We start from the raw sequence: 134,392 nt of genomic DNA, 5'->3' as shown, positions 1-134,392 counted from the left end.
GAGACAACCGTACATGGATATGAGACAAGGATAAATAGAATTCTCGCTCATACGGCTTCATCAGGAATTGATTAATGTATTCAGTTTATTCAATCAACAGCAACATAAAAATGCAGTGCGCCAAATGCAAAGCCGCAGCGTTAGAAAGCAACAAGCTAAATGTATAAAGCGCGAAGCGCAAAAGTGCAAAAAAGAAGTACAGAGTGGGAGAAAGAGATAATAAGAGACAGAGAGGATACAGGTGCGTAGCCAGGGGGCGGTGGGGCGGTCGTCCCCCCCCCCCACAAAAAAAAAACCGCCGGCCAAAAAAGAGATAGAGAGAAAGAAGAAAGGAAGAGGACGTAGGAAGAAAAAGGATTAAGAGTTGGAAACGGTACAACGAATCGTCTTCTTTCTCTAATAATGTAATGAAACCTCAAAGCTTCAGCGCTTCGCGCGGGAAGGGGGGGGGGGACTGAATTAAGACAAGGATTAAGAGTCGAGAACGGTACAACGAATCGTCTTCTTTCTCTAATAATTTAAAGAAACGTCAAAAGAAACTGAATTTAGACAAGGATTAAGAGTCGAGAACGGTACAACGAATCGTCTTCTTTCTCTAATAATTTAATGAAACGCCAAAGCTTCCGCGCTTCGCGCGGGAAGGGGGGGGGGGAAGAGGAAACTGAATTCAGACAAGGATAAAGAGTCGAAAATGGTACAACGAATTGTCTTCTTTCTTTAATAATTTAATGAACGTCAGAGCCTCCGCGCTATGCGCGGAGGAAGGGGAACTTGAGGAAATCGAAGGGGAACTTGATTCAAACAAGGATTAAGAGTCGAGAACGGTACAACAAATTGTCTTCTTTCTCCTATAATTTAATGAAATGTCATGGAATGGAATGGGGGGGGGGGAGTACTGAATTCAGACAAGGATTAAGAGTCGAAAATGGTACAACGAATTGGCTACTTTCTCTAATAATTTAATGAAACGTCAGGGCTTCCGCGCTACGCGCGGAGGAAGGGGAACTTGATTCAAACAAGGATTAAGAGTCGAGAACGGTACAACGAATTGGCTACTTTCTCTAATAATTTAGTGAAACATTAAAGCTTTCGCGCGTGACGGGGGAAAACTCCCTCCCTGCACCCATCCCCCTAGGGAGCGCGCTTTGCGTGCTCACTACCGCCCCCCCCCCCCTAAAATAAAATCCTCGCTACGCGCTTGAGAGGATAATAACCCAGGTAGCAAGCTCATATTCTCTGAAATGTTATCTTTATTGAGGGTGACTTGAAAAAGTTAATAACTTGGAAGGGAGGGGTGCAACCTGCCACACGCTTCTACCTCATGGTTGCTTTGATCCATTGCCGAAAATATTTTGGCACCTATCATCCCCCCAACCACAGATACAAATCGACACCGTTGGTGATGCCTACAGTATGTATTATGTTGGGATTAGCGGAGTGACAGAATGAACTGGATGTATCAAATGAAATGCTTTTTGCAGAAGCAATGTCACACACACACACACACACACGCGCACAAATGTTCGTTGATATTCGATATTTGTTATGTATGGCATGATTTCAATTTTGTTATATGGATCTGCATAGACCGAATTAATACCCATATCTCAATTGTTTTATTCAAACATCACGTAAGCACCTTTGACGCAAGTCGATTTTTGCACTCTCGCAAATAATGCCTCCTGTTCATCCAAGCGTGAACACATACCACACAAAATGGTACTAAATGATTCGGGATGAAACACTCTTTCATATGATGTATAATAATTTACTGCTCATAGATGTTTTTAAAATAATTATCAATTTTCTAGGTGTAAACTTTTTTTTTGACTCACACTGTATCGTTATTTGTTTTGCAATTCGTTACCAAGAATAAAGAAAATGACACGGAACTTCATAATCAATATCAGTTTTCTTTTTACCTGGTCTTATCTATGGTAGTATAGGCTTATCGTTGTTATAGTATGAGTATATTAATATGTTGATGATGTCGGTAACATAGCTAACATATATAACATACATAACATACACATAACAAATGCCTTAGACTTGCCCAAAAGAAAATATATCTATTTAACTCAATTATTTTATTTAATCGGGTTTTGTTCGAGAGGTGTGCCTTGATGGTTGATCATTATGTTGCCAGTCTTTTACATATATACCTCGGGAATTGTCTTCACTGGTTAAAATTTTATTTCCATACGCTTTAAGGTTTTTGCTAGCTTTAATATATACAAAATGTAACTTATGATTAATATTGTTATTTTATGATAACGATGATGATGACGTTGTCGATGATGATGATGATGATGATGATAATAATAGACGAACATCCAACTAGATTAAGGACGTCGATCTCGTGTATTAGCCTTCGAAACATATTTTGAATGTCTCTATTAAAATAGACCGACAGCCAACGAGATCAACAAACTTTTATCTTTCCTTATGTATTTTGTGTCGGTCTTGTGGGCTGTCGGTCTTCTGGGATGACGTACTTATATTAATGTATCAAGCGGGAAAAATATTACACTTTTACATGTGAAAATGGAATCTTTTTGACGATTGTTGTCGGTTGAATTTACCCAATGAACATTTTCTACTGATAGATCAAACATGTATCGACTAAATACTCCAGGTGAAATACTCAAACAAGCATTATGGGGTGCATTGCCCCCCCCCCCACCACCCATCTCGACCCTTTTTCTGGATGCATTATAGTGTTGAAGATAGATAAATGCCCTTGATATCCAAAGAAATCAACGCAGTTCTTTTTGATATTTTAACCAGTAAGAATGTACCTCGTAGGTTTCATGTTTTTTGTTGTTGTGTGTGTTGTTTCAAGCTTTGCATCGATTCCTTGTTAGTCCCACATTTCCTGAAATTTCTTTGTTATTTCGGTGCACCTCCTCCTGCCACCAGGTCCTCTAATTAAAATGGACCTCCTGAAAGATGCAAGAGAATGTAATATGCCTCTACATACATGATAATAGTCTTACAAATCAGGTCAAGAAACTGGGAATCAATCTTACTTGACCTAGAACCTAAGTTTATTAAACCAGGTGAGACTATGTCCATGCATCTTTGTGACGATACGACCCAGGTAGGATAAACCAGTGTAGCGTAAAACAGGATGCCGCACAATGAAACATGTAACGTAGATGGTGACATGTCAGTGGCGTGCCGTGATTTTAATCCACCAGGCACCAATCGAAGGGATGCTGGAACGATTGAAGGAGGAGGAGGGCACTGCACTCGGGAAATAAAATGCGGATTTATACAGTGCGTTTCAGAAAAAACGATGATGTTTTATCATAACTTAATCACAATTAGCATAAAAACAGAGTTGACAAAAGACTTAACTCCGTTTCGTGGACGATCAATCATGCATCAAGTCTTTTGTCTTCTTTGTATCAACTCTGTGTGTTGCTACGGCAGGCAGCCAGTGAAAACGACTTCGTTTAATCAAATTGTTATTCCTGTCTCATTTTTTCTGATTGAGGTATCATATGAAAGGGCAGAAAATGAACTTTCTAGAAATGTGATTTTTCTCTTTGATATTGAGATATCGTCCGCAAAATGACTTGTTGGTGCGTAACCTCTCTTCAAATTGTTTTTAATCACTCATGCGTGAAACATGCATCATATGAGTTGCATCAAATGAAGGAGGAGGATCTAAGCTTTACAAATGTGTCATTTATTGATTATGACTGTGATTGAGTTATGAAAAACATCAATAATTCTCGGTTTCGTTTTTTTCTGGGACGCACTGTATAGGGAGAAGCTGCAGGAGATGGACCAATCATCTTCTCTGTTCGTCCTTTCCCTTTCTCTCTTCTCCATTTCTGAAGTTTTTTCCTTTCAGTATCATTTTTAATTTTTGTTTTTACCCCTATATAGTGGGGGCGCTGCAGATACCCCTGTCGCTACGCCGCGGTCTATTGAGAGACTCAGTTCTTGAAATAAATATTTTTCATAATATTATGGTATGAGTTCCACTATAATAAGAATGGTGGTGGTTATTTTACCTGACTGCTAAGAAAGCATAAATGCTTGTAAGTAAGCAACCAGACGGCCGACGGATTTAGGTCCTCTCCGAGGGACCTGGTAATGAGGATTAATGCCTTACCAAAGGGCAGCGCATCGCCTTGGTTTCGAACCCGGGTCACCGGATTTCGAGACCACTGCTCTTTACCGACTGAGCTATATCGCGTCAACTATGTTGACTAGAGTTCAAGAACTGCTAAAATGCTAAAGTCGTGAAATAGCAAAACGTACGCTGGCTTTATTTGGGGCCTTTGTAAATTAGTACATGTATATTCATTAACCTGATATGATGAGAACTCTTCCTTTATCTCTCCTTCCTTATCTCTTTGATACCACAGACCTACTGAGAACTGATGCAATGTGTTTACAATATTATTGTATATGATGTATTATTCTAGTTCTAAATTGTTCCCTTCAGCCTCTGCTTCTGATCAGTTAGTATAATACATGGAAAATAAATGAAGAATATTATTAAATGATTAAATACATAAATGAACAAATAGATAAATAAATAATAGAAAACAGAAATAGAATACACTGTACATTACTCCTTTCGAACCCGCCCTAGTTTTGCATAATTATGATATCATGACTTAAAATGATGTAAAATACTACAGCCATAATGTTTGTCCTACCTTGCACTGTAAAGCTCATGTATGCAGTTCGAATTCTGTCTATTGAAATACTATTATTTTTATCAGGTGAATGAAATAGTTTGTATCGAGGAGCTTCACAAAGACGAATGCATTATATTTGGTTACATTACGAAAATGGCTTATAGAGGTGATTTAACATTTATTTACTAACCTTGAAATTTATAGGTAAGCTTTCGTCCACTCCTGAGGACTTTCTCATTCCAAGTGATTATTTACACAGTTTTCTGCTGTCTGCTGCCTCGATATATCATTGGAAGGAAGATAGGTAACAATGGATCTAGGTAACCTATTGCGAACATGAAAAGACAACACCATTACGTAACGCTGATCACCCGCCGTTTGCTTTATGAATTAAGAGGGATACAAGAATAGACAAAGATGTCGTGTCTCTGTTGCCTAGCGACCTTGCATATTTGCTCACTGCAGATAAGGGCACCGTTTCACGAGACCTTCCTGAGAACAAATTCGCCGACATCCCATTGAAACGTGGATACATACGTCAAAGGGATGTTGGCGAAGTTGAACGTGGGACGGTTTTGTGAAAAGTGGTCCTGATTTAAAGTGTTGAATGACAAAGCTGCTAAGCTTGCCACCCTGTGATTTTGTAAATATATAATGTAGATCGCACTGACCAGCCGACCCCAATTACCGATAACCGATTGGCATAATTTACTAGTTCAGCAGTATAACTATAAAAAGAGAACTTGACTTTATGCATTGCAGAAATAACGTTACGAAAAACAATTGTTATATATGAATTGCATAGACTTTGATATGATTATAGGTCAGTTTAAGAGCGTTATTGTTTTTCTTCTGCTTTGATTAGGCTCTCTATATTCTCCTATTTCTTCTCTTGGTTTTTGCTTTTTAATCTTTGTTGTTGCTATTTTTGATATTACTTCTACAATTGTTATTATATACTTTTATTCTTGTTGTTGTTATTGTTATCATTACCGTTGTTCTTATGATATGAGCCACATGCCAACTCTTCAACTATTATCGCTTTTAGTAGAATAGCCCTCTTTACCTACATAAGAAGTACGCCTAATCCATTCTGTAATTTATGGCAACGATTATAAACGCATTGTAATGTCAATAATAAAATAAGATTACAATCACAAAATAAAGCATTGTGAATCATTAACAGGTAGATCCTTAATTTATATAGAGAAATTTGATTTTATCGCTCAACACACCACAATATAAAAGCCAATGGAGAGACAATATCTGCGCATTGACAGATAAAGGTCAAGTTTGTATATAAAAAAAAACTGTTAAGTAGGCTTTGTTTCTTTACAGACGTGTATATCAATCAGATATGATTATTTAGGTCACCATAAGTTTCGAACCGGACTCCGACTGATTCAGTTTGTAGACGAAGGTAGAAAGCTGGCCAAGTGAACATCTTAACTCAGATTTGTAAGAACATTGATTACGTAATGAAGAGCTTTGTTTACATTGCCATTGCCGTGCTGATGGAAAGAATCAGTGGCGCGAAGAAAAAAATCGCTCATGCTTATCGCGGAGACTGGTAGAGTAGAGATTGACGTCTAAAGAAGCTGAATAATTAGTCACTGCTGTATGTCTGCTACGCAAAATACTGATCCGTAAGTAAGTGGCAGATTGGTTTTATTATACTTACAAACAAAGCACATCGTGAAGTATATGCGTTGAAATCAATGGAGTTCTAGGTTGATCGCACTGCAAAGTCGGAGGTGCAAAGTATACAAGTCATTACGCTGACGCCCGGTGTGTAAGGCGTCTCGAAACGGCGAAACGTCTCCGTTTAGTATCTCAAGTTGACGAAGATTATAAAGGGTGCTTCGCAGTTATTAACACATCACCTTCCCTGACCTACTGGCGGCATGTGTTACCTGGAATACGTCTAGACTGCTGACTGGGAGACCGAAATGCTAAGTTCTACATGGACTTCATTGGCTATTTTTGCAACCTTTGTCGATCAATTTGGAATGTCTTACGATTGGAATAACTACGAAGCAACTTCACTTCAGGGGACCGTTGCGGAGATATAACTTATTCGCTCTATTCCGAAGACATGATACATACAGAAAGACAAAATAACATAAAACTGAACCCTTTTAACGTAAATCGTTTGAAAAATTGGCCCTGGAGAACTACAAGAAATATGCAGTCCCACATGGTAAGTATTATTTTTTTTGGAATTAGAACTACCAACAGTCATTTTTTCGTAAAATCAAAGCCCTATTTAACAAGATCTTCTTCTTCTTCTTCCTCCGTTGTTCTCGGAGATCTGCAGTTGTATTCTGCAAGCGTCAGTGTTGGTGTCTTTCGTCTCCAGCTGTTGACATTGTAGTTACAAACATTCAAGTGGGAGAGGAAAGGATAGAGGTACGGGCAATGTAAATTTTATGGAGGAAGAGTAGAATTAGAGTGTTCAGTCTATCATATAGATTTGATGGGAGCATGAGGTGGTTGGGAAGAAGTATAGCTTTTGTGAATGCAAAGCCATCATTGAAGTTAAAGTATGAGAGGGTGGTTTCAGAAAAGTGTCTGCTCTGCATTTCTCCAATGAAGTCACTTCGGTGTGACGCTAGGATACTACAGGAGGCCACAAAGTGGATATTATCCTCATCTTCCTGGTGGCAAAGACGGCAAATGGTTGAGGTTGCTTTCTTAATGGTGACAAGCCTAGTTTGGGTTAGGTATGTGTTGCATGCCAACTGTGATCTTATTATGATCGCTTGCCTCAGAAACTGTGAGCTGCTGGTCTGTGGATACAGGAGCATTGGGTCTGGTATGGGCATGTTCCTCCATAGTGACAGGGACGACTTCTTTTCTATTGCTTGTAGGATGTTGTCATTCACTACGTCCATCACTGCCCTCTTGGATTTCTTCTTCCACAATGTGTACGGAATTGGGTGTTGTATGAGGGTATGGAGATCTGGGAGTCTGTACTTCATTAGGATGGCTTGCCAGGAGTTGATGGAGAGGGTAGATTTGGTCAAGGCATGTAGAAATGTCCGATACTCAAATCTTTCATGAGGCAGGTCTAATGTTTGCCCAATCATCTGAAGCTTCTCAATATCGACTTGGTTGCTTAACGGCATAAGTCCTAAGAGGAGATATATAGCATCATCAGCTGCTGTTCTTGGGAGACCAAGGATTTTCTTGAACAGTTGGTGTTGGGCCTGGTCAAGTCTAGCTGACATCCCTTTGGTGATCTTTTCCACTGCTGATCCATATAGCATTCGCGGGATACAGTATACTTTCCAAAGGGATACACTATGCTGGGGAAGGAGTCCTCCTGTGTATGCTCCTGATCCAGTGAGTGCATAGAAGGTCCGCACTCCTTTGGAGATTATATCTTCTGCTGAATTCCTCTTTATGCTTGATTTTATGATGCCGAGGTGCGGATGTTGCAGCACAGATGGCACTGTGTCATGTCCAAGCTTCCACAACGGAGGTTGAGACATATTTTTCCCTTTGTTGTTGAAGGTAATTACACAGCTTTTGCTTGGGTTGATCTTGTATCTCCATCGTTTCGTATAGCTATCGACGACGTCAAGCATTGCCTGTAGTTCAGAAGGTGACGAGCTCAGCAGGGCTACGTCATCAGCTAGTACCACAAGGCCAGAGTATCTGCCTAGCAACTTGCATCCAAGATCCTTGTTGCGGAGGATTTTCATCAGTTCGTCAATGAAGGTAATATAGAGAAGGGATGACAGTACACCACCTTGTCTTACTCCCTGTAGAATTGGGAAGGGGTCACTTACAGTTCCATCCCAAAGGACTTGGCTTTGCATGTTGTTGTAGAGGGATCTGACCATGTTGAGGTGTTGAGGATGAATACTTGTCGATGTTAGCTTCTGGAACAGACCAGCGTGCCAAACCTTATCAAAAGCTTTCTCTGCATCCAGTAGGGCTACAAAGGTGGGTTGTTTGTTGGCACAGTTGATCTCTATGATTAGTTCTACGCAGCTGGATGTGAGAAGACACGAATGGTGCTTCCTGAAGCCAAACTGAAGTTCATCCGGGATGTTGTTTTGCAGCAGCGATCTCTCAAGGTGAGGTTTAAGGACCATTTCCATCAGCTTGCAAAGGGTTGAAGTTAGAGTTATTCATCTGTAGTTCTTTGGTTCCTGAGTGCTCTTGCCTTTACCCTTGTGAATTGGTATTACAAGTCCCTTCTGCAGGCTCAACGGAGTGTGTGCTTTGGTCAGGAGAACGTTGAAGATAAGAAGAATAAGCCTCTTTGCCATTTCACCAAGGTTTTGGATATGTTCTGTTGTGATGTCATCTGGCCCACTTGCTTTACCTTTCTTAAGGCCTCTAATTGCTTCATCCATTTCCTGGGATGTAATAAGCATTGTGGGAGCTGAGGACATTAGGAGTGTGTGATATTGTTGTGACATCTGGGCACTAGGTTGGTCTAACTTGGGTGCTTGTGATGTTAGGGCAAGATCTTCAAAGTAGTGTTTCCATCCTTCTGACACCGCATTCCCTTGAAAAGTCTGTCCTTTGTAATGTATCATATCTGTTTGTAGTTTCTTGCTTCTCTCAGGTCGTTGCTTCTTAATCAGGTGATGGAACAGTTTGGTGTTTGCTGAAGATGCAGATTCAATGCAGGAGAGGAGGTTCCTGTGTTCTTGAGCTCTGGATTGGCGAAGTTTCCTTCTGAATTCCTTCTTGTGTTTGTAGTAATCTGCATGTGTTGAGTTGTTCTTTGGCTTTCCTGCCCTTTTCCAGCATTTCCATCCCTGGAGTGCATTCTGATATGCTTCTGCAACCTGCTTCGTCCATTCAGGTTTTCCTCTTTTCTTTCTTGATGGGATGCTGTTGGGAAGTTCTTTTGACTGTGTAAGCATTGATAGACTAAAGTCTTGCAGGAGTAGCTCTGCCTCACTTTCATTGAGCTCACAGTCCAGGGTTTGTTTGAAGAGCTCGAAAGCTTTGAGTTCTAGAGGACAAGTGTAGAGCTCTCTCACTTCTTTATTGTTTACCTGCTCCCATTTGATTTTGATGCGTGAGGATTTCTTAGCTCTGTGATTTGCCATTTCTGAGTTTTTTGGCAATGGATAGGATTGTGGCAATCTGTATTCAGTTGTGACAAGATAATGGTCTGATGTATTCAGTGGCTCTTCTTCACTTATTGTCAAATTCTCAAACTGGGATATTCCTGCAGCAGGGACCAGAAATCCATCTATATTGGATTTCTTCTTCCGATCGTCTGAACTGAATGTGTATTGTTCTCTACTGCAGACGGCTTCTGTGACACTAAGTAGACTCCAGGAGATCATAAGCTGTCTAAGATATTCTAGGGATTTTTTTGTGTTCTGATTTACAGTATCAACATTCAGGTCACCAGCAATTACACCTGTAGACTGTTCCCCAGGAGGTAGGTGAGTGTCTAGAAGGTGGCCTATGATGCCTAGGCAGATTTGATATTCTGCCAGATCAGATGAGTTAGTGCCACTGGGAAGATAACAGTTAATCAGTAGCATCCTTTTCAGCGTTTGCAAGAATGTGATTTCTACTGCCAGTATTCTGGAAGATTGGCATGTTATCCTCTTGAAGTCCGATATGATGCTCTTTCGAAGGTATATGGCAACACCTCCTTTTCCTCTTCCTCCATGAATGATGTTTAGATTTGTGAGATTTTCTGAGGATTTGCTTATAACATGGTGATTTGGGCTTGCATCTTGTAGGATGTGTAGGTTGTGCTCATGGAGCCAGTGCTCCTGAATGCACAAAATATCAATATTGTTTAGTTCTCTTTCTAGCAATGATTTAATACTTTTAAATCCACGGACATTGAAGGTCCCAACAAGGATCGCTTGGTTAACTACTGTGAGAGAAGGAGTTGTAGGCTCGTTTGCGTTAGGTTTATAATTTGATGATGGTAGCTGGCTAGCATTTGGGTCACTGGCATCTGGTTCAGTGTGTTTGGTGTTGCCAGTAGTTGAAATGAACTCATGAGGAAGTGGTAGGCTGCTTCCAGCATCGCTATGTGTGTTGATGTCGAGGCACGACCTGGACGAAAAACCTGCCTTGAAGCAGATTGTGCATTCGGGGTGATATTCGTAGAAGGATGGTAGGAGGGATTGACCTGTTCAGCATGCTTTGGCGGCATGGTTGGTAATTGTCTCTCTGTTCTGCTTGTATTTCTCAGAATTGGTTGATCAGGCCATGTTGGTCCTCCAGTGTTTATGCTGATGGGAGTTTGTTGTATCCCATGTTCACTACTAGGGAGATAGTTTCTTGCAGATCTCTGGGGTTGTCCACAAGGATACTGGTTGTTCTGGGCTTTAGATGAGTTACCAGGTGCGGCAACAGTGTGTGACCTTGCTCGTGGTTCATTCTTTCTGTCATTCGAATGTATTTGGGTAGGCTTTATTTCTGAGGGTTTGTAGTGATGATCAGTTTTCGTCAGGCAGGGGTCACTCATGGTATGCATTCCTAGAGTCGGGAACTGAGTCGTAGACTGTATATTTATTAGACTCTGGGTATTCTGATCCCTGAGTGAATGATAGTCTGTTTGTGGCAAGCGTTGATCCTCCGTGGGTCTGTGCTGAGCATTGTTGTATGCATTTTGGCCTTGAGGACCCCTCTTACCAAAGAAAGTCTGACTGGGTATGACTATGGGAATGTTTATGTCACTATGACGTCTAGTCTGCAAGTTTGATGGAAAATCTCCTCTAGTGTTTGCATACATGTACTCTTGATTTCCTTGGTGACTCTTGTTTTTTGTTGGTGATCCTTTTCTTCGTTCTTCATTTAGTCTGTGAGGACTTCGTTGAAATAGAGATGGTCCTGCTGATCTCTTCTGATGATTGCTGGGTGGTAGTCTCTTTGCTATCGTCGGTTCGTTGCTTCTATTGGTGTTGTTTCCTGGAATGTGTTGTGTTACACGTTCTTTGTTTCCATTTTCCTGCTCACAGTCACCATCAAGGATTTCAAAGCTATTGTGTGTTGGCACATTGTACATAGAAGTGCTTTGAACATTGCTCCGGGAATTCGTTTTGGTCTCCTGGGGCTGTTCTTTTGTTCTCCCATCATTTCTTGACATTGGTAGTTGAGCTGTTGGTTTGCACACCTCTAATCCATTTCTCAAGCATAGTGCATACAGGTAGTCTTTGTCTAGTATTAGGTTTCTTATTTCAGATTCATGCTTCTGAGTTTTTGTTTTGGCATGTATTAGTTCCAGTTCTTTATTTTCCAAGATTTTTTATCTTTTCCTGAATCATCTTGTTTTCCATTTGTGCTTGTTTGAGTTCCTGTCCCAGCCTTTCATTCTCTGTGATCAGCAGGTCATTGCTGGTTGACTGTGCCTTGAGATCAGCTCTGAACTTCTTTGTTTCCGAGGATTTCTTTTTGCAGGAATTACATTCCATGCGTTCTTGCTCTGTCTGTGTTTGTGCATCTGATATAATTCTGCCAGTCTGGGATACAGTTGGTATTGTAGCTGTTTCTTTCAGTTGTACTTGTCTGCAAGACAAGATGTTGTCCTCCTCTGAGTTTGCTTTGTGTCTTTTGTTTGTGATTTTCAAATTTTCATGTGGTGGTATCGCCGACATTGGTGTTGTGTACTCCTGAGTTTCGAGTTCATCGGTATCCCTTTCTTTCCACAAAGCGGTACAGGAGAGACATGTAAAGCAGTCATCTATATGAACATCAGCGGCTCTATTGCAGCAGTGGGTATGAAACCACAATTCACATACCTGGCAGATTATTGGATTTTCTGCAGCACTTTTGTGACAGACTGGGCACATGGTCGCGTCATCAGTATCTGTGTCTGTTGAGATGTTTAAAGTCATTGCCTGCAGTTGACTGCATTTTGTGCAGCTATATGGTTGTAGATCATTTCCTATCATCTCTTCTAGTTCCTTTGCCTGAAGATGCGAGCATGAAAAGTGGTACCATTGACTACAGTCACAACACTCAATTGTATCTTTACATGCATGTTCAAGACATTTTGGGCAGACAGCTGATTTGTCCGAAGGCTCGCAGTGGCATGGGCCCTGGTAGATTGGTGGCAGATGTTCGCTGCTGCTTTCGATGGCCCGAGGGACATTTTGCGAAAGGAATTGTGTCATCGAATCTGTTAGCTTTCTTTGAGTCATGTCCGTCATAGATTTCAGCATCTGTGGTAGCATGATTTCTACGAACAACCGAATTTGTATGCCTGCTATTGAGATCTGTTGCGCTGATTCGTGCAGATCAATGCTGAACATCCTCTGTCGAGTTTTCTTCCCATTGTTGTTTCTCTTATGAGCTGTTATCCATTCTCCGTCATGGCTTCTACCCTTTTTATGTTTAGAAAAGGCCAACTCAACTAAATATACAGTCGTGTACTGAACTATGCGAGCATTACAATGATGTATTACACAACCCGAGCATACATACAATACATACAATGCATGCACGAGGTCTAACCGTAAACGATTCTTTGGTATGGCGGGATTACCTTTACCTTTACCGCAAATCATGGAAGAATACTGAGACAGCAGTCGAGCTTCCAGGTCTATCTTTTTGGTGTATCTTCTTGTACTCACACTTTTATACAATACCAGGGGTTCTCAAACTTTTTCCTTTGACTGCCCATATGTGATTTCCATGAAACTGAAGGTCCGAAACATGGGATGCCATTCTCAAATTCTTACAATAAAAATGATTCAACAAAATTGTACTGACGATTTGGACTTTACTCTATTTACCCTCCACTTGACTGTGTATATTTCCGAATCTGGAGTACAATTTGTTGAATATATCTTGTTGTACAGCCCTCGGTGGAGGCTTCAATGCCGACATATTGGCTACAATAAACAATTTACTGTTGACACCAGCTACGTCCTATAGTTTTGTACTGTTTCATACATTATATATATTATATATATAAATATTATATATTACATATATATATATATATTATATATATTACGTATATATATATTATATATATTACATATACATCTTTATGTATTAAATATATTACATATATATATATATATATAAATATATATACATGTATCGCACTTGAAAAGGGGCACATGTAATAAAGGAAAAATGTGCGTTGGTTGAAAGATATTGGGCACCGATCAGATTTTAAAGGGGCATTTATCGGAGGTGAAGGGGGCACTTATCTGAAATGAAAAGGAGTAATTTCTCGTACCTGAAAATGTTCATTTACCAGAGAAGGGTCACTTATGAGTTTTTAATGGGGCACTTATCATTAAGAAAAGGGACACTTATTAGAAAGGAAAAAGGGCACATGTGAAAATATAAGGTGAGCTTATCCGAGTTAAAGTGGGGGTAGTTATTAAACGGGGAAGGGGCACTTCTTACAAAGGAAAAGGGGCACTTGTCAAAGTAAAAGAGGCACCTCTCAGATTTAAATGGGACAATTATCAGAGGTGAAGGGGGTACTTATCAAAAGCGAAAAGAGGCACTTCTCGTACCTAACTAGGGGTACTTACTAGAGATTAAAAAGGGCACTTATGAGAATGGAAAACGGACCCTTATTGCAAAGGAAAATGGGAATTTGTCGAAGGAAAAGAGATACGTGTCCAAATAAAAGGGGCACTTATCAGAGTTGAAAAGGGGAAGGGGCACTATTCCTATGTAGAAAGAGGCATTTCTAAAAAAATGTAAAGGGGTACTTTTCCTATGTAAAAAGGGCCCCCCGGGAGGGCCGCCTCTGGACAGAGGTATTCTTTCGTGACAGTCTAGTCCTGTTAGGAATATGAAGAGTGATCGGGGCTTCTCCAGCTGCGGACGTTGGTAGTTTGACTGTTCGTCTTCAGGCGACCATTCTATGTAGATTATGAAATATACTTTTGTGAGGGTGAAGTCCCATCCCATTACTTTCCATTACATGATAATTTTATATACCAATCTTTTAATGATTACTTCTCCTTCTTCTCCAGTTTCGAACAATGCTGCTACTATGCTCAGTGGTCGGTTTGGCCATCCTGTTCCTAAACCTCCAAGAAACTGTGCCAACCTTCAAATCATCACACCCCTTTTCAATTACCGTCCATCGGTTTAGTGAAGGACAATCCAGCCACAGGTTTCCCGTCAACGTCTTCTCCGGCGTCATAGACCACTTCTTCCATGGACAATGCAAGCCCGCCCTCTCAGTTGTCTTCGTGAAAACGCATAAGACCGGAAGCACCACCATGTCCAGTGTTGTCAACAGGTTCGGGTTCTCACGTAATATGTCCTTTTTGTTCTACAGAAACGATACAAGCCATGGCCACTTTCGACAAACCAACTTCAGTAACGTCAGTGAGCTTTTACCTCCTATAGGCATACCACCAGATGAGTATACTTCTTACCGCGATTTTGACATTATGACCAACCACATCCGCTTTTTACCGAATATTGAGTTCCTGAGGCGATACATGAGGCAAGGCTCGAGGGCTATCACAGTGCTACGCGAGCCGTCGAAACAATGGGAGTCGGCTTTTCTTTTCTTTAATTGTGCCAAGACTATGAACATACTCCATAAGAATGCATCAGAAAAGATCCAGGAATTCTTGTCTTATCCTCTGATATACTGGACCGTCGCTGAAGAAGGCCAGTGCAAGTGCTACACAAGGAATGGGATGTTTTACGATCTCAGTTCCAACGATGCCATCCATACGAGCGAGAGTGAGGTCCATCGAGAGCTTAAGATCCTGGACCAGAATCTAGACCTTGTTCTCATCACCGAATATCTTGACGAATCGCTGCTCTTACTGAAGAAACTGATGTGCTGGGACTACGAAGACATTCTGTATGTTACGCTGAACCAGCGAAATAAAACGTCGGAGTTGACCGAAAAGCAAAGACTCGTTATCAACAAATGGAATATGGCTGATACTATCCTCTACGATCACTACAACCAGACGCTGTGGAGGAAAGTCCAGGCATATGGACCGTCCTTCGAACAAGACCTGGCCCATTTTCGGACGTTACTAAAGGAATACATGACACTGTGTGGCATAGGGGATACGATAACTAGGAGCAAGCATAGAATAGGATTTATAGCACATAATAGTAGCGCCCTCTGCCAGAGTCTTGTCACGGAGGGTAACGGCGAGATAGTGAAACGTCAAAAAGCCCTTCTGTAGGCTGGTCCTCGATCGTGGCTATTGTCTTATGACCGTTGTGCACGAGGCGTCATTCCCATTGCGTGATTTCATGTGGGAATCAATCCTGTGCAGACAACTTATTGGTCAACGCACCAGTGATGCAAGGATATTTTGGTATTGTTCACTTGGAAGTTTAACCTTTAGAACAATCTTACTATCACCATGGACCTAGTAGGTCCATGGTCTCACACGGCGCCTCAAAGTCCGCGCCAGACATTCGCAGTCATACGTCAGCTAAAGGATGCACAGTGTATAAGGGATAGATATATATAGGGAGAGAGGGAGAGAGAGAGGGCGTGAGAGAGAGAGATGGAGAGAAAGAGAGATGGACATAGAGAAAGAGAGAGAGAAAGAGAGAGAGAGAGAGAGAGAGAGCTATTTCATTCCAATTAGTTCTGTTCATTGTGGGAAAACAAATTCATGTCTATACATATAACCAAACGAACCCAAATGTCCCGTGATTGCTGACGTAGCCTTCGTCAATGGCTGACCAATAAGCCAATCCTTAGATACAATTTGCGCATGGGCAGATATTGAGACCCACTCACACTATACTGGAATATAGCTCATGAATGTAATCATTATGTATTTTATTCACCGACGGCACCCTCTCAAGAAGGCCGGCAAAAGGTATTCATGAAGCACTTTATTGACATTAACAGCAATACAACGTAGGACGTCTGTCACGTCTCCATGTGTAACAGATCTATGGATATTTGGGGTCACTTGTACCAGAGCTAACTACGGACTGGTCTATTAAATTAAATATGCATACATCAATGTTTGCGTTGAGAATATTGCATCGCATGCACACGGGTTTTACTGTTTACTCGCGCAATAGCAGCAAGAATTATTTGAATTTAACAAATCAATAGACTTGTTTGGGCCTACTATATGTCTACAATTATATGCATGTGTATCTCCCTACTGTCTCAGTCACAACTTTGCGTATTGCTGCGTATTTATGCGTTTTAACATTTATTCCTATTTCTTGATATCAAGAAATGATTTTCTGTTGTAGAGCGTTGGTAATTCTTGATATCAAGAAATAGGAATACATGTTAAAACGGCTTGCTATAAATACGTAGCAATACGCAAGCCAAATACGCAAAGGTGTGACTGAGACATAATCCCAGGTTACAAGCCATTTCATTCACCTGCTATGACTAATGTATGTGTATGTAATGATGGAATCCACTTTGCACAAATTGGTCATTGCTATGTCGGGCAAATCTCTGTAAGCTTTTAAGTTGTCAAATTAAAGTTTTGTTTAAAAAAATGTGCAGAAAATTAGTAAAAGGGTAAATTAGTTAAAAATATATATATGCCTCTGGGAATAGCCATCATTTTACGTAATTATTAAAAATCTATTTATATTTTAAGTATTTGATGCAAGGACCTCATAATCAAGGTTTCATTGGTGCAATGCTTTTCTTAATCCATGTCAAATGTTCATGTATTTTACGTATAGATTTTTGTGGAATAAAATATGAGTTGAAATTAATAAAGTATTTGGTCACTGAGATGTGTGTTTGTAGTATACGAGATAAATATTACGACTTAATTACTATCAAACAAAATTACATTTTATATCTTCAAGCAACATAACAAATATATCATCCTCAAACAAATGGAAATCGCGACCCCTCACTATATATATTCTTATATATTACATTAATATATATATATATATATATATATATATATATACATATATAAAAGAAAGATACATACTTTACATTGGCATGATTGGTATATAATAATAATATTTAAGATTTATATAGCGCTGGTATACAGATACAGTTTCTTAGCGCTTTAAAAACAAATGAAATGAAAAGTACGGTTAAACTAAATTTGTAATAAGGATCAACAAGAAACGTGATATAAACATTCGTTTAATTTGGACGAATTACTTAACTAACAATGTATAACAATGACATGATAATGAAAAAATAAAAATGTAAATACAATAATTCAGTAACATTAATGAAACTACAATACTTATGTACATTAGATAATGAATACATTACAAGAAGATAGGACACGTGATTATAACTACGGTATGATGATGGGCATTACTCTGTGTTGAATAGATAGGTCTTAAGTCTATGTTTAAAAGTGTCAAAAGTTGGGGATTCACGGACAGAGACGGGGAGATTATTCCAGAGTTTAGGAGCACATACAGAGAAGGCACGATCTCCATAGCGAGTGTGACTTCGAGGACCAGATGATAGTTGAAGATGAACAGATGATGATGAATGGTAGGCGGCAGGGGCGGCGATCCCGGGGGACGGAGGGACACTCTCAATTGTTTTTGTTGGGGGGGGGGGAGAATCTCTCCCCCCCCCCTCTAAATTTGAAAAAGTCCCCCCCCCCCCTAAAAAAAATGTATAGCAAAATACTGACCAAAGACTGCAACACACTTTTAGGCTCTGGAGGGCGTAAGAGTGCAGCGTTTAGAAAAAATAGAAATGCACAATTTTTCTCACTCGGCAGCTACGCTCCCTCGCATAATATCCTATGTTTAATACAACCAAAACTTCAAAACCTGTGAGGGGGTAGTCACCTCCGTCACCTTCACCCCTCTCATTCACTATGCTCCCTCGAACTTTCGTATTGATGGGGAGGGGGGGGGGGAGCTTGAGGGAAGTTCCCCCTCCAAAAAATAAAATTCAACTGTGGTTTATATCTAATTCGATACCAGTGATTTACTGGGGGCTCTGCCTCCTGGACCCCACCAAATGCCCTAAGCGGGACCCTGGTTGCTCATCAGACCGTAATTAAATGCGTAAAATGCCTGAGCTTCGGGGGTCTGCCCCTGGGCCCCACCAAGCGCCCTAAGGCGGCCGCTCGATGCTCATCTGATCGTAATTTAAGGCCTAAAACCCCTGAGCTTCTGGGGGCTCCGCTCCTGGACCCCACTCCAAATAGTGAACTGCATGTCAGTGCAAGTTACAAATAAGGTATCACAATATGCTCATCTGACCGTAATTAAATCCCTAAAACCTCTGAGCTTCCGGGGGCTCCTCCCAATGGATGCTCATCTAACCTTAAATAAATGCCTAAACCCCTGAGTTTTATAGGGCTCCGCCCCTTGACCCCCGCCGCCCCCCCCCCCACCGGGGCTTTCCCCCTGGACCCCACGCCGATTTACGCTCCACTTACTTCGCTCACTTTGCTCTACCTGATCGGAAATACTTTAGCCCCCCCCCCCCCCCAAATTTGAAGAAAAAAAAAACGTTGTCAGGGCCTGTGTAACATGTAAAAGTGGTGGTGATGCGGATTTTTTTTTCGCCCCCCCCCCCCCCCCCAACGTTTTTGCTCATTAAAAGAAATCGCCTGGTAGGCGGGGCAGTCTGAAAGAACACAATTGGATGAAAAGGAGCTGCACTGCTACAAGTTGAAGTCCATTGGTGAACTGGTGCATGATGATAGAAATTGACAACAAAAATCAATCGATAAATGCAAAGAAATGTTGACTTCATATTTCTGACAGGAGCCATAGTTCTTGCATATACCCGGCCCTTCCTCCATGATCTGGTATAAAATCGATATAAGAAGTCTCCTTTGACAGCTAGAAACATGCCAAGAAAGGGGGAGCCTGTGGGAGCAGCCATTGGCGCTGCACAGCACTCTCTTCTTCTTCTTATATATATATATATATATATATATATATATATTCGAGCAATGCTAATGGCAATTATTATATAAAGTTCTGTTTTGTGCAAAGGGTTAAGAACCCATTTGCAGGCAATAATAATGAAAAGGTAGGTTCCATTAGTTGTCGAACCGACTACAGTGATTGCAATCCATTTAGTAATAGTCTGATTTCCGGATCATTGTACCAAATGGTCGTACGTTAGGTGCAGCGTAAAGATTCAATCAGTTTTATTTCAGCCATGACAAGAAGTGGGTTATTGATGTAGACAAATGCTCAAGTACCTTTACAGCTCATTTAGTTTATGTTATTACCAAAGAAGAAAAAGGCGAGTCAGTCACTCAATAGTATCTGGCAGTGAAGTCTAGAAAGTAAACAGGTTTCCTTGCATAATTTGAATAATAGGACACTGCTAACGTTTAAATTGCACAAAGAAGACATACTTGACATATTCATAATTCCTGCAAACTTCTACAACATTTTATGTTGGCTGCAGATGGGCCTGTCTCTTTCATATTTCTCAAATACAAATTTTAAATAATTTTGTATTTCTTGATATTTGATCGATGATGGTGATAACAAAGAGAGAAAAAGAGCCAGTGAAAAAGACAGTGTTATAGAGAGAGAGAGAGAGAGAGAGAGGGAGGGAGAGAGAGAGAGAGAGAGAGAGAAAGAGAAAAAGGAAGAGACAGAGAGAGAGAGAGAGAGAGTGAGTGAAAGAGAGAGAGAACCAGTGAAAAAGACAGTGTTGGAGAGTTGTAGAGAGACAGTGATAGAGAGAGAGAGAGAGAGAGTGTGCGTGAGAGAGAGAGGAAGAGAAAGAGACAGAGAGACAATAAAAAGACAGCGTTAAAAATAGAGAGAGAGAGAGAGAGAGAAAGAGAGAGAGAGAGAGAGAGGGAGAGAGGGGAGGGAAAGTGAGATGGAATCACTTTGTTGACCTTTGCTGAACAAAATTAAGTCCTTTATTGAGCGGGTCACGATTGTATGAGGTCTGTGTGATATATTACGAAGACAGGAGAGAGTACAGCGGCGTATACAGGAATATTAGGGGGCGTGTCTAATTTAGCTCCAAATATATCTTACAATAATTGTGATATATATATATATATATATATATGTGCAGATATATCCATAATATATATATCTTTCACTTATTTATTCGCGGGGCTTGTTTTATTTTCGTTATTTCATTTGTCTTTACTTGACTTAAAGCCAAAATTCGTTTAGTATCTCTTTCTCACAGCTGATTTCATTAATTTTGCTTTCCTTCCATCAATCGCTGCAAGACTCTCTTAAGTAAGATAGACACGCATATAACACAATGTCTCGTCGTCTCTGACAACAAAACGAAAGCGAAACAAAACAAGGAAATGCGGGGTAGCAATTAGTACCCCCTCTGCCCTAAATTTGGTTATCGAGAACACTTCTGCTTGTTTCATCTCTTCCTCCCTCCATTATAAGGATTTGTCATTCTCACGTAGCCCTTCGTTGCTTTTGTTTGTATACAGAGGAAGCCGGAACATGAGCGAGTAAGTTTTATTTTGTGTAGCCTTAAGTGTTTACATAATATATTTTTACATATTTATGTATTCACGTATTCATTCATTTATTCATGTATTCATTCATTGTTTAAATTGTTCTATGATTCAATATCTGTATCATATTAATACGATCGATCGCAACTATTTTTGAAAAATCAACTGAAGTGGCTATTTGTTTACCCTATTGTATGTGCAAGAGAAATCATTGTTCAGGATTAGGTAACACGTCATTGTCATGTTCGCATATTTCAACATGTGACGTCACGGAGTGTTGGCTCAGTCAGTAGAGCGTCCGTCTCGCAACCGGGAGGTCGTGGGTTCGAACCCCGGCCGCGTCATACCAAAAGACGTTAAAAGATGGGAGTTGTTGCTACCTTACTTGTTTGGCGTTCAACAATAAGGGATAGAGCAACGTCGATCTGGCGCTGCTCAGTGGCTGCCGGGCTCACGATCAATTGGGCAAAAAGAATTTCCGTTTCGGTTTAATAAAATTTGGAGTGGACTATTAGGCTATTATTATTATTATATTATAATTATAATTGCCTTAGGGGATTTTTTAAAGGAGTTGCTATCGTTTCATATAACAATGTCACCACTGTGACAACTCTAATATATCGTTCATGCATTCATTTATTGATTTATCTATATAGTTAATTATCTTTCTTTCTTTTTATTTATTAATTAATTTTCGTTCATTACTTCCTATCAATTGATCAATGTGTTCAGTCATTCATTAAATACAAATATACTAATGTACAACTAAATTATTGGTCATTAAATATCTTTACAAATTAAGTAATGTAAGTCGCTATAGAGATTGATAATGTTTCGAGAATTGAGTTGGACTTCCATACTATATTTAAGAATGATTCATCCGACTATGACACTTATAATAAGATCAAGTAAAATATAGGATTTCCCGGCCAAATTCGCGAGTTTGTCATTCAAATTAATTTGTCTTGCGTTCAAATTCGACGGTTTTAGTGCAGTCAGGTATATCTCGGGTTTATATTCCCTTTTCTAGTTTTCAAATCTATGGAATTTTCGGTAGAATCTACGTATGTTTCATTCAAATTAATGAACAATGTGCTTCTTTCGCTATTTGTCATTCGATTTGGCGCAACACGATTTTCTGACAACGCGACGGTGTACTTCTAGCATTCTAATTCATTTGTAGCATTCAAATTAGCACTTTGATGGTCAATATACATTCTCGTTTATTACACACTTTTTATAGCTCATTCTTTTTCATTCAAGATTGTTTTTTCATGTGTATTTCATCATATTTCATTTTCTTGCATTTATGCACTTATACTTATTAGATTTATCTGATATTCATCAGCATTTAAGTTTGATTGTTAAGAAGAAAAAACCGACTTGCATCTACGGACCTGATGGTCTCAGTATTTGTAAATGTTCATGTAAGGAAGTTGTTTGTCTTATGTTTCATCATAAATTTATCATAATTTCATCATAATTTCATTATGGAAGAAGGATACAATATTGTGACTGGGGTAGGGACTAGAGTCAACAATTTGAACATGATTCATTATTTAGCCATGTCTTTAGCCATCGATCTGCTGGCGGGCAAGTAAACTATGAAACTCTTTAAGAAAAACAGAGGGGTGTGCTGGGTATAAGAAACGATGTGAATTACTTTTGTAAAATTCCGAGTCTGTAGTAAAAAGGGGCGATTGAGGGTACCCCCACCTTTCCCGGGTATATGTCCGTGCAGAAATGCCATATCCCTTGATTTCGCCCCTTCCTTACTTTATGTCTGACGACACCCATGTGCATTGTCCTGAACATAAATAAATGGAATAACAGCTTAGACCCCAATGGCAAATCATGCATTTTAACTGCATTACTTAAAAACTCCTAAAAGTTTGTTGCAATTCTTCCCCCTAACATTCCTAACTTGAATAAAAATATTACGAATACGAATGAGAGGTGTTAATTTGAATGATAAAAATTACGCTTCGACAAGTGAATATTAATTTGAATGCTAGTTGAGCAGTTTCTAAATTGAATGACAGATCTATGAAACCCTTCGACCAAAATCCTAAATTAGATACAAAAACTGGAAAATTGAATGATAATTGGCATGGCAAAGCCGATCTGCGCTAACTTAAATGCACAGTAAATGAATTCGAATGACAAACACGCGAATTTGGCCGGGAAATCCTATACCATGTTTCTTGTTCAAGGTGCATTATTATCGTCCAAGGATTTATTTCTTCTTGAATTCTTCTTCTTCTTATCGAGTCACTACACAAGTCCCGTCCAGTGGTAGTTACTAAAAGAAACTTGAGTAGTGTGGTTGAAGGATTCGCAGATTTTCATCTGACGGACCGCGACGTGAACGCTCCTTCAATGGCCCCACTGTTTTTACTGTTCTCCTACACTTAACTATAGTCTAGATACAGTACAGGTGATTGATCTGCAGTAACCTCTAAGTAAGCTATATGGTAATTTAAAGTTGGCATAATGATCTGTTAGAATGCCATCGGCAGAATGAGATCATTTCAAATGTAAAGAAATAATATGAAAAAAAAGTTACAGTTACTAAAAAAGGTTTAATTTCCCCCTTAAAATTTCATTTCATTACAGGAGAAGATAAGCCGATAGAGCAAGTTTGGTTACTATGTTTGTCTAGATCCATCACAAGCACTCTCTTTCCCCTGCAAGACACGAACTGTCAAGGATTGGAGTCATCTTTTTTATTAGCATTTTTTATGTAAACACAATCAAATGACCACTGGAGTGGAATGGATATCAGTATTTACCAATATCTATACTGGACGTCTTCTTGACTAGCTTAATGCGTTTTGATTAACATGTCCACTGCTTGATTCTTCTCTCTGCAAGGTTGCTCGTTCGCATCACGTGCAGTTTTGCACAGAACACTAGCGAAAAGGCTTTGCGAAATTAGTCAATTCTGAACTTGATTTGACCAGGGACTACCTTCGACACCTGTATATCGTAATCTTGCACTCAAATTGGTGTAGTCCAATCTTCCCCTTGATCAATACTTTGTGACATAGTAATTGGCATGTAAATTAACTGCGTGGTCGTGTTAAAAGTTTTTCGGGTTAACCTAGGTGAGATAGGAACGCACATCAACATAATAGATTAGGTACATGTATACGTGTCGCCCACAGTATTCTCCTTACCACAGTACTATCAATCTCAGCAATTATAGGAGGGGAATTTCATAATTTAGTGAAGGTTCGAAGCTCAAGATAATTCACAAGAGAGAGAGAGAGAGAGAGAGAGAGGGGGGGGGGGGGTGGTATAAATCAAAAGTTTTATAACAACTCCAAATCTCGATCTACTATATCCACGGCACTTTGATTAGATTCATCGCCCGAGCTGACGTGGAAAGAATGGTCGCAATGATGACAACGGGATTATCGGCTAATGTTTCTCATACATGGACATGGCAGGATGTAGAGTGGGGAGCCTGGGACACGGTTCTTCAGTTGACATCCGCCTGTTTAGGGGCACTAGGTAACCTGATGGTCATCATGGTGCTGTTTCATCAACGCCCCGTCAGGAGATCCACAGACACCTTGATAGGTTCTCTTGCTGTGGCCGATTGTTTGACTTCGTTGTTCCTGTTACCTTTCCCGAGAGCTATAACGGTACCTTCCAACTGGCTAGGGCATTCCTACTGTTGGATTGTGAATACCAACGGATTTCAGTGGACATGCATTACTGCTTCAATGTATATTCTTCTCCTCGTCTGTTTTGATAGATACATTGCTATAGTTTACCCGTTAAAGTATCACCGTTATTTCAGCAAAGGCCGTGTTCACTGTGTGGTTGTTGTCATATGGATGTGCTCATTAACTAATCTTTTCACCGCTTTTCTCTCCAGGATCGAACCAGTGACCCACGAATGCATGGATCCTTTTCCCTCCGAATTCATGAGGGTTTTTGTCGGTTCTCTCACCTTCGCGCTTCTCTACGTGATTCCAGTGATGACTATGCTCACCACGCAAATCCTCAGCGCTCGTGCGTTGCTTCGCCAATCCCGTCGCTTCTCCTCCAAATCGCATTCTAGACCATCCTATCATCTTGCTGCACGACAGAAGGCACTTCGGATGATGACCATCGTTGTTGCAATATTCATCCTCACCCTGGGACCCAATCAATTCGCTTACTTATGTTTCAATCTTGGTGTCATGCCAGACTGGTTTTATCTTGGTACATTGCATCGTTCAACAGTTGTTCTTGCCTCTTTCAATTCATTTGCCAACCCTTTCATTTATGCCTGGCAGAACAAAAGATTCCGGCAGGGTTTTAGGGACATATGTACCATGTCTATAACTCAGATAAAACCGGTATTTTTGGTCATCTTTGAGGAAAAAAGCTTACATTGGGTGTTAGTCTGTACTATCCAATGGCGACGTCGATATTAGTTGACCGCATTACGTGGTTAGGCATTTATTATCCTTACCCTTTCGCTAGAAAGGACTATTGACCAGTAAAACATTATGAAGATGATGATAATACAAATTATAATGTTGCTTATGACAGTAATAATGATGATGATAATGATAATAACAAAACATATAATAATGATGGTGATGGTGGTGGTGATAGTGATGATAATAATAATCATTGTGATGATGATGATGATAATAATAATGATGATGACAACTATAGTAATAATACAAAAAATAATATAATAATATTTATTATATACCTCACTTAAGAAATTCAGCCATCTGATTGGTCGAAATTGCAGTCGTGCTTTCAGCCATTCCCGTAAATACACGAAAAATGCCAAACCCAAGTAATAGTTCTAGAGTAAGTCAGTAAAATCCCGGCAAAAATCCATTTACCGGGAAAATAGTTCAGTCTTGCTGAAATACCCATTGATTCACGTGTTAAAAATGTCTTTGTGGAATGCGCATTGGTTTACGTGTTAAAGTTTTTTGTGGAATGCGCAGCGCGGCTACCACACAGTTTGCACACAGCTACCACCGATATCAATTCAAAGGCTGCTTAGCGTTCGCCGCCCGGTCGCCGCTGGGAGATCAGTCGGTCACTGGGCGACGAGTTCAAAATCGGTCAGCAACCTTTGACCTAGCGGCTTTGATTTTTGACCTAAATCGCTCGACGGCGAACGCTCGATTAGGTCGGTGTCCGGGCGGCGAACGCCTAGGCATCGAGCGTATTTTGGCGCCCCGCCGATCACCGGCCGACTGCCGGACAATTTCCTTAAAATTAGCCGGTGGCCGGTGGGAGACCCCTCGGGTATCGGTCGGTCATCGGTCGGTCACTGCCGGGACGCCGCCCGGAGAAGCTCTACGCTTTCGCCCAGTTTTGACCTAAAATTGACCGGCGATCGACGGGAAATCGACAGGGCACCGCCCAGGCACCGCTGGGGCTCTACAGCCTGCTCGACTTCTCCAAAAATCGCTGCTCTGATTTGTGACCATAACTTAAGGGCAGTCCACACAGGAAAGCCCTCTTTATTTTTCGTCTCCATCCCTTTCTATCTGTTAGCCTTCTTCTTCATTATATCAAATGATTTATTACCTATCAACTGAAAATTGGGATCAACAAAATGCTATCAAAATCCTTAAAAAAAAGTTTGCACAGTCTTCCTATCCATCAAGAAGCTATTCACATTACACATGCCTTTACATATAACATGAACTGGTAAATAGCTGCATTATAAGAAGTATTAGTAATATTTAATTTGTTTCATTTTGCATTTTGCTATTAACAGATATGTTAATCTATTCAATGTATATGTACTATATCCTACAACAGTAAAGGCTAATTTCCCCCTTTGTTAATATAGTACGTGTACATCATCCGTTTAGAGCCAGAAAGGAGTAAACTTTGAGTGTGTATTTAATAGTTACTGCCCTTATGGCTCAACATTACAATATAAACACTATATACACGCTTATTAGGTACATGTTTCAAATTTATTGATCGTTTTTGCAGCAAGAAAAATCAAACCAAAAGTGTTTTTTAGACATGAGTAAACAAGACCTTTGTTAAGATTGTGGGGGGGGGGGGGGGTGAATGGCAGGCAAAAACGCTTTCTACTAATCCTTATACTGAGAACAAATTAAACTAGACTTTAATTTGTCATTGAGACGAATTAGATGATCCGATAAGTAATTTTAAGTCGTTCCTCTCTTTTGACAAATGTCACCTGTTGTTGTTCACCCATTAGCACTTTTTTTTTTAATTAAAAAAATAAAAGAGTGGGGGAGTTCCTCCAAAACACACACACAAAGACAAATGGATGGGGAGGGGGTTTCGACCCCTCGCCCCCCCCCCCCCCCCCCCCCCCGCGTACGCGCCTGGCGGTGACTAAAGCAACAAAACTACAAGCTAGTCTAATTCCTCAAACACTCTAAAAGGACAGGTAAAATGTGTTTTTGTCGGGCCATAATTTGTTGATAAATTCACCAAATGTTTTACAAATTGGTGCACAACTGTCAAACAATCTTGGACATCTTATTGCCAAGTTTCATGGGACTATCCATACCAGTTTTAAAGTTATGTCGAGTTTGAAAAATTGTGTGCATTTTTCAAAAAAAAACGCCATCGTCGGCGTCATTTTTTGAAGTATTCGCTCTGCATGAACGTATTTTTTTTTTTTTTGTAGAAAGCGTATATCTTGACCTAATTACAATTAAAAAAAGGGTAAGGATCGGCTAAAGGGTTATTAATCTGTAAAAATTCAAAAATATTCATTTTTAAAAATTGAGAGAAGTTTATTTTTTGGTCACACTATTTGCCATGTTAAGTTATATTAGTGATGTAAATGTCATGTCTAGATTATATTCAATTGCAAAGTTATTGCAGATTTACATTTTTCAAGGCCATTTTTTACTTTTTACAATATTGGACACGTGATTATGTAATGAAGATGACCTCACATCGAGTTTACGTCCACTTATGGTATGTAGGGCAACTCATGCACTAACAAAATGGCGCCTGGAACGTCACCTGACCCCTATTCGAAAAAATGCTCTAGACATTGACTTGACACATCATGTTATGAAATTTCATTGATTTAGCTCTTTTCATTATTGAGATATTTCCCGAACAAATTGACATGAGAGAATAACAAGAAATAAATTTTTAAAAAAGAAGATAGAAGAAACTTTACGAAATTAAGAAGTGATCGATCCGTTGGATCGCTACTCGACGGATCACATAATGATACACCTTTTGTATTGTCAATATTTTTAACAAACCCTTTAAATTGATATGCTTTATAATGCATGGAATTATGACCTATCATGCAAGAATAAGCATAGCAAATATGCTCAGAACATGTAAACATGTATACAGCTGCGGAATACCCATTATTTATAAGATTTGACTTTGTAATTTTATGAATTTTTCTATGACACTGTTTGTTATGTATGTGTAGTATCAAAGAAGCGCTGCTCAAATAAAGAAATAAGTTGCACAGTTTTGTATCTTAAAATACTCACAACTTGTAAATTTGCTGTATTATACTGATTTTATTCTTTGATTCAAGTTTTTAAATTTTAAAATTGTGCAATGAGGCATGTTGATACATATTTATCCAACAAGAATATGCTCATAATATGTACATAGCAGTATGATGACAGGTATTTGTAAGATTCAACACTATTGATTTCAGAAAACGTTGCAATAAAACATGTAAACCTTTTATATGTAATTTTTGAAAGGCAAATGCAAAAATATTAAATGAGTTGCAGACTTCTGTCATCTAATGCCTAAGTCACACCTTTGCGTATTGGGCTTGCGTATTGCTGCGTATTGCCCGAACGCAGACATAGGCAGTCATACCCAATAAAGCGCAATGAAACGTGCTCACTGCGTACTCATTACGCAAACTAGCGCAAAGGCATGCGTTTGCCGCTCGCTAGTTTTAAAATTTTCTAAACTATCGCAAGCAAACGCAAGGTCTTATCACCTACGAGCGGATACGAGTGGCAACCAGTGAATGCGAGCAACAGCGAGTGGCTTAGCGCAAGTATACGCAACCATACGCACCTCTTTTCTTTGGAGCGCGTGTCACTGCCTATAGCTGCGTTCCCTGCACGATTTACCTCGCAAGAGCTCGTTGTCGTTCGCATGATTGCGCGTATTGTTGCGCTGTTGCTCGCCTACCACCCGCAGCAGCAAGAACTATTGCAATTGTCGCTCGCTACGCTGCGAGTCTAGCTCGTACGCCGTTCGCTTTCGCTCTCTCTTACTGCGATTAGTTGCCTAGCACCAACCTAGCACCAACCACCGTCGCTGCGCTACATAACGTTAATAAATAAACATAATTCGTCTCTGCTTCTTCTAGCTGAACCAAAAGCTTAATCTTTTGCAAGGCAGAGCTCTGCTCCCGGGCCATTTTTTTTCATTTGATTGATTTTTCTTGTAGATGTAGACTCGTCAGAAGCCCGCAAAATGACTTTTATTTATACGCCGTCGCAGCCCAAGCGAGCTGGTACGCTGTAGAGCGGGCTGGCACGCAGCAGTACGAACAACAGACGAGCTAAAGCGAGCGAACACGCAGTGAGACGCAACGAGACGTACTGGTGCGAGCGACTAGCGAGCAGCAAACGAGCAAAGAACCAGTTACATACGCAACGTAGCGAGCAAACTGCGTATTGAATCGTACTGCTATGAGCAACAGCGAGCTATAGCGTGGTCATAGGCAACCGTAGGCAGTCTTAGTACGAGAGGCATACGAGCTACCTACGAGCTAGATACGCAATAGTGTGACTGCTACCTTCAAGTTTGCCACGTATCGCTGGGAACGGCTGCGAATTGATATACCCGGAACAGCGCAGCAATACGCAGCATCATACGCAAAGGTGTGACTGAGGCATAACGCACTCACAACATGTAATTTGCTGCATAATACTATTTTTGGGCAACTTTCGATTTTTTTTCTTCTTCAGTCTACTATGAGATCTGTTGATATGTGTATCCAACAAGAATCTTCAATGTTAATGACAATCACATGAGCTGCAAAGTCATTATCTATCAAGAAAGTATTACGAATACGCTCATGATCAGCATAATATCCAGTATGTGTACATTTTAATATTGCCGATCTTATCATTTGCTTTGGGAAAAAAACATTCTTTGATATGCAGTTTATTAGAACAGATAAAGTAATTAAAATACGTGTAAGTTATACAGTTTGTCATCGCTCACAATCATCACATGTAAATTATACTGATTACTTGTAATATTTAAATGGTTGATTTTTTGTTTTTCTTTGAGACTAGCTGCTGATGCATACATGATCTAATCAAAAGAGTATGAGAAAAAATAATGAAACAGTGCTGCAAGGTCATGAGGATGATGATTACGATAATGATGACCGCTTACAATGTTTTTTTATAGCGATGGTATATTATCAACATGTATCACTAAATAAATCACATGATAAGAACGCTCATGAAATGTAAATAGCAGCGTAATTCACAATATATGTAAGATTTCATTTTGATGATTAAATGTTAATTATTAAATGACATAATATGTCATTTATGTATATCTTTGTTGTGTTGGATGATGTAAGAGATACTATAACAAAACATAAATGTTGGAGCTTTTTTTCCAACTCACTTACTGACAAAGGGAAGATCAAGGCATATGGTATTCCATTCCACATACAACTACCCGCAATCACTAATTTCCTTTGCCAGTTGAAATATTATCGTTGTTCTGCGGTTTTTCTTTTCAAGTGTTTTTTTTTTTTTTTACGGGGGAGGGATATTCTTCTTTTATTCTATGGAATGTACAATATCATGTGTATTGTTGCACGAGTTTGTCTTTTTTCCTCTTTGTTTGCTATTTTTGGTGTGTTTGTTGCAGGCGCGGATCCAGGATTTCTTAGGGGGGGGGGGGGGCCCACTTTTTTTTTTGGTCCGAAAAAAAATCGTAACGACTCAGCCAGCCGCTAAATAAGCGGGGGGGGGGGGGGGGAGGGGGGAGGGGGGGGGGAGGGGAAGACACTTTTCTTTTTTGGTCTCGAAATTTGAAAATATGACATTTTGTTCCGTTGGGGGGGGTGAGGTCACCTTTTTTAGGTCAGCCATTGGCATATTTTTTTTTTTTTTTTAATTAAAAAAAAAAAAAAGAAAAAAAAAAAATCACAGAAAAGGGGGGGGGGGGGGTTGCTCCAAAATACACACATAAAAAACCGAAGGGGGGAGGGTTAACCCCCTAACCCCCTCCCCCCCCTTCCGTACGTGCCTACTCGTCTGAAAATAGTTTTTTCCCTCCCGCGCAAAGCGCGGAAGCTTTTACGTTTCATTAAATCATTAGAAAAAGAAGACGATTCGTTGTACCGTTCTCGAAAATAATCCTCGTCTGAATACAGCTTTTACGTTTCATTAAATCATTAGCGAAATAAGACGATTCGTTGGACCGTTATGACTTTTAATCTAAATTCAGTTTTCCCCCTCCCACGCGAAGCGCGGAAGCTTTTACGTTTCATTAAATCATTAAAGAAAGAAGACGATTCGTGGTACTGTTCTCGACTCTTAATTCTTGTCTAAATTCAGTTTTTCCCCCGCTTCGACGTTTCATTAAATTTTTAGAGAATGAAGAAGATTCGTTGGTCCGCTCTCGAAAATAATTTAGTTTCCCCCACCCGCGCGAAGCGCGGAAGCTTTTACTTTTCATTAAATCATTAGAGAAAGAGGAAGATTCGTCGTACCGTTCTCGACTCTTAATTCTTTTCTCCCTTTTCTTTTTTTCTTCCTCTTTTTGTTCCCTTTTAGCTCTCCTCTTTTCCTTTTCCTTCCTTTTCTCTTTTTTTAGCGGGGACGGGGGGAGGCTAGGGTCTTTTGCCCCCCTCGTTCCACAACTTGTTGGCGGGAAAATTGCAACTGATATCCCCCTTCTTTTCTTTTCTTCTTCCTATTTTGTCCTTCCCTTTATCTCCTCTTTATCTTTTTTCTTTCCCTTTCCTTCCTTCTCTTTTATTTTTTTATTGGGGGGGGGGGGCGGGAAGGGGGAGGCAAGTCCTTCCCCCCCCCCCCCAATCTCCTTCTTCCCTCTTTTCTTTTCTTCTTCCTCTTCTTTTTTTCCCTTTCTCTCCTCTTTCCCACCTTTTCCTTCTCTCTCTCTCTTTTTTTTTTTTTTTTTTTTGCGGGGGGGGGGGGGCCAAGGCACGCTCGGCCCCCCCCCCCGGATCCGCGCCTGATTTGTTGTAGATGAATAACAATTAAAATGCTATACAATGAAAAAAGTTAAACCATTCATATTACACAGTAATGAAAACAGTGTAGTATCAAAGAATGACGTTATAATTCAGATTCAGATTCAGATTAATTTTATTGGTCCATTTGGAATTCAGTTGTTGGCATTACATAAGCACATGAACAATATACAACAGAAAATAATAAACACAGTAGCAAATGTACAATGACATATTCAAATCATTCTTGTCACGGTTTTATAGCTGAATGCTTTCTTCTTTTTTCCTTCATAAATTAAACGGTATATAACTAAAATTTGAAATAACATATGATATCATGGCTATGTTGTCAAGGTTGCTGGTTCCAAGCAATGTTTTGCTCACCAATGGTGAAGTGATCATAGCAGCACCAACCACTGAATTCGCATTGCTCCGCCAGGAAGCCTGAATGATTTCCCCTTGAACAAAATACGCAGGCTCTGACTGTTGTTTATTATCAGTAACCTAAACGACGAGTGGATATGACATTAGTAATTCGGTACTACATTGCGAGTACTACTGGAAACCGTGAAAATCCATGGAAAGCTCGCTAGAAGATGATTATAACAAATTTCTGGAATATTTGATACGACAGTAATCAATTTGACATTACTAAATTAGGGGGTAAAATAGCAGCTGAATATATATTAAACCATTGCGCCATTATGTTGTCAACGGAGTCTGCGTATGTATGTGTGTGTGTGTGTGTGTGTGTGTGTGTGTGTGTGTGCTCTCACCTCAGCATTCTTGTGGGGTTTTATGTGCGCTTCACATACCCCTTGTGAGGCATTTTTTCTTTGTGGGGTATTTTTTCAGGACCCCACAGAGTAAAGTCTTTCAAATGACTGTATATTCGGTGTCCTATGCCCTGCGGGGCATTAGAAGTGGTACCCCATAAATGACTTTTTGTGAGCGTGTGCTAAAACTTGCACACTTTTTTATGGTAACATCGTAAGCACACCGCCGGGTTGTTATCGCCAGGTTGTACATACCCCACTAGTAGGGGACCACAAGGTATATCTGGAACGCACAGAAATACCCCACAATCAGGTGCCCCACAAAGGCCCTGATGTGAGAATGCGTGTGTGTGTGGGTGTGTTGCTAAGTTATATTATACTTGTTGCTAAGTTATATTATACTGCAAATAAGTTTGTGTTTAATTATGTTTATGTAAAAGCATCAATATTGAACACGTTTATTTTATTCAATTGTATGTCATGGTTTGTATTACACATCTGGAGAAATAAAACAAAATTGTTAAAAAAAAAGAAAAAGTGTCGGGTCGCTCTATCTATATACATATATATATATATATATATATATATATATATATATATATATATATATATATATATATATATATAATATATATATATATATATATATATATATATATATATATATATATATATATATATATATATAATGTATATATATACACATACACGCGTACATATATATATATATACATATATATATACATTTATGTTGTCATCCCTGAGGATGTCTATTAAATACATTTTGTAGAAAGTACTTTATGTATACATGTAGATTTTGATCTAATGAAATATGAGTTGAAATGAATACAAATATGTTGTCACCGAGATGGTTGTTTGTACTATACGAGAAAAACATTACTTTATTATCACCCAACAACATTTATATCCTCAAGCAACATAAGAAATGGATCAGCATCAAGAAAATGCTGGAAATAGCGACCCACCCCTAACTCTGTCATGCTTGTTGGTCTACGATTGTTCTTGGCATTCAGAGTTAAAAAATAACGTAGATTATTTCCTTTGGAAGAGTGCAAAGACTTTCAAAAACATTTTTTCAAGAGCATCATTATTAGTCATTTGTATCTTCAGTTTCATATTCCCCCTCTTTCTCTTTGCCCTCTCCCCTCTCTCTCTTGTATCTCTCTCCGCTCTCTTGTTCATGTTTTCGTGACTCGCACTCTTACTTTTGTAAAGGTATAGTAAATATGAATTTAACGGTATTAAACAAGACATGATGTAAATTATGAATTATGTTAGGAACCACAATGGCTCAGTGGTAGAGCAGTGGTCTCGTAACCGGAAGGTCCCGGGTTTGAAACCAAGTCGATGTGCTAGGGACCTTTGCTAAGGCATTTATCCTCATTACAAAGTCCCTCGTAGAGGACTTAAAGCCGTCGGTCCCCTGGTTGCTTACTTACAAGCATATACCGGTACATGCTTTCTCAGCAGTTGGGTAAATAAACCATCAATCAAATATGTGTTTTTGTTTTTATGCAGAGCCCTGTAGATGACCAATACTGTTTTTAAAAACTTTTATATGTATTTTCTATTTTAATTGGTTGCTATTGTACATAATCAACATAAATGAATAATATTCAACAAAAATTGTCCATAATAGGGCAAATAATTTAAAGAAAAGGCCACTCATTATCTGTTCACTCCACACAAGAATGCTGCACCAGACAAACAATATGCACCAATACAACAGTGTTTCATTTTCATAAGTTTTTGCATGTTTGTGTCATGTCACATTTTTATCATCATTATATCACAAATATATATAGATTCATTATAATACACTTTCAATGAATACAGAGATAGGTTTTTGTTTATATAACAAATCGGTCACCACTTTGTGACTAAAAATACTGTATCTTCAACCATCATCACAACCATCATCATAGACATACAAATAATAAAATTATAACAATAAGAAACGCATCTTCTCTCCTATTCTCCTTCAGGTAAACTGAAAATACAAACATTGAATACAGAAAAGCTCTATGTATCCTATACATAACAAGCTATCATCTTTTAAATGGAAATGCTTTTACCTAGCTCTTTTAAAAAATGGAATTTAAAATAGATAAATAAATAAGAAATAAAATAGATAAATAAGAAAAAAAATCAAATATCCATGATTTTCTTTAAATAGCGTCCTTTGTAATTCTCAATGGTGTCCTTGATGTACCAAAAATATCACAATTGTTGCATACATAATCTTTCCTCTTAGGTAAAGTAACCTCACAACTTCTAGTAGTACACAACATATGTGTAAAATTACATCCATTTTGGACGGGAATTTGCAAAGCCCCCCCCCCCCCCCTCCCTCTTATAAGTTCATTTAAAAAACAAGTAGATAAATTTTCTGAAAACTGTATGTTTTAAACAATTCTAAATATACTGATTGCAATATGCATTGAAAAAGGGTCACAGTGGAAAATGGCAAAACGTGGCAAAATGGAAGAGCGAATTCTGCAAATAGGTGGGCATGGACTACAGCTATATTTTAAAAAATCCACCTGTGGGCCCTGTCCTACAAAAAATTGTGATTGATTGGTACTTAAACTCAATCGCAAATGTCTAATTACGAGAAAAGAGATTGTAATCTTGCTAATGTTTTCAAGACTTGCGAAACCTTCAGATCAATCATAACCCTCTATAAGACAAGGCTCTAGATTTTAAAGTGATACTGAATGGATGAGCTTCCTGCCCTAGCGTACTGTTTATTGCACAGCGCCATCTCATGGTCAACTTGCCAACAGTGCGTAATTTCCACTTCATAGACAGAGGACTAGATGTGAGAACCAGCAGCGCAGCTAGGGAAGCAGCGAGTAACGGGACCATACTTCTACAGCTGACCTGAGATGGAGCTAGAGGGGATTTTGCAGTAGTGCCTCTAGTACAGTATGGTTTTAATATTAGAAAAAACAGAAGAATAAATAAAACCCTGTGAAAACTACTCTGTATTACTTCACTACTGTGAGAGTGGGCATATGATCTTACACTTATAAGTAACATTTTTTGACGAAGCAATTATTTTAGACATATTTTCCAGAAAAATTTAATTGAAGGCAGAAATGAATTGGGTGAAGAAGGGATCATGATAACCCAATAACAGAACATAGGAATAGCTATCGTTTCCAATTGGACAGTTTAACAAGGAAATATTCTTTTAGTTTTCAAGACATTCACATTGACTAAAAACTCATTCTGAAAAAGGCAATATATTTTTTTAAAGTTTCAACTCAACCAAACTCTTCATCCCTTGTTTTCTTCATTCCCTTTTTTTCATGCAGGTCAATGATTGAACTGAATTGACAAATTCTCTCTGTCTTGATAATCTTACATGTACATGTAAATGTTAACATAGATCATAGATTTCCACCATTTCCACTACATAGAGTAGAGATTTGGCAAGGATAAAAAAAAAATGAATACAATTCTGATTATTAAAGTAAATGATTGAAAATATTTAAAAATATCAAAACTGTATGATTTCAAGGCGCGGTAGAGAATGTATAACATATTCTTTTTGAATATGGGATAACGTAGCTAGCAGATTGACATTTCACAGAAGACCGCATTACAGAGAATTTGTTTTTCCAAGATGATGCATTTTACATTGAACCTAAATTCTATCACAGAGCCTTCTATTTCAAGATATTTAGCAAATGTATCAAGATCACCTTGAATGCAGAGTTAAACAAAAATAATGGGAATTTCGATGTTAATTATTGGTGTGCAAGAATATTCACTTATTCACAATACTCGGACTGTGTCGAAACATTCTACCAATTATGTTACGATTGAAATTAATGTGTTTATATTTAATATTAATTACACACCAATTTCTCTATTTCAATTCATCATAACAGTATTCAATGAAATGGTTTTTACAGGTTTTCATAATATATGTATAAATAGAAATACTCATTTGATGATATTTACGAAGAGAAACGAGAGACATATATAAGGACGATCTGAATACATTGGAAGCACATAAAATCATTTGTTTTGTATGGTTTGAATTAAGAGAGAAAAAATCTTATTGCTGACATCTTAGAATATATGCATTTACCTGCTCCATATCCTAACTATTGCGGCTTTTTTGTTCTGGACGTGACCTTTTGTGCCACTTTATTTCGCTAAGCTGCCTAATTTACAGGCCTAGAGTGCTGAGCAGACCTTACCGATAACAAGAGTGACAATTTGTATTTTAAAAGGGTCATGACAAAACCATTTTCAAATATGCAAGAGCTATAGATTAGGATAGCAAGGAAGACTTTTTTTTTTTAATCTGGACAAATCTTCACATGGAAAACAGTAATAAACTTGCAAAAGCACCATTAGAAAATGTAGCCCCACCTAATACTCTTTATATTCTTACAACTTAAGTCAATATAAAGTGGCAGGAAGGGATGTAAGAATCCTAAAAATAGTTATCATTCTTCACTAAAGTCATGATAACATTGTTAAAAAAACTTCAATATGCGAGTGATACAAATGATGATAACAGAAATATCTTTTGGCAGTTTAAAAAAAGCATATCATCTTAAAAAACAACAGTCTGATACACACTCTATGCAATGCCTCTTCTTTCCTGACAGAAACAAGTTGTAAAAAGAATGTTATAAAATATACACAGAGTAAAAGGAAAATGACCTTGAAAAAAAATGTACATACCTTTTCTCATTGCTATGCATAGAAAACATGGATTTCATTCAATAATCCTCCTGGTAAAATAGATCTAAACGTATTTCAGAGCAAAATCATATCAGTATTACGAGGCAGTGTAAAATAACATTGAAAACGATTGAAAGAAACATAAGCATTCATGGTGTTTGCTCCATATTATCTTTCAAAATATTAAAATACTCTTAAAAGCACATTTAAATTTAAAGAGACAGGCATAACATGTGGTATTTATTGGCTATTTTGGACTGGATAACTGGATATATTTCGACTGTTATATTCAAAGACCCTGCTGAAAGTGAAAAATTAAATAGATGAATTATAAATAAACGAGAAGCTTATACGCCAAGGATTACAATAGTATCAATTATGTGATATTTTTGTGCCTGTCAGAGGTTTCGAAAATCGGAAGTTGTCGACCTAAAAACTAGCTATTGACTTGATGACATCGTCTTATGTGGAGTACGCATATTCACAATGACTTTGCATTTTTTAAGTATCAGCTATGTTATGTCGTCACCATAACTGCAGTAAATTTGACCCCTGTTGACCTGAAATTTGGAGGGGAGTGTAAAATGAGGTTTTAAATTGCTTTTGTGCAATACTGAAATGGAAAATATTTTTCCTCCATCATATTTGTTTTCTACGTTCATTAAGCTTTCCATGATATAAAGTTGCATTTTCATCGCTTAGGGCCTTTAATGAATACCATTCCCTTGAAGATTAATGGGTGGTATTCTCGAAAGGGGACTAACTTTAATCCACCAACTAACTATGAAATACCAAGTGTTCATATGAATATATTTTGAATAATTTGATATGTCCCTAAATTACCATGATAACATAATTATATCATAGTTATATTGTAGTTTATTAATTATGTTATTACATTTGATTTTAATTTAGTGATAGATTGAATAACTCAAAAAAATATTCATATGGACACTTGGCATTCCATACTTAGACGGTGGATTAAACCATGGACTAAAGTTAGTCCGCTTTCCAGAATACCACCCAATGATAATCATATGGACACTACAGTGTAGATCTACCCAGGTCTTACCACCCACGCATTTCAAAGTTTAAAAACAAGAGCCATTTTTTTAAATTCCCGAAAGTGTTTTTCTCGGTTCCTGGCACAAAAAACAAGTTACAATGAGGTAGAATGCGCAAAAATAAAAAGCGAAGTTACAAAAGCAGGAAAATGAATCGGCTCATTAAAACTTTTACTGTGCTTAAAGGCTTGTTCAGATATGGCGCGGTAACACCAGTCTAAGTTTATCACTGGGCTCTGTGTTATAAGAAATAGAAATGTGAAGCCTAATACACTTTACATCATCATTCTTTTAAATGCCGCGTTGTGTCATATCTGAACGGGCCTGAACAGTTCATCTGCATGTACCATTTTTCCACATGTGCAATGCCATGCATTAGCTGATCGCTTTGTCCTTGATCAATTGCATACTTTCTTGCTCTCTATTTCGTGCCTGTAATCTGAGTTTTAAAGTGTTCAAATCTACACTGAAATACTCATGAAGTGCATAAAAAGCCACATATATGGTTTTACCTATACATGCTTAATATGCAAACATGTAAAAATGCCAATAAAAACATTACAGTATTCAAATAAAAAATTAAAATCATTTTCATAATCAATGAAACTGCATTTTCTCCTCTCATTTGTCGCGCTTCTTGGATATTTTAATCCACATTGAAACCCTTTTCTGATTGCCAAGCTTACATGAACACTTCTTGTACATTAAAACTCATTCAACAAAGTCTAGTACATTCAACATCTATGCTGAGAGTCAGAAAGACATTAATTAACCAGTTGACAACTGAATTACCTCATTGCCCTTGGCTTAATACTGGGGCCAGTAGCAGTGGGTTAATGCCTTTCTGACTCCGAGTAGATATTGTACAGGCATAAAGAAGTGTTACGAACATTCAATATAATTTTATATACAAAACGACACATTACCATTTATACAGCACTTTGCATTATAGCATAATACAAATTATAATCTCTCTTTCTTGCATGAGAACGATCTAATGAATAGCTTTCAACTTTATGTACTGTACAGGTTTAATTCTCATTTAAAAAATATATACCCAGAAAAATATTATTACTTTTCAGTACAAAACACAAAAACGCATACAAAGGCACACAGTAGGAAGATGTGTAGATATAAATGGGAACACCTAATGCAGCAAAAGAGATTCACATAGAGAAGGGAATTGCTATAACAAGATTCTTTGAACAATTGCCTGGCAAAAGGACGTTGTAGTGGAGAACTGAGGGGTGTTTCACAAAACTTGTCATCATCGACAAATGACATTTGTTGTTATAAGCTACTGAAATCCTTGCTTCTGATTGGTTATCAGCAGAATTGTCACTGAGTTTTGTCATTGAAAAAAGGCTTTGTGAAACGCACCCCAGGATAAAGTACTCTTGAGTCTAGTCCATACAAAAATGGGAAAGAAGAAGAAAAGAATTCACTGACCTAAGGTTGAAGCTAAACTGGTTGGCATTGACATCTACACATCCTATACATAAACTTGGGGCAGTTTGATTGTTACTTGTAAACATACAAAATAGGGATGGGTGGGAAGGGTGGTAAAAAAAGGGCGGGGCATCAGACATCGGTAATTTTCGAGCTGCTACTGTGATGTGACGACAGCTGTGATTGGTTGCAGCTATGATGGGAGGTGGACTCTGATTGGTTGGAGCTTTGCTGAGACGAAGCCTCTGATTGGCTGGAGGCCGATCTTGACCTGGAAGGGACGTGAGCCTCACAGCAGACTCTCGAGTGGGTGGGGGACAACGAGGGCGGTGTGTGGACGTACAGATCAGGAGGCATTGTGGGTAAGCTGAGGGTCAATGACCCCGTATCTTTACCTAGAAACAAACAAAGAAGAGAAATAATGACCTTCCTAATCGACTCTATCAACGACATCAATAAACAATGTCACTGATAGCACATCCCTTCATCTCAATCTTGAACAAATTTGTATACCAATTTCAATTCTCATTCCATATCCAATTCCAATTCCATTTCCATTTCCAATACAAATTCAATTTTCCAATTCCAATACCAGTTCCAATAACCATTCCAATACTTGTTTTATTTCCAATCCCAATTCCAATACCAATTCTAATAATCTTTCCATTACCAATTTCAATACTCATTCCATTTCCAATTCCAATACCGACACCAATTTTCATTTCCAATTTCAATGACTATTCCAATACATATTCCATCTCCAATTCCCATTCCAATTCCCATTCCAATTCCAATTCTGATACCAATTCTGGTCCAATACCAAGTCCAATTTTCAATTTAATTCAAATTCAGATTTCAGTTTCAATTACTTTAATAAGAAGAATTGATGTCTTACCATTTATGCCTTCTCTACTGCCCTCGGTCCTATTGGGCCGATCGTGCACTGTTATCCTCCCGTTTCCGACTCCTGCCTCCTCCCTTTGTAACCGTGGATTGACCCGTATCTGGCACACCGGCCGTGGTGGCGCCCCCGGTGGTACTCCCGCTGGTGGGGCATGGCCTAACTCGTGATTGGACGTCGTATGGTGGCTCCTAATGCTACCATTGGTTAGGCTGTTGTAACTGTGATGGTTGGTGGATGGGGCGGTGGTGTACAGTTGGTGGTCTTCGTATGGTACTGTAGACGTCTCAGGCGCCGAGTCATGGTGTAGGCTACTGGTACCGCAAGGAATGTAAGGGGTACCTCCCAAAGTATCCTACATAAAACGGGGAATGAAAAGACAGGTCCTTGGTAATCATATTTGTCTGAATCATGGTTAACCCCCTCATTGTCTAGTAGGAGGATAACATATATATCTATCAAATTTGATTTGATTTTTTTTAAATCACAGCTGAACACTCTCCTCACTTTGTTAATCTTTGTCTCGATAGACCTTAAAAATCACTTAATTTAGCAGTATACTTGTTACTGGCAAACTTAATAAATATGAAAGGTCCTATGATGCATATCTGTAGGAGCATATACGGAGGCCTTAAGCTACTGTCCAAACTTAATAAATATGAAAGGTCCTACGATATATACCTGAGGGAGTGTATAGAGAGGCCTGGGCTTGGATCCACCATTGGTTTCACTGTATGGGTTGTGTCTGCCAGCCATTCCATTGGGCCCACTGTGGTTACTGTTTAGCTTGCCGTTCACATAAGGATACTTGGCACCCTCCAGATAGGCAAAGCTACCATCGTACATTGGCTGGTTGTTCCAGTGAACAGGTCCATCTGTAATAACACCAAAATAATACAAAAGTTATAAACCAACTTACGATGGTGCTTGGTATATTCCAGGCAGTGCGCTACTGAAATTTCATGTAATATGAAATGGTTAACTAAATGAAGCAATTTAAGGAGAATACATTGACCTGAATGCCATAATTACCATCAAATTTTTTTTTTCTCGCCAGTAGTGTATACCAATGTTAAAATATTTGTCGTTGGCAAAACTAAATTAAACAGAGCTTCAATATTGAACAATAATATGAGTACAGATATTAGCAATTCTACATTAAATTTTCCTGCTTCCTGAACACATTATCTGCTTTTAGCCAAAAGGACATTTTCTGTTTTAATAGAAATTATGCTTTTTAAATCTCAGCATAAAATTTAGAAATTCTACAAACTGAAATGACTATGAGTGAAGGTAGTGAACTTGGAGTGGAAACCCAGAATTAGCAAAAGCAAAAAGGTCCTATGCATGAAACAGTATTCCTTATTTAAATCCTGTCTGGACAAGTTTTGCCAGGGGGGATTAGACCTCCCTGCAAGGTGGTTATCTCATAAAATCAGCTCTCAATTAACATAAGAAAAAGAGGATCATGGGGGACCAGCAGGTACCGCTTAGGCATTGTTTGCTATAAAGAGGGAGCAAGTAGCTACAAGTAGTGCACAGGTAAAAAATGAATATTTCTTTTTCGGGGGCAACTTTTCAAGCTTTCCTGCATGAAAATAACATTCTAAAATTTGTTTTGCATTGAACTCTATGCAAATTTACAGGGCTCTTTTGGGCATTCCAGGGGCTATTTCGGTGTATTTTTTTCACTGGTAGTGCAATGGGGCTTTAACGGGTCACTACTCACTTGAGTCCCTGTTGACTTGCTTCGCTCTCCAGACGCACATGACAGCAAACATGATGAGAACGAGTAACATCGCCCCCAGCACCACCCCCAGGGTGATGTAGAGAATGTCCTCACTCTGTCCCCGAGGGGGGTGGGGAGGGGCCAGGGTGGGGTCGTCGACGATGTAGGGGATGTGGGGGTTGAGGTCCATCGGGTGGCCGGGCACGGAGGGGCGTATGATGATGGGAGGGGGCTCCGTCTCACGGGCTGCATAGAAAAAAGGGATTACAAATAGAATTTTGAATAAATTAAAATAAAATAGAATTTTGAATAAATTTTGAATAAATAGAATTTTTCTAGGATAACAAATAGAAATTTTGGCATATACTAGTTGTACAAGAATGTAGGACATACACAAATATATAAAAAAGGAAGATGATTGCATACAGTGTACACAATACGTCCTACGTAAAGGTGTAGCATTACAATGATTAAAGCTGCCCAGATCATTGACAATTCTTCTTCATTTACTGTGGATCATGATATTATAAGATGAAAAGTTGTCTCACAAAAATATGTGATTGCTTTAACATGGTGATACTTCAGGGATTAATAAATAAAGATTCCGTTGTCAAACATATGTACTTGTATTATTGATATCTATCATGCCTGTTTGGGCCTATACATTGTTTAGACATTGCTATGTTAAAAGGATTGATTCTCATTTGATATTGCATAGTTTGAATGCATTTGAAACAAAAATAAATTATACCTCTTTATATATCATAACTCTCTAATTAAGATTCTCTATTTCTAGGTAAATAACAACATTAATAAACACATACTTTGTTTTTTTAAATTCAAGTCTATTCCTAATAGACTATTTTCAAGGTATGAATGTGTTAATAGCAAAGATAATAAAACTAAGCTGGAAGAATTGTTGAATATACTTTGATTTTAGCCTATGTATGTTTCACTCAATCATTGAGTAATTAATGTACATATGTATTGAAATTATGGAAATAAAAACCTTGCTTGAGGATAAGACAAGAAAAAAAAAAAAAATGTTCTGAGGGCAGAAAGAGAATCTAACATACCTAGGGTACTTCTGATGATGACATTGCTCCCCTTACTCTCCCCCGCGCTATTGAAACTCTCAACCTTGATATCATAGCTTTCTTCCGGTTCAAGCTTCTCTATGAGATAGCTCCTGACGTAGTCACCGATGATGGGCGTCCTCACGTAGTCGCGGTCGTCGTCGCTGTCAAAGTTACGGATGTAGACATAAAAGCCTTCCGTCTCCTCGTTGGTTATTCCAGGAGTCGAGGGGTACTGGAAGGGAGGAAATAACATTCGGAAATGTTTGATAACTTGTTAAATTGAAAGAAGTTTACAAAACACGAATTTTTCTCAATATGCTAGATTACAACTCCCGTAGTTTCATTCTTTGTCCTTCTTTTCCCCTCTGTCACTTTTTTTTCATCTCTCTCTCTCTCTCACTCTCAAACAAACATACACATACACAAGCCTCTTTCTTTGTCTGTCTCTTACTCTCTCATCCTGTCTTCCCTCTTTCCATATCTTTCTCTCTTAATACATTCGCCCCTCTCTCTCTCTCTCTCTCTCTCTCTCTCTCTCGCAATCTTCTTTGCTGGTATCTAATTCCCTCAAGAGATTTTCACAAATGTATTTCCTGTATTACGTGAATGTTGGCATAATCTACTGAAACATCATGAAACGCAACATCTCAAACACATTTGCTCTCATATTTAGTGAAAAGGTTCTGTTGAAAATCTGTTACATTTGATTGGCAACCCTTGGGGGGCGTTTCACAAAGCCTTTTTGCAATGACAAATGACTAAAACCAATGACAAATCTGCTGATAACCAATCAGAAGCAAGGATTTCACTACCTTATAACAAGAACTGTCATTTGTCACTGATGACAAGTTTTGTGAAACACCCCCCTGGTCTATGACTGCAAACGAGACTTGATCCACTAACCTCCCACACCACTCTAATAGTGGTGGATGACTCCGGTACGCATTCCATGATCCGTGGTGATACCGTTGGCGCCCTCTTCGGGGCGACGACAGGGACGGCACTCTCAAGAAGTTTGCGATTGGACATCTCGCTGTGAGGACTCTCTCCATAACGATTTGAAGCAATTACCCTGAACCTATAGAAACAATGAGGGAGATGAATATTGTCATAGTTCCAATTCTATTCAATTGCTTAATAACTCAATAATACAGTGAAACCTGTCTATAAAGACCCCCCTAAGGAGACAAGAAAAGTGGATCTTTATAGGCAGGTGGTCTTTATGTGCAGGTTCCTTTAGTATATGTTTCAATGAGAAACCATTTTCAAGGAAAAGGAAAAGTGTGGTCTTTGAAAACAGGTGGTCTTTCTGTTAAGGTGGTCGCTAAAGCAGGTAGACTGTATTTGTTAAAGATATCTAAACTTCAAATCGTTTTTTTTTTCAATTTTATTTTCAAATGGACCTAGAAATGAATAATCGAGGAAGAGTATTCAAGTTTAAATAGAGCTGAGAAATATTGTACAAATACTTGTAACAGTAAAAACATGAAAGAGAGAAAGAGAAAGAAATAAAGAAACAGACAGAATCAACAGAAAAAGGACAACAGAGAGAAAGAGAGAGAGAAAAGAGAAGGGGAAAATGGAAAGAAGAAAATACATTTTGAACAAGTAACAAGAATAAAAACAAAGAAGTGAGACATTAGGAGCAAGAATTGAGACTGAGACAATAAACACATAAGATGAGCAAGAGAAAAAAAAATGAGAGAGAGGATACAGAAAGGAGGAAAACAGAGAGGAGGAAAACAGAGAGACAGATCAAAATGAATGAGGATTATTGTACCTGTAGATCTTGCTTGGTTCTAGATTGGTGACTTGGTAGGATCGGCGCTGAGGACCGATGGTGTTGGAAGCGGTTCTCCATCCTTCCATACTCCTCAGGTCAATGTACTGTACCGTGAAGCCTGTGATTGGTGCACTGTTACCGGCATTGTTGTACGTCCAGCTCACCTCAACCGATGTCTTGGCGATCTTAACGACCTGAGGTTTGCTTGGCGGTTCAAGAGCTACAACAAAATATGGAAAGCCATAGTAGTGAAAAAGGGCAAGAAAATGGAAAGAAAACAGTGAAGAAAAGAAAAAAAATATAATCCTGATTTTAGCTCACTGTGGAGCAGGTTATTGGAAGAAACATTCAACATTTCAATACAACTTGTCAAACTTTCTAGCATTCTCTTATTTTCAATCCATCATAAAACTTCAATTTATTATATCTGCCAACTTACGTGGTCCTGGTTTAATGCTGGCTTCTCCAGTACTATCCACAATGGTCGTGATACCGGAATCACTGATAGCTCCAGAGAAAGGGGGACCAATCACCCCCTGGGTAGGGGTCGTGGAGGTGGTCGTTACCCTCTCTGTAAAAAAAGAAAGGATACAGAAATAGTGATGAGCAATTGAATTGAATTGAATTTACACATTTACATAAAAAAACACAGAAACACAGTTATACACAAAAATAAAGTATAACAAGTAAACAAACATCAAATTAAGAAGGTAAAAGGAAAAATGTTGAAATGAACACGACTTGAAAAACATTAAATGTAAATGTGGCGGGATCAACAAACTTTTTTGTTAAACTTATGTCCATTGGTATGTGATGGAGGGGAGATGAGTGTTGGTTGACAGGTAAGCTCTGTAGTTTTGCTACAAAAACTAAGTATTAGATTCAGATCTGCCATACCCAACATTGTCATAAATAGCAACACTAACAGAAGTTTAACTGTACCGTTTCCAAACTGGCAACAAATAGATAAGATAAAAGTACTGTTTTCAAACACAACTAGGCTTAGAAAATAAAATTTAACAATATTTCCATCCACAAATTTCCTGAGTTCCTATTTGTATGGGTGCATGAATTTTCTGTAATGTATCACATTTTAGACAAAAAGTGAGGTGGGAAAAAAAAGAAGAAGATCATCATCATCTTTATCATCACCACTATTTTCATCACTTACATCATCATCATCATCATAATCAGCATTATCAGCATATTAGCGCTATTTGCCCATCTGAAACACAAACGGTCATAGCTTCATCATTCTAAAATTGATGTCCTTGATGGTATAATAATAATAATAACGGCTCACATTTATAATGCGCCAAATACTTTGTTTCTAGGCGCAGTACATATCATTGCCATGGTATCAGATTTCAGGCTTACCCGCACACAATGTATGCCCATTCTCCACTCCCTGGGGAGCATTATAATGCTATTATAGCAGTATTCATTCTAGTACTCACCTAGTACAGAGAGGTATGCCGATGATTTGACCACGCCATGTTTGTTTGAGACGGTGCAGGTATACCAGCCTACATCATTCAGGTCTACCTTGAACACTGTTAGTCCTCCTAATGACAACAGACAGAACAAGAGATGGGGCAAGGGTTAAAATATTTCTTCATGATAGAATATTAGACAACTGTACATGAACTGGCTCAGACTTGTCTGCGCAATGTTCCCTTGAAAGAAGCAAATGCAAGACTGAACTAGTTGAATGAAAAGCCTACATGAATCCGTTTTTTGCATTATTACATCACTTAGAAAATATAAATATATCGGATCGGTTTGCATTAATCAGTTACTTTCAGACATATGTCATATTTAGGGAATACAGTACAACGCGTGTAGAAGTTTTTTCTAATTGACTTTTAATTGATACTCCTTGTTAAAACACCTAATTCATATTTTTCCCAGAGTGTAATTGCTTTTTGTACACTATGGATGGGGAAAATCAATTGGCTGTGACATCATTTCGAACCAAACTCTGTATATTTCCCCTTGCTTGAACAAATTGAATCAACTTGTTGGTTTTATCATTGTTGAAAACAGTTAAGCCTTATTTTCTTGAATTCTTTATATCATTGACATCAAGTGGTTTAAACTGGTAAAGACAGAGTAGAACTGGTTTGGACTGGATCAAACTACAATGTATCATTGACATCAAGTGGTTTAAACTGGTAAAGACAGAGTAGAACCGTCAACTGGTTTGGACTGGATTAAAGTATCATTGACATCAAGTGGTTTAAACTGGTAAAGACAGAGTTGAACTGGTTTGGACTGGATTAAACTACAATGTACATGCAAGCAGAATTTTCCACTACCCAATGCCTACCTGAATCTTCTGAAATGAAGGTTTTATCGGTGTTAAACACATAGCTATGCCTAGGATCCTCCCAAGTTACGAGGGGTAATGGTTCGCCCCTCACCCGGCAGGAGAGGTACACCATCTCCCCCTCGATGGCGGAGGTGTTCATGGGCGGCTCCACAACAGAGGGGAATCCAGCTGTTTAAATGAAGGAGGAACAATAAAAAGAAGTGAATCTTAAGCAGTAAGTGGCAAGTTAGTCTTTTTATATTTTTAAAAACTGGCTAGATATAAAGAGCAGCGTAGCATTGAATAGTATATGGATGGAGAAGTAGTTTTAATGCTTCGCCACATACCTAATTTATTCTGGGCTTTAAGGCATTTAAATTACTTCTTCACTTCAATGGATACCTTGAAAACTCGATCATATTATTATAATCATTATATGATCTTTCAAATTAATGTCCAAGATTGACAGGTGTGACAATTCACCTCACTGATCTTAGTACTGAAACTGACAACACAGTTAAAACAATGATGGCATTATTATGCCTCCAGCTTATACTGACATGAATGTATTAATTTAATTATTACATATCATCAATCAGAGATTGTGAAAAAGTGGAAAGCATAATTTATTACCAGAATATTCAAATTTGAAACAAATTTCACAACAATGATATCAATATGCTTCCAGCTTTCTTGACATGTATGCTAATACAGTGAAACCTGTCTATAAAGACCACCCAAGGGAGACATGACAAGTGGTCTTTATAGACAGGTTCTCTTTATGTACAGGTTCCTTTATTACATGTATCAATGAGAGACAATTTACAAGGGAAACAAAAAGTGTGGTCTTTGTAGGCAGGTTCCTTTATTACATGTATCAATGAGAAACAATTTTCAAGGGAAACAAAAATGTGGTCTTTGTAGACAGGTTCCTTTATTACATGTATCAATGAGAAACAATTTTCAAGGGAAACAAAAATGTGGTCTTTGTAGGCAGGTGGTCACTAAAGCAGGTTTGACTGTACCAATCATCACTCAGAAAGTGTGAGGAGGAGGTAAATCCTAATCTTTCTTACCTGACACCTTGAGTTGAGCAGCAGCTTGCGTGCTTCCTTCCTCTGTGTTTACCAGACATTGGTACATGCCAAGGTCTTCCAGCCCTACAGCATTGATAGTCAGTGTACGACCTAAGACAAGATAAGAAAACAAGTTATTATCAAAACATCATAAGATGAAAATGAATTATAGTTTGTGCACTGTACAGCAGAAAGTCATGAATGTAAGCATGAACAATAGCTGTGCATTTTGAAGAAATACCATCAAAATTTCATTTTAAATCTAAATTAAAAATAATTTGGGCACTGCTCAGCTGGGGACCACCACCACACGAGTAATTACCAATTAAATATTCCAGATCTACATCAATACAAAGTGGTAAAAGATTGATTCTTCTTCAGCAAAGAAAGAGGAAACAGATAAGAATAGGCAAGGAAAGTTCCAAGGGAGATAAAAACAAGAAAAAGACAATGCATGGTCATATACTACAAAGGAGCCAAAGAATAAAAGGAGAAGAAGGTAGGGTAATAACATGTAAAGGGCCTGCAGTCCTGAAATACGCTATAAAAGCTTGAATTATCATTATTTATTATTTTAATACTATGCATAGAAATCACAAGTACACTTGACTTTTGAGAAACATTGTGGGGCAAGAAAGAAAAAACAATCCCAGAGAGAAATAATACTTACCATTGAGTGAATACTTGTTGCCATCCACCCTGATGTTCTTAGCATTATGTAACCATTGGATATCCTCGGGCAAGGCACGGCTGATGGAGCAGCTGAACTGAGATGGATTTCCAATGCTAGCCACAGCATCGGTCGGACCAGTGCGGATAGAAGGCGCTTCTGAAAAAGAACAAGAACAGAAAAAGTGTATAGACACATTAGTTAGTATTCCGCAAAGTTATTTTCACCTGAATTTGGCAACGTGGATACTAGTATTAGGAAAGTTGCCATTGATGATTAACCTACTCTGTTCACATTGATGTATATTTTATATGTATTGTAATTTGTAGGTTTATTTGTAATTGTTTTGTTAAATATGTAATTGTTTATCATTTTATTTGTTTGTTATAGCACTTACAGACTTCAGTGGTAATTGCTTTATAAGCACCGTTTTGATTATAATGTATTATTTGACCCACTCCATTTGATGAAAATTGTAAAACAAACAAGGGCATCTTTGTATTTAAATAATATTGCCAGAACTTTGCAATTAGTTGGATCCCATATATTTCTACATAAAGGTCGATTCTATAGGTATTGTAATTGTTGATGCATGCAAGTTACCAATGCGATGTCCCCTCTTAATACCCATAGACCTTTGAAGTTTCCCTGGACGTAGCATTCATGTAAAAAAAGAAGATAGCATTGAATGTTTTGAACAGAGATGCCAGTTAGAATTGATCAGAGGGCCTGACAATCACCAAGAATGAGCTATCTTGTACACAAAAAAGCTGAAACTATGGCCTGAAAATAAATCAACAGAGCCTGAATTCAGGCTTTTGCCTGAAAACTGGCATCCCTGTTTGAAACAAGGGAAGAATAATCTTTCAACTTACTGGTGACTTCTAGTGTAACCAGTTGCCTGTCCACCTCAACGCTGTTGAACTCCGCGATGCAGACGTACAAACCGTCGTCCTCAACCGCAGCAGAAAGGATGACCAGGCTACCGTCTCGCTCGCTGACCTCCGACGAGAGGTCACCGGTCACCTTCTCCCACCTGACCCTACTGGATGCAGGGTGACCGCCGGTGATGACGCACTCCAACACGGCCGGGTTACCACGGGAGACGACCAGACCGCTGGAGTATGCTATCCTTGGTGCCTCTTCTGGTTCTATGGGGTGGAAGAGAAACAACATATTGAGTTAGTTTCGGTACTATGCTACTGCTCACTTTTAACCATATAGCATCTTTTTTTTCAATTGTGACATACGCATATGCTTTACATTTCTTAATCTTACTTTTAAAAAATCAACCATTAAAAATATTAAGACATATTCAGTCATTTGCACATGCTGGATCTTTATAATTGCCACATCATTCATCATATTTCAAGTGTAGATTGCTTTTAAAATGCCCTCAAAACTCATTTGTTCAAAGCGACTTTCCAGTTGATTTACCTCAACATTGTTCTTCCATTTTTGTGTATTTTCATGTACTTGTAGTTTTTCTTCTCCATTGCGCCTTTAACACATGAGTCATGTGGACTTGGCGCATTACAAATGCTCTATATTATTATTGTTACTATGGATTGAATTGAATAGACTTCATACACAATATAATTTTCCCATTTAGATAACCCTTATTAATTTACAAATGAATACATCACACATCTTCATATGTTTTGGTAAAGAGAGAGAAATATTTCATACCTCCTTGCCGAACTTCTAATAACGTTCCGTTCCTGGGTGATAATCTCTTGTTGGTGGTAGGGTTGACCGCTGAACAGGTGTAGAATCCAGCATCACTTGATGATACGTTGAGGATGTGAAGGTTTCCTGATGGCATTATCCTGTAATGTTCTGCAAAATGGAAAGGTAATACAGTCAAAGTCAGTGACCATCTGTATAGAAAGACCACCTGTCTATAGAGACCACTTCTCATGTTTTCCTTGAGCCGTCCTTATATACAGGTTTCACTGTATTGGGTAATTTAATTTGTTAATATATCTTTTTCCTTGATGATCAATAATTTCAAGTGATATTGAAAATATTTATAATGATAACAAAAATCATAGTATTATTAGGTATATTCAACAAAAATCAAGATTCAAAATTTGAGGAAAATCAAATTCTACCTCAACTCTGGGATGAAAAGTCAAAAGACACTTTGTTGATTTGTCAAACTAAAAACTATGCTAGATGTATTATCAGAAAGGATTTATCTGTGATTGATGGTCTTCACATCTGCTCATCATCATCATAGCCAAAAGCAGTTGACAAATAACACAAATTTCACATTTTGGTACGTAAAAAGACATAACATGTCCATGTAATTGTAGGCCCTAGTGTTCTATAATGTACAGTGAGAAATTGATAGGTGTCTCTAAATAACTACAATGTATACTCTTGCATAATTTTTCAAATTTCAGGCCTTCTACCACTGTATTTGAACAAATTCTAGGGCCCTGTCTTATAAAGAATTGTGATTGATCCAAATCAATAGCAAGTCCTCCAATTAATCGCAAGTTTGCAGTCTCCTGTCTCTTATGGACATAGTTGCGATTGATATAAATAGCAAATAAGTTGAGATTAATCACAACTTTTTATAAGATTGGGCCCTGATATTACTTATCAACAAACAGTTATCGTCCCTAAAATCTCCCACTGGTTGACAAACAGTATCGGTCCAAAGACTCACCTGTGCTTTCAGTTATCCATTTGTTCTTGAAGCCGTATTCCATCCTGGCGGGTGGTTTGCTTTCTGGTAATGTACAAGGTATAACTCCAACTTCTCCATGCCATGATAATACTTCCGAAGGAGGTTTCTCTGTAAATTTCTTTATATCTGAAAAGTGAAGGAAACAAATAAATTATAAGATGTCTGGAAGTTTTCAATGTCATCAGTTAAACAATTGGTAAGAGTATGAATAATTTAGTTGTTACTGTATTTCCAACATCATGACACTTGGATAGAAAGGGGTCTCCAATGGTCTACCATTACTCAAAGAACACCAGAAATACCTTTTTACTTGAAAGATGAATAATTGTTAAATATACACGGATCAAGAAAGATGAAAGTCCATAAAACTACAGGGTACCTTCTTCCTGTGGACAACAGCACCAGGAAAGGAGACGGACAGTGTATTGAATGAAACAATACCATGAAATAACTTTGTGAACATATACATTTAAAAGACAGCATCAAGTATTCATCAAAGACTTAGGGAGAAGGTGAATACATTAAATAAATAACTATGAAAAATCTACTTACATGCTGCATCTAATCTCGCTACCCTGCTGACGACACTCCCTACTCCCGTAGTCGCGACACACTGGTAGTCCCCGACGTGGGAAAAACTCCCTTCATCGCTTTCAAAGTTTCTAATCAATAACGTGCCGCCATTGATGGCAATGTTTGGAAAGTCCATAATAGTGACACCATCCAACATCCACGTGATGGTGGCTTCCTTGGGGTGCGCGCTGCATCGTAGTTTGACGCGGCTGAAAGGGCGGACGGGTTTTGAGGTAGGCTCTCTCCTCAGTTGCGGAGGAACATCTAAAAAGGGAGACATAATAACAAGAATGTCTTTTGTTAAATTGTTGTTTTCCAGGAATTTACACATTTTGTTTATTTCTTTAGAAATGTTAGTAATGTTTGATCTTCTTGGTAATTTTATAAATGTTAATTTGTTCAGTTATGTTAGTAATATTGATTTTTCTTAAAGTAATCTTGATTTGTGTAGAGAGCTTTGAAAATGTTATGTCACAAGCGCTATATAAATGTTATGTATTATTATTATTATTATTATGATAAAATGTATGACACCATAACAGGTAGATGGATTATCATTTTGGGACAATGCAGTATAAGAATCTTACTTGGCCATGGTATCGATGTCTTAGATTGTTATCCTAAATATCACACATGGACATGACAATTGCACATAAAGAAACACTATTAAGATGGATATGCTCGTATATTTTCAGTGCTTCATTTTCCAGCATCACAAGGTATTGACTACTTGATAAAGGAATCATAAGATGAGAGTCAGGAGAAATGGATAGAAGGAATATGAACGTAGCTTTGAAAAATGTAGTGGCACAAAAGGACACGTCCAGAAGGTAAAATGCATAATTTTAGAATTATAATTTGATCACAAAGAGTTAGACCCACACAGATAAGATATGGAGCAGGTAAATACATTTAGTATCTCGATCAGGCTTAATGTTACCTAAACTTACATTCAGATTTGTCATGAAAGAACTTCTAATGAGCGAATATCACTATCAGGCCTTTTTGATAAGCTACCTAATAAAGATACTGTTCTTTTGAAGATTCACCACAATATTGTACGAGAAGCAAAATAAACAATACTGATACACAAATGCATGATTATTACCAATATATATTGCATAAAGTGATAAAAAATACCCATAACATGCTTCGAAACAAATATTCAAATCATGAGCTTTATGAGCTGATAACCTTCTCCCTGAAATAATAAATGCCAAACGAAAATCCTTTTCTTTTTTATACTTTGTGCATGCAGGCTGTATGCAAAGATTTAAGTTCCACAGCCTAATACTGCAACTCCATACATTACATACTGTGCCTAGTTCAAAGCCAAAGTCTCACTTTCTTCATCATCATCATCACCACCATAATCACTCCCAAAGTACACAGTTTGTGTGTTCTATTATTTACATCTCCCCTATCTCGACCCTGCATGACACCAACAGTCAAAAGCTTGCAGAAATTTCCTCTCCCTTTCATCCCGACCGTTTTCCGACACTATTGGTTTTTCCGTTGATTAAATCAAAATCGGCGCTCCATAATGGAGAAACGACACGGCTGGTGCAGTCGAAGCGGCCGGGGCCTGCCGGGAGGGCGCAAACCAGACTTGCGGGGTCGTTCCGTGCCCCAATGAAGCTTTAATAGGTATCCAACAGGGCGGCTCTTTAACACTAAACACACAATCGTGATGGGATGTGTTACAAGTTTGGCAACACATTCACTGAACTTACATTAAATTGTCCTACTTTGTCATAAAGCTACCTTAAAATTTTACTTAGTATTTTGAAGGAATACTCTCTAGATTTATAATTATCATCCTAAATTTCTCATTTACAAACGTAAATAAACATGTATGTAAATTAGTACCATAATGAAATCTGTATATTTGCTTTAGGATTCACAAATTGTAAATCTTAATGTTGTGCACCAGTAACTTCATCCTTTTCCTAGCATACATATTATTGACATGAGATTCCATACTCTTTCAAGTTATCGGTTGAAATTTTCATTCACAGATCTTTTCATTTTCAATTTATCTAGAGAAAACTGGTGATTCCTGGAAGAAATATATATTTGTAGACCTCCTTTTATGGACTTTCCACAGGTAATCATTAACTGCTTGATATATTTCATTCCTGCAATCATTCCATATCCCACTCCTGCCACCACATTAAAGAATGGTATTCGCTTACAGCAATATAACCCCCTGTGGGAAACAAACTTTTTAAATAATTGTCATTTCAAGTATTACATTTGGCATACAGTGCTTTGCTTTAAAGTTGAACCTGCCAAATATATCTTCCATGAGAATAAACTACACAATGAAGATGTCTGTTTCTCCGCCAGGAAGAAACAAATAGCCGCTTTACATTGTTCAACACACTTATATTCTTGGGTTGTATTTGGTGCCCACAGCAAGCAAAGGGTTAGCTTTAACTAGAATCTTGAATGATTTAATAATTCATAGAAATGCCACCAAAAAGAAAGAAATGCACTGGTTTTTGAATACTATAAAGAGCTACCATAGGATGGTGCTGCCTTGCCTAACACAGCGGCACAAAACCTGTTACCCATTATCCCCAAGATCGTGAGAAATTCCAGGGGTGTGAAGTCGCCCAATTTTCGGGGGAGTTCGCACCATGCCTGGCTCACTGTCAGAGTCATGGTCGTGGATACTGTTGCAAATTTGGCCCACTCTCTCGCCCTCTCTCCCCTCTCCCAGTAATGAGATACCGGAGGCAGGGGGTCGCCAACCGCACCCCCTGCTCCACAGCTATGGCTCTTATTGCGGTGCCTTGCTCTGCAGCAGGTTCTTTCCTCTTTCTCCTGCGTGCCTGCGCATTACTATATTATGTATGGGGTAGCAGGTTTATGCAGTTCCTCGAGATTATTGTGCTTTGTTCAGTTTGAAGTTTCTATGATGATTTGGGTTGTGTTTTGTGTTTGTTTTCTTAACACCGTGTGGCAACCATAATCTCTGAGAGTTATCTTGTTTTCTCAAGACTTCTCTCGATTCAAATCAAGCACTTTATTAAAGAATTACCATTGTATAAAACTGAGAGAACATACATGCAGAAGTCAAAATTTGGAAGTCTTTTTATTCTGCCAAAATACAAACAATTTTTAAAAAATATTTCAGTGAAAAATCAAGGAAAAAGTGGTCTAGGACTATCACAATTTCTTTATGTTTTATTGGATTTACAGTCATATACTTTATGTAGGTCCATGCAGCTTCAAGAGGTCTGGAGTTCTACATTACACACTAGTCAATTAACTACAAGTATGGAGTTGTACCAATGGTAAGACCCACCAACTCCTATAACAAATGCTTGTCTCCCGACCATGTTACTGTTCTTCAATTTTAACAGAATGGATTTAATGAATAGAGGACACTGTTACAAACAAGGTTACTGCATGGGGAAGCTTTCTTATAATCTCCAGCAAAAACCAAAATGGCTGAGCATTTTTCTCACAGTGGGGGCCCAGGCAATTGATGCTAGCTAGGCCCACTGATGACTCAATGGAGTTCAGAACCCTCCCCCAGATAACACACATACAGCCCACATACTTTGTTAGCACTTTTACCAAATTTTTTACGAAGGATGAGTTCTGGTGCCTGTTTCACAAAGCCTTTTTTCAATGACAAATGACAAAATTCAGTGAAGAATCTGCTGATAACCAATCAGAAGCAAGGATTTCAGTAGCTTATAACAAAACTGTCACTGATGACAAGTTTTGTGAAACGCCCCCCTGGTAAAGACAAAATAAAACCGACCTCATCATTCTTTTGTTTGTCACTTTGGAAGAATATCATAGATGAAATGCCTCTTGAAAAAGGACTGCTTTTCAAATTTAATGCCACAATCTATGTGCCATCCCATATAGAGATTTTTGTGTGCAGTTTATCATGAGGAGTCTCTTTCTCTTCAGTGTCTTGATTCTAAAACCTCAAAGTAGACATCCATCCTTACAAAATCAACCATTCCCCAAAGCTTCCAAGCAGTTTCTATCCTCAATGTTCTAGAAGTCAACCTTAGTCAACCTCCAGACATGTGCTGCTCGACTCTGGAATAAGCTTCCACGTTTAATTTGTTTATCACCTTCACTGGATAACTTCCAAAAATATCTCAAAACTCTCCTCTCTGACCATGATTAACAATAGATTCTTTGATAATTTTATGTAAAGCGCTGTGAAAGAACAGTCAGTTTGTAAGAGCGCTATAGAAATGACATTATTGTAATTGTAATTGTAATCTTTGGTCAAAATGGGCTACCCCTCCTCCCTCCACAGATTAAGTGTAACTATACACAGAGCCACAAAAGGCAGCTTTCCTATCAAACTCATTTGTAAACTAGACTTTCCTGACCAATTAGACTAACCATGGACCTTCGTAGTAGGGTCCATGGACTAACCATCTTGTCAGCAAGCAACACTGTTAGAAAAAGTTTTGTTTAAAGTTGCCTTCCCTTGCACATCTGTAAATGATAGCACAGACCTACAAATAGCAATTTCTCTATCAAACATGTTTCTGAACTAGAGTTTCCCTAACAAAGAGAGCCAGGGCATCTCCTATGCAAGCAAGCTGTCCCTATGAATTGTTGGAAGTGTCGCGACAGGTGTGCAGATCATCACAGCCATCGGGCGGGACAGGCTGGAGCTAGATAAATGGGCCGTCTCGTCTCCATCTCGCTCCGGGCTTGGAGCGAAAGAGAGTTTAATTCTGAGAGTGCCAAAAATTAGAATGTGATTGATTATTCCTTTTGTGCATCATACACTTTGAACAGCCAAGCGCACATGATCAGTTATTCTCGGAGGACAGGTTTTTGGTACAACTTGCCGCAGACTGAGAGAAAACAACAGAAATGATTATAGGTTTGTTTATAGACAAAGAAGTTTATAAACAAAGAAGTTTTTTGTAGTCCATACGTCAAAGATGTGCTGTATTTCCCTACTACAAAACCGTCCTATATTTGTGCTTTAGGGTTGTTACAACTTTGGGATATTTGGTGAGAGCCAAGCTAGCCATACCTGTTCATAAATATATGTTGCATTTCAGGTATAATGCTTAGACACCAACTACTTCCAAAGTTGATGAGCACATTTCATTCATACTTTTGTAAGAAAATTATATCCAAACGACTTCTTTCCAGAAGACTTTCGTATCAACATTTTCTACAATGTATGGACGACATTGCCAATATCTTGTCACGTCACAGACTAACTAAAATGACAATGGAATGTCACAGACAAGGAAAGAGGGAAGTCAACAATGGCATTTCGTGCCAGCCCCACAGGGTCCTATGGCATGCCGTAAGGCACCAACCTTGCCCTCTCAATTTCTTTTAAAAAAAGGAGGGGTTAGGAGCTTTATTAGCTAAATGTATTTGAACGAAAAGATTGATGCGTCCGGAATTCAAAATATATGATAGTTGGTGATGTTTGTTATTTCAAAGTTCTTTTTTTGACATATCTGAATGTAAGTTTAGCTAACAATAAGCCTCATTAAGATGGTATATGCTTTGTACAGCTTCATATCCCAACGATGTGGTTCTACCTCTGTGTGATAACATTATGAATTTCAAAAATTATCCAGTTTGCATTCCTGACCCATCTTTTGTGCAACTACATTTGGCTAAGCTCCCAAGTCCCAACCCCTTCTTTTAGAAATTTTGCGAAGGTACCTTAATTATCTGCCAACCTTCCACAGCAGAAATTAGGAATATCTCATTGCACCAAAGAAATGCATTTTGTTACGGACGCTATCATAGGGGGGATTGCAGAAAGTGAGAGGAATCTAGGGTTCATTCAATCATTCACTAATAGTGTTTGGCTGATATGAAGTTAACATTCAAAATAAAGAATTTACATTCAAAACATTGTAAAGAGTTTACATTCAAATGGTTGTAAAGAGTTTACATTCAAAACGTTGCAGAGAGTTTACATTCAAAACGTTGTAGAGAGTTTACATTCAAAACGTTGCAAAGACTTTACATTCACAACGTTTTAAAGAGTTTACATTCAAAACGTTGCAGAGAGTTTACATTCAAAACGTTGTAGAGAGTTTACATTAAAAACATTGTAAAGACTTTACATTCACAACGTTTTAAAGAGTTTACATTCATAACATTGAAGAGAGTTTACATTCAAAACATTGTAAAGAGTTTACATTCAAAAGGTTGTTAAGAGTTCACATTCAAAACGTTGCGGAGAGTTTACATTCAAAACGTTGTAAAGAGTTTACATTCAAAACGTTGTAAAGAGTTTACATTAAAAACATTGTAAAGACTTTACATTCACAACGTTTTAAAGAGTTTACATTCATAACGTTGTAGAGAGTTTACATTCAAAACGTTGAAAAGAGTTTACATTCAACACGTTGTAGAGAGTTTACATCTAAAAGCTTGTAAAGATTTTACATTTGAAACGTGATAAAGAGTTTACATTCAAAACGCTGTGAAGAGTTTACATTCAAAACGTTGTGAAGAGTTTATATTCAAAGCGTTGTAAAGACTTTACATTCAAAGTGTTGTAAAGAGTTTTCCTTGTCTGCAATGGGAAGGGGGAGAAGAATCGGGGAAGGGGCGAGAGGAATGGGGGAGGGGGGGGGAGGGGGGGGAAATATGATTTACCTGCAAGGGCCTGTTCACACCAGAGTGTGAGAAACGTGGCTAGCAGCCAGACAATCGTTGCCAGCTGCAGGTGCACATCCATTGCACTGGATAGGTGGATGAAGAACAGGCTACACGACAGTCGTCATCATACAAGACGGACCTGAAGGCAAAGGGAGAGAAAGAGAAAAAGAGATGCAATATTTAGAATAAGGTGATCAATAATATATTTTCATTCCCTATATTGATGTGTTAGGCATTGATGAGATAACAGAACAACTCAATTTACACATCCTCTTCTTGGAGCCCAACACACTTTAACTCATATCATCCTTGAATTGAATTAAATTTATTAACCAATTTCATAAAAACATATAAAGGCAAAGAATACAAAAACATATTTCTTGCAAACATAGATAAGCCAGTAAAATGGAAAATTCACTAAAGGAAATTACGAAGTGGTTGGATCATCAAAAAAGTTACAGAAACTTATAAGTAGATGATCCTAAAAAATCTTATAATGAGTTAATGTCCTCCTGGCTCTAAACTGATGACATCTTAACCCATTGCACACTAGAACCAAGTTGTCCATGTATTAAGCCTATGGGAATTAGAGACTTCAGTAGTCAACCTGTTAAAGGGATCCGGTAACTTTGTCTCAGATTCTGACAAAAAATTCTGGATTTAGCTCATGATGCAATGATAATTATAAACCTTTAGATCAGTCAGGAACCCCATGACTTTTACAAGCCGATCGCCTGTCTGATTATCTTGATATTTATGATTGGAATTACAAATTTTGAAAACCGTTCGCCTGACGGTTTTCATAACACTACAGTCTATTGGGGAAAACGAGTATGGTAAAACCGGTCACTCAAAGATTTTTACTTTTTTGAGGCACTTCTTAATCATTTTGAAGCGCAATTTTTTTAGAGCTTCAATATTACACCATATCACAGACACTGTTAACACGTAGGGCCGTGTATCTCAGATTTAACATTGTTAAACGATCCCTTTAATAAATCACAGAGTCAAAGAATATACATCCAATTGCAATTCAAGTTATGCTTCAAGTACACGAGTAGTCCTTGGATAACAAATCAATTGTTTCCCACTGGCCGCAGGTCAGAATATTCATGTGGCATTCAGAGATGATATTTCCACAAGACTGGCACAGTTTCTCTTTGGGGTTCAAAGGAAATTTTCTTCGTTGTGGCTGTAGTTTAATTTCAAAATTAGTTTGTTTGTCTAAGCCGGCCCCATTGATTATCTGTTTGGAGTAGAATAGATAGTGACTGATAAGGGATTCAGTTATCTCATATCTTATACGTAGAAATCAATATTTAGAGAACCGAGGGGAATGACCGGCCCTTCTATGACTTCTATATCTCCATGGTTTATTCTCCTTCCATCCTTTTTGATAAGTTATTATGCTTAGGATTTAAAAATGTATGTAACTGCATCTATCACAAAATGAAATCACCTATGTTGTACTTATATGTTTTAATGGGAAACACAATTTTCCCTTTCTTCAATGTTTCGTCACCTCAATAAAAATCATCATCACCATCATCATCATCATTAACATCATCATCCCCATCACTATTATCACCATCATCATTATAAATCATAATCAAAAACATCACCATTACATCTTATCTATCAATATCTCCATTATCATTGCCATCACCATCATAAGCACCATCGTCATCATCATGATAATCACCATTATCATCATCTTCAACACCATCATCTTCATCTTCATCACCATCATCATCATCATCAACATCATCATACCATTGTTAATCCTCATAGTCGCTTTCCTAGACTTGCTTCCAAGTCCCTTCTTTTTCTTCCTCATGTTTTCCTCTCTTCCACCTGGGTATGAACCATCTCACAGAATAGTTACAGAAGACACAGAACTATAGACCAAAACCAGAAAGCACTTCATCTCCACAAACAAATATTGATGGAAAGATTTCATACATTTGGATAGGTGCTACCATAATGTACACAATTAAACTACGATTCAAGATTCTACAAAGTCATACAACATGTCACCTGGAGACAGTATGGAGACAAAAAAGAAGGAAAACAAGACAAGTGCATGGTACTCCTTCTATCTGATGATTCTTATGTTCCCATGAATGTAACATACATTTATCATTATTATAAACAGGTTCTACACATGAGCAAAGACTATCCCCATTCACTTTGCTTCCTGCACCACACTGATCATACAGCACGCACACCATTTTTCTCCCAGCTTCGGATTCTGCCGACACAAGACACAATAGCACGACCCAAAGTCGATCGGCGGTGGCGGCGGCGGTGAATTCCCCACAGATCTCCGCCGCACATTCTCTCCAAAATCAGCCCCAATTCTCCAACAGCAATAGAAAAACAAACCTCACCACCTTAGTGATCTCAACTCCTAAAAGGTCATGCCGTCTCTTTTTTCCTCCATCTCGCTCTCCTCCTGTCTCTCTTTCTCACTCCCACTCGTCATATCACATCCCACCTTAGTAACCAATCACTATAGCATCACTCCTTTCCCTCCTCCTCTTTCTCCTCCTCTTTCTCCTCCTCTTTCTTCTCTTCCCAACCCCCTAAAACTTGTTACTGGAGGACTCAGGTTTCCACTGCATTTCTATTTGTCTACCAATTTCTAATGTGTGTATATTTAGATTCGCTCTGATGTTTTGCTATGGTATGGAGGCACACTTGTGCATCTGTTGTTGTTTCTTCTCTTTCTATTTTGGTCTTGGACTTGGAGGAGCATAGGCGTGTATGCGAGTATTGTGAGGAAAGATTTGGGTCAGGTGCTAAGAGCGAGAGAGCAAGAGGGGGAGGGAGGGAAGGAGAGAGAGAGAGAGAGAGAGAGAGGGAGGAAGAGAGAGGGAGGGGGAGAGAAGTGACAATGATAAAGAGAGGGAAACAAGGAAAGTGAGAGGGAGAGGAGAAGGGAGGGAAGATGGAAGAAAGCAGAGCAAGAAAAAAGGGTGTAATACAAGTTAGGCAGTGTGAAATAGATATGGAGAGACTGAGGCATGTACATTGTATAGGAAAGTCGGAATGAGAGACAGATAACCCCTTCCCAATCTGGAACAATCAGGAGGAAAAAAATCTGGTTCCTTTCCCTTACACCATATTCATAATGTTGCCCCATCACAATACACCTCCTTTCTCCCTACCCCTCCCCCTTCTCTCTGCCCCACCCTCACACTTCTCCTCCATGAACAATTTCATTAGAAAGCATCTAATGTATAATGGCTGCGAAGACATAATTACCATAATCATAAGAAGATTCCTTTCCCTTGTCCCAGCTTCCACAATGTTTCATCCTCATCATTACTCACCTCCTCCCCCTCCCCCTCCCCCAACCTCCATGCCCCCCTCTTACCGCCCCACCCTCACCCCTCCCTCTCCTCCAAGAACAGTGTCAGGTGAGGGCAACCAATGTGTATGGTGGCTGGGAAGACATCATTACCTTGGGGGCTTTGCCTTTTCTCCCCTCGACCCCAGTCATGACCTTGCCACATGCAGTCAAGTCCAGTGCTACATTAGACTCAACTTCACTGCTATAGTAGTCTCTGTGTTCAGACACTGTTGAGTCCTTTGAAAAGTTTGAAGCACCGGCAAAGCAAACTTCCCTCTTATTTTCTAGTTCCATTTTTTAAACACAATTGTACTATTACGTCAGATGCAAGACAAATGACACTAGAATACTTAATTACTTGTTTGCCAAACCTGTGATAGTCATAATCTAGTTTTAGCAGCTGTACTGATGTCCTTTGGTAAGACATCAATCTAAATTCGCCACCCTCAACCCAGGTGTAATATATGGATACTTGGGTGAGCTAGGTCAAGAGAAATACTTTGTATGCAACTTGAAATCCGAGTAACGCCTTGCAGGAATGCTCCCCAGGGAGTGGGGATTGTGCACACAATGTGTGTGGGCAAACACTGAATCCAATGACTGGGGTAATAGTATATCTGTAAAGCCCTTAGAGACGTCCTAAATGTATTAAGCACTATATAAAAGCTAAATATCATTATTATTATACAAATATATATTTGTATGTAGAATATAAATGTAAATGTGTAGCTACTTTTTATCATTATTTATTCAATAAATCCTTACTTGCTACAAGCAAAACCGAAATAATTAGTCTAGTATCTCAGAAAAATACCAAAAGAAGAAAGACTGGTATCCAAGACTGGTTCCGCTGAGCCCAGGATTAAGGCCCTTGGCGCCTTGATGGGTAGAGGTCGCGAGGTCAACACACATGCTCCATGTCAGTGTCCATTAATTCCCACTTAAGGCTTGAACTTGGAGAACTGGAGGTGAATTTTTCTTATTTTTTCTCTTTATCTTCCCCTTTTTTATTCAAGTAATTGTGTGCGGTGGGAGAGAGTGAGAGAGAGAGAGAGAGAGAGAGAAAGAGAGGGAAAGAGAGAGAGAGAGAAGAGAGAGAGAGAGAGGGAGAAGGAGAGAGAAGGGATATGAATGATATCAAAAAAAATTGTTAGTTTTCGCCAGAGAAAAATTTGGACCTACATCAGCGTTGGATTTACAGGGGATACCCGTGATTGGTAGCTCTGATTGTGGTAAACACATGGACTATATCTCGGCCTGCTCTTTTGACTCTTGGAACACTCTCTGGGTTATTGTGGAATTGGAAACGAAAGCAGAGATGATACAAAGTAACAAAAACAACAAACAAATCTACCAAACAAGTCACATATGGCTACATTTATATGGGAGTGAGTCGTTTGACACCTGCGTTTGAAGTTTATAATGTTTATTTTTAAAGGAATATTATAATTACTGAAAAATTATGTCTACTTTTTCACCTCTAAATTACATAAATCCAAACAACAAATAAAGGCAAAATCTTTTTGTCATTTCAAAAGACATCAGGGTTTCTTGACAGATTTGTTAGAATGGAATGTAGAAGGTAATAGACCGAGAGAGAAGCCAAGAACTAACTGGGAGGAGAACATAAAGGCCTGGAGTGGAACGACACTGCAAGAGTGTACTAGGCTGGCTCATAATGGAGATGGATTTGGCGCCTTACAAATGTCATACATAATTATTCTTAGTATGAATCAGGACACAAGCTTAACAAATCAAAGATTGATTCCTCAGATTAATACAAAAATGCATCTTCCTCATTTGTACAAGTAGTTCAACATTTAAGAATGTCAACCTCTCCCTCTCTCCCTCCACCCCCCCCCCCCACAAAAAATCCCACCGAAAAGTGCCAAAAGAGAGGCACGTTCAAGAGCATTTTTATATGAAGTGACGTACCACATCTAGCTATGCAGTGGCTTGGTCCGCAAGCCACCTCCGCATGTCAGAGTCAAATTACCACCAATTTCCAGGATAAAAATTTGCTACAGAAAATGGTTTCCTTTCTCACCTGATCTTTCTGGCTAAGAAGCTGTGAAGTTTCAAACAACTACTCACTTTCATTGTATCTATTGAACGATATTCCCCTCCCTTCATTCATATTCCTTTGTATACTGTGGCACTTGTAGAAGGTTGAAGTAAGATAACTTTTATGTAAACAGGAAGTGGGTGATGAATTTGAATTTGTATTAGTTTTAAATATTACAAAAAAGAATTTTCATCATGCAATTTCTAAGAGCACACTTTTAAACATGGTGATGGACACAATGATTTTTTGATTTTTTTTTGGGGGGGGGGGGGGCCTGAGATGGGTATCTCATACATGCCAACATTTGAAAATCAGAAATCTGTACAAATTATGCTATTTTCAAAAAAAAGAGGAACAATCCTAACTCTCCTATTCAATACTACAGACAAATTTGTACAGGAAGAGGAACACCTGCATTAAAATGATAATTATCTTCTCCCAAAAAGAGGAATGTTCCTCTTTAATCTGAACAGTTGGCATGTATGGTATCTACATTCTTGTCTACAAATCTATTTATCATCGTACCTAATATCTCTTCATGCATATTTACTACATTTAAATTCTCAGACTCCACTCTCTCTCTCTCTCTCTCTCTCTCTCTCTATCCATCTCTTTATCACTCCTTCTCTCTCTCTCTCTCTCTCTTCCTCTCAATCAATCAATCTGTTCATACTAGAGAAAATATATGTGAAACTTGTATCAAGAACGGTTGTATAAAGATTCATCATATAACAGAAGAGTCATACAGAGAAGCTAACAACATAATACAAAGAAACTAGTTTTGAAGAGGACAGTTGACACGATAGCTGGCCATCATTGATGCGCACCCACGATATAAGCCCTGCCGAGTTACCATTCTGTATTGGGTTCCGTTCATACTACGATGCTTGAAAATGCATTTTCTTCTACCATGTTTTGTTAAACGTCATTCATACTATAAAAAAGATAACTATCGTATAGTTTAAGTTACAAAATGAATTCTTGTAGTATGAACGCAGCTTTCAAGATGCCCATCCCTTTAACACTGAAGGCCAGCTGGCAGTGATAGCTGTCAAAAACCTGTCACATCGCACACAATTGTTGAACTTCCAAACATATTTTCTCCTCCTTCGAACGTCAAGTTCACTCTCCGTCTCCCTTGTCAAGGATCTTCCTCTCATATCCGAGAGCATATCCTGCCCAGTCAGTAACAATGATTTCATTTTTCCTCAAAGAATGATCGGAGGGCTCTTAAAGTTAATTCTTAAACCAAAACGTCAAAAAAAGGAAATCTGACATCTTCCCACAAACTGTCAAGGTGTTTTCATCATAAATCCAAATGGATTATTCTCTCAAGTAAGAAACTTTCATTTTCCTGACTTTGGAACTTTTTCTTTATTTGTTAGTCAGACCAAAATTATATAGATTCTAGGGCTTACCATAAGTTGTCCATTTTGTAAATTTGGAACTCATTTTTAAATATTTTCCAGCTGTAGTGGACTTTAACTTCACATACATGAGTAGGAAACAAACAAACAAACATGCAGAAATAACTACAATTACCAGTAAATTATTGAAGGAGAAAATGCAACGTACCAGGCAGTTTGTAACATGTCAGGCAAGATAACAATGCAACACAAAAACTGCAACACCTAAGTGTTGAGTGGCCATGCAGAAGACAATTGTTCAATTCACTTTATGAATAATAATGTAATTTTATGAACATTTTACATAATCATTTGAAACCTAGTGGATGATGATATTGGTAATACATGAAAGTGAAGAAGTGTCATTAAGTGACATAGAATGTTGTGCCTCCAAGAGCATCTACTCAAACATTATGTGTGAGAGATAGTCTACAGCATCTAGATAACTCAGACCCGGATAAAACCATCAAGGGTTTGTGCCTGTAAACTATTCCCTTCCAGCTTGCAAGCAAACATTTGGCTAGCCAGCGCACTCGATTCCCTTACCAGTGAGTAAACAAGCGGCTTAGGCAACCAATCCCCCGGGATCACTGCAAATGTTACAACAGAGACATCTGTCAAAGACAATCTCGAACTCTCGGGAGAGCCGAAGAGAGGCGGGCGCAACGTCATCGGGATCAAGTTCGACTGCGGATGATATGTCGGGGGAACAGAGATATGACGTGATGGCAGGTTCGCCAAGCGCTCGGAATATTCTGTTTCGGATGCTGGCTCATTAAGAGAGAGTATGGCACTACTTAAAGGTTATTCATACCCTTGAAACACTGATATCTTTTTTGTGAACCTGTACTGCTGTGAGAACGGTGCTATGTAAGGAAAAACATACTAGAGTTACAAAAATGTTAAAACATTTTTTTATGAAGCCGTATTTAGAGGGCATGGCATCACTTACTCCATTTGCTAGAAATCTATACAAAATTTGTACGAAAGTTAACATTTTGTTTCAAAGGCAGCAACTTTTTAAGAGTATGGTACTATTCAAAAGGGAAAAAGTAACCTAAAATTTCACACAAGTTGTTCTTTCAAATGATGCATCATTAAGTGAGTATGGCGCTAGTTATATGTGACCCCTTTGTTTGAAAAAGCAAAAATCTGGTATCTTGCGCTGTATCATAAAGAGGGAATGGCACTACTCGAAAGTAATCCATACATTAAAAATACAGAAGAACCACATCACTGATGTTTTCACAATTGGACGATAAATTTTGAAGTAACTGAATTCGAGAAGATAGAGAAAAGGTACCAGATATCAGAAACTATCACAAACATGTTGAGAGTAAACAACAGCAAAACAGTGACAGAGTCATAGATGGAACAATGACAAAAGACAGGCAAAGATAGGATAGAATACAAATGGGGATAATGTCCTTAAATAACATCCGGAGCCACCACAAATTACTCTGAAATAGACAAAAAAAACTATCCATGGCAGAAGCACAAAGTGATGTTACACAAAATACTTCCAAGACTTTCATACATTGATACTGGACCATTGATAGTGGAGCCACTATTCTTACGTCATAATGACTTGTTCGGTCACATAAAGCACTAAATTGCCTCAAAAACCACTAGGCAAAATGCAAATTCAAATAATAAATACAGCATTTGTTATGAGTCATTGATCTAGTAAACTATTCTGAGGCGCTGAGGGATAGAAGTAGAATGAGTTATATGTGCATAGAGAAATGATAACAAATATGCATAGATGTGCATTTACCTCACCGGGGAGAGGGGGGGGGGGGGGTTTCATAAGGCTGTCCGTAAAGTTACGCATGAATTTACGAATGACTTAAATATTAAAAGCCAAATGGGATGCTCAATCATTTTTAACTGCATCAACTAAAGTTGAGCTGTGCAGATGTAGATTAACATTCTTATTATAACAAACATTTTTAATGCAAAGTATATTTTTTGCCATAATATAATTAAGGTTATTGGAAATATAGTCACACTTTGTTAAAACATTAGGAAAAACTTTGGGCATCCTATCTGGCACTTCATTATCAAATTGATCGTAAAGTCATGCGTAACTTTATGAACAGCTTTATGAAACAATCCCTTGGGTGGAGAGAGGCAATTGTAGATTAATGTCTTGCCAAAGGACATTAGTACTGCTACAGGGATTAGAAGGGTGGGTTACAGGTATGTTATCTCCTCCATTGTGAATGAAGCCCTTGGGACACCACTGTCGGCTAGGCATCCAACCTTTAATCACCGCGGTTCATGCTGTCCTTTTCGTCACCTGACGTGGGGGCGTCGTCGCCAGTCTGCGCAACTTTGCAGCCTCCAACCTAAATAGTCCTAAGCTCACTTGTCTTGTCCTATAAATACCATGCCCTCAATAGCATCGCTCACATGTAATCACATCTATCTTCCGCAGCATCAGCTGGGAAGAGTAAATGTTTCACAAGACAGCACAATAGGTCTGTCTTCATCAGCTGGAGTTTGCCAAATAACCCGCTATTTCAACTATCCCGATCGCAAATTAACCAGTTAATTTGCGTCTTCATCAGCCCACAGTTGCAGTTAGCGGGATATTTGGTAGAGAAAAGATCCTGAGAAATCTTGGTCTTGTTTCCAAATATCCTGCCATTTGAGAAATAGCGGGCTAATTTGCGCCCGTCCGAGCTAATTTGCATCCATCCGAGCTAGTTTGTGATGAGCGTATCGGTCTGGTGAAAAAGCAATTTCAAGCTTCGGGATAATATCCAGAGTCTGAAAATAGCTAGATATTTGGCAAACTCAAGCTGATGAGGACAGACCTATAGTCATAGCTGCTGGGTCTACAACACGCTGTGAAACTGTTGCTATATAGTGTTTTCCAAAGCATACCAGTTCATAATGGATCTTTCTACCTCCATTATTATCTAATGGTGTTCTATCTCATGTTTTCTATACGATTTATGAATCATTGCCTGGGTGAGAAATTATTTCACAAGACAAAATTTGATTGTATCTTCTAGTACACGGCATGCCATAAAACAGTGATTAAACAATGCAGGACTTTTCTTCTTAAAAAATGGAATAGTAATGAACCCTTCGCCCCCTCTGCAGTTGATATTGTGCTATCTGGCATATTCAGTATACTTTTTGAATCATCACCTGGGGAAAAAAGTGTTTCAGAAGATAGCAAACAGCCTGAGCTAGCTGCAAGTATAAAACATGCCTGTAACTACTTCATCCATCCTCCCCCACCCCCTCTCTCTCTCTCTCTCAATCTCTATTTCTCTATGACATGTTATTCTGCCAAATAATTAACCGAAATCCGGCTACACTTTCTCAGCTGATTCCAAAGGCAAAAACAACGGATTATGGTTGAGAAGATGGAAAATGAAATAGAGAGCTGCTGACCACATATATGCCTGTAACCATCAACCTCAGACATGTACATAAGTCTTGACGAACCAAGGAATTTCAATGCACAGATAACTTCACTGAGTTGGACTTGTTAACCTTAGCTCAGTCATCTCGAATCAAAACTCTGATCGCCAACTGTCATCCATTGGAATTTGACATTAGTTCGCCGGCATCTAATAATCTTCCTATTTCTTATTTTTCTGATGTACATTTTGATGAAGGGTTCGGGACGACTTTAGCCATACAATAACTGCACTAAATCGGATGCGAGAGGGATTCAAATGAAATCAATGTCAACGCAACGAACATGGGTTGGGAATTAAGTTCATGTCTTGCTCAAAAATTAAATTGCACTTGAATCACATTGGAAAAGCTCTTAAAAATATGACATACAGAATGATCTGTAGCCTAAGTTTCAGTCAGGAAGCATAAATTGTTTACAATCTTGATGAAATCACTTTAAGAATAACTACCTCTGAAAGATGAAATGGGTTTTGCTGAGACCACATGAAATTAATTAAATGCAGAAAAACTTCCTCCAACACCAATGATAGATTAACATCAAAAGGCCATGAGAGCATTCATGCTTCAGACATACAATGTCATAAAAACTGGGGTAATTAAAAACCAATCCTGCTTGGAAACAAGACTAGATGATGCCAGGAAAGGAAGAATGAAATAGTTAACTCACTGGATTGGCATTCTCCAGATATTCGAGGACTACGCTTGTCATATTACAGCAAGGGATAGGACACAGTATCAAATTTTCTTCCTAGAATTCTGAAATTGGAAGTACCGCAAGTCACAACCCACAAGTGCATATGATTCTCAAGATCCTTTGACTGACAGGGGAAATTTTTCAGGACGAATAATTTCTAATTACCCAAGTCCACCTAACATAGCAGTAGCTGCATTTACTCTGTAAGCAAAATTCATCAATTTTTCTCGAAACATGCACACCTACGGTACTCACTAAAAAATCGGAATGGGCAAACACTGACAGTTTTTTAATGGGTTTTTCCATTAGGGTAAACTTATGGCAGTAAAACAAATCTGATATTTCAAAATGGTATTTGGGCCGTGTAAAATGAGCCTATTATGATTGTCTGCTTCTGGACACACATATACCTAATACACATCTTTTGAAGATTTACACTCTTCAAATGTCAAGGTACAGAACCAACCGATTGATGTCTAACGGTAAAGGTTACATCATTTTCATATAAATAGATTTCTCCAATTGTAACTTTCATAAAGTCTCGCAAATTAAATGAGTAGTAACTATATACCGTTAACTTCACAGTATTTGCTACTGAAAATCATCAAGTTGTGTCTCTTTCCAATTCCATTCAAAATATATTCTCCTCTTCTTCAAAATCTTCCTTTTGTCGCAACAAATCTTGTCAACTACTAAGCCTTTAAAACCCCTCTTCTTACTTTCCAAAGTACCTGAATACACAAAAACGCTTTCCAAGTCTTAATTCAATTATCACTACCTAGTCAAGGAACACTTTCCCCGGTTTCTAGCCGAGCGGTAGTTCTTATGTAAGCCTTCGCTAATACCCCTTTTGTCATTTTCTTTTTTTCTTTTCTTATTTTCTTCAATCGCCTCTGTGTTCATCCATGGATATCTGTTGACTCATATACCTCGCGATTCCGTGGCTTTAGGGTTTTAAATTTGTTTGAAGCCTAACATCGTTTTTCAAGTGGCATTACATGATTAAATTAAGAAGATGTAACTGTCTTTCCTCACATTATCATGGCTTTAAGGACCCTTTGTATTTTGGATGAACATATATATACCCCAAGCCCCCCCCCCCCCCTCCCCCACCCCCTCCTAGCCCCTACAAGAACATCGTCAAAATATCTGAGATCTGGGCCCTGTTTCATAAAACTTGTTATCAATAACAAGTTACAATAACTGTTATAAGCTACAGAAATCATGGCATTTGATTGGCCGATAGAAAAAGTTGTCATAGCAGTTTAGCGTTTGTTATTGATATCAAGTTATATGAAACAGCACAGGGCCCCCGTTTCCAACATCTTTTAAAGGCATGTGAGTGTTTTTATCAACCTGCACATCTTAATCTTGTCCAGAAATTTGAGAAGGAAAACTAGAAATAGACCCTAGAAAGTTGATGTACGCCTATTTTACATACAGTTGACAAATAGGCTAAAGGAGGGGGTTGGAAAGGAGAGGGAAAGGAAGGAGGGAGGGGGAAGGAGGGAGGGGGAGGAGGGAGGGGGAAAAGGAGGGAGGAGGAGAGGAAAGAGGGTAAAGAGGGGAAAGAGAGGAAGGGGAAGGAAGTAGGTGAATGAAAGGGAAAGGAGGGGGAAAGGAAGGAAGAAGGGGGAAAGGAGGAAGGGGGAAAGGAGGAAGGGGGAAGGAGGAAGGGGGAAAGGAGGAAGGGGGAAAGGAGGGAAGGGGAAAGGAGGGAAGTGGAAGGGAGGGAGTGGGAAAGGAGAGAGGGGAAAGGAGGGAGAAGGAGAGGAAGGATGGGAAGGAGGTAGGGGACAGAAAGGAAAAGGAGGGGAAAGGGGAAGGAGAAGAATGGGGTGGCAGAAATCGGCTTCACAATATGTGGAGCCATACTAGTGTATTTTAAGCGAACTGGTTCTATTACTCTTCATGCATTCATGGCTTAAATTAAAATGGTAAAAGAACTCTAAAAAGAAACATTCATGAGGCTTCCACTGATAATTTGAATTGTGGGGAGTCAGGAGAACGCTACCCTCAAGAAAGAAAGTGAAACTACTTCTTTGGGCAAGTCATGAGCCAGATTTGATAGATTGAGATTCACTTTTGTTATGTATCATTCAAAATTTTAAATGGCCAAAGCATTAGTAAACAGACTTATTTAAAAAAATCTGTTATTTTTCAAAACATTGAATCTAACTGAAAATTCTCCACAATTTCCATTGTGCGGCGATGTTTAGTCTATTCTTTATATTTAGGTTCATTAAAAGATGTGCTCTTTAAAAGTTTTCCTCCCCAAGGTTCGGTCAGTTTATTTCGCCTCGGACTATTTAACCTACTGTAAAACTGAGACACTGTTGCTTGCATCAAACTTTGTAAAAGTTTGCAAGATGTTGAGTTGCACGAATCGTTGCCGCAAAATCACAAAACTCTGAATTTTGGGAAGGGGCAAAGTTCCTTCTCATGAAAAACTTAGGTCATTATATAAAGAATTAGTGAAAAGTCCAATGCTGAAATTTCATGGTTTAAGAGGTAATTTAACCAAGCAAAATCTTCATTTTGCTGGTTTTATTGTCTTCTGTATCATCAAACAGTAGTCATATATTTCAGAACAAAAAGCATCTTGACCTGCCCTTTAACCAAAAATGACAAATGTGCTTGCAGCCATCTGGAAAAGATGGAATCTACTCGCAACCTCTCATCCAGGAAATCATTTTAGTCAGAGGCAGGGCGAGAGATAGGTCATTACATATGTTATGTTTCTCTGCATATCCGGAACAATTAGGGAACGAGATTAACACAAGGCGGCCTTGTGACACACACAGGTGCGTTGTGTTTGCATCGAAAAATGTTCACGTTTACAAGAACATTCCCAGAGTCATGTCAGCACTTTGCATGAATATTGCTACGTTTTCTTGGCGCGACGGAAGTTTGCAAGATTCTTTGTGACAACTTGTCATTCATACAAAAGGTTTTAAAATCCAGATACAGAGAAATTCTGACGAGTAACATGGAACATCTTTATCTTTTCAAGTCATTTATGAATCACGCAAAGAAATGCCAGAAAAATGAACCATTCTGGTCCACGAAAAGAAAAGCATGAACAGTTGAAAATGTAACATCAGTTAATTAGTTTTTTGGCTTTCAAATTTTCTTTAACACCTCACAGAAGATTTGTATAAGTATTTATAAGGAATAAATATACATTGTTAACAAAAAGAGAATTCTCAGGGTTTTTCTTTTTCTTAATAAAAAAGGATAATTTCAGTATTTAGAGGAAGGACGTAAAAAAGAACACAGTTTTGTTTGATTACATGCAGTGGAATTATGAAAGAGAAACATTGTGTCATCATATCTTTAAATCTTAATTTCTATATTGCTTCATTCTCTTCATTTGCGCTAAAATTGCACTAAAATGACGTTTAGATATATGAGAATCATAAATCAATCTTAAGGACTTCCATTGATTGAGTCATTTCAATATTCATGCTCTATTGTTAAAACTACTGGCAATGAGAACAATTGAAGAATTGTGACCGGTTTGTGCATTGTCGTCCTAAGTCATGACATAATCTAAACCCTCAAGGAGTGAAGGCTCTATGAAGATGCCGGCTGTCATAACTCATGAACAATCAAGAAGATTGTATCTTTATGTGAAAGGCTACAATGACAATGGACCCAATTCAATCAATTCAATCATTTCAATCAATTCAATCAATTCAACCACTGAATTCACACAATTCAACGTAATAATTTGTCCAATTTAAGTTCAACATTTGTTTCGCTCGCATGTAAAATGACATATTTAAACACATCCCCACTGCCAAACTTGTCTCTTTCGCTGCGTCTGTATGAACAGAACTCGTGGTTAAATGCACAGTCAAAATGAATAGGCCTCCAGTCCTATGCGTTCATGAGCAACAAGGGTAGGTGTCCTACTACACGGAGTACTACAGAGAATTGCTGTGGTACGGGGAACAAAAAGGGGTTGTCCACCGCACAAGGCCTACCTCCCTGACACCGTTTGGAGTGAACTTGAAGCCATCAGTCAAGTTCATCATACACCCTCAGGCAGAACTGAGCAATTATTTGCACATAAATCGACTCTCAATACTGACGTACAAAAGATTACACTACTGGAAATAATTAAATAATGGCGGTAAAGAATAATAATGCATTCATCGGCGACTCTTTTCTTCCGCGTTTGATTGATGATGTGCTACAACTGTCAGGCTCCATTTACAATGGCCCACTCTGTCAATCTGAGGCACAATTGCGACTAGATATCGATTATAATCTTGCATTAATTGCACCGCAAACATTTACCCGATTGAAGCGTTTGAGCACACAGCCCGACATTCCGTATAATGACTTTTGCTTGTTTGAATTAAACCCCTTATCTTTCACCATCACTGATGATTCTTCACTGTATCTGTCATTTATAATTCTCTTAATACGTCAAAGAGATGCTAGATTTGTGATATCATTTTTATCGCATTGATTGTCTCTCCTGAGTGACCTGCCGTGTGACCCCACAAACCCATGCGAAAAGGGAACCGACTCAGAAATGAGATTCGGATCAGGCAGGGGATTTCAAAGCCGGCAAGAATCGTTCTTGAAAGACGCTTTCAAGCGAAGGCATAACCCCAGCTTTTATCACCTTCAAGTTGCACCAAGGAAACCAATATGGTTGGAATGTCAAGTTTCGGAGAGAGCTAAAAGAATGGAGGCCAATTAATAGGGTCCTAGCCCATGAACGCTCAAGCCTGGACCTCAAAAAGGAACCGACCGACAGATTTACAGAGCAACATTTGTCCCCTGAGACAGTAGGCTACTTTCTGGAGAACAATTGAAATTGGATGGGGGAAAACAAAAACATATTTTGGAAAATCTTCAGAAAGCCACAAACACTAGATAATTTCACAAGTGGTAAGGCATATATGGATGGATGCATCAAATAATAACAAGTTCTTTCATTTTCTTACACTGTCTAAAAAAGTAACATCTGGAAGATACGGGGAAAATAACAACTTTCAACAAGTTGGCCTCAGAAGTAAAAGGAGTTATGGTAACAATGTGCCCCCTCCCTCCCACCCCAAATTTGTTTTGTAAAGCAAACAAGAAGTAAAAACATTATGATGTTGAGGTTAACAGGGAAACTATAATTGCACGTATGCTTTGCTTTTTAAATTGGAGGATGAATAACGATCGAATTGAAGAATTAAGTATCTCCATGCTATTACGAGATGGTCTAAATGTTGCATGCTCGTATATCATTATATAGACATGTAGGGCTATGTTTATTCATAAGGAAAAGGATGAGAGGTTTGGACCCATTATACACTCCATGTCAAGGTTGAAAGAGGATGAATGAATGCACCCTATGAATGATACCTGTAAGATTTATGGGGGCGAGACTGACCCCCTTTCAAAGAGTGCAGGACCATTAACCTGTTAGATAAGTGTCTTTTTATGGTTCATCTTCTCCATTGTAGCTTTCATCAAAACAAAACTTCCCCGAGCAAGACATGGGCTCGAGATCAACATGATATTTGCATGGATGGGAGGATGAAGGAGCTAGGGGAAAAGGTTTATGTGGGGGGGGGGGGGGGTAATCTGTAAAAATATGTATAAATATTCATTTGGAGCAGCTACACTTAAAGCGCGTACAAATGATTGTGACGTAATAAAAGAGTTTAAGACTCATCAGTTTTTGGTTTAGACACATGAACATGATGTCGTCCGTGTCTTGTATTGTTCTAGTTTAGTTGGATTTGTAGTGAATCAACGCTTGGCCAACACAACATGGTGGCAGCGGTTGGATACACCTAAGGTGTGCATCCATCACTAATAAGGCCTATCTTCACTAACTCGAGATTGCCAAATATCCTGCTATTTGAACTATCCCGATCGCAAACTATCCAGCTAATTTGCGTCTTCATCAGCCCGAAGTTGCAATTAGCTGGATATTTGGTCGGGATTGTCATCCCAAGATATCTTGGGATAGTTTGCAAAATATCCCACTATTTGGCAAAATATCCAGCTATTTGTCCTGTGCGTCTTCACCGGACCGAAGACTCACACTATGCGCGAATGCTGAGCAAAATATCTCGAGCTAATTTCTCAAGGTCGAATCTCGAGCTGATGAAGACGCGATTTGTAACTTTGGGATTATTTCCCAAATCAGAAATAGCGGGCTATTTGGCAATCTCGAGATTGTTTACAAGAATTGCAAAGCATCATCACAAACAAACTTTTCTCTTTTATTACAGTTTTACGCAGCATTACCAAGTTGTTGAAAACTTGGTGCCTTCATTTTTGCTTTATTTGCCATTAAAACGAAGAGGGTCATAGGGGCAAATGGCTATCTAATAAATTCCCCACACCCAAGAGTATCATATCCAAAGTAACAAAACACCTCTTCAAAAAGAGCAACTCAAATTTACAGACTTATCAGATTTATTGCCTTCCCTGTCAAAATAAAACAAATGTTCCAAGTCATGAAATATCACAAACTGAGAATGAGGCCATTTAATTCGCTGCTTTTCTATAGATTTGGATTAAACATGAGCAATATGTCATTCTCGATAAGAAAGGGACAATAAAGTTTGATCATAATGGCGGCACCTTATCTCATTAAAAAACGGCACTTTGTAGTCCCATGTGAGACACGGTGCATTGAATGATGACTGCAAGTAGATTGAAAAATGGATTATATCCATAAATTGAGCAGTCATTTTTATTAAACTAACAGTGAAATGTGTCATAGCTGTAGATTATCGCATAGCTTTTCATGGCATTAAATCACATGCATTCAATTATGAGCTTTTATTCTTAACAAGATACACCACAGAAAAGATCCATGTCACTCTTCTTCAGCAGGTTATTTTTTATATTATGTCTGCTTTTTAAATTCCTCTTTACTCTTAACTACCTTTTCTTGCTTTTAGGGACTCTATGTTCACTTCAAACCTTTAGTTGCTTTCTGCACTTCTCTGAATGGTCGCTTGTTTGCCACACTTGCAATTTTGCACAAAACAAAAGGCAACAATTGAAGAAATTTCTGGCCTTGATCAGCTCCACGACATCTCTTGTAACAACTTATAATATCTAGGAATTCTGCCACCAGCTTAAATCCAGAAGGGTCTTAACCTAGGCCCAACACTCATGTTTTTAGAAGGGTCTGAATTAAAATTGTCAGAGCTAGTCTGTATGCATGAACCCTATATTACAACTTTAATATTTGGGGGGGGGGGGGTGCAGATTTAGATTTTGGGTGCCCATGTGTCCTGGGAAGGGGGGGGGAGGCTATTTGTGTCGATCCCTGCCTAAATTTACATCGTTGAACACACACTTGATGCCCTTCTGATTCTAAACAGATGATATTTTAATATTTTGGGGGTTTCCTTTTGATGCTGAGCTCTAAATGGAATAAATTCACATCCAAACCAAAACAACTATCAGCTGGCGTGGCATGATACATAGCCCTTGTTCCTTATCTTGGCACTGATGCTAAAATTAAAGCTGAATTACTCGGTGCTCAACAAAGCAACAAACTTGTACCTCTCGTTGGCGAACACCACCACCTTTAATACACATTCCATACTTAAGAACCAGATCAACCCGAGAGGTCAAGTCACAGGCGACCCCTGGGTCATATTTCACTAGGTCGCGATGACATCACGCATAAATTAAGATGGATGGCCTTCAAACAATTGGCAGGAGAGCCGCTCGACGGAGGAACTTGACTTTGTTTGCTTACCCTACTCGCGAGAGGTTAACCCATTCCTAATATTAAATTCAATTTCATGCTCATTCACGAGGGATTGCATTGACTCTTTCGCCTGCCCGTGGGGCTCATGTGTTTTTTTTCTTTTCCAGCGCCACATTCTTTGGCTAAAACATAGAAGAATAATGAGAAGTAATAAAATATAGATTTCCATAGTGGAGGAAGTCTAACGGCCCCGGTGGGAGAAACTATGGCTGCTTCAGGTTGGCGCAAGAATGCAAACCAGAAATAAATTTGGCTGTTTTGAACTATATTTCTTTGGTTTTATGAGCCTTCTACGACCCAGAATTCCTCTCTGTACCTTGTTGTTCAATAATAATAATAATAATACATAACATTTATTAGGCACTTAATACTGATGTTTCTAAGCGCACAGTGTTCTGATTAAGAGAAGACTATAACCCGTAGAATTAAATTAAATTAAATTAGAAGAAAACCCAACTTGTGACCCTAAACCTAACCCTACATGCCTTGGGTACAATTGATAGAGCCCAGAGCACTTTGATGATGGAGCAAATGTCAGAACAACAAAAATTCACAACCCTGGTAGTAGTGGCACAGAAGAGTGTAAATACAGATGACTTCTTATCATGTTTTACATTGTTTGAAAGAAGCAAATGTGAAAGGTTGTTTGAGAAGTATAAAACAATTTGTGTATGACATATGGAATAATCAAAATGTTAGAAAACTGACCCAGTCTTACTGAAAATCATATGTGCTGCACACAAAAACAAGTATTTAGGACTACAGACACTTGTGCCATGACTGTTTGGTCCAAACATTTCAGATTTTTCTCATCATAGTTTAGGTAGGCCTACAAGGGAATTTTAATAGCAATACTTATTAGGGGATATTACATCTATAATATTCTATCATACACATGTAAAAAGTATATGAATGAGCTCAAATACATTTTTCACCTGCATCAGAACTCAACCTTCTCTTTACAAGACAAAATCATGGTATTGGTAGCACAGGTATGTCCGGCCACCACCAGACATTGTAAACTTCTCACTCAAACACAAACCAGTCTTATTACACATTTAATCATCTTGCCTTTTCTTTTCTGTCTCTCGATCGATCGCTCTACCCCGGTAATACTGGAGCGGAAACGAGCGAGTAAAGAGGCTGTCAATGCTTAAAGCTGCTTGGTAAACACCATAGAGAAGCTGAGCTTTCTGTTTGCGCAGGTTAAACTCTGGGGTAGTTCATGGGCAGGACTGTATGGAGCATATAGTCCCAGGCATAAACATCTGACAGGATGACAAATTCTATACTTAACTAAAAAAAGAAATACATTTCCTTTTCTGCCACTATCCCTCCCCCCCCCCCCAAACACCAACCCCCTCCAAAACACAAACATTTTCTTCCATGAGCATAAAGTAGAGAGTTAGTCCAGTATGCTTCATGGAATGCACTATGAGCAATATTCCTAGCCATGGAAAATTATTTTAAAGCAGAAGTTCTAAAATAAAGTTGAGAAAAGGAATTTCTCTTACTATCCCCAAAACATACACATATATTATCTTATGGAGGGGGGAGCATAGAAGAAGTTAAAGGATTTTTCTAGCCAATAGATTTTAGAAACCCACCAATACACAAACCAAATGGTACACTTCAACAACAACATCAACTTGCACTATAAGCTTAATCTAAACCAAAACATGTATTCAGACAACTTCACAGCCTATATGTACTACAAATAAGTGAGAAAAAGTTTTTAATTTCATTACAAAACATATTTTCTCAATCAAGAAGCAAATACAACAGAGCCAGAGAAAGAGGGTTCCAAATTAATACAACTTCATACATTTATAGTCGTGGATTTACAATCAGCAATCAAGAATCTTGCACAAAGAATTAAAACAATTGTTTATCTTCTAAAACTGTCTTTGCTTTAGAAATTTATTATCATTTAAAGGAAACAATTTGATAACATGACCAAAAACTCTGACTAAATGATAACCCAAGTTCACACTTACCCTAAATAGTTAGCTCCTTTATCCAAAAAAATTAATTGCAAGAAGACCTCAGTGTTCAAATCTCAGAGAAGTTAGAAATCCTTTAACCTGAAACAGAGGATACACAAAAAAACAAAAAAATATATTAAACAAATCTTATACGGTGGTAACTATTTTGCACAGGACAAACAGTTAGCTGAATTATTCATACCCTCTCTTACCAAATTTTGTATTTCTAAAGTATGTGACAAAATGATTTGTCCCGGATTATGTTTCTTGAGAATGTCACATATTCAGCTTACATCTAGAAGTATTCAACAAAGGCTTAAATTCAACCAGTCCACCTTTCAAGTTTCATTTTCGAGTTACGAAAAACACACAAAGAAAAACATTAACTTTACAAGGAGTAAGAATAAATCAGTTGTTAACTGTACATAGAGTCCAAACTGAAGACAAAGTGGTGCAAAGTTGCAAACACCAATACTGCTGATGGGAATAGTATATATTTAGCAAGAGGCATGTATTATTCCAGCTAACAGAGACAAAACTCACACAAGACAGATGAATTTGGCTCAACAGAAAGGGGGAAGATATTTCCAAAGTTAATAGCATCCAATGGTTCTGAATTCTCGTTTTAGTCCAAACACAGTCCTGATGGTACTCCAAAAAAATGTCAATACTACAGATGGATGGAAGAGATTCATCCAACAATTATCAAGCACTCGCAATCCACAGTAGTCCTATTCAAGCACATGAATGACTCCAAGACTGTCCGGTATACAAAATGGAAGAACTGATGGCCAGGGCGCATCAGAAAGATGGATTGATTTTAGGGGTCTCCAAGACAAGTGATGGGTTGGTAGTATAGCTCCGGGACAGGGATAAGACACTGTATTGGTCTTCTTGTTGTTTACATGCCAAACGTGGGACAAACAACACCCCAAGAGTAGCGGGTAAAGAATGGAGGATCTAGGGCCACTCTGGCTCCCAGCGCTTCCATGCAGGCTCCAACAATCAACTAAAACAAGCTAAGCGGAGTGGTAGCGGCTACCGAACAGTGGCGAGCGAGCGGGTGAGAGGATTTATCAAAAGAACGAGGGAAGAGGGGAGGTAATGCGGGCACATGGTATTGTTCAAGGGTTTGGGGGTGCATTGACAATGGGGGGCACGACAATAGGGGTGTCATAGGGAGAAAAACAGCTTTATGGCTGTGCCCCCCTTTTTTCTCCAGGCTTAGTTTCTCTTTTGTTCCCCAATGCCATTCACTTATTGAGCAGACGTGTTGGATCCTTTCAACTACTTCAAAGAGACAAGGTACTTTTAATTTCTACTCTCTTCTCTCTTCCTCCCCTTATAATGCCCTGCACAGCCCCTTCTCTCCTTCTCTCTCTATTTCTCTCCCTCTCTACCTGTCTTCTAACTTACTAGAAAGAAATTACATCCACAACATATATGGTAATATATTACCTTATGTCTTTTAACAACTTTCTGTTTTCTTCTCTCCATTTCTATACATATCCTTGAATAGAAACGATGAGTATCCATCTCCTGGGATGGATATGTGCGCAATACAAATGTAGCTAATAACATTATTATTAAACATCTCTAAATCAAAATCCAAAGATGCCATCTTCATCATTTCTGGGTGCTCCATCTGTTGATCGTTTCTCCAGCTATGATCTACATTTGAGTATTACCATCCACTTCCTTTCCCTGTCTTCCTCATTATAAACCTACATTTTAATTAATTCAATTTCCTATAATCATTTCATGTGATTCATCATTGCAATGCAATTTATATTTCATCCTTATCTGCAGAAACTGACAGTAATGAATTACACAATCTTCAATACTAAGGCAAAATGTGTTACTACATACAATGCTGTTTATTTGTTATCATAAAAATGATGTTAAATGTCTCTATGGAGTGTTTTTAATCAACATACTGTACACAATTTACAGAATAACCAGTGGATTTTGTTTGAACAATTCTGATATCTTTCGTGATCATTATATATATGTCATTCCTTTTTGTCGCCTGTGATTGTATGTGTGATTGATTATCATGCTCGTCATACTCCAACCAGATCAGTCAATTCAGTTATAACTGTTGTTACATGTTGTTACATGTTCTACGTTTGAGTTTTTAATTTATTTTCCCATTTAACTCTCAATTGAAAACAGTTATATAACTGACGATGCAATTGATCGTTCAAATCGTAATTAAATTCAGGTAACTGGAAATAAGTGGGAGCCGATCACTGTCGCTTAATCCCTCCTCTTTTTTTCTTCCATGGCGACAGACGTTCCCAAGACACCCCCAAAATCCTTCACGCATCACTATCTCTGCGCCCGAATCCTATTACGTTTCTCCTTCTCTTTCTCTCAAAGCGTACCAAAGATGACTGAAGGAGAAAGAAGAAGATACTATATTTTTTTGGAGCTGAAAAAGAAAAGACGGACTTAATAAACTGTTATTTGGAGCGAGACTTCGCAATCCGGCTGAAGAAAAACCTTGCAAGGGGGGAAAAACAAGTAGAACCGTCAACTTTTGATTACTTTTTCACTTGTAGTGCTGCGTAGGGCTAAGCCAGGGTACTGAGGCATGGCTGGGTATACAAACTACTGTACAATGCTTACGGGATGAAGCTCTAGTAGTCTAGGCAGGGAGAAGATGAATGAGTGTAGGATAATAATAGGCATTGGACAAACTTATTTTTGTAGGTGTCCCCGCCATGGAAACTAGCCTTTGCGTACCAGACCTTAATAAAAAACAAGCTTTGTTTTTGATGAAGACAGACTGGTGTAGGTATGTATATGAGTTATGAATGTTTCTTAAAAGAATGCATATCTAGAAAAAAAATAGGCCTATATATTTGCTGAGTGTACAATATATACCTCTCCCCTTCACAATATCAGCTATCATATATTACCTGATGCTATGTCAAGAGAGCCTTAGGCATGCATTAGGGGATGCAGGCCTATCATAGAATAGAATATCTAGGTAGAATAGTGTATTCCTAATCACCAGCAATCATCTGGAATATTTTAAACAAAAAACACCAAATATATATTAAAAGAAATTGCGTCTTTGCAAGTATTTTCCCTCGCCCCAACACTTTGTGAGGGAAAACATTCCCAACAGCAGTCATTTTCTTACACAAGTGCACCTCCAAAGTATAACACTAGAATAGAACATTTACAACACCCTAACCCTAATGCTAACACAACATAGTAACATCAACACTATCATTTATTTATTTAGTTATTTGAGTTTTATCTGTACAGGGTTATCAGGTACAAAACTGTTTTCCACAATGGCTATGGTATGTTGGCCTGGATTAAGTATACCTACAATTCTATTAAAAAGTGAACTTATATGAAAAATTAATTGCTAAGTTCTATATAAATATACCAAATAATAACCCTAACCCTATATATTTGACAAAACAATAAACCAAGAGCAAACGTCGATTGCAGCATATCATTGGTCTGAAATCCAACAACTACACACCATACATGTACCTAAGAGACAACAGCAGACGATTCTGAAGATTTTACCCCAATGAAATCCCTTATGAATGGATAAGCCAGGAATCCTATCCACTTTGTGGCACAAAAGCCCCCTCTTTATCCCCCTATTCAACCCCTAGGGGTAAGGCCCTGTACCCCTCCATCGCCCCCAAAGTATTACAAATGTAGAAGGAAAAAAATAGGAAGAGGAAGAAAATAGATTTTGGATTCTGATACATCTGTTACACAGCATGGTTTCAATTACATCGCTCTACCCACCTAGGAAGGGTGGTGAAAGGCTAAAGTAGCGGTCAAACAATAGGACTAGAGAATGTCCCCGGCCGGAGTCTTAGGGTTGAGTGTCCGGATTTACTGGACACTGAGCGGCTTGGGAATTGATCATGCAAAGAAGATGAGTCGTAACCCGACTTGTCTTCTTTTTTTTTGTCATCCTTCATTCTCCGCATTATAAAAAAGGGTAAATTCTTTGAAAGAGGATTGGAGGGTGCATGAAAGGAACGGAGAAGAAAAATGAGAACAAGTTTCACAATGAATAGATGGATTTAAGGGAGCTTTAAAAAGAAGGCCTGTCATTTTGACCACTGTTACATCTTTTTTCTCGGTCTGGTTTCTCTTCCTTTTATTCATGGGGCAGATCTATTGATGGAGAAACAACCTCGGGTTAACCACGGCCTTTTAACAATCAATATTAATTGATTTCTGGGACAATCATGCAAGAAAATGTTTCATCTTTACTGTGAAAGGCTTGTTGATTTATCTGTTTGCGAGTGTTTGTTTATTAGTTTTTCCCCAGTATTTCTCGTTATCACCCCTTTCTTAGTTGGTTATATAGGGCAGACCAGCTGTCCAGATCACAGGCAATATTTCCATCCACATTCCACAAGGTGTTATTTCAAAAATGATTGTTTTTAACTTTTTAAGCAACATTTGAAAAGAAGATGAAAATCTGTCAGTTTTCATTTGTGATCACACCCTTATTTTTCATCAGAATATCTTAGCAATTGAATAATGCCATAGCTAATAGAATAAGAATTTTGAATCATTTCATTATTATAGAAATATGTTTGCATTCATGTTCATAATATCGCAACTTATTACAGGGGCACCTCTTATTATTATTACGGTGCTTTCATACCTATATCCCTAAAAAGAATGCTTTAGAATATTATTACTAAATTATGAAATCCAAAGAAGTTGACTGAAAAGCAACAAATATTAATGAGAGAAAGAAATAGAGAGAGAGGGAGAGAGAGAGAGAGGGATTGGGGGGGGGGGGGGGGGGATTGGAGAAAGAAAGACACCTTTACTAAGAGCAATGTTTAACACGTTGCAAATGCTTTTATCCTTAACAATATACTTAAGACCAAAGTGCTTAATTCTCCCTAAAGCTGTTGCCAAATTGAATTCATTTAAACACTGATTGAAATGAGGATAAGCATCAGAGAGCTCCTTCTCTCGTATTACCAATTCAAATTACCACCACCACCAAAAAAAGGGAAGTGAAAGAGTTACAACCACTGGACAAAGTTGAATGTGACATGCACATAATGAACAGCTTTCAGAAAAGTTTATGCCCTTTTCTACAACAATAAAAGAGAGAGAAAGGGGGGAAAAGGCTTTCAGGAGCATTTTTCAAGTCTTCTATTCACTATAGAAACACTATTAACAAAAAGGTGTTAAAATCAACAGGGACCTCGACGTGACTCAATAGATGCTAGGCATCATGGGAGTCTGCTTAATGTAGCTCCTCAGGCCCATTCCATAACGTGAGGATTAGAACCATGTCTATTGGAGTCTGCAGGAAGGAGAGAGCCAACCTTAGCTGTTGGACCCTTCTCAACATGCAACATGAGGCCTGTCCTCATCAGCTCGACTTTGCCAAATAACCCTCTATTTTAACTATCTCTATCGCAAATTAGCCACTTAATTTGCCTCTTAATCAGCCCTCGGTTGCAATTGGCGGGCTATTTGGTCGAGAAAATATCAGAGGAGCTGACATTGGTGATAAAACATGTACCCCTAAAACATATTCTGTAATGTGTTTGTTACTAAATGCACTGAAAATTATAACCTACCAGTAGTCCAGTTTGACATTAAATCTAAACTTAAATAAGGATTTTCTTCTTTTCTGTAAAAAATCCGGCCAGTTGCACAACAGCTTAAATTATTAAAACTGAAAGAACCTGTACCAGACTATAACACAGGGGTGGTTCTGACTCACAATATGCCATACATTGAGAGGAATTTTCAATCACACTTTTAAGGTTACCCGGATCATACAGTTGCCCCATTTAATTAAATATCATTGGTATTCTCTGCCCCCATCCTTGTCCCAAGAGGGGCAAACCTACACCCCCCCCCCCCCCCATCAAACCACTCATCATAACTACAAAAGATATCCAATGTATATGTTGCCTTCCAAAATATTGAAAGCGGCACATAAAATAATCACAACTAGCACAAGCACAATGAAGTCACGGCCTCACAATATAAATTGACCATTGTTCAGAAATGTAATTTTTCTTCTAGCTTTAGGCTGCCTTTACAAAGAGAAGCCGACGCAAAGAAGATAGATTTTTAATCGTCCTCGGAGCTTTTATGCCGGGAAACCTTGGAAATGTGAGGCAGACTAAAGCATACTTAGGGAAAGTTAATGTAAGGTATAGAAAGAAGGATTACAAAATGAAAAGAGAGGAGAAAAGAAATACAAGAACAAAGGGAAGTCAAAACATGGATTTTTTCCCCCTTCCTTTTTAAAAGAGAGCAAAATAATAATAACAGGCTTTGGGAGAAGGATGAAAGGATTTGTCCGATTCTTTGAAAGCGCAATTGAATAATAGCAACTGTATGACAAATGCAGCAGAGTAAAAAAACATTTTATGGAGTGTTACATTAATAGAAAAGCATGGTAAAGTCTTGGTCTCTCTCGCTCTCAGGTTGGCTGACAATCATAAACCAGCGGGAAAAGATAAGATGGGAGGTGAGAGCAACTTTGTTTAAGGAAACTAAAAAAAGAGCACCGAATATGCGAAAGAAGAAAAAAGCAAGCTGCTATCAATAAATGGAAGGGAAAATCCTCAAATGAAATCTCACTTTTTCGACACGAAATTTCAAAATGTCTGCCCACAAAAAAGAGCGATGTTCAAATTGTCACAAATAAAGAAAATGTATTCCAGCCATGGACCTGTATATTAAAGTCCATGTTCTGTCTGTGTTATTCCACATTATAACTGCATTGTCAATAGGCAGTTCTCTATAACAGTTACAAATGTCATGTCAATTTAAAACTAAATAATTTTCTTATTGTTTATGAAACTGATCTCAAACTTTAACTCATTAGAGGTTCTATGATTATTTCTTCCTTCTCAACCAACTTGTATGAAGATTAATTCCTCTTTGAGTCATATTAACTAAAAAGTATGCTCTTTGAGAACCTAATTCGCCTTTCTTGCCAATCAACCAATATCATAATAAGCTTCAAAGTTAAAATTGGATATAAGGGCTTCTTGATTTAACCTCTTCTCAATTAAATGGTTCACCAAAACATTGAGAGGCATGTGTGAAGTAGCCCTAGTGTGTTGCAAGGTCTTTTCCTCTACATTGACACAACAATGACCAAACCATTGCTAACTGTGTTCATATAGAACAAAAGTCATAATGATCCTTCAATAATGCACTGGTCTGATCCTGAGCCAAGGAGCAGAATGCAAAATGTATCTCCTAAATAATAATTAAGAGCATGAAATTAAGGGCATGAAAGTCAAATCTGAAAGAGCAAAGATCCCAGAATATTGATCAATTTTCACTTATAAAAAGAAAAATATGGTTAGCTGTCTAAATATTTCGGTTGTGAATGAATGTCTGGATATTACATTCTCTTTAAACATTATGGATCACAGTAAGACAGAACATCAATTCCTTCCAGATAAAGCTTCCAGAATTAGTAACTTCAATCTCAAATTATCCATGGTTTGAAACATACGATGAGACTAGTCTGAACATACCTTGTGGGAGAAATGTTCTTTACACCATGTTTGTGAAAGTGGAGAAAACATAGATATGAGAAGCCAGACAAATGTAAGGTCATTCACCCTTTGGTGTGTGTGGGGTAGTGTGTGGGGTAGTGTGTGTGATAGTGGGTGTGGGTTGGTATGTCGGCTGAGTATGGGGTAGAGTGTGGGTAGAGTGTGGGTAGAGTGTGGGTGGTGTATGGGGTGGAGTATGGTTATGGCGATGGGTGGAGTGTGGGTTAAAGTGTGGGATGGAGTGTGGGGTGGAGTGTTTAGAGCCTTATCTATTTGTTGGGTTCCTCTCTTCCTTTTTTCCATAAGCTAAACTGCTCACTGTTTTTTTATGTGTTTTGGGGGTGTTTTTTTTATATTAGTTCTGTTGATGAATTTGTGATATTTTGTTTATATATATTTTTTTATTTGGGTTTATTTTACTTTCTTTTCATAGGTTATATTCCATTCATTTATCAGGTTTTTTGTTCTTAATTGTAAAGACATGTAAAGTAATTTTGAAGATCCGAAAGCTGCTATAAAATAAAATACATTCCAATTCTAACAAAGATATACATGTAAGGGCGCGTTCATGCTTGATTTTGACGGCCAGAATCAGGCATCTGTTACGCGTTTAGTTTAAAACACGGTTGCGTCTTAGCTCACTTTTGTAGAATCACCGAAAAAACGGCGATCACGATCGCCGATCGTAAACTCACAAAAAGATGCGTTTACAATTTGTAAACGCGTTTAAATGGGGTCAACGCACTGACCTCTAGTGGGTCTACGTAGCATGCACAGTGAAGGTTTGCGAATCCAGCTGGAAGACCAATTAAGGCCACACACTGAGAATTGCCTGGGGGAGCCAGAGAAGTAAGCATGAACACTACATCGTGGAACTGCGATCACGATGAGCGTTTACGATGAGCGTTTCAGATCGCTCATTCTGCCTTCAAAATTTAAGCATGAACGCAGCCTTAGACTGGCACTTTACTTTTACATTCACGCCCTCAATTCAGAGAGGTGAAAACTCGCATCACCTTGAAACTAAATTGCTACAGAGAGAGAGGGGGGGGGGGGAGGGGGGAGGGGGGAGACATGAAACATGGATGCAATAAAAATATGGCTACACTCAAATTTACATGGTGAAAATCCTTTAGTCCTTGAGGTAATTTGATTACAACAAATGATTGTTATACTAAGGTCTTGTCAGTTCATGGTCATATTGGATGAAATATGGCACCCACAGACCCCTTTCCGCATTCTTTTCCTCTCCCCTTGTCCTTAGCCACAATAACTAGAGTGTGGGGAAGCACTATAAACAGTCTGGTAATGGTATAGTATGTGGTAAGAAAGAGGTGTGCTTGATACTGCACATACACGTGCATGAAATGATGAATGTCACTTCAAAATGCATTCTTTATACATGTATGTGTAGGGTTTTAGATATGTTACAAAATTCATGTTGAAATCAAATAATGTACGCTCATTTAATTTGTTTCTATCCAATATCTGATTTTACTATATTTCTTTTATTGAGCCCAACAACACCTACTTTTGTTATATCAAATTATGATATATATCTTAGTATCTATATTATACTCATATCTATAAGTATCTATTTCTACTATTGAAAAAACTGAACCTGAAACCTTATGATAGAAAGGGAGAACCCCCCCCCCCCCCCCGAAAAAAAATATTTATATACATAATGGAAATTATAATACTAACGAATAAATAAAAAAAATAATAATAATAAATAGTTTAGAAGAAGAAGAAGAAGAAAGAGAAACAAAATCAGAAATGATATGGAATAAAAATAAGACAGCAATGCACAGCAAGTACAATTATTTTCTATATAGGGCAAGTTAAATTCTTATTCACTAGTCCACTTTATACTTTGCTTGCCCAAAACAATCTCTGTACTGTAGTCTGTAGTACTGAATGGGTTTGTGTACAACCCAGCTACTCCATTGCCAAGCCAGCCCAAGATGACGCACCAGCCTTCAAGCGGTGGAGGGTCGAGGGAGAATGAAAGATGGTCTTCAGCGCAACTATCATCACTTACACAGATATTGTTTATTTTCAAAGCAACCTCCAACGTTCAACATTGGTTTAAGATCAAGTACTTGAGAACAGATGGACACTTGGTCTGACAGGGACGCTACATATTTTGTCCTACTTAAACTTAAAGAGATGATCTTATGGGAATGAGAATTTTACATACGCTTAAACATTTTTGAACATTAATACTGTGATATTTGCAGATTCAAGATGATTTCATCAATAGTTTAAAATCAATTGCTTGAGAACAGATAGACACTTGGTCTGAGAGCGACCCACGCTACATATTTTGTCCTACTTAAACTTAAAGAGATGATCTTACGAGAAGTGAATTTTGCATAATTATGCTTAAACACTTATGAACATTAATACAGTGATATTTTGAGATTGAAGATGATTTTATCGATAGATTAAAATCAATTGCTTGAAAACAGATAGACACTTGGTCTGACAGCGACCCACGATAAATATTTTGTCCTACTTAAACTTAAAGAGATGATCTTCTGGGAATGTGAATTTTGCATATGCTTAAACATTTATGAACATTAAAACTATGATATTTGCAGTATTTTATCAATAGTTTTAAATCAATTGCTTGAGAACTGTTTGACAGTTATATCAGCAATGATACTTTTCCCTGTGATTTATAAGAGATGATCTCATGGGAAGATCCAAATTGCTGGATGTTGTGACAATAATTTGCATTGAGATACTCATTGGTGTAACATCATTTTAACGCTGGTTTTAGTCAATTATTAAAGAGATGGTTGGATAGGGATATCTGATGAAATATGAATATCATCCAACGTTTTTTACCCTACGTCAAGATTATTTTTCTTCATTCAAAATGTTGGATTAGTGATGATATCATAATAAACTATCCATCTTTTGAATACACATCCCCCCCCCCCCTCATAAAAAGATAAATAGACCTCAGATTCCTTTTTATGGTCTTCATGACAATCAATCATGTTTTAGTTACATTCCTGATTACTGTTTTCCATCCATATCATTTTCATTCTTAAATAACTCTGTAAAATTTAAGCAAATGTGATTTAGTATGATCTATTGAATCTTCATTTTTCCAGAGCCTATCAAATGAAAAATTTCCTTTTTATTATATGTCTCTCATTTCAAATGTTTTCAAATGTATATTAATTAATTTCATTCCTTCTCCCACAAACTCATCTTAACTGTCCTAAACCTGCATGAATCTTGACCTGCTTTTATGAACTTCAACACCAATTATCCTCTTGCCCTTTTCTTACATCTAATTTAAATCAGTGTATTTTATTCACCTTGACCTCTGTTACTCTTACACACTAATACCACCTATTCCTATATTAAGGCATCATAGCCCAATTCTACACATATTTACACCACTATTTTTCTTCCTCGTCTGTAGTTTCATTTGAAATCAGATTTGCTTTCAATTTTTTTTTTTTCACTCTAAAAGGTTAATTCTCCCACAAATATATAAACCTATAAACTGATTTTAGGCAACTTCTACACAAAGCACCCTTAGAAGGAAACTTGCAAACATGAAAACTTGGTTAATTCTGCAATGGCTCTGAATTGGTGAACATTTCATCCAGCAATATAATTTAATCCACTTGAAAACACTGCATTCTTGCTATTTCATGAAAAAGTTTCCTACCACAAAAATAGTTTCTTGGCCTAAAAATTGCTTTCAGAAACTAAAATCACAAAGGTTTCATGCCACAAAATATTCTGGCTTTACAGACACGAATGCCCGTCTCTCAGCTTCAACTTGTTACACATGCATCACATCAATATTTTTGCTCTGTACTTTACATGAACCACAGACTGTTTCATACCTATTGTTTGTTAAAAATAACTCACAAAAGTTTCTGCTCCTTAAAATGGCTTCCAGAAACAATTCACAAAGGTTTCATGCCCCAAAATGTCTGGATATACAGACATGGATATCTGTCTCTCAGCTCTAGCTTGTTGCACATTCATCACTAGCTCATGAAAAAGTTTCTCACTACAAAAATAGTTTCTTGGCCCTAAAATGGCTTTTAGAAACATTTCACTCAGCTTTCATGCCACAAACACATATATATCTAGCCTTACTGTAGATGTAGGCCTATTTCCTAACACCAACTTGTTGCTCACGCATCACACCGATCTGTTTTCTCCCGACATGACGTGCAAACCGATGCCGCTTGTTTGTTATTCACTCTATAAATTCACCATTCAAGATGCTTTCCCCATCATCCCAATGTGCTTTTCTCATTTAAACACGTCGGGAGAAAAGGAAGTCGGTTGATCTCATCAGGAACGCGCTGAACGCGGTTGAACCATGAACTCCAAAAGGAAATCACAAAACCAATCTTCACCTAGAAGAATCTAGGGGGTGTCGTGACCTATTTTAAGTGTTTAATGACATGAACAGTCTATGCTATTATAAATATGGTTCATAGTTCATAGAAATTTTATGTAATGGATTTTTGAAAGCCTTAAATTAAATGAACATTATTTTGTTTGCCCCTAAACATTAAATTAAATGGAGATCCAATACAGAAATTCAGGAATCTGTAGAACAAGAAGGACTGATTCAGGTATTATTAAGTTGTTTTATGACATGGCTTTTTCATCCTGTTACATCTTTAATTCAAAAGCTATCAAGAAATTAATAGGCACAAATAGGAAATTTGGACATTCTTTCATTTGGTGGGATAAAAAAAAATCTGATAGATGTACTGATTTGGGCACTTGCTAGGCATTTTATGACAACTATTCGGCCGGTTATGATTGAGTTCTGTCTTTTTAAAAAGAAAGTGGGTACATGTAAGAAATAGGTTCTTAATGGAATAACTTTTCATATTTCAGTTTTTTCTTTTAATGCCTGAAAATTAGATTATATGAATTAGATTAGATGAATGTCTTTTTAATAGTTTAAAAATGTTAATATATGTTTTTATATTTTCTCCAATCTTTTATTGCATTTCTGCACATGATTTTCTTCCCTCTCTGATTAATTTTTTATCATTTTAAAGCATATCAATACTTTTTTGTATCTTGTAGTTTCCATTTGCTTTTGCTATTTATCTTACACCTGAAAAATTTAGATAATTAAGCCAAACATTAAATACATTCCTCTTATTTAAAAATTTTATATACAACTTCCGATAATCCTGATATATTCTGTGATGTTTCCCAGTGCACCTGTAGAGGATAACCAGCAATTAACAGTAGTACACTGTAAAGTGCTCATGTAATTAGCAATATCCAATCTTAATTGGTCATAAACTACTGATTTATCACCAGTTTGTAAGCATTACATAGATTGACTAAAATGCACTCTCTTTGCCAAAAATGACTTTGCTTTTCTTTTTGTGTGAAAAACGATATGGCACTATATTCTGGTGATTACTTATCAGTAATTAACTGTAATTTTCTTACTCATAATGTTGCCGACATCCATATTGGACTAACTTGTCTAAAATCACAGATTTAATTGACTTCGGAACTTGAGGTTAGCAGCATTATCTTTGGAATGGGATTTTCTTCTTATTAACAACAATTTATAAAGTCTTTGTAATCAAACTTTGAATTGAATTAAATTGAATATGAAACGTTGAATAAAGAACTGTATTCTGAAAGGGTATACAAACTAGATGACAACATCATATTAAAGAACATTGATTACAGAAACTATATTTGAAGTAGTCAAATGACAAGACAGCCAGCCGATCATCAATGTGTGCTCACAATAAGCCCCACCTACTTACAAACATTTTGTTTGAAAACTAGCCCCAGGAACCTGTTACTTTATCAAGTTTTCGTTCAAAGATGCTTAGCTCCAACATTTCATTATACAACATTCATAGAGCTGAGAAATTCTTGTACAGCTATACCATGATTTCTTGTAGGCTGAACGCAGAGTAAACGAGGCTGTGTATTGGTCCAATATAAGTGCAAACATGTGAGCAAATTACCTGATTGTTTTTAGCCGTCTCTAACCAAGGATGGGCTGCTGGTACGACCAAGGGCACGCCAGCGGGACGGTTTCAGTATTTTCTTGAATTTTCTTGACTCCTTATCTCATTACTTCTAAAGATACAGAGAGGTAAGAGAACAAACAGAATTCCAGTGATGTATTATGCCATTCGAATCGTTATCAGAAGTCATGGGTGACTGTCTTGAGTTACTGAAATATTTCGGATCGTGCAGGCAATTACATAAATTAGATGTTATGGTTAAAAAAATACTTGGTATATCTTTTTACTTCATCCGTCCCTATTTCTTTAAATCGAGAGGACATGGAATAACAACATTAGATTTAAATGTCATTCTACCAAAGTCTTAATTTAAAGTTAATTGATAAATGTTGTACTTTTCTGTTTTAGTTTGATGCAAGTTTTTCTTACATGGTAAATTAATTCTGCAGATAAGTAACTCAACAAAGCAAAATGATTAATATTTGATTGAATCTTTTTAACTGGTAAATTTATGAATGATTAGAGTCATTGTATCTCTAAAGAAATTGGCAGGCTATGGTATAAGTAAGTAGTTCAATGTGTTAGGACAGCATGAAATCAAATCAAATCAAATCAAACAAGATAATACATTTCTAAAATGAAATGAGTGAAAAATTACAGCCATTTTTCACATTCGCTTGTATGCACCAGAGAAGTGAAGGAAGAGAAAATCTAAAATAACTTAGGAAGGTGTAGAAACTAGCACATTATCTCTTTCAATGAATTGAATATCCATAATTTCTGACATACTTCAACCATCAAGACTAGACTGTCATTTTTCAATTGAAAGGATAATCCAAACATGTACTCCCCTACCCTTCACAGCCAGGTTCTGCTAACATAGCACTTTCAACTCCTAAAAGACATTCATTTGCATGAATCATAGTTTCCATTCAATACACTACAAAAGTTTAGAAATCATCATCATGATCAATCATTAGAAGATCAAGCTGTACGTAATATGTTACAAACATTTATGTATCATGGATGTGTGAGACGGAGACAACCATCAAGTAAACACAGAGTCTATTTCGAAAGTGGAAAATTCCTAAATCATAGTAAAACTTACAAATAAACAAAAAACATACAAAAACAAATAATCAAACAGCAAAAACTGTAATGATTATGTAAGTAAATGTGAAGCCTACATCATTTATTTCATAAAAAGCATATTTTCAAGGCAATCTACAAATTATAAGTCCTATTGCAATTTTATTTGATTTTGAAAACTTACACTTTCAAATGGGAGAAAAGTTGTAAGACAACTTCACAGTTGGACCAAGTATGCAAAATCCTCTGTCTGTCCTTTCTCCGAACAAAGCCTTAAATTTCACGAGACGGAGAACAAATTATCGGAGCAAATACCACAGATTTTTTGCTTCATGTCATAAGCACCACAAAAGTAAAAATCCAAAGAAATTCTTCAATGTCTGTTGCTAAAGAATGAAATATTCCTGTAGGAGAAAGTGAAACAATGTCCGACCTTCAGTCAAAGTTGTACATTTTCACCAAAGCGGGTTTTTTACGGGTCTCCAAATTGGTATCACAAATTGAACCTCAAGGATGTCCAGGGTAATTCACAAGCTTCTTGTGAAATTGACATACAAATATGCCTGGAAACAAGTACAGGTGTATGTAAATGTCACCATCCACTGCTTATTTCACAAGCTTCTTGTGAAATTGACAAGGTTCTGGTGAAATTGACAAGCTTCTTGTGAAATTGACAAGCTTCTTGTGAAATTGACAAGCTTCTTTTGAATTGACAAGCTTCTTGTGAAATTGACATACAAATATGCCTTGAAACAAGTACAGGTGTATGAAAAAGTAATAGCAATGTTACTATCCACTGCTTATTTCATTCACATGATGATGATGGTGATGGTGATGATGAAAGCTAAGTTCCTCACATGAATTCCACAAATATTTAACAATGGTATCTACTCTTGAGGATTGAGGTCAAGTTTGTTGATGTCAGTTGCTGAAATATCATCCACAAGCTAGCTGAAATATCATCTAGAAGCTCATAGAAATGGCAAGCTCCTTGAAATGTACAACCATGAATCCATTGAGTGTAAAATCATCTAGAATTTCGTTGATATTTATAAACAAGTTCCTTGATATGTTGGCCTCTGATGCTGACTGGAATCTGAGGTATCATCCACAAGCTAGTCGAAATTTACTAACAAGCTCCTTGAAATGTACAATCATGAATGAACACCTAAAGCATGCAACAAGCCAGCTCTTCCCATCGATCCTATAGTATACGGCAATGTTTATCCACGGCTTTAGGGTACGTGGACGGCGATGAAGGTGCTGAGAGCAGTGATCGGCAAGCATGCGTCTGCTACGTATTTAGGTTCCCTTCGTGCGTGCTACTACTACCGTTCGGAGTGTCACACACGCCTGGCGAGGGGAGCCGATTTGAGAATGAGAAACAATTTCAGAATTCAATCAAGAGAGCTCGATCCCTTGCACGGAGACTCAAGCTGAGCGAAGGCAGTCTAGGTTTCCCCCCTGAGTCATGGCCTAGAGGGGATCTGTCGAGGGCTGTGATTGATCAAAGCCAGGGGCTGGAGGTGGGGAACAGCCAATGGGAGGAGGCGTTATACAACGGGAGGTGACATGCTGGGCCAGGTTGACCTGATGGTAGGACCACATGTATCTAATTTTATGAAATTTATGCTGGAGGAATTAGCCTCTCTCAAAGCCTGTCATCGTTTATCTACAGCCCCAACTCCAGCTCAGTAATACCATTTGAAAGTAGTCTCCTTTCAGGAATGGGGGAAATAATTGGAGGTGTCCGATTTGTATTTCACAGGTGTATTATTGTCTTCTGATACAACACATGGCGAGGGATCACATTGTCTGTTTGGAGCAAGAAAGACATAATCTATATAGGTTAAAACAAAGTGAACCAATTAACTTCTAGCTTTGTACAGACAACATGTGTTGTGAGAAGGGAATTAACTCAACATGAACGGTTGAAAGTAAACACGTTTCTAGCTTCAAGAGATGACATCTTCCTGAAAACAAATAGGCCAACCATCTTTGTAAAAAGTTGGTGATCAAGAGCCAAGAACCTCCTCTTCTAGACCTGAAGTAAGGAAGGTTTGTCCCACAATAACGCACTCTCAGATGTAGACTGAAGAGCCCTATTGAGGGGGTGTGCACCATAATCAGATTCTGTACACTGACAGTGGTAACATCGAAAGGAGATATGACTAAACAGCAACATAGTGGGGGTGTGTACAACATTCACTGTGTATACATGTTAAAATATTAGGTTGAGAGTCAGAAGGTCTGTGTTAAAAGTATACAAGTTACTCCCTTCTGGTTCTGAGCAGACGACTTAAGCAGTGAGAAAACCCAAAAGAGGGCGTACATATTCAACATTTCACACTCTCTAGGCCCTAGCCTACAGAGGTAGTACTTATCGTCTTCTGAGAGATAGGAGGGTCCTAAAGTCTGTATTGAAATGGTTAACAATTTCAGGCCCTCAGCAGGCAGTGTGAAGGTAAACCTGTCGACCACTGAAATCTCTCATCCCCATAGACTTAACACAGGGAACCAACAGTTCCCATTGACATACAATGGGTTAATATTGGTGTTACGACATTTGCTACTGCAACAATTGTTCCAAGTTCTATTTCGTCAAGAGAATAAGGTTAGGGTTAGGGTTGCAATTGAGTTTTAGATCAGATTTAGGTTCAGGCACTATGAAAATGACAGACAAAGAAAGCGGACAAAATATACAGTTCCTCAGGTAGACAAAGGAACATCCCTTCACTGCTGTTATGTAAAAAGGTGAATATGCATGTGACACCTGTTCTACACATTTGTACATAATAGCAGTGAAGGGATGTTCCTTTGTGTACCTGAGGAACTGTATATTTTGTCCGCTTTCTTTGTCAGTTATGTTCATAGTGAAGGTTAGGGTAAAGTAGCCTACAGTTTTTGTGTCCAGGATCAAATTTAAGAATTCACTTATACTGTTTTCACACTGGCAAAATTTTGCTTAACCCTGTACCATAGGTGGGGTTAAGGGAGGGGGGGGGGGTCTTAGCCCCACCTATAGTCCGGGGTTAAGCTTATTCCACTTTCTGTTCAGACTCGTATTTACCAAAGTGGGCTAGCCTCACCTATAGTACGGGGTTAGCTGGCCCTGCAAAATAGCAGGGCTAACCCCGCAATTGTGGTGCTAACTCCTGCTAACACCGCAATTGCGGTGGCAAGCAAATGAATGAGAACAGAAACGAAAAAAAGTCCAGTACTACGCAATGGAGCGTATCGCAGCTGGCCAGAGGCGAAGTAAGGAGCCCACTGTCCAATCATAATATTCATTAGTCCGGGGCTAACGAATTGCAGTGAGAAGAGCATGAATTTTCTTATTCCGGAATAGGCGCTAGTACGGGACTAAAAAACAGCGTGTGTGAAAAGCCAAAAAAGTTAGTCCGGGGTTAAGGATAGTACAGGGCTAAGCAAAGTACTGGGTTAAGCAAAACAAGTGTGAAAAGAGTATTAGAGTCCAGAGCAATTACTGTCCAGAATCATGTTGTCGCCTGCCTGCGAGAAGGCCCTTACTGCCATTGACAGCAAATGGGTGTTACTGCCTTCTTCCATGCAACCAACAATGTGTCATACTCATAAGCCTATAAACAATAGAATGTGTTTGGCATCCAGCACAGATGACGGATGATGTGAATGTAAGAAGAAGGAGGTTAGGAGGTCACGTCATGGTCAAGTGTTATCAAGGACATGCTCGTCCATCTAAGGTCAGAAGTTCAGATAGTTCCTGCGGCTGTGCTACACAATACACTGAATGTAACTGCCATGAATATAGATCTATGCAATGCAGCTCAGTATAATTCAATCACTCAGTATACTCCAGATCATCTTCATCATGAAGCAATTCATTTTCATAAGCATTATCTTTAAAAAAATATATCCTGAATAAATATATCTTAATCAAACATAAAACAAATGTAAAATAGCTAAATAGTATTTTTGTCTTCTAAATATTGCTTTTTAAAAAGAATTCCCTTCAAAAGGTTGGAAGTATATTTGTATTTGTATTTGGAAGTATATTTGTAAAGCGCTTAGAGACATTTGTATTAAGCGCTATATAAAAATTTAATATTAAATATTAAATATTATTATCATTATTAAGTAGAACTACTATTCTCTCGCACATCCATTTCATCATAAGGTAAATCATCTTTTCCATAAGCTTATCTCACTTAAAAGATATCAAGAATAAATCTTTAAAACCTTTTACATTCATATCTCAAAACCTTAAACAAAGTTTAAATAGAAAGAGAGAAAGAGACGTAGGCGCTTCAAAATATTGTCTCTTTCAAAAAAGGAATCCCCTTTAAAAGGTTAGAAGGAAGTAGAGCAGCTATTCTCTCACACATCAATATCAAGATGAGGCAATCCATCTTCATCACGAGCATTATCTTTCGAAGAAGATAAATAATGACAGGACCGTGGCTCACGGAAAAGATAAAGACATAAAAGATTACCAAATATTCCACAAATACACATGCAGGGAATAATTTTCCTGGTATCGCATCGCAATTTGCTATGCATTTTTGCATGACTGCTATACAAAATATCTTTTGTGTAGCAGTTTTCTTCCATAGAAATGTACAGAATTGCATTTGAAATATTTATCCATCGGCTGACATTGCGAATCAAAAAATTTGAGGAAAATTATTCCCTGCACATGTATTACAAAAAGGAATGACCCAGTTTACTACTGTATTCAAATTCATGTAAAGTTCTTAAATGTACTATTCAGTTTTGAAAGATTTAAAAAAGTTGTTACACTATTATTAATCTCTTTACTTATGCTTGAAAAGCAGGCTACTATATAATATGAACTAAAAGATAACCCAGCTTTGTTAATATTTCTTTATTTTTTTAAGGGATAACTCACTAAATGACAATGTTGTAACATAAACATTTTCCATATAAAGAGTCTATGAATTTATCATATTTGAAACACTTTTTAATTCTTCCTGAAATAAAATTGGAAATGTGGAAAAAGCAGGAAGTAATTGTTTGTCTATTTTTATCCACAAAGAGAAAAGGCAAGTGGCAAAACAACTCTATTTCAAACAATATATGATGCAAAAGTTATCCAAAAGATAACCTTTTTATCAATTGAGTGATTTTAGGTGATTGCCTTTCTTCATGTTGAAACTTTTGCGATCAATCTCTATTTCAAAGTTTTGACAGCCAAACCCTCTTACTTTACTTTCTCTGGTCATGAGAAAATGACACGGAAAGCCGTCTACAATTTCACCTGTCCTCAACTTCATTCCCGGTTCATGAACGATAAGAGACAATTTTCTTAGAGGCAATAACAAGAAGTTTGATAACTCTGATAACGATCGCTTGCTGGAAAATGGTATCGCTTCATACCATTCCATCAAAGTCGGTGATAAGAGTAACAAATGTTGTCTATCCTCTGTTCAGAGCGAGAAGGGCATTAAGTCTGTATTAAAGTATTTGACTTAATGCCCTTTTGGCTCTAAACTGAGGCTATGGTCATATCGTTTCTAAAGGCACTCCTCAAAATTTGATGGGCTGGAATGAATTGTGTACATGTCAAGATAAAAGACAACAAATCAGCATGAGAAGGACTAGGGAGTGGAGGGAGATTTAGCTTTGGAAAGCTTGGGAAGCTTTAAAAAGCGATGGGAAAAGAAATTACAAAAAGGGAGGTACAAATATTTGTCTTGTATGACGTTGAATTTTGCTTAAAAGAGCTAAGTCCTTCTGGTTTCTTGTGATAGGATGGACCAGGATTTCCTCCAACATGGTATTAACTTGGGTCTATTCACATGGAGTGAATGCTGTTCTGGCTCTTGATTTTATATAAAAAGATTTTCTTTTAATTAAAGAACTTCACGAATGATGCAATGATTCACATAAAATCGTCATTCACATTATTACATTTGTTAAATTGTAAAAAATGTGTATAATCATACAATGGGATATACAAAGAAATAAAACTAGAAAAGGAAACTTTAAAAAAACAGAAAGAAGAAGCACTGTTCAAACGGTTAAATTGTTAGTCTGAATGATGCCACTGACATGAGAATCTGAACCATTGGTAATTGATGGTTGCACAAGTGTGCAAGTCTAGAACGGGGAAAAAACAGCTATTTGGCAAGTAAAATATAGACAATTCGACCAATAATAAGTTACAACTCGACAACTGTTCAGATAATTCACACCCTCAGTAATGAGAAAATGATCAAGTGTCTTTTATTGAAGTGGTTCCCGTCTGGCCCATTTCACATAAGAAAAATAATATGTTTCTCTATTTTTGTCCGTCTGCATCCAAAAATGTTGATTATATTTGCTTCATATTTTTGCTTCTATTTGATTATGATCATGATTCACATCTTGGTGTATAGCAATCATATCTATCTTCTTTCTTTCTTTCTTTCTTTCTTTCTTTATTTTATTTTTTATTTTTATTTTTTATTTTTTTTATTTTTTATTATTATTATTATTTTTTATTTTTTTTTTAATTTATTTATTTTTTATTTATTTATTTATTTATTTTTTTTTTTTTTTTGGGGGGGGGGACTTTTTTTCCATATGCAATCTAAAGGAGATGTGAATGAACACAGGGCTATTGCAATTATTTTGCTTTCTCATATTATCTCATATTTCCCCTTCCCTTCTCTTCTCTTTATTTTGTATCATTTGATCCAAAATGTTAACTTTCTCCCTAAGTACAACAAAGTCCCTTTGTCCTTCTTTTAAAATCCAATTCACAATTTATGTCTCTTTTTTCTGATGGCATTCCACTTTTCCACTTTTCATTTTTTCTTTCTTTTTCTCTCTCAGCCTGATACATCAACACAACTCTATCCCTGTCGGTATTAGGCATTTATTAGAAGAAAGAGCACGATCTAAAAATTACCCACAGAAGGTGTGGTGATTGTGGGGAAAGGGCTGAGCTGAACAACACTTTTTATGATCTAAAAGAGGAAGTTCAAATCTCAAAGGTTGAAGGTCAATTGCTCCAGCACCTTACCCCTTTCCTAGATAATTGAAATTAAAGCTTGAAAATCCAGACCAGTCACATTATCCATGGTGTAAGTCTCATTCCCACCGATTACCATACTACACCTGGGTAGAGAGTGACAAATGCAGAATAACGTCTTGCCAAAGGACACTAGTTCTGAGTCAAGGCTTGAACCCACGACCATCACATCTCCAATCAAGTGATCAAACCACTCGACTCCCGACACCTCTACAACTGGGATTTCAAGGAAAGTGTGGAAGAGAGGATCGAACTTGGCTAGGTTTGGAGAACTCTTGAGAATCCAGCAGCGGTGAGAAGTTCCCCAAAGCATCTTTAATCTTTAAGAGGTGCCAGGATGAAAGCAGGTGGGACTGACTGGAAGCAGAAAGATAGGTCATTGCCTTACCCCCAGATCATGGAACCATGTAGGTGTGATGATCGCAATCATTTATATCGCGATCTTTGTCTTCCAGAAGATAACCTTCGCAAACATATTCTTGACTATGTTCCCATCATGCTTTGTGCAAGCCGATGCTTCCAAACAAAGCTGGGTCTAAAATCAGTTATTCACAAAGTTGTGGTTTCCAAAAATTACGCAAACTTCATGCAAATAAATGCTGTCAATACACGTTATACAAACCAGAATCAAATACAACAAGAAGACGGGATATTCCTTTAACCATTGCCAAAGAAAGACCTCTCCTGCAGGAAGAGCAGTATTAAAACTGATGAGGCTACTCAGGTAATTAAGACCCAATTACCATTATTACCGGTAATTACTATCTAATGATTGCTGTCATTTGCATTTTGCAAGCTTTGTGCAATGTCCAAAAAGCCTTTCTTTATTGATTGTATTCTAATTGAAATTAATGCAAGCTGTAAATAATACAAGTTTGAAGCAGAAATGCAATGTAGCTGCAATGAACAACCCCCATAGTTATAGATTATATTTTGTTAAATTATTTTCAAGAACTCTTCCTAACAAAGATGAAACCCTTCAATCTATTGTAAGCTTTGAAATGGTCGTTTCACAATTCTCTGCTTTGAGCTAGTGAATGCTGTGAAAATTCTTCGCTTAAAAGCATTTCTATACAATACACTTATTCAGAAATGCCAAAATAACCTTAAACTTTGTGATAAATTATAAATACTTCATTCAAGGATTTTGTTTCTTGCGAATCCCACTCCTAATATAATTTTGCATCGATTGATGTCATATGATATCCAACGAGTCTCTCCCCTAATCATCTTAAACAGCACCCTTAATGAGATTTAGATCCAAATGCATGAAATGTGTCAGCGTTGGTTGGAAATAGGGGCAGTTTTCAGAGCATGACGGACGGGGATGCAGCATCCCCATCACATAGCTGTGAATGTGACACATTACTGTCTGGCAGAGTGATGAATTATAGATCTAATATCACCCTTACTATTTCCCAAAAGATTTTTTTCCCCTCTCCATCTCTCTTTCTCCATCTCACTCTGGCTCTAATTTGCTTGCTCTCTTTATCTGTCTGTCTGGCCCCCTATCTCTCTCTCTCTCTCTCTCTCTTGCTCTCTTTATCTCTGTCTGTCTAGCCTTCTTACAAACACACTCTCTCTCTCTCTCTCTCTCCCCCCTCTCTCTCTCTCTCCCCCTCTCTCTCTCTCTCTCTCTCTCTCTTTCTCTCTCTTCCTGTGACCATCTCTGTGCAAGAAGGTCTAGAGGGTGATGTATTAAAAATCTATTTTCCCCTCATTATTTCTTTACTATTCCCCCTCAATTTCCACCCTCTTCTCTCTCTCTCTCACTCTCTATTTCTTCACCATCTCAACATGTATCAAGTTTGACTATATTATGCAAGAGGGTCTCATGATCTGGGAGAATGATGAATTAGTTAAAGATCTTGTAAGAACTCTTCTTATACCCCTTGGCAGCGTGGCTTGAATCCATGACCTTCACATCCACTGTCAAGTGACCATCAAACCACTTCAATAACTCTCCAAAATGTTGCTGATGCCAATTTGCCAAATACCCTGAATGTATTTTCACGTTCTATTAAAATGCTGAATGATAACATTCTCTCTCTCCTACAAAAACACAGCTTACCCTCGAGTGTGATGGGACTTGACATCATTTCAAAAGGCCCTGGAAAATAATAACTGACCTCGGAATAATTAAAAAATCATGAACAAAAAAAAATGTTGGGAGGTGACGGTCCTTGGTGAAAATTACTCGAGTCCTCATTTCTCAACCAAAAAAAAAAACGGGGCTCGATTCCAAAGTATTTCTCTTTTCTCTTTTCTATTAACCTCAATTTTAAGAGTCACTAAGGACCTTGGCAGAGACACACTGAAGACACTTATAACCAAGGGACACATTCTCTCTGCTTTACTGCGTCTCATCAAAATCCGACAGCGGGGAAATAATGTGTCCTCTCTAAAATCAGAAATCGGGGGTCTGGCATCAGCAGGGGTGGAATTGAATTTGAAGCTCATGCTATGAATTTTTATTATGCAAATGGTACCATGTTGTATGTGAATGATTATAAATGATTAAAGCTCAGATCAGGATTTAGAGCCATGAAGAAAGAATGACACCCAATGAGACTCTTATGTCACTTTTGTATAGATGTTTTGTTTTTGTTTTTTTTGGGGGGGGGTTGCTTTCTTTGTTTTTTGGCAAAGGTTTTCCCTTAAACAACCTCTTGAAATTTTTCAGATACTTTCACTGGCTAACAATGTAATTTCTGACACAAATGCAATTCAACCCCAGTCATCAGTTAGCCTGCACTCAATTATGCACCTTCTCCACTCCCTTGGGAGCATTCCTGCTAGTCGCCTTTCTCCAAGCTTATAAACAAAAAATGTTTGCTTAACCCCATGATATTTCATCCTAGTGGATACCAATTTATACACCAAGGTAGAGAGAGGCAATGCAGATAAAATGTTTTGTTTAAGGACAAAATTGCTGTGCAGGAACTAAAGAAAAACAGCCTTCTAATCTCTGGTACCTCGAGACTATATCTGCTTTAGTTTAACAACAGGCACCACCGGTTCTAGGAAGCAATGGGCTAAGATTCAAAACAGCTCAAATAAGCACTTCTACAAAAAGAAATTCAGGGACACAATTTGAGCAGACTTCTGGCTCGATGGCCCTGTCCATAAAGTCATTGACTTTGTCCATGAATGTCACCACAGTTCAAGAAATGACTTTGATGACCTTTGACCTAAAGACTAGTCATCATCCACTAGATTCCACCGAGTCGAGTATTCTGTGTTCTCTAATAAAATGTGTTCTCTAATAAGAGCAAGGAAGTCATGAATGACACAATTCTATTTTCTCTTTTATCTTTTTTTTTTTTGAGGGGAGACACAGATACGACTGAATTTTTCTGATTTTGATTTTTTTTCTCAGAGTGATTCATAGCATCTTTCTGGCGGATGGGCAAATCAGGTGATTACAAAAATACATCATATACATAGAGAGGGGTGGAAAGTGAAGGAGAGGGAGAGAGTGAAGGGGGTGGGAGGGGGATTGATAGGGATGGATGAATTGAGAGAGAGAAATGGCGAGAGAGAGTGTATGTGTGTGGGAGAGAGAGAGGGAGAAAGAAAATTACGAAGACTTGTATATAATGGCATGATATCACTAGTGAAAATGGACTTAGGGTCTTAATAATAATAATCTGGATTTATATACACTTAATAATAATTACCATCTGTAAGCACGTAACAGATATTAAAACCACAGTCATTGCATTCATTCACGTACAATGTGCACCGTCTCCTTTCCCTGGGGAGAAGCCCTACCATATGGGTACCGTGAGGGTAGCACAATTACTGACACAAAGGCTCCCGTCACCCTACCAGGTACCTATTTCTCTCCTGGGTATGGAGTGGCAAATGTAGATTAATGCCTTACCAAATGATGCTAGTGCCGTGTCACGGCTCTTGCTCATTTTGGACCTTGAGCTAATTCCTCAAGCAATGAAGGACTGCTCGATTCAGGGCAGTGGAAACAAGAACGCCAAACTCAGATCTTGTTTTCATAAGCAGTGCAGGGGGGGGGGGGGGGGGGGGTGTTACACAAGGAACCTAAGTCAAACTTAACTCTAAGTTTGACTTAAACATTATGGAGAGCCATGTGTAGCCTTAAAATAAATATATTCAAAAGCAAAAATTCCAAGTATTTTTAGACTTTTCATAAATTCCACTTCAAGAACTTTAAAAATCCTCGATATTAGAAAAAGTATGAGTGATTTGAATCAACATTTTATGCCTTTCAAAAGATGCTTTCATAATTGTTAAGTCCAACTTAAAGATAAGTTCAACTTAGGATCGTTGTGAAACATCCCCCTGATCATGTTCATCTCAAACTCATGCTTGTCCAGGCTTATGGAAACACACCTTCTTGACCTACTTTCTATCCATACTACATAACCTACTTTTCTCACCGTTTCAAGGAAATCTTCATGGCTTAAAGTAACATACACACCCCTCAAAATCTATATCTTGTTAAATTTCTTTTCTTTTTTTCTCCAACCAATTAGCTTAATCTCTCTAAACATCATAAAGTAAATAATAATTATAAAAAAATAATTACCCAGTAAAGCCTCATCAGCATCAATACTGTTCTTCCGGAGGGCTCTGCAAATATTATTACCCCTGTAATTACCAGGTGCCCATTTACACCTGGGTGGAGAGTGGTAAATGTGGATTAATACCTTGCCAAGCTGGGATTCAAACCCTCAACCTTCGGATTGGGAGTCACATGAATGAACCACTATACCATGACAACTCCTATACAATAAATGTATTGCACAAGCAGCCTATGAATTAGTGATGACATGCTATCAATATTATATCTTGTCGCAACTTCCCCTTAAACTTTTTTGTGGGTTTCTAGGGTACACCCGAGTCAAAGTTGAGAAGGGGGAATCCCCCGGGAGTATCGTAGACGCGTCTACCAATTGAGGCAATTTCCTTAGAAGACAAAGTCAAAGTCGACGGCAAGAATCATGTTTTCTTTTTTCACTTCCGGCCTTTATTTGGCTAAAACAAGCAAGTTCAACCCAAATGTTTATTTAAGAAATGAAACGGAGTGACAGGCCTGAAATTCCTATAGGAGCTATCTAACTAGAAACAGAAGGGAGTTAAGTCTGTGTTGAACTTGTTTAATTATATGAGGTAATGCCCTTCTGGCTCCAAACAGATGACGTGATATCTAGACTACAGCCGCATCATAATAATAAAGAAAGACTTGTATTCTCAGGACAATTACGAACTAATAAAACTTTGTTCAATATGTAATATGGAGAGTGTTTGACTTAGAGAGGCTTTACAAACTTTAATATTGTCTTTTATATATGAATTATTTTGTATCTTTTGTATCAATGTAACTTTTAACAGAGAGTGAAATGAATGAGAATTATACGAGCTGGAAAAAGTGATAATCAGTATGACTAAACCAATCAAATATATAGAAACGAATTATAGAAATATTAGTTAATCAAATATTAATAAAACTGACTTACAATACAGAGGTATCGATTCAATATTTTAACTTTCCCTCAAAATTCATCTAGAGCACTTTGCTCTTATTACTGCATTTGCCCACCTACCACCCCCCCCCCCCCTCAAATAAAATACAAGAATAAATCAATAAATAAAACCTGAAGATAGATTAAAATCCCTTTCATCTTTATTTTTTGTTTCAATGGTGGTGAAGGAATAAATTCAATTTTAACTCAAGTTCAATTCAATTCAAATAAATAAGTTCAATTCAATTCAATTTATTTCAATTTAGTTCTTACAACATCAGAGCATCATAAACGAGCTTACAGTGAGACAGCAGAAAAATAAGACCTCTAGTGCCACATTCCCTTCAATATCCCAGACAATTAATCATTAATTAGTTCCTCATTTAAAAGGAAATGAATAATTAATTACAATTCCCCTGTCGATTGTGTCACCGCTGAGTAAGGGCTAGAAGAAGAAAGTCTGGAGTATTAAGCTACTCTGAAGCTCTAGATATTGTCTGTAAAATTTGCTTAAAAGCTCATTTTGAGTTTTGGTAATAAAATGTATTGTGAAAATGAATGGCTGAAATAAATTTTGATTTCCTTATTCTACATAACATGCCCAGATAGGCTATAAAGATCTGCAAGTTTTCATAAACTACCAAAACTAACTAGAAATCACATTCTCTTTGAAAGCATATATCGTCCTTGTTTTCACGAAGTGACGGTAGTGAGGAAAATCGTAACGCAAAGTGAATGCAATTTGTTTTCACTACCGTCACTTCGTGAAAACAGCGACGATATCTCATTTTAGCAATTTGTGTTGTATAATCTTGCATGTGATGCTTCTATCAGGAAAACTACTTTGATTTCCTTAGCTTTCTTTACATTTTTATTTCACAGCTACCATTCCCTTTCTATTAAAATTGTTTAGAAATTAGAAGATATCAATTATTACATCTGTTGTGAAGTGGAAAAGCAGTAACTCTGTCTTATAGTATGAGCTGACACCTTTCTTGCTTTCAGCAGACGAGTCTTAGTTTTGGCTATTTAATTATCTTTTTTTTGTTCTATCAAATAATTAAACTTTCTGTTTAATAATAGGTTTGCAAATTCTTAGATTGTTAGTTTGGGACATTTAATTGTATTTTTTTTGTATAACATAATTCTATTAAATAATTATTTTTTCTGTTTAAAAAAAGGTTTGAAAATTCTGTTATTTCATGTAATGCGTTAAAAATTAATTTCCATCAATACCACAGCTGTGAAGGTCACTTTCAGGTGAGCAATTACAGAACCTTGCCAGACAAATTCAAATGATTCATCTTAAAATGTAAAAGCAGTCCATACTACCAGAGTTCAAATTGTCATTTTGTATCAAACATTTCAAAAGGAAAAACTTCATGACATAAAATGAAGCGAAACGTCACTTTGAATACCTCCTGATTTTGGGATGCAAGCGAGGGGTTTAATGCTTAGTGACATGAGAGAACTGGGTAGTATTTGTACAGAGAATCAGGCCTCCGATTGCTCGGTCCCTCGCGTCCCTGCCGGTCCCGGCCGCGCTGGATAGCCCGGGGCTAGTTTCATTCTCTAGGACGATGACATTAGAAGACGATTTCTTGGAGAGATAGAGGATGATTCTGTCAGTTGAGAGATGGGCGGATGGGAAGGTATGATATTAAGGGAAAACTACTGTGATCAAAGGATCATTATTTTTTATAATGTCATATTCTTCTTTGCCATTTACTTGTAATTCAATATTTTTAACTTGTTTCTTTGGTATCTCTCACTTTTTCTTCCTTTTTCTTGCTTCTTGGTCTTGCGCTTAGAAGCATTAGTATTAAGCGCTTTATAAATATAATGTATTATTATTATTATTATCACAAATATATCAGAAATCATATTGATAAATCAAGTATTCTCTCAATCCTTCAATTGATTTCAAGATATTGTTTAACATTTTCTCATTGATTAAATTTGTAATTGTATGTACGTTGAGAGCCAACTGTCTACAACAAGTTGACAAAGTCTCTCAACAAATAATGTTCACATCTTCATCTTGCAATAGGCCTAAAAATAAATATGCAGCTAGGGACAAGTTTTAATGAAAATTCTCATAGATTTGTTTCTTTACAAATTCCATTCTCATAATCAAATTTCAAATAATACTTTATAATACATGGTCAATTTGATTCCATTTCATTGTCATGAAAATACTGGCCCAAATTTTAATTTACCCTTCAACATGCTAATGTGAAAAAGGGGCATGTACAATACAAACAAATATATTTGTGTACATGTAAGTCCCTTTAAATTCGACATATAACTCTGTACTGTTGTTTTTATATGAAACAATGATTCAAAAATCATCGGATTTTATCTTAAACCAACATTTCTCTGCCAAGCTACACAAAAATCCATTGAAATCTAAACTGCCCGCAGCATCAGAGTCTTCAGAGATACCATCAAAGACTTGGCTTCCTCGAACCTGAAGACAAATATCCTTATCCAAGACAAAAGAAAAATCTGTTTTCCATTTATATACCTTCACCAGGTGGGTTTCACGTGGTTATGGCTGGTGGAATCATGAGTTAATAAATGCAGAATCATTGCTGTATGAAAAAAAAACATTGGAAGATCAACATTTTCATGGTTAAGTTGACGAAAGAAGCTATGACAGAGCATTCGTAGAAAAGAGGCCTATTTGTGGTTTGGTATAAGGCCTCTTCCAAACAAAGCAAACAAAAAAAGAAAGAAAGAAAGGAAGAATGAAAGAAAGAAAATAATAAATAAATGAATAAATAAATAAATAAACGAATAGATATTAATAAATAAAAGCTTTTGTAGGGTTCCTCATATTTTAGGTGATAAATAGCATGGTCTATGTTAATCATTCTAGGAGCTGTTAATAAATAAAACTTTTTTGAGGGATAGAAAATCTCAACTTCTACTGCCAGAAGAAGTTTCTTTTATCGAGGCTCTCTAAACTCTTAAATTTGGGTAATTATTATCGATTGAACAAATAAAAGAAGAAAAAACTAGATGGAATTTTGACTGCGCGCAGTCGAAAATGATGCCTCCACCATAGAGCAATTTAAATAATAGTGAGGTCTCTTGCTTTGCGCAATTTCTCAAGACGCGTGCCAAATTTCGAGGCAATCGGCCCCTCCCCCCCCCCCCCCCCCCCCAGTCAGGGAGGTGCTCAAAATAGCCCAGTTAAGTACGGGTTAAGTAACGGAACATATTTCAAGTGGTTCTTGACATATCATGACAAGTCCTATACATGTAGTCTGAAATTTTCAAGTTGACCTCTATGACCTTTGACATACATGTACTCCAAAATCTAATCTGATCGTTTTCCTATGGTGATATATATACTATCCTTAAGTTTGAAGTTTAAATCTCCAGTGGTTCTTGAGATATTATGATAACAATCTCAATGTATGGAATTTCATAAGTTGACCTCTGTGACCCTTGACCTTTGACCTACGTGCTCCAAAATCTAATCAGATCGTCTTCCTATGGTGATACATACTATCCTTAAGTTTGAAGTTTAAATCTCAAATGGTTCTTGAGATATCATGATAACAATCTCAATGTATGGAATTTCATAAGTTGACCTCTGTGACCCTTGACCTTTGACCTACGTGCTCCAAAATCTAATCAGATTGTTTTCCTATAGTGATACACACTATCACTAAGTTTGAAGTTTAAATCTCCAGTGGTTCTTGAGATATCATGATAACAATCTCAATGTATGGAATTTCATAAGTTGACCTCTGTGACCCTTGACCTTTGACATACGTGCTCCAAAATCTAATCAGATTGTTTTCCTATAGTGATACACACTATCACTAAGTTTGAAGTTTAAATCTCCAGTGGTTCTTGAGATATCATGATAACAATCTCAATGTATGGAATTTCATAAGTTGACCTCTGTGACCCTTGACCTTTGACATACGTGCTCCAAAATCAAATCAGATCGTCTTCCTATGGTGATACATACTATCCTTAAGTTTGAAGTTTAAATCTCAAATGGTTCTTGAGATATCGCGCTAACAAACTCAATACAAGGAATTTCATAAGTTGACCTCTGTGACCTGCGACCTTTGACCTACGTACTCCAAAATCTAATCAGATCGTCTTCCTATGGTGATAAATACTATTCCCGAGTCTTAAGTTTAAATCTTAAATGGTTCTTGAGATATTGTGATAACGGTCAAACGGGACGGACGTACGGACGGACGGACGGACGGACGGACGGACGGACGTACGGACGGACGGACGTACGGACGGACAACCCAAAAACATGATGCCTCCGGCACCACCTTCGGTGGCGGAGGCATAAAAATTGCTTAAATATTAAAAATCACTATCAACATAAGACATATTACTGTCCTTTTAAAGAATTGAGTTTGTCTTTACCTGACAACACTCCATTATAACTTAGCTGCTGTTAGTAAGACATAAGATTTCTGTATCAATTTCAATACAAAAATTATTTAAAAAATGAAATGTAACTTTCGACTCAGAAAGACCCTCCTCTTGTCCTTTTCAAGAAAATGTTTGTGTTTTCTTGACAGCCACTCCTTAAGAATCGGCTTAAGACATGATCATATGAGATATCAGTATCAAGAATAGATTAATGTTGTCAGATGTCATAAATCCTGACAAGAAGATACTCTATCCAAATTGATATACTGATTTCAAATCTTCAAGGTTTGTTTGTTGACCTGACATTGTTGGTATTTGTCTACAAAAAACAGGATCACTAACTAGACTAGGAGAACTTATACCAAGGGCAATTTCAATTTCAAAACCCTTCTGTTCGGCCTAGATAAATCATGTTCGCATAATGTCTAATGTCATTATATGTTTGCACATTTCAAAACATGAAACACTAAATTTTGTTAATTGCCCTAGAATTTTAGAAAGTATTTGTGACCATGTTATAATTTATTTATCCAATTATCTGATGTATGTAATATCATGTACTTGGAGCCAGATGGGTATTTACTCTGTAATAAAGCATATTAGTTTTGTATGCCCTTCTGGCTCCAAACAGACAATATCCTCAAGTAAACTGACTCGGTCACTTCAAGTAAATTACTAATATTAAGCCAAAATCAATTTTGATATTACTAATTCATTGAATGCTCTTTTTATCAGATTAGATATCAATATATTTGTGCAATGTATTTAGTTCTTTTATACTAATGGTAAGGATCCTACAGTTGACTGTAGAGTATAATAGTTTGTCTATTTGTTTTACCCGACTGCTAAAATTCATGTATATGCTTGTAAGTAAGCAACAAGGGGACCGACAACTTTAAGTCCTCTCCAAGGGAGTTAATGCTTTATCAAAGGGCATTAGCAGTTATGAGACCACATGACTGCTCTACCACTGAACCATCGTGCCTCCATAACAAAATTTAAAAACTGACTCTGAAATCACAAATAAAGCTTCTAATATTTAGCAGAAATTATCATACTTATGATGCTACAGAGTCTGTGACTGTTCTTTTATCTAATGATAAGTAAGGCACTAAAAGATGAATAAAATATGGCAAGTCTTGATTCTAGACTGATCACTACAAAGGGGGCACAGAGATTCTGACAAATGCGTGAGACCTTTAGCAAAATGCTACGCATCTGAAAAAGTAAATTTGCGCTAATTTTCCTTGACACTTTTGGGGCGCAGAGCGACACCAAGCAGGGAGCGTAGCAAATTAAAAATATATCAAAACAGTTCTTGGCTTACACAATCGGATAACTGGTATTGACACAAGAAATTTAATCTATTTGAGTTTGATTTTCAAAGAAACAGCAGAAATTGAGGCAATGCTTAAGGCAGAGGAACGATTTCCCCTGCACTGCCCTACATACATTAACAATTCTTAAAGATAAACTTGAGTTCTGGTAAAAAAAGAAAATTAATTCTCACAGAATCAAACGAAACTTACACTGAATGTTCAAAATTACAAATAAATGTCATGTGCCAAACAATGTTGGTAGAAAATGTATACTGGCTGAGTAATGAGCATAGAAAGATAAGGAAATCGAGGTAGGTAACCCCGACACAATTTGTGTAGTCCCATACACATCTTTCTGTGTACAGTGCTTGTTAATTTACCAAGACTGTGCCAAATTAATTATGATTGTAATGACTCCAGAACCTTGCAGTACACTCAAATACTTACATGCTACATGATCACACCACACACCTTTTCTTTCACAATGCAATCGCATGACCAGAACTCATCTTTATCTTTAAAAGAAAATATATGTAGGCATGTTTTCTTTAATCTGAATATTTGGGAATGCTTTTGATTCTGTGATTCAATTTGCCATTTATTTGCCATAACAATATCAATATAATCTATCTATGAAAATATGATTTTGGTGGGAAAAGATAGCATATTGATCAAGAAATTGATAATAATCTTTATATTAACTTTTCTGACACAATCATATTAGACCATATCAATAGGAAAGGAGAGTTATTTGGTGAGATGTAGTATTTCTATAACAAACATTAAAACTAAGAAACAATGAAAACATTTCTTGGAAAATTTCACAGCCACTAAAAGACACTGCCTTTCACTTGGCGGGTATTTAGAGAACTATTTCCCTTATCACAGTACCAGCTATTGTATGAGAGAAAAAAATATACTTAGCATGATTTGAAACTACAACGAGGGATGGGATAAATATTGGAAGAGGGAAGAATGATTTCAGGGACCTCAGCCCCATCCCTGCGGAACCAGCGCTCTCTCCTCACACCCAAGCCACTATTCCCTATCCCAGAACCATTGTAAAGCAATTTACTTCAGCAATGAAATGGCCTGTCATCGCTACGGCGCGGCATGTACGGATTTGTTTCCCGACTTTATCCCACTTTCCCTCTTTTTCACTCGCACTCTTTCTCTCCTTTTTCCCTCGCTCGATTCTACTCTTTCTTCCTGTATCTCCTTTTCTGTCTGTCTCTCTCTTTCCCTCCCCCTTCTCTGTCGTTTTTTATCTATGCAAACTCTTCCCCCTTTTCATTTCACGTTCTCTCTCCACATCTCACATTTTTATCATTCTCTCTTTCTCTCTGCTCTCCTCTTTCTTTCTTCTCTCCCTTTTTCTCCTTCTCCCTTTATCTCTTCTCTATTTCTCTCTGCTCTCCTCTTTTTTCTTCTCTCTCTCTCTCTTTCTCTCTTTCTCTCTCCTTGTCTCTACTAAGAACAAGAAAAGGAAGCTGAACAAAGCGGTTAAGGTATTCAGGAAAGCTATAGGCCTATACTCTATGTATTGGTATGTAGTTCTTTCTAGCAATGACTTTCATTTTCATCTGTCTAATATATTTGATTAATTGTAAAAGACAAACAGATAATCTTTAGACATTTTTATTTTTAGAGTCTGGAGTAATTCAAGACAGGAGAACAATTTAAATCTAAAGCTCTGAGTATCCTCCCTATTACCACCGAAAGTTTGGAAGAAAACTTTGTCTCTTCTAAATACCAGGAAGACAAAGCAGGGAAACAAACGTCCTGATGCTGTTAAAGAAATACCGGTATTACCTTTAAAGGTAAAAGAATAGGGTTGTCAACTTGTCATACTGTTTCATTTTCTGCCATTCTGGAGTCCAAGGTTGGTCTAGATCCTAAGCTTATAGAGGAAGGATTAAGATGGAGTTCTTGATCAAGTTGATGAAAGGCCCTTTCCAGCTCCCTTGTCTTCGTCTTCTATGTAACCTTCAATACAGAAACTATTGAGACAAGAGTGAGGTTCACATGACAGTCCGTTATTTAGTTTAGGTCGTAACTTTAAACTTTAATTTATCTTGTAGTTAGGGATCGTTAATTTTAAAAGTTGACTAGAAGTTATAAACCCAAGCGATCAGGTTAGTGAGATAACTACGAGCAGCGGGTGTACTCAATCTTGGGTTGCGTTTATCGACCAAATTTTTGGCTAGAATCAGGTTTCTCAAACGTCTTTCAGGCAAATTTACAAGGTGATAAACGCAAAGCCTTTTTTAAGGGCTTTAGATATGGGCATATCTAAAGATGCAAAAAGGTGTGTTTTGAATGTGACATACAGCCAGAATCACGTTTCCGAGAGATCGATGAACGCAAAGCTGTTTTGAACCTCACATACAAATAGGAATTCCCAGGCTAGTTTCCGGTTCGGAGAAATAGCGCGCTGAGCAGCTGCGAAGAGACAAGGCCTTTATTTTGAATCGTGAAGAGACGATAAACGTGACATCCCGCAAATCACGATCGTATAGTGGGGTATGATAGTGGGGTACGATATCTACATATCTAGTGGCAAGCCCCGATAACGCGCCCAAAGTTACATGCAGTGTGGACGCAATTAACTTTCGTTGTTACACTAGCATCTAGTTAAAATCAATGCTTGCCTGGCTTGTAGTTAAAACATTGAATACTCATTGTTTTGTTCCCATGTGAGCCCTTGTGATTGTTAGATAAATTTGAGGTTTCCCAAACTAGTGACTAGTTTCACTAACTAACTTCACTAACTAGTTTACGACCATGACGGTCCCATATAAACATAGCAGTGGTCCGTAGAACTTGAAAAAGGAGGAAGAAAGGTTGTCAGATTTTTGTATTTGCTAAGAGGGGTTACAAAAAATGAATAATACTTGAGAAGCAGAAGAAAAAAATGTTGTGATGTGCCAACAAGGTTCTTTAAAAATTCCATATTTGCCAACTGACAAACTTTTAAATTGGTTGTGTCACAGATTGACACATTATGCCCCTCAAGAAGAAAAAAAGCGGCACCTGACTGGGTGTGCCGTTCACCCATAGTAATTGTAAAGGGTGGGGAAAACATGGAAAGGGGTGGGGTGGAGGTGGGATGGGGCGGAGGGAAATGAGGGGCGACTCGATAGCAATGTATGAGAGACCGGGGAATAGAAAGGGCCGACGCAGACCCTTTGGGGAAGCACTACCGATAGTACCGACAGGGCGGCGGTCGTGCTTCACTGCTCAAAAATGATTGTTCTTGCGGCGGGGCAACGAACCCAAACAACCCAAAATCACTTCTTTATCACATTATCTCTAACCCTATATGGCACCCTTTTTTTTTCTCTCTCTCTCTCTCTCTCTCTCTCTTTTCTCTTTCGTTCTCTTTCTCTCTCTCTCACCCCTCTCCCTCTCTCTCACTGAATTTGTTTTAAAAAGTGCTGAATATGACAAAAAATATTAAAATTAGCAAACAAAATGGACTGAAGAAGTATATTTGCCTCACAAAAGTCCAATTATAATTCAAAAGTTAGGCTAATTAAATTTTGGCAGAAGAAAGATGAAAGTTTGCATATTTCCTTAAATAAAAATATATCAAATTAGACATCAAGAACATTATGACATCAACGATTTGAAGTTTCTCTGTAATCGAGGCAATCTTGATTATAAAAATTCATAATTTAGCCTACTTTTGAGTAGACTACAGATAAGATGTACAAGATCTGAAATGACTTTTTTTCTTCCCTTTTGGACATTTCATTGTTTGAAGCAAAAAAATGCGGCAGCAAAAAATGCGGCCGCGATAAAAATCACACGATAATGATAGATATGACTGAGATGAACCCTAAAATAGAGGCTTGGAAATCTGCCGATCTTAATGGCATTTTAAAAAGCGCTGCTAGGCTCGACATAATTATCACATGACGACGACGATAAGGAGCAAGGGGGAATGGTGCATCATGGGAGTCGTCTCCCTATGGCCCCAATCTTTCTCTGCCCTTCGCTTCACAAGTGGCCTTTCACATTCAAACGCAGGCTTGCACAGATTTCAATTACCGCCATTATTGTCTGAAAAAGACCTAAGTATGATTCACTGTACATACCTTTCATTCTCTTCATTTTCTGCAATATGGCGTACAGGGAAACTGTCTGTTATATTATGATGTAAAATGTATATTATTGTCATATGGAAAGATTTTTGTTTAAGTGTCTTTAAAAAACACACAATTAAATGCAATAATAAATGACTTTTTTTGTAATTTTACAAAATCGTTCCTATTTTTCATGAAGTGACGGTAGTGAGGAAAATCCGCACACAAATTATATGTGATTTTCATTCGCTACCGTCACTTCATGAAAATAGGGACGAAATGGATTTGCTGTCATGATAATTTGGACCCATTTTCTTTGACATGACACTAAATCCAAATTTATTCTTATGTTGAGCCTGAGCCTATAAAAGACATCTGAACAATTTTGGAATTGCATGGTAATTTCAAATAAAACAGAATGTATTCTGTGTGAACTGACCCACTCTTGATTTTAATCTTTAAAATCTTTTTTCTCGACAATGAGGTGACAAAAGACACTAAAATCATCATCGCCGGCCCAATCTCATTTTCTGATTTTTTTTTTGTTTCCATTGCTGGTCCACCCCCTCTCTTGGCCTAATTACGATGCTCATGACAGATTTGAGACAGGATATCATGAACTTGAAAAAAAGTATACTATGATCCCGATTGTTTCAGATTAGATCTGGAGAAAATCTAGCTTGGGGGTACTAGAGGCATTATTATTCCAAAGCCTATTATAAAACAGAAATTTCAGCCATTTCTGAAAAATTGAAATTATTGCTCAAATTATCTGTTCAATGCATCATGTTGTGCATTTCTTTATTTAACTTAATAATTCTGGGGAGTTTTCTCCTCTGCATCTCTCTCTCTTTCTCTCTCTCTCTCTCTCTCTCTCTTTCCATTTCTCAATATTTTCTAATTTATTCTCTATTCCTTTCTTCAATGTGGATACATTTTTCTACTTTGATGTTTCAAATTATTGTTTCCTAGTCGACTCAAAATATCAAACTTACCTTTACATCTTAAAACCACCTCTGTAATCAATGAAGACTGGTAAATCTGCAAGAAATTAAAAAAAACAGATAAAAACGCTTTTATTTAAAAATATATTTTTAGTTCAAAATTTTACAACAAAACAAAGACAACAATGATGTAATGTCTTAATGAAAAAAAATAACTTTGACTTGAAGAAAAAGGTGAAAACAGGAGAGAAAGAAAGGAGAGATGGAATGCAAAAAAAAAAGAGAAAAAGAATATGATACAAACCCCTGAACATCCCCAATCGCTTCACAACCTTGTTCTCCCGCATTTCATCTACCTAGCCAAGCACCCCCTCCCCTACCCCCTCCTCATGGCACCAGTGCCCTCACACCGGCCGGACCCCACTATGCCACTGTATTTTTATTTACTTTTCAGTTCACCTCTTATACAGATGAGACAAAATACTCTTCATCTTGATTTGCTAAATTCAATATATCATATTTGGGCTTTATCCCTATTCAGACTACCCACATTCACTGTACAGCTAAATGATAATTACTTAGTTTTATTTTTCCATAGTCAAAATTTTGTATAACGAAACGTATAACGAGATGTATAACGAAGGGTTGTATACCAAAACACATGTTTGAGCATCATTTAAAAAAATAGCTGATTAGGGATCAGGGTCCCATTCTCGTCTAAACATTGAATGGTACAAATCTTCTTGTGAGCGCACCCTGATGATTGGTCAGATGTTGCGTCATTTGAACTCTTCAAAAGTGGTTTCTTTATAATAATACAACATTTCTTTACACAATGTTGTGGACTCCAGAGTCCAGAGTATCTACCCCTTTCATTATTATAAAGAACATAGATGACATCACACGAACAGCCCTCCACTGGACACCAGAAGGCAAAAGAAAGAGGGGACATCCTAAAAAGGATTAAATATTAAAGCCCTGAACCACACATGGTATACAATCCGAAGACTGGCCCAGGATCGGAAGGAGTGGAAGACTTTTGTTGCTGCCCTATGTGCCAGGAGGCATAATGGGCAGTAAGTAAGTAAGTCACTATTATAATGATTCTTTAGATGATGTTTTTTTAAACAGGTTTTTATCTGAACTTTCTCTAGCCTGAACAAGCTCTATGAGTATGTGTACCTTAATCTAAACCTCAATATTGGTGCATACGTTCAACTTGTACTCTTCTGCATCCTTGCATTTTCTTCAGTTTGTACCCAACTGAATCCGATACGAAAAGAGTCCTTTCATATAAACTATGAAAAGTGATCTAGGAATGCCAGGCGGAAAAAAAAGGCACAATTACGTGTCACACGAAACCAAAATTTACGAAACGATGGCCCGCTGAGTGAACCCGAAACTGCCCCCAACTTCAGAGGAGCTCGGAGCGAGAGCAAGACAGCGGAATTCAGCTGAGGGTCAAAGGTTAGACTAATGTTGGGAGCCCTCGCTTGAGAGGGTTGTGCCATTCCCTTGACCTAGCAGATTGTTACAATATGATTGGAGCTAGAAGTATGTCAACTGTTTGTTTGTTTGTTGTGTTTTTGAGGGCGAGACATGTAATGTATCACTCAACTTGTTTGTTTGTGTGTTTTTGAGGGCGAGACATGTAATGTATCACTCAACTTGTTTGTTTGTGTGTTTTTGAGGGCGAGACATGTAATGTATCACTCAACTTGTTTGTTTGTGTGTTTTTGAGGGCGAGACATGTAATGTATCACTCAACTTGTTTGTTTGTGTGTTTTTGAGGGCGAGACATGTAATGTATCACTCAACTTGTTTGTTTGTTGTGTTTAAAGGGCGAGACATGTAATGTATCACTGAACTTGTTTGTCTGTTTATTTTTCTTGGGGGGGGGGCATGTAGGCTAAAGCGTAAGGTTTTTAGGTAGAGACAATTTGTTTGTTTGTTTGTGTGTTCTTGAAGGCGAGAAATGTAATGTATCACTGCACTTGTTTGTCTGTTTATTTTTCTTGGGGGGGGGGGGCATGTAGGCTAAAGCGTAAGGTTTTTAGGTAGAGACAATTTGTTTGTTTGTTTGTGTGTTCTTGAAGGCGAGACATGTAATGTATCACTGAACTTGTTTGTCGGTTTATTTTTCTTGGGGGGGGGGGGGGCATGTAGGCTAAAGCGTAAGGTTTTTAGGTAGAGACAATTTGTTTGTTTGTTTGTGTGTTCTTGAAGGCGAGACATGTAATGTATCACTGAACTTGTTTGTCGGTTTATTTTTCTTGGGGGAGGGAGGGGGGTGCATGGAGGCTAAAGCGTAAGGTTTTTTAGGTAGAAACATTTTGTTTGTTTGTTGTGTTTACAGGGCGAGACATGTAATGTATCACTGAACTTGTTTGTCTGTTTATTTTTCTTGAGGGGGGGGGGCATGTAGGCTAAAGCGTAAGGTTTTTAGGTAGAGACAATTTGTTTGTTTGTTTGTGTGTTCTTGAAGGCGAGACATGTAATGTATCACTGCACTTGTTTGTCTGTTTATTTTTCTTTGGGGAGGGGGAGGGGGGTGTATGGAGGCTCAGGCATAAGGTGTTACGTAGAAAAATGTTGTTTGTTTGTTGTGTTTATTTGTTGTGTTTACATGGCATGGGAGGAGGGAAGGAAGGATGATGCATGGGGTAGGCTCTGCTACATAAATCATACACAAAGAATGAGATGTGCAAGAAGAAAAAAGTGTTGACATCTAACTGTCTAACTGTGTGCAAATTGCAAAATGATTGAAAATCATTCTCTAGCAAAATACTAATGGATCAATGAAAACATAGTATTGTTTAATCACATTTCCTTTAGAATGAAATCAAGTCATGGAGAATTATAATACCTTTGTCAATTTTCTGTTTTTATAGTAAGTGCAAAATGACTGAAAATCTTCTCTAGCAAAATATTAATGGATCAATGAAAACAAAGTATTGTTTAGTCACACTTCTTCAATGAAATAAAGTCATGGGGAATTCCAATACCCTTCTAAATTTCTTTTTTATAATCAGGGCTATACATACAAGAGGAATGTTTTGATTCATAAAGATGCTATATATGCACACTTGGAAAACAATATTGAAAACAACATTGAAATCATCAATCAAAGTTCATTTCTTGAAAGTCTTTGTGATCATGCTACATGAACAGCCTGTAAATACAATATGAGTCAAAAGTTATATTGTTCTACAAGTGGATACAATTACAACATTGAATTGTACGTAAACATAAAGCCAGAGCACTGAAATATAATCCCAAAATATCCGTTCCACGATTGCCGATACTTAATAGTGCGCACAGCATGCCATCACAGGGGTTTCGTTTGGATTCGTTTGCGCACCGATTCCATTCCCGTTTCACCCCTCTCCCCTCCTGATTGCATTCCTGTGGAAGTCCCCCTGCTAGGAGGGAGCATTAGGCCCAGGCTTGCTTGAGATATCCTCACTAGCCCCCATTCACATTGGTTAATTTTATTGTTTGAAGTTGAAGTTTGAAGTTTATTTGTTCCACATTTACATAAAAAAAACAATTAAAATTGTTTTTTTAAACAAGCGTATAAGCTTACAGATTACACCAACAAAATTACAGATTTCAAATCAAGTATAATGTACAGAATGTATAATGTACATGTATATGTTATACTTTTGAAGCTTAGTTTTAACATATATAAACGAAATATCACATTACAAACATCGTACAAGTTTAGCAAAACAGTGAAATATTATCATATAAATTATTGATAGAAAAGCAGAGGTTTGATTAGCTTTTTAAAGAAAACACAACACTGCCAGCTAACATCACAAGAAAAGAAAACCATTGAAATAGGCAGGGCTTTTTTGTCAATACCGGCTCCTTGAGCAATGTCCATGGTGCATAAAAAAAAAAAAAATAGATTATAGATTTGTGAAATTTAGGCTTTCTTTAGGCTTATACATTCCTCAAAGCTCAAGACTGCCATATTGTTTTGAGTATAAGATTTAATGAACGATTAAAGTAAAATAAAAAGTTACCTGTTTCGACAGGTATTTGTTCTATTAGTCAACCAAAGGTAGGAAGAGATTTAAATAACTTTTGTATAAGCTTCCTCTAGTGTGAATGACCTGTAATATAGGATGGACCAGCCCCTCCATCAGTTGGTCCATTCAGTCGGTCAATCGGTCAGCGCAACAGCTGTGTCATTATCATTCACTCCCAGCAAGAAATTGCACTGACCCGTAAGTAGGTCACTAATAAGTCAATAACTGGTGTTCTTTGATTAAATACACGATATTAAAGAGAACGTTGAGTTCTTTCAACCTGTTAAGGACAGGATTGATTTTTAGCATTAAATTGACCACAATAAAAATTGGAAAAAGCAATTTAAAGTACTACATAATCAACCTTCTTCTGTTTACTTCCATAGTTTCTTCAATGAAGTTATTTCATGACCACCAGTCAACTTTTGACTTTCTTTGAATATGAATTAAAAGAGGTTATATTAATCTTTTTCGAACTTTTCAGGAGAGTAAAAATACCTATTTGCCCTTTTCCAATTTTTAACAGTTTGTACTGTAAGTTTCTGCTAGTACATGCTCATTAGTGAAGGTAATATTTTCTAAAGATATCTATCTAAATGTTTTTTTAGTGGATTTCAAACAGATGAGAAAAGAAGGAGAAAAATAGCATTAATTTGTGAAAAACAGATATGGAAAAGACTTGAGCTACATGTACGACAAAAGCAATAGGTGGACTATTCCTGCCCCCATCACTGATAACAACAAACGGGTCTGTAGAATATGAAAGACTTGCTACATTCAATTTGACAGTTATCTTTTCATAGTGCCAACAAACAGACCCCAATGTTGATATAACTTTTTAAATAACAGTAATCATGTAGATGGACCCACTCAGAAATAATCCCTATTTCTAACTTTGTAATCTATACAAGCACAAGAAGTAAAGGAGAGTACGATAACATAATATTGCTTTTTAAGTCATATCAAATATTTTTTCCGGTATCTTAATATTCTTAGCTAAAATTTACAGTAACCTATTTCATGAAAGGGTTAGAAAAAGAGTCTGAGAATTGAGACTACATAGAGGCCATGGCCAGGGCTAAACTCATCAACCATCCCCTCTTCATCTCTCTCTCTCTCTCTCTCTCTCTCTCTTTGGAGGTGTGTCCTTCTGGTCAAAAGGTCGTGACCTGAGATGAGGTCAAGTGCTTCTACAGCACAAGTTTGGTTTGAGTGCTGGAGAGTATCTGGATTAGAGTGGCTTCAATATAGCCTGGCTTTCAGGTAGAAAACTGAATTATTTTTCTCATCTCAATAAAGATTGTGATAAGATAAGTTTGTTGTGTGTATAGACCTGTATTAAACTGTCCTTTCTTATGACAGGTAGGCTTTTTCCAGTCAAAGAAGAATTAGTTCTATTATCAATATAACTATTTCTTAATTACATACTCAATAAACACGGTCTCAGTGAGTGCGGAGGGGGGGGGGAATAACCTCTGCCTGGAAGACAGGCTATCACAGCAGGAGAAAGGCACTGTGAAGAGAGAATCTGCTTTCCTTATTTTCTTTGAGAAGGGGCAAAAAAAATTACTAGCTCCTAGAGTTAATGCATACTTGTACAAAAGAAAGGAGAAAACCATGTATACTCCAAAAATTATGTTTCTTTTCAATTATCCTACTAAAGGACAGTAAGGACTGTGTCCAATATGCAATTTGGAAGTAAAAGAAAGAACAGAAAAAGAATGAGTTACCAAGATACATTAACATACCAAGGAAAACAAGAATAATTTACAATCTGAGTGTAGGTGATGCATATAATCAATCAATTGAAGAAAAAGAGCACATTATAAATTCCATGTGACCCATGCATTTTTCTGTCTTGATAAAGATATTTTTAATACTGTACATTGACCCAACCCGACACAAGAATCTTAAAAAGCTGACATTTAATACAAAAAGTGACTAAATTATGATTGATATAGTAAGTAATACCCATCACTCGTCTGTATGTAATAATATTTGAACATGTTAATAAACACATCATTCATCACCTATTGAGCGCCACGGCTCACCAATGCCAGTGCGAAAGAGGGGTTGAGAAATTTGAAATAAACGATGACCTACAAAGTTTTTGGTGTTCACGAGACACGGATTACAGCACACTGTACAGTGATTGAGAGAGAAGCTCAAGATAGTCTCCTACCAGGCTGTGGTGGATATATATTAATTGTGGGATTTATGAAAACATTTAACTGCAATGATGGGGTAAGGAAAGTTTCTGAAAGTTCACACAGTGATCTGAAATATAACAAGATCATTACCTCATATTAAACAAGAAAACATGTGACCATTTTTTCTCTTATTTTGCAGTATATTCTTTTCCAAAAAGACTGCCTCTATCAAATTTTGAGCACCAGAGGGGAATTTTGCATTCATTGCATTCAGGAAAAGTATATTATATATCAGACAGAGAGGGGGTTACCTTACAAACAAATGGTTTTAATGTTAAGTAACATTTGGTGATAGCTGTCTCATGATCAGGCATGATGTCTTTCCTCAGTAAATTAAGTCACATTAAGTTTGAACATGTTCAAATACCAACAATACCAGGTATACCGTTTTTCCTAACCAAGATCTAGATCCCAAATTTACACAAGAGTGTGTTCTATAGAATCTACAGTCAAAAGTTCTTCCACATCTACCATAGATACGAGTGAGTCTGGTATTCTGCATTTCATCTTCTATTGCCTCTCTCAATACGGGAGTGTATGGGCAAGACACACATGAATTCGGTTGACCATGAGCAAGTGTAACGGCTACAGTTCTTTCCTTATCCACCAAAAATCTCAATGAGTCTTGACCTCAGCATTTCACTGCCTCTCTCAATACAGGGGTAGGGGTAATTTCCACATTCAACTCATTCAGCACAGTATGAGAGCATCTACATGCTCGGGTTCTTCCACATCTACTAAAGATTTCCATCTTCCGTAAAGATCTTAACTTCAGAATATCATCTTTCCCTGCCTCTATCCCTTCACGAGTATGGTTTGTTGTTTGTGATGTTACTTGTATTGAAGTTTGGCCTATTTTCTGTTTTTCTATATTCATAGGATTGGCATGTATGGTTTCAAAATATGTGTCAAATTTCTTTTCCCAAGTTAAAAAAGGAATATGGAAATGCTCTTTCATTTGCTTGGGTAGTTTTGTTGTTGATTTGTTGTTGTTTTTGATAATTATACTCAAGTGTTACTTCATTGTTATGAGACATACAAACAATTAATAGTGTCATGTCTGCTAATTTCAATTGGTGATGCAAAAGGCTATTGAAATTGCCTAAAGTTGATTTTCAACTTAAAGTAGTACATTTTAACTCTTTATTTGTTGTGGATTAAAAAAAAAATCTTTGAAGTACACACTACATGTGACAAAAGTGAGGCAGTCCAACGCCTCTTGCATTCATCAACCAAAGGTAGCAAGGGTTTAATAGAAGAAGAAAAAAAAGATATGGCGATGACTTGGAGAACGGCTAAGGCATGGGAGCTAGACTTGTGACAGCTCAGAAACTGGGGCTGAGATTTGTGGTGGGATTAGGATGGTGCCTGTGGGTTGGACGGGTGGAGACGAGGCAGTCCCCCAAGTTCAGAGGCATCGAGGGCTGGAAGACAGGCAAAGATGAGGAGGGGAGGCGGAGAGACAAGTGAGAGAGGAGAAGAGAGAGAAGGGGTGGAGGGATGATAGAATATGAGAGATATTGAAGAGAGAGTGAGATGATAGAGAGAGAGACAGAGAGAGAGAGAGAGAGATGGTGAGAGAGAGAAGCGGAGAGACAGTTAGAGAGACAGTGAGAGACATAGAGAGTAATAGAGATATAAAGATGGTGTGTGTATGAAACAGAGAGAGCAAGAGAGACAGACAGACAGAGAAAGACAAACAGACAGAAGAGATGAAAGTGTATGAGATGTGATAGGATTGAGGAGAGGGGGTAAGAAGTAGTTTCGAGATCAAACCAGTATCAAAAAGAAAAATTTGAAAGAGGGAATAACAATAAGAGAGAAAGGTCTATTGAAACAGAGGAGAGAGAGAGAGACAGAGAGAGAATGAGAGAGAGATGGAAAAGCTAGGGGAGTAGAAAGAGGTCAGATCATGATGAGAAAGGGATGCCAAAGGATACAGAGACAGAGAGACAGAGAAAGAAAGGGAGAGAAAGAGAAAGAAAGGGAGAGAAAGAGAAAGAACGGAAGAGTAGGATATCAGAAAGAGAGGGAAAGGAGAGTGAAAAGAAGAGAAAGAAGGAAGGCAAGATAGAGATTAAGAGAAGAGTGAAACAGAGAAAAAGAGAGGAGAACGAGAAGGAGAGATGCGTAAGTCCTTGGCAATGGACCCATCTCCACACATCTTCAAGCCTTGGGTTAGGGCAGCGGTTAGCGAGGGTGAGGGGAGGACAGACAGCCTTAGGGTATACATATGTTTGTGTTCGGATGAGGTTTGTTTTCTTAGAAAGAAAGACTTGTATGGATAGAGATATACTTTGCGGATCATTATGATAACCGCTAAAAACGATACATGCACAACATCTTGATTGTGAAAGTCGGGAGGCTCATAGGATGAGCATGCCTACGTGTATACTATATTGAGTGCAATGTGATGGATTTGGCAAGAAACTGGTATGGAGTAGAGGATGAAGAAAGATAGAGGAGTTAATCACTTTGAAGAAGAAGAGATGATGATGGTGATGGCAATGATGATGAAGATGTGGTGGAGAAGGAGGAGGAGGAGGAGGAGGAGGAGGAGGAGGAGGAGGAGGAGGAGGAGGATAAAGATGATGAACATACTAATGATAAGGATGATGAGAAGGTGATGTTGATGATAACGATGATGAAGCTGATGATGATGATGATGAGGCGGAGATGATTATGCTAATTATAATAATGATACAAAAATAATGAAAAAGTCAATGTTGATGATGATGATGATGATGATGATGATGATGATGATGATGGTGGTGGTGATGAGGAAGATGAAAATCTCATTGCTGATGATGATGATGATGAAAATGTCAATGCTGATGATGATGATGATGATGATGATGATGATGATGATGATAAAGATGATGAATCTGATGATGATGATGTTGATGAGGACGATGTTGATAATGATGATATAGACAAGACAGAAGTACCAATAATTCAAAGCTCGTGGAAGGGAATCAAAATATCATAATCTCATAAAAATCATTTTCAAGTATTTTCCTGGTACCTGAACACTGGTCCTTTCTTGTAATTGAAAACTGGGCCTGGCACCAACTCCTAAGGGGCCTGACCCCCTATTTGCACAAGGCACAAAATGTGTGAGAGAACTGCGGCTCTTACAGCCGGTGTCTGACATTTTGCCCCTAGTAGGCACGCACTGCATACATTCAAAGTCAGCTATGTTTCTCGTATGTCTGCCAAAGGGGAGAATCATGCATTGTTGAAAGGATACGTGGACATCTTACTGAAAAGGATGGCTTTCACACTACAATGAGCAGTTATCCGGCTTGATTCGTTGATGGAGATATAACTCAAAGTGTCAGAAGGAATTATGAATAAACTGACAAATTGCAACAGTTTCTATTGCTGATCCCTCTCTATTTCACAAGGCACCCCTGATGGCCTTAACACAACAAGAGCAAAGATGTACGCAAAAAACTCTTAGCAACCTAACTTCTGCCAAAAGATCAGAGAGTATACATTCCATCAACATCCATTCTTCGTCAGCACATCCATGTTGCCAAACCCCGCGAAATTGCACCTCTCATATTTCCGCCCCAACCCATCAAAAAATCGTGGTCCACGGGGACCTCCGTTGTTGGGTCTGAGCCACACCAACAATTCAAACGTGAGTTCATTGTCATCATGGACCGACAAAAGAAAAGGCCCGTTTTCATTAGCCCCAGTTTATATGTCAGGCCATAACCTCTGATCCAGGAAAATTAGCCCAATTGCAATTAGCTTGGGACTAATTCACAGTAACAACATAAATACAGAGCTAATGCACCATCATGTTTTGTTTTATTTTGTTTCTTTCTTTCTTTCTTTTTATTTTTAATGTACCATCATGTTAAGGGCATAGCTCAAGCTATTGCCATGATCAAAACAAAGCTAGTTCATAAAATAGCACATCATCGGGTCAATTAGTGGGCTGTTTCGGTGATGAAGACGCACTCAGACTCCAATGCTCATCCCCTACAGCTCCTGTTTAATCTCTCTAGTGAGCAGGGATTGCACAACTCCTGCTAGGAGAGAACTTGAGCTTCAAGCTCACCTTATATTCTTAGGAAACTCTGATTGGTCTAACATCATCTCAAGCAATATCTACCTTGGACTAATAGAGAAGCATCTCACGGCCCGACAAAAGAACGAGACGTGAGGCAAGGCGACCGGCACCGTGCCCGCCCGTCCCCCCAGATGGTATTAATAATACAGAATTTGCGGAGCCAACACCTGGTAGGTTTTATGTGTATATTCACCTCTAAATGTTCGGTCCCATCTGACAATTAATTCCACGGATTGGGGATGGATAAGAGCAAGTGGTGATGAAGATGCAATCCAGAGGATGGGGATGGTTTTGGAAGGTGAGAAAGAAGATAAGGAGAAGGGGGTAAAGAAGAGGGTGTGGAGAAAGAAATAGAAGGAGAGAAGACATAGAGGAGAGAGAGAAGGAAGGTCTAGGGAGAAGAGAACAATAAAGACATGAGACACAAATTTTGAAAGCAGCCCCTAAACCATGACTCCACAATAACTTCTTTATCAGGTCGGGAATGAGCTTTAGGGTCCAACTACATGATCTCTTGTCAAAGTTTTGAAATAATGGGGGGGGGGGGGGTTCTCACTTCAGGAGCCCACGTGTCCCATCACCTATCCGTGTACAGCTCTATTTACCCATCGCCTCTATACCACCCATTTAGGCTTGTACAGTAAGCAAACAAAGAGAAATGTGATTTTTTTTAATGCAAAATTGAGGCAATAGAATAGAATCATGAAAGAATCAAAATATAATTACTTTTCCTTGTAAAATGATAAAATGATCTGTTTTGCTAAAAAATTATTACCCATTCCTGCATGAACAGAGGAACGTGACCAAGACCACAATATTCTTGGACAAATACTTGTTCCAAAAGAACAAAGTGATCTGCCGCAGATCCTCATCACCCCTGCAAATTGGCAAAGCATTACAATTAATTCTCTGCTTCGCAACAAGCTATGACGAGCCTTTCTTTTCCCCTTCTCAGAAATACATTCCATCTCTCCACCTTACCTTGAGTTCAAAACCGTTCCAGATTGTGGCCCAAAAATTGTTCAAGATGAAATTATAGAGGTGTGCGGATAACGCGGCTCTGTCACAGACTAAATGAATTCATAAGTGGCAACAAAAAGGGATTTTTGACATTCTTTCGTCGAAACAAACAAGTCTTAGCTCGGTTGAGAGCAAACATGTGCTATTAAGCTTCAAGGATCAATAGATGCTAGGGAATTTCGAAATGGATATAGTTTCTTGGCATATTTCAGAGTGAAGTTCAAAGTAGAAACTGAAAGTAACAACTAAGTTTTGGGTAGCATTGTTTTTAATGATACAGCATTGGTGATAGAAAAAATATCAAAATCAGGCTTAGTTAATCAATTTGTATGCTTTAATGTTAAGAAAAAAAATGAAAGTATTCTAAGCACAAATATTTCTTCATCACTCAAAAATTTGAAAAAATTAAGTCAAGGCAAATCTATGTTGGTTCTAATCTCCATTGATGTAATGATGTCTTCTCTATCACTTTCGGGTCGGACACATATAAATAGTGACAACAGAATGTAGGCAATATTCTGGTGGATAGTTCTTGTCAATGAAGTCTTATTTTAATTAGCACAATAAGTAGTTGCACAAAACATTTTCTTCTAACACATTTTTATGGCAAACAAATCATTTCCCTATGCCTCATTTTAATTATCATGGGCTAGATATACCAAAGGCTTCAAGATTATTTAACCCTTTCCAGTGCAAGATTAATCTATACCTGCATTAAAAAAATTGTATGGAGCTAATCAAGATTGCAAATGGGTAATTTTGCAAAGCCTTTACGTTGTAAAAAGCAATCCTTCCATTATTGTTGTTTTGTGAAAATGTGCATGAGTGCCAAACAAGCCACTGTGTAGGGAGGCAAAGAAGGCAACCAAGGCAACCAAAGTGTTAATCACTTAGCCAACTGGTGCAAACGTATGATATTATAACAACAACACCTGGAATGATATACAAAAAGCAGAAAAAACGATAAAAATATTTCAGTTTCACCCGATACATGTATGCAGTATGTCAGTTTCAGGATCACTGTGAATTGGAGTTAACCTCTGACTTGTCAAATATGTCACAAAAATTGTTTTAATAATACACCATAAAATGGTATAAGTGATGCGCTATTGATGGTACTCCTGACAGATAAGATTTTACGAGTTTCTCTCTCTGTAAAATATTTTAGGACCTCAAATATATAATAAATCAAAATAGCTATTTTCAAAAGAAGCGATGTGATCAGATTCCGGAGAGAGAGGTGTAATATTTCATTTAGGAGTTAAAAGAAGTGCTTTACACTTTGAAAAATTATAACTTCAAAAGTACAAAGAGTGAACCTAGAGTTACATACATAAAGCATACTTCAAAAGTACAAGCAAATGTGTGACTGCATGAGGTTAAAAATAACACAATAAACTTTGCGTGCATAAAAGTTGTTTACAACGGATATTTGGGCCACAGAACAGTAGGAATTCAATTTGACGGTTTGTTTGTAAGTATGCCACAACAATGTGAGAAGATCATTAGTATTAGATGGTATGAGTGACATTTCATTGACTGAACTATGAAATATGTCTACAGAAAGAATCCATCACAAGTGATGTGTCAGAACGAGAAATGATGTTTGACATCAATTTTTACACCTCCCCCCCCCCCCCCCCCCCCCCTCAATTGCTTTCATTCCGAGACATGCACGATGTATTACGTATCTACAACTGTCCATATTGTTATATGATGTCATTATTGAGATTGCTTTCACAATTTTCATTAGTGCAAACAACCCATTACTACACTGCATTGTCAATATCTGATGAGGGGGTTCCCCAAGGCTACTAGGTTGGGCCATTCTCTTTTATTTTTGTATTGTTACTATGAACAATGATGCAAACTAGATTATTCATAGAATGTCTATAATTCATTTAAATGGTAAGATCTTTGAGCAGTCTCAATCATCCCATATACAACAAGTGAATCAACTCAACTGACTTTCACAATAAGTATGATTTTCATCTATGTTAAAATGCAATTTTGCGTGAATTTGAAACTTTACCTTTAAACTTATTAACATGTCTCATTTTCTATCTCTCTTGTCTCGCCATACATAATCATGGTCTTTTTGTCTTTCACAGAACAACTGTTCTGGCTTGCAAGATCCCACACCCCTGGTAGACTGACAGTGATGAATTGTGGGTAGGTTTGGGAGTCAGAAGTGTCAGAATTTTAGCCTTCCATGGCCTGCTTTCAGGCAGTAATATCTTATACCTTTGTCCGTTCACGAGAAAAGATGTGTAGCTATTAAAGACTGGTGTTGCTCCATGAGAATGATTTGATTTCAGTTTAATACATAGACCAGTCCATGATATTTGGTCATTTGGTTTTCTGTTGGGGTTGGGCAAATCCACTGTTGTCTGGTCATTTGGTGTCCCACACATGTACATTATCATCTTGTGGACTAATTAACATAATATTATATCAGCATAAAAACTATCAATGTGTATTTTACTTTTTAGTGTGATCCAAGCTCTGGTTAGGCTTCCAAATTGAATACATAAAATGATCAGGTACAAGATTGTCTTCTTAAATCATAGATGTCATTGGCAATGTGTCAGATATCCCTGGCTTAGTATGTTATGGCTAGAACTATCACTACCATCTCTTAACCTGTTACAGACAACATCAAGATTTTTATAATTAACTCAATGGAAATACAAATGTTTTAATACTGAAAATGAAACCATCATCAATGATTTAATTATCATGGTACAGAAGGAACAGAACTGTTGAACCCGATTCATGGCATATATCTATTTTGCAGTTTATAATCATTGGATTATTTCTAAACAGATCAGCAGACTTCTGGAATTTCTGCATGTAATTCCATTCCAGAGGATTATTCTGTTTATCCCATCTTAGTTTTAGATAATCCTTCTAGGTTTCATGAATACATCAAAGAAAGAGGATAAAAAGGAGGGAAAGTAAAAGATGTGAAGAAATACATTAAGGCTAAAGCATAGACAAGGAGAAAAGACAGAATAGACAGATAAAGGAAAAGGTTATAAGAGAAAGGGATAAGAGAAAGAGAACATGTCAGAGAGAAAGAGAGGAAGAAAAGGAAATGGAGAGGACATTAGAGAGGGAACATATACGAGAGACAAAAAAGAGAGATAAAGAAAAAGGGATAATAGAAAGGGTAACAAGTAAGAAAGAAAGAGAGAAAGAATACAGACAATTGAAAAAGAGAAAATTGAAATGGAGAGGATATTAGAGGGGAACATGGAGAGAAAAAGAGAAACAGAAAAGGGAAAGATAGAAAGAGAATGAGAGGGGGCAAAACTACAGAAAGAGAAGTATAAAGGCAAATATGAAAAAAGTCATGTAAACCAAACCAGGGTAGAAACTGAAATAGAGAGAATACATAATATAGAGAAACCAGGAAGGGTAGAATAGTTAAGAGACACCATAAGATATTACAAGATAGAGTATGAAGACAGGGAAGAAAGAGAAATTAAGAGATAGTACCTAGAAAGATAGGTAGAGAAAAGAGGGGCAAAAAGAGAATGCAAGAGATAACACAGCACACAATGAAAATACAATAATCCCGCATACAGAAGACCTAAATTCATTATATAGCTGTTCGACAACTGTAGATATATTGATATAAGATAAGTTATTAAATTATTATTTTCTATTAAGTTGTATTAAGAACCTAGTATAATGAAATGTGCATAAAGATATGTGTTTTAGCATCCTTCTGAATGAAAACTCGTTAAAGAAACAGGGTCCTGCTCTGGACTGAAAATCATATAACTTGGCAGGGCTTATGGAGAACGCTCACTGGTGATTGGCTAGCTGTCATGCCAACAGATCTCTTCCAAAGTAAAATACTGTCTCTTTACGCAATGTTGTTTTCCAGTTTGCAGTGTGACCCTTTTTACTACACGATATAAATAGCTACTGTATATAAGAAAATGAAAAACACCAAAAGATGACGGGATGGCATGAGACAGCAGAAGACGCATGGACAAGACTCCACAAGAGCATACCTGAGCAAGATGTAGACCAAATCAGAGCTGGATTCGGGCTAGGAAATCTAGCGGATCAAGCAGCGGGAGTTCTCGTTAAATCTACCCCTGATTATCTAACATGTGTCTGGTTTATGTTTTTTGACAAGTGCACTGAGCCTTTCAACTATCTTCATCCATCCAGCTAGGAGCTTGTTTGGACTCCCAGAGAAAGTTTGTGTGAAAATCGTAAAAAGAAATGTCATCGTTTAGTGAAAAGAGCGTTCTGCCTGGATAAAATTGTTGTGTTGAGAAATGTTGTTATGATAAGTAATCTAGATCAGGGAGGTGTTTCACTAAGATTCTAAGTTAAACTTAGCCTTAAAATGAATTATATTCAAAAGCAAAAATTAAAGTATTTTAGTCTATTCACAAATTCCACATCAAGAACATGTAATAAAATCTCCTTGTTATTAGAAAATATGACTGATTGGAATCAACATTTTATGCCTTTTAAAATAACTTTTACAAAATATTTTTGAAGATGCTAACAGCTTTCCATATTTGTTAAGTCCAACTTAGAGATAACTTCAACTTAGGATCTTTGTGAAACACCCCCCAGGAGAGGAAAGTGGAGATGAAAGCTAGCCAATCATCAGGGCGCACCCATGATCAGCCCTGTCTTCTTATATTTTGTACCATACTGACGTTCAGACAAGAACGAGATCTTGACGTTTCTTTTGATGTGGTGC

The 134,392-nt window shown here is 37.7% G+C and overlaps 1 protein-coding gene and 1 long non-coding RNA gene across 3 annotated transcripts; both read right to left on the bottom strand.

The window, feature by feature from the left end:
- Positions 1–39,681: 39,681 nt before the first annotated feature.
- LOC100891032 (cell adhesion molecule-related/down-regulated by oncogenes) lies at positions 39,682–59,966 on the bottom strand. The gene is made up of 17 exons (XM_030978100.1): positions 59,672–59,966; positions 53,018–53,302; positions 52,445–52,591; positions 51,457–51,606; positions 50,643–50,918; positions 49,768–49,926; positions 49,098–49,208; positions 48,040–48,210; positions 47,168–47,275; positions 46,150–46,281; positions 45,708–45,930; positions 44,831–45,005; positions 43,925–44,159; positions 42,849–43,094; positions 41,801–41,994; positions 41,114–41,474; positions 39,682–40,613 (listed from the first exon to the last, which is right to left on the bottom strand). The coding sequence occupies exons 1-17, from the start codon at positions 59,751–59,753 to the stop codon at positions 40,351–40,353; spliced, it is 3,318 nt and encodes a 1,105-aa protein (XP_030833960.1). The 5' UTR covers positions 59,754–59,966; the 3' UTR covers positions 39,682–40,350.
- A 20,424-nt stretch (positions 59,967–80,390) lies between these two features.
- Positions 80,391–118,404, bottom strand: LOC105442626. 2 transcript variants are annotated; one of them, XR_004062722.1, is made up of 3 exons: positions 118,358–118,404; positions 93,929–94,043; positions 80,391–80,472 (listed from the first exon to the last, which is right to left on the bottom strand). It is a non-coding gene; the product is annotated as an uncharacterized LOC105442626 (long non-coding RNA). The 2 variants fall into 2 exon arrangements; XR_972470.2 differs by lacking the exon at positions 118,358–118,404 and adding an exon at positions 95,205–95,690.
- Between the last annotated feature and the right edge of the window lie 15,988 nt (positions 118,405–134,392).

This window comes from Strongylocentrotus purpuratus, unplaced genomic scaffold, assembly GCF_000002235.5.
Source record: "Strongylocentrotus purpuratus isolate Spur 01 unplaced genomic scaffold, Spur_5.0 spur5_scaffold_1, whole genome shotgun sequence".
Lineage (NCBI taxonomy): Eukaryota > Metazoa > Echinodermata > Echinoidea > Camarodonta > Strongylocentrotidae > Strongylocentrotus > Strongylocentrotus purpuratus.
This window is presented reverse-complemented; position numbering and strand designations above follow the sequence as displayed.

Bases quoted from the DNA above. Each gene is read 5' to 3' on its own strand.
- LOC100891032 (XM_030978100.1), bottom strand. From the start codon at position 59,753: ATGGATGTGCACCTGCAGCTGGCAACGATTGTCTGGCTGCTAGCCACG. The intron at 53,303-59,671 runs GTAAATCATATT...CTCCCTTTTTAG, and splicing joins GTGTGAACAGGCCCTTGCAG to ATGTTCCTCCGCAACTGAGG. The intron at 49,927-50,642 runs GTAAGTTGAAAG...GTTCTTTTTCAG, and splicing joins GGTTACACTAGAAGTCACCA to AAGCGCCTTCTATCCGCACT.